Source organism: Pyrus communis, chromosome 4 (assembly GCF_963583255.1).
Source record: "Pyrus communis chromosome 4, drPyrComm1.1, whole genome shotgun sequence".
NCBI classification, from domain to species: domain Eukaryota; kingdom Viridiplantae; phylum Streptophyta; class Magnoliopsida; order Rosales; family Rosaceae; genus Pyrus; species Pyrus communis.
In genome coordinates, this window is record NC_084806.1 from 1,267,463 (window position 1) to 1,385,430 (window position 117,968).

The 117,968-nt window shown below is 38.2% G+C and overlaps 14 protein-coding genes across 17 annotated transcripts; 6 read left to right on the plus strand and 8 right to left on the minus strand.

The window, feature by feature from the left end:
* The first annotated feature begins 1,026 nt into the window (after nt 1-1,026).
* On the plus strand, nt 1,027-1,992 carry LOC137731533 (21 kDa protein-like). Its single transcript, XM_068470657.1, has one exon. The coding sequence runs from the start codon at nt 1,082-1,084 to the stop codon at nt 1,715-1,717; it is 636 nt and encodes a 211-aa protein (XP_068326758.1). The 5' UTR covers nt 1,027-1,081; the 3' UTR covers nt 1,718-1,992.
* Nucleotides 1,993-14,485: 12,493 nt separating this feature from the next.
* On the plus strand, nt 14,486-18,237 carry LOC137731531 (pectinesterase-like). The gene is made up of 2 exons (XM_068470655.1): nt 14,486-15,407; nt 17,315-18,237. The coding sequence occupies exons 1-2, from the start codon at nt 14,486-14,488 to the stop codon at nt 18,004-18,006; spliced, it is 1,614 nt and encodes a 537-aa protein (XP_068326756.1). The 3' UTR covers nt 18,007-18,237.
* Nucleotides 18,238-26,954: 8,717 nt separating this feature from the next.
* Nucleotides 26,955-30,205, plus strand: LOC137732199 (pectinesterase-like). The gene is made up of 2 exons (XM_068471499.1): nt 26,955-27,876; nt 29,218-30,205. Exons 1-2 carry the CDS (start codon nt 26,955-26,957, stop codon nt 29,907-29,909), a joined length of 1,614 nt encoding a protein of 537 aa, XP_068327600.1. The 3' UTR covers nt 29,910-30,205.
* Nucleotides 30,206-30,707: 502 nt separating this feature from the next.
* On the minus strand, nt 30,708-36,350 carry LOC137731045 (phosphoglucomutase, cytoplasmic). Its single transcript, XM_068470101.1, has 18 exons — nt 36,166-36,350; nt 35,556-35,637; nt 34,954-35,009; nt 34,489-34,602; nt 34,326-34,388; nt 33,934-34,050; nt 33,718-33,818; nt 33,538-33,597; nt 33,331-33,430; nt 33,060-33,217; nt 32,892-32,987; nt 32,606-32,669; nt 32,442-32,523; nt 32,163-32,338; nt 32,000-32,076; nt 31,314-31,446; nt 31,085-31,201; nt 30,708-30,995 (listed from the first exon to the last, which is right to left on the minus strand). Exons 1-18 carry the CDS (start codon nt 36,244-36,246, stop codon nt 30,924-30,926), a joined length of 1,749 nt encoding a protein of 582 aa, XP_068326202.1. The 5' UTR covers nt 36,247-36,350; the 3' UTR covers nt 30,708-30,923.
* A 12,924-nt stretch (nt 36,351-49,274) lies between these two features.
* Nucleotides 49,275-50,474, minus strand: LOC137732165 (HMG-Y-related protein B-like). Its single transcript, XM_068471464.1, has 2 exons — nt 50,176-50,474; nt 49,275-50,060 (listed from the first exon to the last, which is right to left on the minus strand). Exons 1-2 carry the CDS (start codon nt 50,242-50,244, stop codon nt 49,563-49,565), a joined length of 567 nt encoding a protein of 188 aa, XP_068327565.1. The 5' UTR covers nt 50,245-50,474; the 3' UTR covers nt 49,275-49,562.
* A 1,261-nt stretch (nt 50,475-51,735) lies between these two features.
* Nucleotides 51,736-55,955, minus strand: LOC137731690 (cysteine-rich receptor-like protein kinase 43). Its single transcript, XM_068470873.1, has 6 exons — nt 55,720-55,955; nt 55,413-55,552; nt 54,426-54,636; nt 53,355-53,589; nt 53,092-53,242; nt 51,736-52,868 (listed from the first exon to the last, which is right to left on the minus strand). The coding sequence occupies exons 1-6, from the start codon at nt 55,781-55,783 to the stop codon at nt 52,476-52,478; spliced, it is 1,194 nt and encodes a 397-aa protein (XP_068326974.1). The 5' UTR covers nt 55,784-55,955; the 3' UTR covers nt 51,736-52,475.
* Nucleotides 55,956-59,180: 3,225 nt separating this feature from the next.
* On the minus strand, nt 59,181-63,399 carry LOC137731977 (myosin-binding protein 2-like). The gene is made up of 4 exons (XM_068471248.1): nt 61,917-63,399; nt 61,513-61,806; nt 60,061-61,426; nt 59,181-59,956 (listed from the first exon to the last, which is right to left on the minus strand). Exons 1-3 carry the CDS (start codon nt 63,118-63,120, stop codon nt 60,072-60,074), a joined length of 2,853 nt encoding a protein of 950 aa, XP_068327349.1. The 5' UTR covers nt 63,121-63,399; the 3' UTR covers nt 59,181-59,956; nt 60,061-60,071.
* Nucleotides 63,400-71,162: 7,763 nt separating this feature from the next.
* On the minus strand, nt 71,163-75,706 carry LOC137730898 (putative clathrin assembly protein At2g01600). Its single transcript, XM_068469898.1, has 15 exons — nt 75,352-75,706; nt 75,141-75,210; nt 74,941-75,038; nt 74,207-74,345; nt 73,889-74,016; nt 73,660-73,752; nt 73,459-73,509; nt 73,213-73,278; nt 73,073-73,138; nt 72,887-72,967; nt 72,719-72,799; nt 72,408-72,581; nt 72,197-72,278; nt 71,990-72,111; nt 71,163-71,841 (listed from the first exon to the last, which is right to left on the minus strand). The coding sequence occupies exons 1-15, from the start codon at nt 75,439-75,441 to the stop codon at nt 71,491-71,493; spliced, it is 1,692 nt and encodes a 563-aa protein (XP_068325999.1). The 5' UTR covers nt 75,442-75,706; the 3' UTR covers nt 71,163-71,490.
* A 1,735-nt stretch (nt 75,707-77,441) lies between these two features.
* Nucleotides 77,442-81,945, minus strand: LOC137731057 (uncharacterized). 2 transcript variants are annotated; one of them, XM_068470127.1, is made up of 9 exons: nt 81,574-81,945; nt 81,033-81,377; nt 80,728-80,943; nt 79,825-80,471; nt 79,574-79,670; nt 79,431-79,484; nt 79,232-79,350; nt 78,808-78,998; nt 77,442-78,697 (listed from the first exon to the last, which is right to left on the minus strand). In XM_068470127.1, the coding sequence occupies exons 1-9, from the start codon at nt 81,847-81,849 to the stop codon at nt 78,060-78,062; spliced, it is 2,583 nt and encodes an 860-aa protein (XP_068326228.1). In that variant the 5' UTR covers nt 81,850-81,945; the 3' UTR covers nt 77,442-78,059. The 2 variants fall into 2 exon arrangements, with proteins under 2 accessions (XP_068326228.1, XP_068326227.1); XM_068470126.1 differs by having other exon boundaries at nt 77,442-78,700.
* Nucleotides 81,946-82,301: 356 nt separating this feature from the next.
* LOC137731223 (NAD(P)H-quinone oxidoreductase subunit L, chloroplastic) lies at nt 82,302-83,910 on the plus strand. 2 transcript variants are annotated; one of them, XM_068470327.1, is made up of 5 exons: nt 82,302-82,553; nt 82,639-82,728; nt 83,022-83,129; nt 83,208-83,302; nt 83,601-83,910. In XM_068470327.1, exons 1-5 carry the CDS (start codon nt 82,431-82,433, stop codon nt 83,746-83,748), a joined length of 564 nt encoding a protein of 187 aa, XP_068326428.1. In that variant the 5' UTR covers nt 82,302-82,430; the 3' UTR covers nt 83,749-83,910. The 2 variants fall into 2 exon arrangements, with proteins under 2 accessions (XP_068326428.1, XP_068326427.1); XM_068470326.1 differs by having other exon boundaries at nt 82,307-82,553; nt 83,019-83,129.
* On the minus strand, nt 83,862-87,798 carry LOC137731222 (uncharacterized). The gene is made up of 10 exons (XM_068470324.1): nt 87,168-87,798; nt 86,927-87,064; nt 86,029-86,214; nt 85,742-85,879; nt 85,518-85,636; nt 85,303-85,435; nt 85,095-85,224; nt 84,911-84,990; nt 84,665-84,799; nt 83,862-84,533 (listed from the first exon to the last, which is right to left on the minus strand). Exons 1-10 carry the CDS (start codon nt 87,687-87,689, stop codon nt 84,294-84,296), a joined length of 1,821 nt encoding a protein of 606 aa, XP_068326425.1. The 5' UTR covers nt 87,690-87,798; the 3' UTR covers nt 83,862-84,293.
* A 1,687-nt stretch (nt 87,799-89,485) lies between these two features.
* Nucleotides 89,486-94,533, plus strand: LOC137731694 (protein BCCIP homolog). 2 transcript variants are annotated; one of them, XR_011068282.1, is made up of 11 exons: nt 89,486-89,709; nt 90,534-90,693; nt 90,783-90,856; nt 91,028-91,252; nt 91,448-91,657; nt 91,762-91,827; nt 91,910-91,996; nt 92,075-92,128; nt 92,488-92,599; nt 92,705-92,913; nt 93,600-94,533. XR_011068282.1 is itself a non-coding variant. In XM_068470879.1 (10 exons), the coding sequence occupies exons 2-9, from the start codon at nt 90,543-90,545 to the stop codon at nt 92,584-92,586; spliced, it is 966 nt and encodes a 321-aa protein (XP_068326980.1). In that variant the 5' UTR covers nt 89,486-89,709; nt 90,534-90,542; the 3' UTR covers nt 92,587-92,599; nt 92,705-93,078. The 2 variants fall into 2 exon arrangements, 1 of the variants encoding a protein (XP_068326980.1); XM_068470879.1 differs by lacking the exon at nt 93,600-94,533 and having other exon boundaries at nt 92,705-93,078.
* A 2,780-nt stretch (nt 94,534-97,313) lies between these two features.
* Nucleotides 97,314-99,764, plus strand: LOC137730843 (DELLA protein GAIP-B-like). Its single transcript, XM_068469831.1, has one exon. The coding sequence runs from the start codon at nt 97,516-97,518 to the stop codon at nt 99,418-99,420; it is 1,905 nt and encodes a 634-aa protein (XP_068325932.1). The 5' UTR covers nt 97,314-97,515; the 3' UTR covers nt 99,421-99,764.
* Nucleotides 99,765-111,092: 11,328 nt separating this feature from the next.
* LOC137731103 (uncharacterized protein At4g22758-like) lies at nt 111,093-112,259 on the minus strand. The gene is made up of 2 exons (XM_068470182.1): nt 111,852-112,259; nt 111,093-111,560 (listed from the first exon to the last, which is right to left on the minus strand). The coding sequence occupies exons 1-2, from the start codon at nt 112,084-112,086 to the stop codon at nt 111,379-111,381; spliced, it is 417 nt and encodes a 138-aa protein (XP_068326283.1). The 5' UTR covers nt 112,087-112,259; the 3' UTR covers nt 111,093-111,378.
* Between the last annotated feature and the right edge of the window lie 5,709 nt (nt 112,260-117,968).

The following is a 117,968-nucleotide window of genomic DNA, read 5'->3' on the forward strand; positions in this document are numbered from 1 at the left end:
ATTTGCTTGATTTTTATGTGCTTGGCTCCTCATATGGGTTTATAGTTGACACATCACTCTTAAAATTTGAATGAGATGTCATGTGGATATAAACTCGAACAGAGAATCCAAATCTAAAACTTTGATATCTTTTAATCGAGGCCGAGTACCACTAAACCTAATGATCACATGCAACAAAACCTGGCTATGTGATGTGATCCCTCGATCATGATCATGCATGTTTCTCTTTTGAAAAAGTTCTACTTGGAACCAAGAAAACCTGCCCCGGCCCCGCAGAAACACAAATTCATTTCAAGCTTTTTCATGTCTCCCTCATCATTAAGATTCGTTTGTATTGAGTCAATTGCGGCGATGAGCTCGTGAATCAATCATATATACCTTCTCCCAAAAGCTTCAAGATTAAGTTGAGATTAGGATCACATTAGCTTAATTGAAAGAGTCGAAGGAAATACACATCTGTTTGAGAATGTTTTGCTTTCACTAGTGGTGAAACAAAGAGTCGAAGGAAATACACATCTATTTAAGAATGTTTTTATACAAAATACTTTTGCTTATAAGCGTTTTGTTGACGCTATCATAAAAAAGATTTAACGTTTGTATAGTATTTTTGCATGCTTCTGGCTATACGTAGCTCGAAAATACTTTTTCTGCAAGTGCTTAGTGTTTAAAACCATTCTTAGCAATACCTTATTTCCAAAAACTCAAATGTTTTTATTCATACGATGTGTGGTGGAACACTGGAGCTAATAATCGAGTATTTGGAATTTGGACCCTACACAATAATGCTACAAAGTTGGCACGCTTAGCAATAGTAGCATTAGTGGGGTACCTTCCCCAGACCTAGAGACCCAAGCCTAACTAACGCACCCAACCGCCCTACCCGCCCACAGGATTAAAATGGCACCCCACCAGCCGTCCAATTATCCAGATCATCATCCCTTCTGGACGTTTCCATTGCATCCTAGCCGTTAATGGTGCAACTACTCTGCTACGTACATAAACCCCCCAGCCCACACATCATGCAGCTCAAGAAGCGGAGTCTTCGGTTTTCATTCAATAATACTCTCTATTCCCACACACCATGAACACCAACCGCATGTACACCCACTCCCTCCTCCCCCAACTCTCCTTCACCTTCCTCTTCTTCCTCATCTCACACCCCATTCCCACCGTCGGACTCCCATCCAAAGACTCGGAATTCATCCGTACAAGCTGCGGCACCACTCTGTATCCTGACCTCTGCTACACCTCCCTGTCCCGCTTCGCCAGTGCCGTCCAGGACAACCCGACTCGGCTCGCCAAGGTCGCCATCGGCGTCAGCCTCGCCAGGGCCCGCCGCATTGCTGCCTACGTCTCCAACATATCCCGTCAAGCCGACTACGGCGCCGACCCTCGCGCCTCCTCAGCCCTCCACGACTGCTTCTCCAACTTCGGCGACGCAGTCGACGAGATTCAAGGCTCCCTCAAACAGATGCGCCAGCTCAGTTCCACTGCAAACTCAAGAGGCGGATCCTCGTCGTTCCGGTTCCAGATGAGCAACGTCCAGACGTGGATGAGCGCCGCGCTTACCGACGAGGAGACCTGTACGGACGGGTTTGATGACGTGGAGGATGGGCCCCTCAAGACCGACGTGTCGAACCGGGTTGAGAATGTGAAGAAGGTTACCAGCAATGCCCTTGCGCTCGTTAATAGCGTTGCTGAGAAGGGCGCGCCCTGATAAAAGTCGAGCCTCCATCTCTGGTTTTGGTAGTCTTTGGCTGTTGGAGTAGTTGATTAGTAAGTTAATCAATGAAGATTAGTAGAGATTTGTATCAAACTTTACCGTCTGTTTTCATTGTGTGTTAATGTTGTTGTAATATATTTTGGTCTAATTGGTGATTGTTTTCCAGTTGCTATGGTTGTAGTTTATTAGGGTCCATAAAAAAATTAGAAGAAGTTAATCGGGGAGGAACTTTATGAGGGTAAATTACCTATTAGAGACTTTACTATTAATTGTTCGGGTTTTTTGTTCTTCTAAAAATGTCCTTTTTCAGGACAAATTTTTTTGATTATCCAGAATATGGCCCGCCACACTAACTATCAAAATATATGTTGTTGGATATTTTTAAAAACAAAATTTCAACTAATAATATTACGACGCTTATTGTATTAGGCCGTATTATCGGTCCATTGAATAATTTCTCTCTTTTTAATATAAAATGATTTTGTTCTTGTTATATTAATATTTTTTGAAAATTTATTGGAGAAAATCATTTATCTAATTTCTGTGTTGAAGATGATATGCTATGTGATTTTGATTTGAGGCTCATTAAGATGGATCTTTTTTCCCATATAATGAATGACGTTTCTTTCTCGCACCACATAAACCCTCCCACTTAAAATGATTTTTTTCTTGTTAAATTAATATTATTTGAAAATTTATTGGAGAAAATCATTTATCTAATTTCTTTTTGGAAGATGATATGTTATGTGATTTGAGGCTCATTAAAATGGATCTTTTTCCCGTATAATGGACGTTTCATTCTCGTACTACGTAAACCCTCCCATTCCCACCGCAGTACATGTACAACCACACATGCATGCAGTCATGAAGAACACTGAACGCAGGACGACCCAGTTTCTCCTCTCTCTCGTCTAGGATGGGCAACGTGACGGGTGATGTGATTATTTACCATAATCGTTTATGTTTATACTTGTATAACCGTTTATCCGTTAGGTAATTGCATAAACAGTTATACACATACCCATAACCGTTTATAAACGGTTAACCATACCCATAACCGTGTACTTATTAAACCATAACCGTTTACCCATTTAATCATAACCATTTACCCGTTTTTGAACTTGTTTATCATTTTTTTTTATCCATTTACCAATTTTTCACCCGTCTACATGTTTTTTTTTACAACTTGAAAATTACAAAAAAAAAATTTGTCATAATTTTTATTTTCTGACAATTAAACACCGTTATAAGTACATTTTAGGATGCATTTCCCTATTTTAATCATTTAAGTCCTCATACAATTCCAATAATTGAAATAATAGTTTACGAACACTATTTTTCTACTACACCCAAGCAAGTCTTTTATTATAATTCATATGATTACAAAGTAAAGCTTCTAAAAACAAAAAGTGGTCATTATCTTGAATACTAGATGATTCAAAGCTCCAAAATATTCCGAAACTAAACACTTTCGAACACTAAAGCTTTAGCATGTTCAATCACCAAGTCTCATCAACTAGTTGTCACTAATGTTTTACTCGTTATAACCGCGGGTAATACCCATAACCGTCCATTTAAATTTCACGGATAAACGGTTATGGGTATAACCGTTTGTTCGTTTAAACGGTTACCTATAACTGTGATACTGAACTTTAAATGAACGGGTAACCGCGATTTACCCAAACCCATGGGTATTTTGCCCATCCCTACTCTTGTCTTCCTCTTTTCATTCGGATCCCCATCCAATGAAACGGATCAGCTCGCCAAGGAAGCTCTTGACGTCGGCCTAACCAGCGCTCAGCGTATGGTTAACTACTTATCCAGCATCGCCCTTAACGACTGCATCGAGGCCTTTGGCACCGCCGCCGGCCTCATTCGCAACTCTCTTGAGCAGATGCTCCTGCTCAGATCCCCCAGCTCCCCGTCCTTCAGGCTCCCTTGAAGACCGACATATCCAATAGGGCGGAGGATTATAAAAAGGTTATTGAAAATGCGCTTGCACTGGTTCGTAAAGTTGCCGAGAAGCAGGCGCCGTGATCAACCCTCATCTGGTTTCTAGTAGTTTTTTTTGTCTGTTGGAACTATCAATTAGTGACTTGATTAAAGAAAATAAGTTAATGTTTAAATCACATTTAACAATCAAGTTCACGAGAACCCCTTTGTAATTGAGATTCATCGTCAACATCAATGGGTCCCGCCGGCAAACTATTGTTAATATCGCAGCCAATCTGTTGCTGTATATAGAAGAGAAACTTCTCTACCTGTCCGGACTCCCGACACTCTATTTCTCTCACCACACAATCGTTGGATTCCCACCTCCAATATTACACATTCATTTTCGTATACTTGACCTCAAACCTTATTACTTGCAATAAAGAAGAACCAAAATTTTCTATATCATTTAGAGTCATCAGTTATAATTAGTAAGGGTAAAATAACATTAATGTTGGGGTCACATGCACCAATTTTCCCCGCTTTGGCTTCACTAGTGTACCTGCACCAACAAATTCAATTTGGAGATAGAGTTATGAAATTAACAAGAATGTGTGGAAAGCTGATGAAATTTTTTAAAGAATAAGTACGTACGTACTAAGATTATACGGTAGCTGTTATTAGTGTTGTTTAGAGGCAATCAAAGCTACCCTAGTAGTGACATGATTTCGGCAGCTGATAAATTGGCTAATTTGAGTTTATGAAATTAACAAGAATGTGTGGAAAGCTGGATGAAATTTTTTAAAGAATAAGTACGTACGTACTAAGATTATACGGTAGCTGTTATTAGTGTTGTTTAGAGGCAATCAAAGCTACCCTAGTAGTGACATGATTTCGGCAGCTGATAAATTGGCTAATTTGAGTTTATTGTGTTTTTTAAGTTGCTGACGATGTTAGGGGTTCTAGACCTCCTGACGTCTTTTTGTAATTTCATTTTGTTGACCGTTTAACCCCATTGTTAATAAAAATTTACCCATGTAACAATTTATGCAAAATCCCTATTGAATATGTCACATTTATAGACTGTGGAGTATGTTGACAAATTCTCAATCACTTTTTTATCCATCAATTAAGTATGCATGTGACTTATTGTAGCTAAATCAATGAAGAATATCTCAATTCTATGTTAATTAATCAATCAGTTCACACATAAATTATAAAATATATTATGCCATAAATGAGAACCGTATCGAAATTAGACGTAAAATCTTCACGTCTCTTGTTGTGAATAGGTACTGATTGGCAAGACATCTTCAACCTCGTTTGAAAGTGCTTTTAAAATAATTGAAAACATTTTTGGAAAAAATGGTTTTTTCAGTATCCACTTGTATTTAAACTAAGGATTTGTTGCATAAACATTTTTGCCAAAAACCCTTTCATCCATTTTAAATGGACTTCCAAACAAGCCCTTCAACTGCCAATTATTTCCAATCTCCTTCTCTCCAATCAGATACACTGCCACAAAAAAAAAAAAAATTCATACCAAAAAAGATGGAAAGAATCATGTAATTTCCACACTATATTCTGCCAAACCCCATGCCCTAAAGCATGCCACCATTATATACAAACACCAACCCCTTGTTAATCCCAGACATAGATGATCGTCCATAAAGTAGTATCCATTTTTACTCTTAAAAAAGAAGAAAATAAAACTGGGTACAGTTTTGGTAGATACTATTAGGAGTAATCCAGTTGTTTTTACGTTGTAATATTTCCAATCTCCTTCTCTCCAATCAGATACACCGCCAAAAAAAAAAAGGGATTTTTTAACTTTAATCCTTCAAGAAAATTGAAATTTAAAATTAACATGGCATTAGATTACATATTGATTATAATCATTGATGTGTCCTTAATTCAAAATAATTAATGTGTCTTTTATTTAATGTCTCCCATTAAATATTTAAATTTATTAACATACAAAATTTTAATTTATTTTTTGACCAAAAAATAGTTTTTTAATTTATTAATTTTATTTAACATTCTTCAAACTTGAAAGACTCAATTAATGTACCTAAATATTAGTACCGAAATGTGTTTACCAAAATGTAAGTACTGAAATATATGCACCAAAATGTGTTATATTAAATTAATCTACCTAAATGTACTGAAATGTATGTACTGAAATATATGTACCAACATATTATTCGGTACGTATATTTCGGTACATACATTTCGGTACATATATTTCGGTACATACATTTCGGTACGTACATTTCGGTACATACATTTCAGTATGTACATTTTGGTACATACATTTCAGTATTGATATTTAGGTACATTAATTCAATATGATACATTTCGGTACATATATTTTGGTACATACATTTCGGTACGTACATTTTGGTACATACATTTCGGTATTGATATTATTTTGGTACGTACATTTCGGTACGTACATTTCAGTACATACATTTCGGTACGTACATTTTGGTACATACATTTCGGTATTGATATTTAGGTACATTAATTCAATATAATACATTTCGGTACATAGATTTAGGTTCATTATAATATATTTTGGTACAATCATGTAGGTACAAAAAAGTCAATTATATATATTTCAGCATAGTACAATCATGTATTTATATATTTTGTATCACAAATTTCTTTTAATATTTTCTCATTTATGTTCATTTATAATTCAAGAACTAAATATGTGCATATTAATAAAATTAAAATTTAATGTGGAGAGATTAAATAAAAATCCACATTAAATAACAAAAATTGAATATAAATTTTGATAAAGTACACTTCAAGGGATTAAATTGAATATGTAATCTAGCACCAGTTTTTTTTATTTTAAATCTTAATCTTTTGCAATAACTAATGTTCAAAAACCCCTTATGTGAAATATTGTGATTCCACATCACCTTTTTGTTTCTGCATCCCTTTCTTCATTCCAAAAGAACAATAAAAAGCAAGACTTTCTTTACAAACCTCCGGTTCATTACTTCATCTATGCAATAATCACAAAAATACCTACTCATGCTAAAAATTATAAAACAATTGTAAGAGCTCAAACTACCTAAACGCACGCCACCACTAACGTAAGCCCTACAAAAGACAAGTTGTGGTTAGCCCTCTGAAGATCATAGCTCAAAGTTCAAACCATGGAGTTCAGATATTTTCTTTTCTTTTCTGTCCTATTCATGCTGCAACATAGTTCTTGTGGTTGTAGAACCATTGAACCATGCAGCAACCAAACACCATACCCTCAACCTCTCGTGTGCCACCAAGATCACCAACATCATAAAAGTAGGTTTTCATTTCCTGACCGAAAGCTTCTGAAATTGAAAAAAAAATTTGATGTAGAAGCAGCCCAAGACGGGTCCGGAAATTACAAATCTATTTCCGAGGCTCTGATTGCCGTGACAAATATGTGTCGCAATACGACGAATTATCATATACGTCAAAGTTGGCGTGTATAGAGAGTACGTCGAGATTGAGACAACCATGTGGGACATAACATTCATTGGGGATGGTATTGACAGAACATGCGGAGGATGGTTCGGGCACTTTTGAATCGGCAACCTTTGGTAAGTTTTGAACTCAGTAACAATGCAGTTGCCATAATTTGTTTGTTTTATTTTTTATTTTTTATTTTGGTACATATAACTTTGTTTGAGTTATTTTTATTTATGTGAAATCCCCCAATTTCTCAGAATTTAACGTCGGTTTGTATTTTCATCCTTAATTGTATCGTCTTATAAAAAGATTATATAGTAGTAAGAAAGACAATTTAATCCTATATATAGGTTAATCCTATATACAGGTTGTAGTTTAAATCCTAGTTTATCGTCGTTTTGTTTTTTCTTGCTTGATCGTGTTATCTTACGTCAAAAAAATAATCATATGTATATTCTTATAATGAAAAATAAGATTACCTGTAATTAATACATTAAAATGAAACTAAAGCATACGTATATTCTTAGAATGAAAAATAAGCATATGTATATCCTTCGATTTCAGAACAGTTTCATAAACTATTTTTCCTCTCAGTCTGATTACGAATTAGTAAATGAGTCATTATAGTGGCTTGAAGTAGGGGAGTTAAACTCTCAATTAAATACTAATTGGATTTGACATGTATTAGTGAGGTATTATTATTGAATTGGGCCAACAGATGCACAAGGCCTCTGTTAAGAAACACGGCACGTTAGATATTGTCTTGCTTCCCAACCCAGATGATCCGTCCCAACATAATGGGCTTCTAAGAGGTTAACAAAGAATCCAAAGAATAAATGAGCCCTACTAAAGTTACGAAGAATTTGCCCCCTCCAGAATGGCTTTCTAAGAGGTCCACATGACTTTAACTAATAAATGGGCTTTCTAAGAGGTCCACAACACTCCAAAGAACAAATGGGCCTTTTTAAAATAGTGAAGAACCTTGCTCCACCAGAATGGGCTTTCTAAGAGGTTTTACAAGACTCCAAAGAACAAATGACACAATGGGCTTTCTAAGAGGTCCACAAGAATTCAAAGATAAATGGGCCCTATTAGAATAATGCGCAATTATAAATTTATGATATGCAAAAAAATTTCCTATATTTTTTTTTATGTAAAATATAGGTGAACTAATCTTGGATCAAATAACATGTCTCATAATTTGCACAAATTAATTACCCTTTTTCTTTTTTATGATTAGCACGTTATTTTTGTAGGTAGATTATTTTGCATATATTATAATTTTATCTGCAAATAATTGATCTAAATTAATTTTGAATCAAATAACATTTCTTATTTTGTAGGTAAATTATTTTGTATGAATTTACATATATTAGGCATTTTTTTGTTATTATATATATAAATATATATATATATATATATATATATGTGTGTGTGTGTGTAAAACAATTAACCTACATTTATTTGAAAAATATATTTAGGCATCCCAAAAATGAGGAAAATGAGGTTAACTCACATTTACAAAGATACATGGACCAATATTGAGTAAATCATGCGTGAAATCAATCAATTAATTAATTAATACTACACGAACGTAAACAAAATTTTTTTTGTACTAAACTATAATTAAATAAACGGAAATGCACCATGTGCTCATTCTAAATTAACTATATATGGAAACAACTTTAATTGGCCAGTCCAGATTTGGTGTACAGAAAACCCTAATGCTTGTCCAAAAAACCTAATGAAGTTATTTCTTACTATATAAACCCCCTCCCCACACCTCTACCAGCTCAATACATGTACAAGTAGAACCACACATCGATCCTTGACAATCCCCACGAATGACGACCCAGTTTCTCCTTTCCCTCTTCTTCCTCTTATTCCTCTCCCGCCCAATCCCTACTATCGGCTCCCCTTTCACTGAAAAGGTACAGCGCACCAAGGACGCTATCAACGTCCGCCTAACCCATACCCAGGGGGATCTTGACTTTTTGATTCATGCGTCGAACTGTTCGAGGATGTTGTTGACTCTTTACGCAATGCTCTTGCGTTTATGGACCAGCTCGGCACCCCGACACCCCGTCCTTCCATGAACAGATTTGGAAGACGAATGTCCAGTTGAGCGCCGCAGATACCTATGCGCAAACTTGTCAAGAAAAGCTTTGATATTGTGAAGGACGAGCCTCTCAAGACCGAAGTGTCCAATCGGGCGGAAGATTTGAGTAAGCTTAGGGGCAATGCACTTTCGCTCCTTGTTAAAGTTGGATACAGGGTTGCGCTCTAATCACAATGTGCTTTCACTCCTGATTACATAAAATTATTGGAATAATTTTGAACTCTTATGTATCCCCGCAATAACAATATTTATAAAAAAAAAAAAAAAAGAAAAAAAAAAGAAGAAGACATTTTACAGTTTGTTAGGGATTACAATTTTACCAATACGGAGAAGATTTGAATATGAAAATTTATGGATACGAATACAGGGAAACCGAAAATTCCAACTAGATTTTGGATACCCTTAAGGGACATGGTTTCTAATGTCGGACAAGGCCTTCTATAGTTAAGGCATCCGAAAAAAAATGAGGAAAAGGAGGTTAACGCACAGTTGCCGCCCTTCACGACTGCGTCATATTGTTCAACGATGCCATTGACTCCTTCCGCGATGCGCTTGTGTTTATGGACCAGCTCGGCACCCCATCCTTTCATGAAAAGATTAAGGATACGAATCTCCAGTTGAACGTCGCGGATACGATGCGCTGACTTGTGAAGAATACTTGGAGCCCGTGGCGGAAGGGCCTCTCAAGACGGAAGTGTCCAATCGAGTGGAGGGTGTAACCAAGGTTACGGGCAATTTGTGGTGAGACCGCTACCTTTACACTCTTGGGTTTGGCCACTAAGGAGGCCTGAAAATGAGCAATTATTATGGGTTGAGCATGCCTATATAAAGAAGAGAGGCAACCCAATAGACTAGAGGGGTTGAATTTTGGATCATTTCCTTTTCTCCTTAAATTGGTTAGGAGCCCTTGAGCACTCATGGTTAATGTATTGTACCCCAACATATATATATATATATATATATATATTACAGATTTTCAATCGATGCAGTCCTTTCTGGGTAAACCACTTCAAATTTATTGCGTTAAAATGTTATGCATATTATTGTCCACCGTAATTGACTATTCAAATCTTTTGGTTAGCGTCATCAACTTTTAGCGTTAACATGACCAATACCAAAATTCACGTTTTCATAAACTCATAAGAGATTCCTTTTCACGTGTGAACTTTATTTTTGTATATAAATTTGGGTACTTTTCAAATGCAACATCTATCAATGTTGTTATACGAGAGGTAAAATGCCTCTGTTAGTTGACCTTACTAAAACCCTAATTAGTCGCTGGTGGCCTCATTTCAGTGATTAAACCCATACTGGATAATATTTTGATGGACGCAACCACGGGTGTTCAAATTCCAATTAACTTTGATTGAAGAAAATAAATTAATACAACTGCAGGCCAGTTAATGGTCAATAAAATAGTGTTACACTTATCATTTATTTATATCATCTCTCAGATAGAGGTAGAGTCCACAAACACATATGGGTCTCATATTTCTAAATTCATTAGAAATATGGTACAAGTAGATAGCAAGAGTAATATTTTTGTGGTCAATCCTGTTGAGACGTATCAAATTTTATAAATTTCAAGGAAAAGAAGAGGGACCTCAACACCATGCACAACTTGGCATTTTACATTCCGTCGTAGAAATAATTTAGAGTAATCTCACAACCACCCATCCATCTTTCATCATTTGATTATTCGTTCAATGTCTTGTCCCCAAGAAAAAGAAAGAGCCTCGGTCGAGAACAAGTTCCTTGCTCACTCGCACATTGTTTGATTAAAATCAAATACAAGAGCACAACAAATAGCTTTCACCATATTTCTATGTCCGCTAATGTAGGCCACATGATGGCACTCCCGTGCTCTTAACCAAAGAAAAATCAAGAGTCCTCAATGCCCAACGGCTTCTTGAGATGAAAAAAAGGGAAACACTTGTCACATCATGAATCATTACATATCATAATATGGTGAAAAACATGATTAATATCCGGGGTGTGATATCCACACATTTTTTTACTTCTCCCACACTTTTTTAGTTTTCAGCCGTCATATCAGATAAATTGAAGAAAATCAACGGACATAAATTAAAAAGGATGTGTGAAAAGTGAAAAGATGTGTGTGGATAGCACACCCTTAATATCCCGTTGTTGAGAGTATATTAATAAAACCAAATATATTATAATTTAAATAGGATAATAAATCACAAGCACACCAAAAAATCTTTTATTGTGTATATACCAAGCCTTTTGAGTCGAGGGGCCAATGACAAGCCGCGTGTACCAAAATGTTTGCTAAGGGTTTTATAAAGTAGAAATTACGTGGTATATCACAAGGTGGTCTAGAGTCTACTTCCTGAGAAATTTTTCAGTGCCGGAAACACGGCTATATACACCAAGTGTCACAATACAAGTGGTTGAAATTTTTTTTTTGTCAAATATTCAACCACATATAGTATGACACTTGATGTACCTGACCGTATTTTCGGCACACTTAAATATCTCTCTTACTTCACATATGGTGTACACCTAATAAACTCTAAAAGATGAGAACCCAACCAATCGAAATCAAAGGCCAAAGCTTCAGAGAGTCTCTTGGTGCATTTGTGTGTGGTCCTCCTTGAAAATTTGACTAGGGTTTTGACAAAGTCTTCCTAACTAAATATCCGACACAACTTTTACATCTCCATTATTTGGCCCTCCTTGGTGCGTGTTCAACTTTCGAATAATGACACAAATTACTAAAGTTGCTTTGGATCGATTAGTTATTAACGGCACAAGAGTACTACAAAGTACAAAGCACGTACGAGTGAGGAAATGTCGAAAAGATGAATCATTTACATATTACAATATGGTGAAAAACATGATTAATATCCCGTTGTTGAGGGTATATTAATAAAATTAAATACATATATTATAATTTGAATAAAATAGTAAATCACTAAGTTACAAGTACACCAAAAAATCTTTCATTGTGTATACCAAGCCTTTTGAGTCGAGGGGCCAATAAAAAGCCATGTGTACCAAAATTTTTGCTAAGGGTTTTATAAAGTAGAAATTACATGGTAAATTAAAAGGTGGTCTAGAGTCTACTTCCGGAGAAATTTTTCAGTGCCAGAAACAAGGCTCAATACACTAAATGTCATAATACAAGTGGTTGAATTTTTTTTATTTTCAAGTATCCAACCACATATATTGAGCAATACTAGTTAGACTAAATTTTTTAAACAAAATTTACTAACTAAATGATATGGTTGTAGATTATTAGATTATTAATTAAATGTCGATTAACATGTTTGTTTCTTATTGGTGACACATTATTTAATTTGCACTTTGGTTTAAAAAATTTAATCTCTCTAACGCTACTCCACATATATTATGGCACCGCGTGGTACTAGGACCAGGACCTTTGCTTCCTCTTTTTCCTCTTTTTCTTTCTCTTCCACCCAATCCCAGCCGTTGGATCCCCAACCCAACGCAATTGACTTCATCCGTACAAGTTGCGGAACCACGCAGCACGAGGACCTTTGCTATGCCTCCCTTTCCTGCTGATTCTAAATCTTCTATGAAAACTCCTTTAATTGGCTAGTCCAGATTCGGCGTACCCTTAATACTTCACAATAAAAACCTATTGAAGTTCTTTGCTACTATGTAATTATAAACCCCCTCTCCCAAGGAAAAGAAAAAAACCGTGATCTCCTTGATATGGTGAAAAACATGATTAATATGCCAGTTGTTGAGAGTATATTAATAAAATCAAATACATATATATATATATATATATATATATAATTTGAATAGAATAGTAAATCACTTAGTTACAAGCACACCAAAAAATCTTTATAGTGTACACCAAGTCTTTTGAGTTGAGGCCAATGACAAGCTGCGTGTACCAAACTTTTAGCCAAGGGTTTTACAAAGTAGAAACTACGTGGTATATCAAAAGGTGGTCTAGAGTCTACTTCACAAGAATTTTTTCAGTGTTGAAAACACGGCTTGATACACAAGTGGTTGAAATTTTTTCTTTTCAAGTATCCAACCACTTATATTATGATATTTGTTATACCAAACCGTATTCTTGGCACACTGGAAAATCTCCCTTACTTCACCAATGGTGTACACCTAATAAACTTCAAAAAGATGATAATCCATCCAATCGAAATCAAGGGCCAAAGCTTGACAGAGTCTCTTGGTGCATTTGCGAGTGGTCCTCTTTGAAAATTGGATATGGGTATTGACAAACTCTTCCTAACTAAATATCCGACGCAACGTTGACATCTCCATTAATTATTAGAAAAACTAATGAAAATGATTTGAAAATTTTGAGTTTTAATAATAAGGACAAAATAAAGAGTAAAGTGAATAGTACCATGATTGATTTTTTAGTGTAAAAATATAATTTTTCGTTAAAGTGAATAATATCGTGAACTTTTCGTTAAAACTCCTATTATTATTTGGCCCTCCTTTGTACGTGTTCAACTTTCGAATGTACTGACACAAATTACTAAAGTTGCGTTGGATTGATTAGTTGTTTAACGGACACGAGTACTGCAAAGTACGTACGAGTGAGGGAATGTCCAAAAGATCAATCTGATACTTTCTTGAAAGAAAACGAGGAAATTAAACTGCTTTAAGTCAGACTTTTAAGGAATGGTAATGATTGGTCTTAATTTATAACAAAATCCCAACAGTAATTTGCCGAATTTTTTTTATTTAAACGATATTATTGCTTTAAGCTCACTAAAATTTTATGAGAGAGTTTGAACACGAAACACTGTTAGTTGTAAATCAGCCTTATCCACCAAATCAATTCAATATTACAATTTCTATGGCCAAAGTGGTAAAACATTCGTCTTCCATCCCTGTCTTTATATACAGCTGACCATACAAGGACAAACTACAAAGAATCATGACTCCGAGTCAATTGTCCGCATTTATGTTTTAGTCTTCCACCGTCTTATGTTGTGGCTTAAAAAGGTCGCTCCCAACTGGCATAAAGAGACTGATGGAAATTTTGAGTAGAAATTTTATTGTCCCACATTGATCATTATCAAAAGATTCCCTCAATTTATAAGGCTTTGTTCCTTATAAAAAGTGATTAGAGTGATAAAGTCTACATAACCCATTTATCTCCGAAAGAAAAACCGTAACCGCACGTACACCACTCACGTAAGCCCAACAAAGGCAAGTTGTGGTCTATAAAAAAGTCCCCATTGGCCCTCTGAAGATCACAGATCAAAGTTCAAACCATGAAGTACAATGCATATTTTCTTGTGTTCTTTTCTCTTCTACTCATGCTGCAGTATAGTTCTTGTAGAATCACTGCACCATGCAGTCAAACCCCATACCCACAAGTATGTCGCCATTATATTAACACTAACCTCTTATCAACCCTAGATCGTCACCAAAGGTTTGCATTTCGTGACTTGGTACTTAAAGTGTCCATGGACCAAGCCATTGAGGCTCATCAACTTGTCTTGTCCTTGAACTCGAACTCATTGGACGGTGACCATACTCGAGCCAAGGGGGCCTGGAATGACTGCTTGGAGCTCTACGAGGACACCGTTGACAAGCTCAACCGTTCAATCGGCTCCACCAATGCCCTTGATGTCAATACATGGTTGAGTGCATCGCTTACTAATCAACAAACATGCCAAAATGGTTTCACAAACCTCAACATTCCTAGTTCTTATTTGCAATCTTTCCCAAACTACGTCACGCTCTCAACCAACTTGTCCAAGCTCCTTAGCAACTCACTATCAATACACAAGGTCTCAACTTCTTCATCAGCTCTACAGTTTAGCAAACAAGTTGGTGGAAGACGACGGCTTTTGCTTTCGGATGATGGGTTCCCAGGATGGGTTTCAGCCGCTGATCGAAAGCTGCTCCAATCGATAAGTAGCGGACCAAACGCTGATATGGTAGTAGCACAAGACGGGTCCGGGAATTACAAGTCAATTTCTGAAGCTGTGGATGCTGCGTACAAGCTGCAGGGTGGGGCGACTAAAAGGTTCGTCATACACGTGAAGGCAGGAGTTTACAGAGAAAATATCGAGATTAAGAAGACAATGAAGAACATCATGTTCATTGGAGATGGTATCGATGCAACGATTGTCACAGGGAATAAAAATGTCCAAGATGGTTCAACTACATATCGCTCTGCCACATTTGGTACGTTTGAGTTGAAACAATAATAAACTTTGAATAAGTTTAAGGGGTATTTGGACTCAACAAACCCCATCATCTTAAGTTAATTTTGAAACTTTAGGTGGCGTCACACTTAGATACTAATTGATTGAAGACCAATTTAATTAAGGGTCATTTTGGTTCTGGTCACTAGTCAACCTAGTTGTTAGAATGAAATCTTTTTGTTTAAATAGTTTGATCAAGGTCTCTAGCATCATTTAAGGGATTTAACTCACATGCATTTATGCACTTAATACCCCACAAATTATGAAATTTAAAAAAAAATCCAAATAATATTGTTACAAATATAACAATTACTTAAAAATCAATAATAGAGTAATTTGTTCTTTACATGGTTCTAGCAAAAACAAAAAAACAAAATGTACCCACATAATTATTAATATAGTGCAAGCAATAACTATTTGATATATTTTAAAACATAAAAGAAACACATAATATAATTAGCATGTGTACGTTCATAAGAAAAAAAAAAAACTATTGGTACAATTAAATTAAAAGTATGGGTACATATTAAAATTCAAAACTATGGGTGCAAATTTAATTGAAAATATAGGTACATATTAAAATTCAAAATTATGGATATAAATTAAAACTAAAAAGAATATTGGTATAATTTTTTTTTTAAATAGGATACAAATTATAAATAGAAATATATGAAAAAAAATAAGAAAAAAATTATATTTGAAAATGACTAATACTTTTTTTAAATTGACATATAAGGACTTGTAAATAATTTAATATTCAATTAATGGCATGAAGAAAAGTCAAAGGACCTTGATAAAAAAAAAAAAAGGTTTAAATTAATAAGAAGGAGAAATAAGGGATGAGAACCTAATTTATCCTTTAATTAATTAAGTCATGATCGATTTGAAAGTGCTAGAGAGACCAACTATTTAGACTAAAATTTGTAAAATATATGATGCGGTTGTTGATGATGAAATTATTACTTAAGTGTTAATTCACACATAATATAATTAGCATGGGTACGTTCATAAAACCCAAAAAAAAAAAAAAAAAAAAAAGGGTACAATTAAATTAAAAGTATGGGTACATATTAAAATTCAAAACTATGGGTGCAAATTTAATTGAAAATATAGGTACATATTAAAATTTAAAATTATGGATACAAATTAAAACTAAAAAGAATATTGGTATAATTTTTTTTAAAATAGGATACAAATTATAAATAGAAATATATAAAAAAATAAGAAAAAAATTATATTTGAAAATGATTAATAATTTTTTTAAATTGACGTATAAGGACTTGTAAATAATTTAATATTCGATTAATGGCATGAAGAAAAGTCAAGGGACCTTGAACCAAAAAAAAAAAAAAAGGTTTAAATTAATAAGAAGGAGAAATGAGGGATGAGAACCTAATTTATCCTTTAATTAATTAAGTCATGATCGATTTGAAAGTGCTAGAGAGACCAACTATTTAGGCTAAAATTTGTAAACTATATGATGCGGTTGTTGATGGTGAAATTATTACTTAAACGTTAATTAACGTGTTTATTTATTACTAGTGACACATCACATGGTTTGCAAATTAGTCTGTCATATTATTCTTCACTTAAACCATGTTTTGTAAACCATATAACATGATTATTGATAATTAAATTATTAAGTGTTGATTAACGTGCTTAATTTCTATCATTACTCTTACTCAAATTATAAAGCTATTTACCAGATCCTGCTTTTCCTTTTCCTTTCTTTGTTTTTTTTTTTTTTTTTTTTTTTTTGCCTTTTCTCGACAAGATTTTTATACTGATAACTTAGCTAATTACATGCCACGTGAATAGTTACAAGTTTTTCTCCTAGTATACATCTAATAGTTCACAAAATTAATAAACTGTTCACTTAAAATTCAGGGGCTACCGGCGATGGCTTTATTGCTCAAGACATGACATTCGAAAACACAGCCGGACCACAGAAACACCAAGCCGTGGCACTCCGCTCCGGCTCCGATCATTCAGTCTTCTACCGTTGCAGCTTCAAGGGTTACCAAGACACCTTATACGTGTATTCCCAACGCCAATTCTACCGCGACTGCGACATATACGGCACGGTCGACTTCATCTGCGGCGACGCCACGGTTGTGCTCCAAAATTGCAACATCTACGCGAGGAAGCCAATGAGCAACCAAGTAAACACCGTGACAGCGCAGTCTAGGACCGACCCGAATGAAAACACAGGCATTGTTATTCATAATTCGCGAATCACGGCTGCACAAGATTTGAGACCTGTACAAGGTTCCTTTAAGACGTACTTGGGTAGGCCGTGGAAACAGTACTCTAGGACGGTAATTATGAAGAGTAATCTTGATGGGTTGATCACTCCTGCTGGTTGGTATCCGTGGAGTGGAAGCTTTGCCCTCTCCACACTTTATTACGGGGAGTACATGAACTCCGGCGCTGGAGCTGGTACTGGAGGGAGGGTCAACTGGCCCGGTTATCGTGTTATAACGAGTGCGGTGGAGGCCGGGAAGTTTACGGTTGGGAACTTTTTGGCCGGAGATTCGTGGATTCCGGGGACCGGAGTTCCATTTACAGCTGGTCTATGATAATGCATGCATGTTGTTGTGGAGAGAAGTTGTTTGACTTGTTAGGGAGGGACTCGTCACACTTGTGCATTGTTGTGTGCGGATAGTGACCTAAAGTAAAAATCGTCACATAGCTTGTTTTTAGTTTCGTTTTGGTAATTATATCCCATCTATCCCTCCTGTAATGCAGTAAATATTTTCAAACTCTTACCTCATGTTATTACGTGGTGTGATTAATTAAGAACTCGTTTGAAAGTGTTTATAAAATAAGTAAAAGTGTTTCTGGTGAAAATATTTTTTGAACTAATCTTTTATTAGTATATAAGTAAATCCTGAAAGGCAATTCAAGTGTTTTTGAAACTCAAAAATATTTTTTTCTAAAAACATTTTTAGTTATTTAAAAAGCAGTTACAAACACGTTATGAAACGTTGTCGCATAATGTTATTAGCAATATGGGGTCAGCGATGCCAAGCCATAAATAAACGTATTAAAGTGAATATTTGGCGCACATTATTTGATATCATAAAAAGTGATCACGTACATCTTAGGCGGATCAGTTATCACATGGACCAATTGGATGACATTGGTTACAAATGTCGCTGCTCAGTGCTCACGAGTTACATTAGCCGTTGATTGTAGCTACTACTGTGCCACGTGTCGCAAAAAGGAAGCCAATTTCTCACCCATGTCAGCATCTCGAACAGAAAATTTAACGGAGTTTGACCGAGGGATAAAGTAAGAAACGAAGAGATTTAGATGAAAAGTCATGTCAAATTGAAAATGATACATTGGTTAAAAGCGATATTCACAAACGCTTTCAGGGACCAGATACGCACTAGAAAAAAGCAAATTATACATTGGTGAAAAGCACACCAGATTTGGACAAGAGATTGCAAAACATTGTTCGCATTATTTTGGACGAACAAAAATTGTTGACATCAGAGACCCACAGACCCATCAACGTTACAAAAAAAGGTTCTCTTATTACCAATACCTTTGATGATAACAAGCCGGTCCTTGTTCATGGGATTTTAGAGATGTGGATCTACATGATGACCGTCGGGGCAGATCGTCCGGTGAACTCTTGCATCTTCGAAAGCTTAAGAGCAACCTCCACCTATATACACGGTCAGCGAATCAGAGCCAGCCCGAAAAACTTGGCCACAAAGTTTTAATAATAAGACTGAGATTAATGATTAAACTCACAAGAGGACTATAAGTGCTTCTGAGGATTCTCTGCCAACTTTCGATGGATCCTTCTCATACTGCTCAATGTAGAGTCGGATTGTGGCACCTTCTGAGCCGGTTCCTGAGAGGCGGAAAACCTGCAATCGTGTTCAAGGATGGGGAAGATTGATCAGCTCAAGTTGGCTCCATGGTATCCTTCAGAAATATATTTATGGACCAGCTCGGCACCCCGTCCTTTCATGGAAAGATTAGGGATACGAATCTCCAGTTGAACGTCGCGGATACGACGCGCTGACTTGTGAAGAAGACTTGGAGCCCGTGGCGGAAGGGCCTCTCAGGAATAAGTGTCCAATCGGGTGGAGGGTGTGACCAAGGTTACGGGCAATTTGTGGTGAGACCTCTACCTTTACACACTTGGGTTTGGCCACTAAGGAGGCCTGAAAATGAGCAATTATTATGGGTTCATGAGCATGCCTATATAAAGAAGAGAGGCAACCCAATAGACAAGAGGGGTTGAATTTTGGACCATTTCCTCTTCTCCTTAAATTGGTTAGGAGCCCTTGAGCACTCATGGTTGAATGTATTGTACCCCAACACGTATATATATATTACAAATTTTCAATTGATGCAGTCCATTTCTGGGTAAACCACTCAAAATTTATTACGTTAACATTGGTTAGGAGCCCTTGAGCACTCATGGTTGAATGTATTGTACCCCAACACATATATATATTACAAATTTTCAATTGATGCAATCCATTTCTGGGTAAACCACTCAAAATTTATTACGTTAAAATGTTACGTATATTCTTGTCCACCATAATTGACTGCTCAGATTTTTTGTTAGTCTCACCAATTTTCATCGTTAACATAACCCATACCAAAATTCACGTTTTCATAACTCATAAGAGATCCTTTTCACGTGTGAACTTTATTTTTGTATATTAATTAGGAAGTGTTATTGACACTCCAAAAATCTCATTCTACACTCCTCACAAGTGTATTTTTCTTTCCTAATATAGAAAGTTTGGAGTGTAAAATGAGATTTTTGGAGTGCTAATAACAATTCCCTATAAATTTGGGTACTTTTCAAATGCAACATCTATCAATGTTGTTATACGAGAGGTAAAATGCCTCTGTTAGTTGGTCTTACTAAAACCCTAATTAGTGGCTGGTGGCCTCATTTCAGTGAATAAAGCCATACTGGGTTGGAAATATTTTGATGGACGCAACCACGGGTGTTCAAATTCCAATTAACTTTGATTGAAGAAAATAAATTAATACAACTGCAGGCTAGTTAATGGTCAATAAAATAGTGCTACACTTACCATTTATTTGTACCATCTCTCAAATAGAGGTAGAGTCCACCAACACATATGGGTTTCATAGTTGAATGTATTGTACGAGTGAGGAAATGTCCAAAAGATAAATCTGATACTTTTTCGAAAGAAATCGAGAAAATTTATAACAAAATGATGCTGATTGGTCTTAATTTACAACAAAATTCCAACAGTAATTTGCCGAAAGATTTTGATTTAAGCAATATTATTGCTTTAAGCTCACTAAAAACTCATGAGAGAGTTTGAACACGAAACACTGTTAGTTGTAGAAAATAGACTTTATCTACCAAATCAATTAAGTATTACAATTTCTATGGCCAAAGTGGTAAAACATTCGTCTTCCATCCCTGTCTTTATATACAGCTGATCATATGGGTCTCGTATTCATTAGAAAGACGGTATAAGTAGATAGTAAGAGTAATATTTTTATGGTCAATACTGTTGAGACGTATCAAGTTTTATAAATTTCAAAGAAAAGAAGAGGGACCTCAACACCATGCACAACTTGGCATTTTACATTCCATCCTAGAAATAATTTAGTGTAATCTCACATTCCACCCATCCATCTTTCATCATTTAGTTATTCGTTCAAAGTCTTGTCCCCAAGAAAAAGAAAGAGCCTAGGTTGAGAACAGGTTCCTTGCTCCCTCGCACATCGTTTGATTAAAATCAAATACAAGAGCACAACACAATAGCTTTCACGATATTTCTATGTCGGTTAATGTAGGCCACATGATGGCACTCCTGCGCTCTTAACCAAAGAAGAATCAAACCTCAACGGCTTCTTGAGATGAAAAAAGGGAGCCCACAGAAAACACTTATTCACATCATGAATCATTTACATATTACAATATGGTGAAAAACATGATTAATATCCCGTTGTTGAGGGTATATTAATAAAATTAAATACATATATTATAATATAAATAGAATAGTAAATCACTAAGTTACAAGTATACTAAAAAATCTCTCATTGTGTATGCCAAGCCTTTTGAGTTGATGGGCCAATGAGAAGCCGCGTCTACCAAAATTTTTGTTAAGAGTTTTATAAAGTAGAAATTACGTGGTATACCAAAAGGTGGTCTAGAGTCTACTTCCTAAGAAATTTTTCAATGTCGGAAACACGATTCGATACATCAAATGTCATAATACAAGTGGTTGAAATTTTTTTCTTTTCAAGTATCCAACCACATATATTGAGTAATACTAGGTAGACTAAATTTTTTAAACCAAATTTACAAACTAAATGATGTAGTTGTAGATGATCAGATTATTAATTAATTGTCGATTAACATGTTTGTTTTTTATTGGTGACAGGTCATTTGATTTGCACTTTGGTTTAAAAAATTTGATCTCCCAAACACACTGTTCCACATATATTATGGCACCACGCAGTACCAGGACCAGGACCTTTGCTTCCTCATTTTCCTCTTTTCCTTTCTCTTCCACCCAATCCCAACCGTTGGATCCCCAACCCAACGCGCAATTGACTTCATCCGTACAAGTTGTGGAACCACGCAGTACGAGGACCTTTGCTATGCCTCCCTCTCCTGCTGATTCTAAATCAACTATGAAAACTCCTTTAATTGGTTAGTCCAGATTCGGCGTACAGAAAAAAAACCTTAATACTTCACAATAAAGACCTAATGAAGTTCTTTTCTACTATATAAACACCCTCTCCCAAGGAAAAGAAAAAAACCTTGATCTCCTTGATATGGTGAAAAACATGATTAACATGCCCGTTGTCGAGAGTGTATTAATAAAATCGAATACATATATATATATATATATATATAATTTGAATAGAATGGTAAATCACTAAGTTACAAGCACACCAAAAAATCTTGCTAGTGTACACCAAGCCTTTTGAGTTGAGGTCAATGACGAGCTGTGTGTACCAAAATTTTAGCTAAGGGTTTTACAAAGTAGAAACTACATGGTATATCAAAAGGTAGCCTAGAATCTACTTCACGAGAATTTTTTCAGTGAATACGATTCGATACACTAACTGTCATAATATAAGTGGTTGAAATTTTTTCTTTTCAAGTATTCAACTACTTATGTTATGATACTTGTTGTACCGGACCATATTCTCAACACACTAGAAAATCTCTCTTACTTCACCTATGGTGTACACCTAATAAACTTCTAAAAGATGAGAATCCATCCAATCGTAATCAAAGGCCAAGGCTTCACAGAGTCTCTTGGTGCATTTGCGAGTGGTCCTCTTTGAAAATTGGACAAGGGTTTTGACAAACTCTTCCTAACTAAATATCCGACACAACGTTTACATCTCCATTAATTATTTGGCCCTCCTTAATTTGTACGTGTTCAACTTTCGAATATACTAACACAAATTACTAAAGTTGCTTTGGATTGATTAGTTACTTAACGGCACAAGAGTACTATAAAGTACGTACGAGTGAGGGAATGTCCAAAAGATCAATCTGATATTTTTCTGAAAGAAATCGAGGAAATTAAACTGCTTTAAGTCAGACTTTTAAGGAATGATAATGATTGGTCTTAATTTATAACATAATCCCAACATTAATTTGCCGAAAGATTTTGATTTAAGCGATATTATTGCTTTAATGTCATGCCTCAATCCCAACATACGTTCAGGATCAACACGTGACATCACCAAATACATACCCCGCCTCCGGGATATGGGCAAAGCACAACTCGAGATCCAACTGCGTAAAAAAAATTTCGTATACTTTATGGTTGCATCTAACCTCCTCGTTAGACTGTCTACATACCCTTAATAGGGATCAAGCCATTTGCAGTTCGTCATTTCACTACACTCAAACATCCATCACATAAATCGCTATGTCTCAACAATATATCACAATGCATACCATGCAATATGTCAGAGAACCAATAACGAAGCACAATATTCTTCTCAAGCCACATTGATCAACTAAAATAATCATAATAATAACATCCATATCCAAAGTCATTCCACAATCCCGTCAATTAATCAATTCATGAATAAAAAATGCATGATCTTAGCATTTATTTACGTTAATCAATCACTGCGATAACTTATCATTTCACGAATTTAACTAAGGAACTCTATATAATTCCCTACTTGGATTATGAGTAATAAACATGGTGATTCTAATTTATATTCACCACGTCTATTAGGGGTAATTCTCATTCACTTGAATCTAGGGCTTTAGACTAACCTTATGGAAATGAGCAAGAGCAAGGATTCCGGACCACTCAACGGAATCCAAAATATCAAGCGGTTTTTCGTAATCTGCCCAGACCTATCACATGTATAATCAGTGCCTACATCATGAAAATGGTGCACATGCCAACCAGAACTCAAATAAACTGCGAAGCTCGGGTGAGTGACAATAATACAAGTATGTGATATTCAATAAAAAGAAAAACCATCGATCACAGTTTATAAACCTCAAATATACATTCATAATTATGAAAGCATAGTCAAGTCTCTAAAACTCTGAAGGTGTCGCCCAGACATCCAACGGCTTTTCTAATTCAAACCACAAAGATTCTCAAAAACTATCGTTCATAAATACATTAAAATCTAGCACTAGAGGGACGCAGTTCGGCTGAAGCCTACATAAGTAACCAAATAAGAAGTGGCCCCCCATAGCGGATTAACCAAGCAGAGCCACCCCTGAGTAACCATGTAGGTAGTGACCCCTCATCGCGGATTAACCAAGCAGAGTCACTCCCACAGATCTATTAAGCAGTGATCACCCATCGCGGATTAACCAAGCATGATCACACCTAAGTATGTATGGCTATAAGGATCACCCATTGCGGATTAACCAAGCACGATTCATAAATAATATGGTCTCCCATCGCGGATTAACCAAACAGGACCACTAGTGATCCCTTATCGCGGATTAACCAAGCAGGGTCAAGATAACCAAGTAGGTAGTGACCCCCCCCATAGCAGATTAACTGATCAGAGTCACACCTACAGAACTGTTAGGTAGTGATCACCCATTGCGGATTAACCAAACATAATCACTCCTAAGTATACATGGTCATAAGGATCGCCTATCGCGGATTAACCAAGCGCGATCCATAAATAATTTGGTCCTCTATCACGGATTAACCAAGCAGGACCATCTGTACCACTGCTACATGGTGCATACTCGGTGCCACTTAACCCCGTGACACTAGGGTAACGGTCCCCTACTAGCCCTCGCATTTCTCAACATTTCAAATATATATTTATAACACAATTCATAAACATTTCACTATGCACTTCAAATCACCCTTTCACAAATATTTCCAATCCATGAGTCAAATCATATTTAATAAAAATAGATCGATGGCCAATTATAAAAGAATCACATTTTAACAGAAAAACACAAACCAAGTCATATCCACAAAGGATACTAATATAAGAAAACAGGGTAATAACCATATCACATATATTAAAGTCACTCATCGAGACAAGACTGCAAAGCCTCACTGAGTCTCGAGTAATACTAATTTTAGTAATTCAAATGGTTCAAGACCTTTTGACCAAAAGTTAACGGTGGGGTCCACACCCTAGCAATTTAATTTGGAAGATCCGCACGTCATAATCTAGATCCGTAACTTCCTAAGGTCCACATTATGCTCAAAGAACAACATACTAAAATCTCATCGTGATCCGAAAGTCGAATCTCTGCCAATTTCTAGAATTAGGTGGCGGTTAACAATTAATTTTACTAGCTTAGAAATCTAATTCGGAAAGATCCGTACGTTGGATTCCTGATCCTTCAGTCTCAGTTATCCTCACATATTATGTATTATAATGTATTAAAGTTTGATGACGATCAAACGGTCAAATCGTTGATTCATACAATGGTCAAATGATGTATCGTAATGAAACTAAGTTCAAACAATCAAACCACATCATACGGATTCCAATTATGAAATCAGAGCATCCAATTGAACTTAGAAAGATATTGTTGGCCCAGTGGCCACGCGTCGCCCAGACTTGCCTGAAAATTCAACTAATTCCAAAAATTATCAAATTTTGCAGAAATGTAAGACTCAAAGAGATGAACATTTTTCATACCTAGGCCGAAGCCTAGTTTGGCCGAGAAGTGGCCGGAAATAGCCTCAATCCGCCGGAAACCCTAGAAATGGTGGCCTTCAATCTGGCACCTCCAGGGCTCCGCCGCCCATACAATTTCTTAGGCTTTGGTTCAGCATCATAAGGAGCTGAAAAATGGTAATGATCGACAGAGAAGCTTGCAAAAACAGCAGATTTCGCCTCCGTGACTTCGGGACACCCACGACGCAATTCAACGTGAAACGAAACCAAATCCACTCGAATTAAGGTGGAAAATTGGAGAGAGAGTAACGTAATGATGATTGGTGGGGGTGGAACCTCTCAATTCGTCTGAAAATTGATGGATTTCCCCCGGAAAATCAACCGGGTCAGGTTTGGCCGGTTCCTCCTTCCTCTCATTTCTCTCCTTTCCCCTTCTTTCTTTTTTTTTTTTTAGGAAAATTAACAAAAAGTCCAAAAAAAACTTCCTTTTTAATGAAAAGCCCTTTTTAAAGGTATAGTGAATAGTACCAGGGAAAGGTATAAATATGGTTTTTCGTTAAAAGTGAACAGTACCGGGAGTGTTCTGTTAAACCACCCTTTTTTTTCCTCATTGGTTGCTCCTTCCTTTCTTGTTTCTCATTGGTCCTCTCTCCAACCTTTACTTCTGATTGGCCACAAAAGCACATACCTCATTGGGCTTTTTCCCTCAAAGTGGGAGTTCAAATAATTTCTAAAATTTATAGTTTAATAACACAACTTCAAATGTCCGTATCTATACTGTTATAATCCAGACTCGCAAATGACTTTCGCCTACGCGTTTGTGGTTTCGAGATCTATTCAAACCTTGTAACTAGTTTAATTAAAATCTAAATTCAAACAAATTAAAATAAATTCTCCAGAAATAATATAAAATCTTAATAATACAAATACGTAGATTATAACAGTGAAATTCAAGAACGGTATTTCACATTTAAGCTCACTAAAAACTCATGAGAGATTTTAAACACGAAGCACTGTTAGTTGTAGAAAACAGCTTTATCCACCAAATCAATTCAGTATTACAATTTCCATGGCCAAAGTGGTAAAGCATTCGTCTTCCATGTTCCATCCCTGTCTTTATATACAGCTAATCATACAAGGACAAACTACAAAGAATCATGACTCCGAGTCAAATGTCTGCATTTATGTTTTAGTCTTCCACCATCTTATGTTGTGGCCTAAAAAGGTCGCTCCCAGCTGGCATATAGAGACAACCACCATGCATAAAGTCTACAGAACCCCCCTGTATCCCCGAAAGAAAAACCCTTAACAGCACGTACACCACTCACGTCAGCCCTACAAAGGCAAGTTGTGGTCTATAAAAAAGTCCCCATTGGCCCTCTGAAGATCACAGATCAAAGTTCAAACCATGGAGTTCAATGCATATTTTCTTGTGTTCTTTTCTCTTCTATTCATGCTGCAGTATAGTTCTTGTAGAATCACTGCACCATGCAGTCAAACCCCTTACCCTCAAGTATGTCGCCATTACATTAACACTAACCTCTTATCAACCCTAGATCGTCACCAAAGGTTTGCATTTCGTGACTTGGTACTTAAAGTTTCCATGGACCAAGCCATTGAAGCTCATCAACTTGTCTTGTCCTTGAACTTGAACTCATTGGACGGTGACCATACTCGAGCCAAGGGGGCCTGGAATGACTGCTTGGAGCTCTACGAGGACACCGTTGACAAGCTCAACCGTTCGATCGGCTCCACCAATACCCTTGATGTCAATACATGGTTGAGTGCATCGCTTACTAATCAACAGACATGCCAAAATGGTTTCACAAACCTCAACATTCCTAGTTCTCATTTGCAATCTTTCCCAAACTACGTCACGCTCTCAACCAACTTGTCCAAGCTGCTTAGCAACTCACTATCAATACACAAGGTCTCAACTTCTTCATCAGCTCTACATTTTAGCAAACAAATTCGTGGAAGACGACGGCATTTGCTTTCGGATGATGGGTTCCCAGGATGGGTTTCAGCCGCTGATCGAAAGCTGCTCCAATCGAAAAGTAGCGGACCAAACGCTGATATGGTAGTAGCACAAGACGGGTCCGGGAATTACAAATCAATTTCTGAAGCTGTGGATGCTGCGTACAAGCTACAGGGTGGGGCGACTAAAAGGTTTGTCATACACGTGAAGGCAGGAGTTTACAGAGAAAATATCGAGATTAAGAAGACAATGAAGAACATCATGTTCATTGGAGATGGTATCGATGCAACGATTGTCACAGGGAATAAAAATGTCCCAGATGGTTCAACTGCATATCGCTCTGCCACATTTGGTATGTTTGAGTTGAAACAATAATAAACTTTGAATAAGTTTAAGGGGTATTTGGACTCAACAAACCCCATCATCTTAAGTTAATTTTGAAACTTTAGATGGCGTCACACTTAGATACTAATTGATTGAAAACCAATTTAATTAAGGGTCATTTTGGTTCTGGTCACTAATCAACCTAGTTGTTAGAATGAAACCTTATTTGTTTAAATAGTTTGATCAAGGTTCCTAGCATCATTTAAGGGATTTAGCTCATGCATTTATGCACTCAATATCCCACAAATTATGAAATTTAAAAAAATCCAAACAATATTGTTACAAATATAACAATTACTTAAAAATCAATAATAGAGTAATTTGTTCTTTACATAATTCTAGCAAAAAAAAAAAAAAAAGTACCCACGTAATTATTAATATAGTGCAAGAAATAACTATTTGATATATTTTAAAACATAAAAGAAACACATAATATAATTAGCATGGGTACGTTCATAAAAAAAAAAAAAACTATTGGTACAATTAAATTAAAAGTATGGGTACATATTAAAATTCAAAACTATGGGTGCAAATTTAATTGAAAATATAGGTACACATTAAAATTCAAAATTATGAATACAAATTCCAACTAAAAAGAATATTGGTATAATTTTTTTTTTAACTAGGATACAAATTATAAATAGAAATATATGAAAAAAATACTAAAAAGATTATTTTTGAAAATGATTAATACTTTTTTTTATATTAACATATAAGGACTTGTAAATAATTTAATATTCAATTAATGGCATGAAGAAAAGTCAAGGGACCTTGATCAAAAACGAAAAAAGAATAAGGTTTCAATTAATAAGAATGAGAAATGAATGATGAGAACCTAATTTATCCTTTAATTAATTAAGTCATGATCGATTTGAAAGTGCTAGAGAGACCAACTATTTAGACTAAAATTTGTAAACTATATGACGCAGTTGTTGATGATGAAATTATTACTTAAATGTTAATTAACGTGTTTATTTCTTACTAGTGACACATCACATGGTTTGTAAATTAGTCTATCATATTATTCTTCACTTAAACCATGTTTTGTAAATCATATAACATAATTATTGATAATTCAATTATTAAATGTTGATTAACGTGCTTAATTTCTATCATTACTCTTACTCAAATTATAAACCTATTTACTAGATCCTGCTTTTCCTTTTCCTTTCTTTTTTTTTTCCTTTTCTCGACAAGATTTGAATACTGATAACCTAGCTAATGACATGCCACGTGAATAGTTACAAGTTTTTGTCCTAGTATACATCTAATAGTTCACAAAATTAAAAAATGTTCACTTAAAATTCAGGGGCTACCGGCGATGGCTTTATTGCTCAAGACATGACATTCGAAAACACAGCCGGACCACAGAAATACCAAGCCGTGGCAGTCCGCTCCGGCTCCGATCATTCAGTCTTCTACCGTTGCAGCTTCAAGGGTTACCAAGACACCTTATACGTGCATTCCCAACGCCAATTCTACCGCGACTGCGACATATACGGCACGATCGACTTCATCTGCGGCGACGCCACGGTTGTGCTCCAAAATTGCAACATCTACGCGAGGAAGCCAATGAGCAACCAAGTAAACACCGTGACAGCGCAGTCTAGGACCGACCCGAATGAAAACACAGGCATTGTTATTCATAATTCGCGAATCACGGCTGCACAAGATTTGAGACCTGTACAAGGTTCCTTTAAGACGTACTTGGGTAGGCCGTGGAAACAGTACTCTAGGACGGTAATTATGAAGAGTAATCTTGATGGGTTGATCACTCCTGCTGGTTGGTATCCGTGGAGTGGAAGCTTTGCCCTCTCCACACTTTATTACGGGGAGTACATGAACTCCGGCGCTGGAGCTGGTACTGGAGGGAGGGTCAACTGGCCCGGCTATCGTGTTATAACGAGTGCGGTGGAGGCCGGGAAGTTTACGGTTGGGAACTTTTTGGCCGGAGATTCGTGGATTCGGGGGACCGGAGTTCCATTTACAGCTGGTCTATGATAATGCATGCATGTGGTTGTGGAGAGAAGTTGTTTGACTTGTTAGGGAGGGACTCGTCACACTTGTGTATTGTTGTGTGCGGATAGTGACCTAAAGTAAAAATCGTCACATAGCTTGTTTTTAGTTTCCTTTTGGTAATTATATCCCATCTATCCCTCCTGTAATGCAGTAAATATTTTCAAACTCTTGCCTCATGTTATTACGTGGTGTGATTAATTAAGAACTCGTTTGAAAGTGTTTATAAAATAAGTAAAAGTGTTTCTGGTGAAAATATTTTTTGAACTAATCATTGATTAATAAGTAAGTAAATCCTGAAAGGCAATTCAAGTACTTTTGAAACTCAAAAATATTTTTAAAAAAAACGTTTTTAATCATTTAAAAAGCAATTACAAACACGCCATGATACGTTGTATTAGCAATATGGGGTCAACGATGCCAAGCCATAAATAAACGTATTAAAATGAATCTTTGGCACACATTATTTGATATCATAAAAAGTGATCACGTACATCTTAGGCGGATAAGTTATCACATGGACCAATTGGATGACATTGGTTACAAATGTAGCTGCTCAGTGCTCACGAGTTACATTAGCCGTTGATTGTAGCTACTACTGTGCCACGTGTCGCAAAAAGGAAGCCAATTTCTCACCCATGTCAGCATCTCGAACAGAAAATTTAACGGATTTTGACCGAGGGATAAAGTAAGACACAAGAGATTTAGATGAAAAGTCATGTCAAATTGAAAATTATACATTGGTTAAAAGCGACATTCACAAACGCTTTCGGGGACCAGATACGCACTTGAAAAAAAGCAAATTATACATTGGTGAAACGCACACCAGATTTGGACAAGAGAATGCAAAACATCTTTCGCATTATTTTGGACGAACAAAAATTGTTGACATCAGAGACCCACAGACCCATCAAAGTTACAAAAAAAAGGTTCTCTTATTACCAATACTTTTGTTGATAACAAGCCGGTCCTTGTTCATGGGATTTTAGAGATGTGGATCTATGTGATGACGGTCGGGGCAGATCGTCCGGTGAACTCTTGCATCTTCGAAAGCTTAAGAGCAACCTCCACCTATATACACAGTCAGCGAATCAGAGCCAGCCCGAAAAACTTGGCCACAAAGTTTTAATAATAAGACTGAGATTAATGATTAAACTCACAAGAGGACTAAGTGCTTCTGAGGATTCTCTGCCAATTTTCGATGGATCCTTCTCATACTGCTCAATGTAGAGTCGGATTGTGGCACCTTCTGAGCCGGTTCCTGAGAGGCGGAAAACCTGCAATCGTGTTCAAGGATGGGGAAGATTGATCGGCTCAAGTTAGCTCCATGAAGAGTATCCTTCAGAAATACATTTCAAAATAGATAAAACAAAAAGCGTGTCAACTAACCAATCGTGATCCGTCCTCAAACAAGTACCGGATCCCCTGGTGTTTTGAGATGGAACCGTCAACAGGATCCTTGTACTCAAATTCATCGGCGTTGACAACATTGGAAACATCAGAGCGTATGCCCTTCACAATCCTGTATAAATGAGCAGCACTGGTATGTCAATAAAAATAAAACATCTCTTAAGAGTTAAATTAAGATGGCTTTCAGCCTTCACATTGTTTAAAGGAAGACAAGCTCAACTAAACTAAGGCATGTCAACTTTCAAACCATAATTGGACCTATCGGGGTGCTGTTTCTTCGAAACCTAAAACAGAAAATACCAAGAAGGTTCTCTCCAGACAGAGAACATGTACATAACAACCCCAATTAGGCAAATATCCAACAACTATACAAGGTGTTGCACAACAATGCAATTGAGAAAATTATCAAGAGAGACCGCCCTCACATAGACCAATTCTAATCTCAAATGAAGTATCCACATAGACAAGTATTGAATTCACAAAATTAACTAAACCGGGAACCCATGGACAAGAATTTCAACTCAGAACAAGTCTATGACTGTTGAATTTCCTTTTCACCCATTTTATATTCTTCAAGAAAGGGGGCAAAAGCAAGAATTTCTGTTATGTATAAGTTTCCAACAAGTTTCAGTTAATAGTCTGAGAAACGACAAGAGTAAACATACGTGTTGACTTCAGAAAGGTCAGATTGCAATTTCACCAAAGAAGCCATCAGTTCCTTTGCTTTACCTGCATCCACATTCTTCAAGAAAAATAATACAACAATTAATAGCAATACAAGATTATCAAGTTGAACATTGGGAAGAACACCTCAAATTGTTACCAAACCTCATAGTCGTATCGTGTATAATAATGGCGACCAAACGTAGCCCAATGCTTACGAACTATGTCCTCAACACTGACAAGCTTCTCCCCGCCAAGATTTTCCTTATTTTTATAAGCAAGTATGGATAACCAAGCTAAAACTGCCCAGATACCATCTTTCTCACGGATATGGTCGGAACCTGTCCAAGGACACAACAAATGACAATGCACCGAGATTGTATACGTTTCTAACAATTCCAATGTTGATTTAACTACTTTAGAGGGTACTTCCTGAAAACTGACCTGTTCCAAAACTTTCTTCCCCACAAACTGAGCATAAACTAGCATCCATTAAATTACCAAAAAATTTCCAGCCAGTAGGTACCTGGGGTTTATAGTAAATACAACTAAAGTTAAAATTTTATTATGCCAGCAGCATAGGGACTGGAGAGAGGGAGGGAGAGTACCTCAAAAAACTTCAAATTCAAATGTTTGGCTACAACATCAAGGGCAGCAGAGGTAGGCATGCTCCTAGAAGTGGGAAAGGTCAAAAGATGATAATCAAGAACACTAGGCATGAAACGAGATATCCAAAAGACAGACATTTTATAAAAAGATTATTCAAACCCCACGATAATAGATTGCCAAATTCTGAAGTCAACAAATACTCTAGGACATGAATGAAAAACTTTTAACAAATTTACGTTGCTCTATAATGAAATAGACTGCAAGCTAAGCAGCACAATAAAGTACCTGGCAACTCCTTTCAGACCAGTTTTGAAGTAAGGTATGGCGTCAACTGCATTTGCAGCAATGATGGCTACAGAATCCGATGGGGTAACAAAAAACCTAATAAAACAAGACAAGTTATGAATGCAACTTAAAGACAAGATTAGAACTAATTCACAAGTCTGATGCTACCTTTTACCAAGGACCATGTTACGATCAGCATCACCATCAGCAGCAGCACCAAACTCTGGGGGCTCATCTGCAGTATTTGATTTACCCAGTCCCATACGTGCAACCAACTCCTTTGCATAGGTCAGATTAGGATCTGGATGCCCTCCTCCAAAGTCTTCCTGTTTGCATGAAGTCAATCACAGGAAAAAGAGTGAATCAAATGGATACAATGAATTTAGACTCTATATTATTAGTGTCCATAAACTAAACTTTTTTCAGAACATAGAAACACCTTGGGTACACAGTTCAGTAATGAGCTTTCTTTTGCACCAAGCTCTTCCACAAAAATACGTTTTGCATAAGCTCCAGCAACTCCATGAAGCGCGTCATAACTTTGACATGATGACAGAGATAAGTCACACCACCTTTGATACTATGTGTGTACCCAAAAAGGAACAATTGGACTAAAGAAAATGAAAAACAGGAGCTATGTACATACCAGAATGAGAATTTTGGAGATGATAGCAGCTTCCGGATAGACTCGAAATCAAAGATTGACCTGGAAAATGAGAAGTAATTAAGTCAAATGAACACTGTCCTGATATTAAGCTAAGAAAATCATACACAAAAATGAAACCAAATTCATAGAGACGAGAGTTCCTCTAAGAGATGTGCTTACTTCATCAATTTCACATAATCACTTGCCGAATCAAAAACATCAACATCAAAAGTTCCACCGTCCACCGAAAAGGTGGTGACACCTACCTTAGTGATATCCACCTGTCACATACAGTGGAAGTTCTGTCATTACAATAAATGGAACTCAATCCTGCAGCAGTCTTGTAATCAAATTTAAAGTAAATAAAATATATGGAGCTTAGATTTGATGGATTACATCAGGTAGGTCGACTGTAAAATACTCCTTTATTTTTGTTGTGTTCTCATATATCTTGTCAGTGATTGACTCTGGAGCAGGTCCACCATTTCCCATGTTGTACTTAATCCCAAAATCCTGCAATATTACCAATCAGTACCAAGTAACAAATTGTTGGCTCTGCCAACTGTTTGAACAGACTATTATATTTACTTTCTTCTCCTAATTCCAAACAAACTTATTGTTTCATATTGTTCCTCTTCCAATATATATGTTACCATCCATCTCTTTGGAACTGCATCTTATTTGATCCTTAGATACCAGATGATTGGCAGGAATCATCCGATAATTATATAACGTTCCTAATTCTTTATAATTTATAACACAAGCATACTTAGGCAGGTATCACTAACCTCATTTGGGCCACCTGGATTGTGACTGGCGGTCAGTATAAATGCTCCTGATGCCTTTGATCCCTGGATACAAATCACAGACATATGAAGCAGTTCACAACCAATAATATTAATGGTGATGATGATTACAATAAGGGCTAGATCCTAACTCAATATAACTTACATCTGCACCAACTCTTTCACGTACGACAGCTGATACAGCAGGAGTTGAAAGCAACCCATTCTGACCGACCCAAACACTTCTTACTCCATTGCCTGCTGCCATCTTAATGATGATCTGTCAACATTGTAGAAATAGAAGACAGTACATTTCTCATTACAAGTTATATTAGAAGAATCAATAAACCCTTGACTCCCCCACCAAAAAAAAAGAAAAAGAGGAGGAGGAGGAAGGAGGGGGAGGGGGAGGGGGGGGGGGGGGGGGGTGGGGGGGAGGGGTGGTTTGGAAATGAGCTCTATCTGGCTCAAGGGGCAGGTCTTCCCAAGCCCAACCCTTGTCAATTGCAGCAAAAAGGTATGCAGATCCAAACAACATTTTCAGTTTCATTGCTTACCAACTACAAATTATATACACCATCACAAGAAAATATCAAGTTGCATTCAGAAATTTTATGGAATGCAAAATTACCTGAATGGCATCCTTTGAGAAATAGCGACCATCACCAGATACAACAAGTCTAGCACCTAGAAGAAACAAAAAACAATAAGCTTCGGAGACATTCTCAAACAAAAAAAAAAAAAAAAAAAAAACTTGAAACTAAATCAACAAAATATTCAATCACGGGGAGTACAGCATGAGGGGTAATGTATCGTTTTTGGTGAAGTGAGGAACGATATCTTAAGTATTGAGAGGAAATTTTTTTTACTATTTGATCATTCTTGTATTTCCTTCTATTTACAAAAGCGGCAATCGACATTGTTGCTACCTGGCCAACATCACCTCTAGTATTGGGCGTCCATTTAATCTAAATGAATTCCTCCGTTCAATCTTGGACATACATAATGCCTCAGTTTAATTCTTACCACATGACAAAATTACGAGTCTAAATGGCATCTACAAATAGACGACAAAGTGCAACTCAGTAGAATCGTAGACAACAAAATGAGTATTATTTAACATCAACTGACTTGCAAGTTCAAATGCAAGAATGCAAATGACTACAAATCACTCCATTGTGTTCAGCAAGGGAATAAAGAGCAATGAAAATAGTATGATTCAGTGATCCCTACCTTTAACTTGATCCGATGGAAGGGCATTGAATGTTGACTGAACAAAATTTTGCAAGTAATGAGGTTGCGTAAAAACTTTCACCTGAAAAGTTAAAGCCACCATTATAATAAGATAATCACAGCAATCTGAGAAGTATATTTTAGCGTAGAGAACAGGCATGCATTTTCTAACAGCCAATCTCTACTCTACCGAAAATCATATCGAATTTCGACTGAATCAATCATCAACACAAATTTTATATTAGAATTAAACCAGTTTAACTAAGATGTGATTAGTTCATAAACTTCTGGAATCATATTCTGCACTATAAATAAGATCTAATTAGCTTAGAAAGATCTAAAGATCGGGTGCACGTATCAACCGGATCGATTTGATCTAACAGAGATCAGACTCGAACAATTTCGATTTCATACACTGATAAGTAATCTGGAAACAGCAAAACATCGGAAAACAATGCAAGAATTCACCAAATCAAACGACGAAAAATTGATCGCAGCAAACAGAGTGCAGGATTTGCCCGAACGCAACAGATCCAGCATTCATGCAAAGGAAATTCGATTACGAATTGAAAACCCAAAAAAGGTGAGAGAGAGAGAGAGAGAGATGAACCTTCTTGCGGAGGCCAGAGGTTCCGGGCTTCTGGCCATCGAACGGCGTCGTCTCCACCTTCCTAACCTGCCCCGACGACATTATGCTCGCTGAGAACGAAACGCGATTCAAATCACAGAGAGAGGTAGAGAGAGGAAGAGAGATTGGAGATTGGAGTTTAGAGAGAGAAAGAAAAGAGAGATTTATAACGGAACTGGAAGGTGGCGAAGCGTGTACGATTTACGCCAAATTTAATTTAGGTGAGCGAGTGACAGACGTAAAAGATGGACGTGGAAGACTGGAGAGTGAAGAGGAACATGGGATCCGATGACCTTTGTGCGAATACTGTAAAAATATTCTCCACGTGGCACGTTTGGTAACTATTCCTGTTACTTTTGGCCGTCGATCTTTGTTTTACTTTTATAGTCTGCCGTTGATCTTTACCGGCGGGTTTTCTGAGACGAAGAGAGAGCGATTCCCACGGATTGTCTTTTTACTTCACTACCCCGCCGATTGCGTGCCAAGTCCCCCTACTACCGGTATTGTCGTTCAATTCTACGCCTTTTTTTTTTTTTTTAGTTTGGTGGAACAAACAATATTATCTATATTAACATAATGAAATAGTGACTAATCTTATTATTAGATTCGTTAACATGACATTTAAGCAACAAGAAAATAAGCGATTTTGGGTCAACATGACTAATCTTACAATTAGACTCGTTAACATGACACTTAAGCAACAAGAAATAGTGACTAATCTTACAATTAGACTCGTTATTAACGGGTTCTTAACCGGTTTACACAAGGGTAATACGGAAATAACCCGTTTCAACATGTTAAGAAAAAAGTTTTTTTTGATAATTTTAATTTTTTAAACTACTAAAAAACATATTATAAAATACAATAGTCACAGTGTATATGTATATATGTATGTGAAATATGTATTATTGTATTATTATTTTATATAAATTTAAATTTTAAGTTTTATTTGTTATTTATTTTTACAGTATACTATATGACACACCCCGACCGAGATCGGAGCGTGCTAGCCGTCACACGAAGGTGACGTAGCCATGTGCACGTGCGGAAGCTAACAAGGTAGTAGTAAGAAAGTACGAATAAATAAAAACTAGCATACAAGGTACTAATATAAGTGTTAGTAAGTGAGATACAAATTCAGAGCAGGTCTAAAGCAGTCCAAAACAAAAACGACAACAGTAGTACGCCCGAAGGCGACCCTACAATAGGGAGTGTCTGTCAGAACGCCGGAGAGCCCTCAAAGGAAACCACCGCAACGGCTAAGCAACTAGAACCTGGAGGGGCGCAAAACAAAAGTGTGAGTGGGCAAAAACAAAGCTCTTTGAAAACCATTTAGCAAAATACATTCTAACCCCTCGCCGTAAAACCTGTATACTTCCCAGAAGATAACATATGTACGTATGTATAGATATGCCCAATATGCTCAAGGGTATGCCAAACATGCTCAAGATATGCCATGCCAAAGCCATAATATGAATGCAAGTGCCCAGGTATAAATCATATCAACGTCATAACATCTGGCAGCCGGAGTCACCTAACGTGACCTGTACGGCTGCATCTAGAGCTCAAATCTCAACTCTATAACTGAACCTGCCCACGAGTCGGAACCACTCAAGGTGGTCTGTACGACAGGCCTGGGTGTAACATATATATACGCTCTAGTGCTACGATCACGTGAAGGCTGTGCGAATAATCGCGGGTCACCTTCAAGTCGGAACCACCTAATGTGGTCTGTACGACAGGCCTATGCACCTAACTTGGATCCAAGCTGAGCGTGTGGTGCGGGAGGTGAACATCACGTGAAAGACTGTGCCCTACTCTGGGCGGGAGCACTAACACCGGGGGTGCAGGTTATGAGCTCTCTAAGTCTCTCAAACTACTGCTGAAAGTAAATATGAATACCACTTACCTGGCACTTACCTGTGCGTCCAGAGCACCCAATATGCATATATATATGTATGCCACTACTAATGCGTGCAATGATGCATAAACGATAATAATAACATGCATGGCATAAGGCGAATAACCCTTTTAAATCAATTACTGGGAATATAAATGTATATAGGTATATACGGAAAACAAAAGCCCACTCACTGGTATGTAGAAGGGTCGTAGCCCCCCTGTCTCGCGTGTGCACGCTCGTCCTCGGGGTACGTGTCACCTAAATGCGAAACAACTATAAAAACGTTAACTTTAAAGCACATAACTAACTTCTTGTAATAACTTCTCATACATTGCTCAAAATGGACAAATGAATATACCAACGGGCTCTACACAACCTCAGGATCACAACCATATTTTTAAAATAATTTTCCTCCGCCGCACGCGCCCCCACGCGCCGGCCAAGGCACGGACCTACGCGCCCCCCACGCGCGGCCACGTGCCAAGCACACTGACGGTGTCAACAGACGCCGTCAGGAATATTCCGTTAAACTGACGGAATATTCCGTTAAAACTAACAGGTTCCGTTAACGGCGTCAGGAATATTCCGTCAGAATTGACGGAATATTTCGTCGCCTTCTTCATTAAATCGCCGGCGACGTCGCCGGCGCCGGAAACTGGGAAAACCTGCAACTAGGGTTTTCTCGCTCGTTCCTCAACCGTTTTTCGTGATTCTTGGACCAAATGAAAGCCCTAGACTAGTAGAACATGTCCCAACAAGTTTTAAGGGCTAAAACTTACGCGATCTTACCTGTGCAAACAACCAAAACCGGCCAACTTCGAGCAGGACGATCCCGACGTCCAAATTCGTCCAACGAAGTACTCCGAGGCTCCTGGGAACCTCACAAACACAACTACGAGCTCAGAAAACCCAAAAACTTAATGTACAAACTTTGCATGAACAGTACCCAAAACGGCCATTGATGAATCGACGTGAAAACGTTAGAGTTCCTACCTGAAAATGGTATGGTTGTGCTCGTCTCGACCACACGAGTTCAATGGTATCCTTGGTTTCTTCGATCTGTGAGGATTTGGTGGGTTGTGGGTTTGTCCGTACGTATTAAGGTGAACGGGAAGGGTGAGAGAGAGATGAGAGACAGAGACAGAGAGAGGGTGGAGAGAGACAGTGTATGTGCAGGTGTGTGTGTGGCCCAACACATGCCACCACACACAAAACAACCCCACAACGTGACGAAAAACACACTAGGGGCAAAATTGTAATTTCATACGTACGTTTCGATATTTTCGGGACGGGATGTCACAACCTTCCCACCTTAAAAGAATTTCGTCCCGAAATTCAAAACAACCAAGTAAGAGCCCCTAGTGGTTAAAGAACAAACGAGGATACAAATCCCTCATTCGATCTTCTGTCTCCCACGTTGCCTCTTCGACTGAATGGTTCCTCCACAAAACTTTCACCAAATTCACCGTCTTGTTCCTCAGAACCTTCTCTTTCCAATCAATGATCATCACCGGTTCCTCGTCATACGTCAAATCTGGATTAATCTCTAACGGTTGAGGAGGTATCACGTGAGATGGATCAGCAACATAGTGTCGGAGCATAGACACGTGAAAAACATTATGCACTCTAGCCAACTCCGGAGGCAACTCCAACTTGTAAGCTACCTCACCAACTCGTTATGTGACTATGTATGGTCCGATGTACCTGGGACTCAACTTCCCCTTCTTTCCGAACCGCACAACACCTCTCCACGGTGAAAGCTTCAGAAATACCCAATCTCCGACCTCATATGTTCTGTCCGTAGCATGCCGATCCGCTAGACTCTTCTGCCTGTCCTGAGCTGCTTTCAGGTTAGACTTGATCACCTGAACATTCTGAGTAGTCTCCTCGACAATCTCTGGACCTACTAAGACTCTCTCGCCAACCTCTGACCAACACAACGGTGTGCGACAAGCTATGCCATACAAGGCCTCAAATAGCGCCATGCCAATGCTCGAATGAAAACTGTTGTTATAAGCAAATTCCATCAAATCTAACCGCTGGTGCCAAGCATCACCAAACTGCAACACCGAAGCTCGCAGCATATCCTCCAAGGTTTGAATAGTTCTCTCTGACTGTCCGTCTGTCTGTGGATGATACGCCGTACTGTAAAGTAATCTCGTGCCCAAAGCTTCCTGAAAAGCCACCCAAAACTTAGATGTGAAACGTGGATCACGATCCGAGACAATACTCACGGGGACACCATGATACTTCACAACCTTCGAGATAAACAACTCCGCTAAACGGCTCAAGGAATACTTCTCTCTCACTGGAATAAAATGAGCCGACTTAGTGAGCCGATCAACGATCACCCAAATGCCGTCGAAGCCATTTTGTGTACGCGGCAACTTGTACACAAAATCCATGGTGATATTTTCCCATTTCCACTCTGGAACGGGAAGCGGCTGCAACAACCCAAACGGCTTCTTCCTCTCTGCTTTAACCTGCTGACACACCGCACACCTGCTCACATACTCGGCTATCTCCCTCTTCATACCCGGCCAATAATAAAATGGTCGAATGGTATGATACATTTTAGTAGCTCCTGGATGCATGGCATAAGCCGAGATATGTGCTTCATCGAGAATTTCTTTCTTCAACTCCACATTATTAGGCACGAACATTCTACCCTCTAGCATCAACATGCCATCTGAATCCCGAACTCTGAGGTCTCGCCTCCTTCCTTGATCTCGGGCTTGAATAAGTTCTTGAGTTTCCTGATCAACTACTTGGGCTTCAAGCACCCGATCAACAAGTATCGGCCTAACTTGGAAATTAGCAAGTAATGCCACTTCTCGATCTTCGGCTTCTAGCCTTACTCCCGTAGCACGCAAGTCCACCAAAAGAGGAACACGACTAGCGTACAACGCATTAATGCGGCCCTGTGACTTCCTGCTAAGTGCATCAGCCACTACGTTCGCACGACCAGGATGATAATCAATCGTGCAATCGTAGTCGCTGAGCAACTCCAACCACCTCCGCTGACGAAGATTAAGTTCCTTCTGAGTAAAGAGATACTGGAGACTCTTGTGATCTGTAAAGATCCTGCACTTCTCTCCGTAAAGATAGTGCCTCCACAACTTCAACGCAAAAATGATAGCAGCCAACTCCAAATCATGTGTAGGGTAATTCATCTCATGAGGTTTCAACTGTCGCGAAGCATAAGCAATCACCCTACCATGCTGCATCAATACACATCCCAGACCATTCAAGGAAGCATCGCTATAAACCTCGAAATCACCACTATCGTCTGGGAGTGTCAAAACAGGTGCATGAGTGAGACAATGTTTCAACTGCTGGAAACTCTGCTCACACCTATCATCCCACTCAAATTTAACATCCTTCCTCGTTAACCTCGTCAACGGCAAGGCAATCACCGAAAAATCCTTAACGAACCTCCGATAATACCCTGCCAAACCAAGGAAACTTCTCACCTCGGTGACGGTTCGTGGTTGCTCCCAACTCTCCACAGCTGCCACCTTCTGAGGGTCAACCAGAATACCCTGAGCAGAAATGACGTGCCCCAAGAACGCAACTTGGTCTAACCAGAACTGGCACTTGCTAAACTTAGCATATAACTGGTGTTCCCTCAACCTCTTCAACACCAAAGTAAGATGTCGAACATGCTCCGCTTTCGACTTAGAATACACCAGAATATCGTCAATGAAGACAATGACAAATCTATCCAAGTAAGGCTGGAATACTCGGTTCATCAAATCCATAAAGGCGGCTGGTGCATTCGTCAACCCAAATGGCATAACCAGAAACTCGTAATGACCGTAACGAGTCCTGAATGCCGTCTTAGGGACATCATCCCTACTGATCTTCAGCTGATAGTAACCAGACCTCAAGTCTATCTTAGAAAACACACAAGCACCTCTCAGCTGATCGAACAAATCATCGATACGAGGCAATGGATAACGGTTTTTAATCGTCACCCGATTGAGTTGCCTGTAATCGATGCACAGCCTCAAAGTTCCATCTTTTTTCCTCACAAACAACACTGGAGCGCCCCAAGGCGAAGTACTAGGCTGGATAAATCCCTTATCCACTAACTCTTGCAGCTGAACCTTCAATTCCCTCAACTCCGCGGGAGCCATACGATAAGGAGTTAAAGAAATAGGATTTGTACCTGGAATCAACTCAATGGTGAACTCTACGTCTCGATTTGGGGGTAACCCAGGTAAATCCTCGGGAAATACATCAGGGAAGTGTCTGACCACCCTCACATCCTCAACTCTGTTAGAAACAGCTTCATCTAGCACTACGTGAGCCAGATACCCCTGACAACCTTTAGATAACAACTTTTTCGCTCGCAGCGCCGAAATAACGCCATGTCTCACCCCACTCTGCTCACCCACAAAAGTAATCACAGGTAGTCCAGGTCGGTGAAACGTAACTACTTTCCCGTAACAGTCAATGTTGGCACGATAGAAGTGCAACCAATCCGTGCCCAGAATCACATCAAAGTCCACAATATCTAACGGAATAAGATCGGCTGCCAGAGCAACACCCTCTACGATCACTGGACATCCTGGGTACACACAATCTACAACGCAGCTCTCTCCTCTAGGCATAACAAACTCTAAATCATACCTTAGAGGTGTGGGGCGAGGTTGCGTCGCTTGAGCAAACGTATGAGAAATTACGGAATGTGTAGCTCCACAATCAATTAAGACTCTAGCAAAACAACCAAGAATGTTCAACGTACCCATAATCAAGTCTGGGTTGTTCTGAGCGTCCTGCAGAGAAATATTGTGAAGACGCCCCTGTCCCTGCTGACGCCCGCCGCGGCCTCTGCTCGCCTGAACGCCGCGTCCCTGCGTACCACGTCCCTGACTGGGCTGGCCCGACTGTCTCGAAGACCCTGCACTGCTAGTGGCAATCTCCCCCTGCTGATACTGTCCTCCCTGATACCACTGTGAACCACCCGCTGGGGCTGGAGGATACGGCATATAGCCGCCTGAATACTGGGGATAGCCACCCTGGGAATAGGGATCCTGAGGGTACTGATACTGCCCCAGAGCATAAGGGACAGCATCACCCTGATAGTGGTAAGCACCACCTCGACCCGTCTGGCCGTAGCTACTAGGACCCTGGATCTGCTGGAGTGGTGCAGGCGGTGGCATAAAGGTCTGCTGTGGTTTCTGCTGCTGCTGACCCTGGGGACAATTCGCCGCTCTATGTCCCACCTGTCCACACGTGAAGCAACCACTGCTACCACGTCTACACTCGCCGAAATGCCGGTTGTTACACCTACGGCAAACTGGGGCTCTGCCTCGCCCACCATCGCCCTGCCTCTGGCCTCTAGCGCCACCAGAAAATCTGCCTCCACGACCCTGTCCAGTGGCACTGAAGCCACCACTCGAAGAACTAGAACTAGCTCCACCTCTCTTGAAGTTCTGAGTCTGACGGGGCCCGAGCGATGCCTGACCTTTGCCTTTGTCATCTTTCTTCTGGTTGCTGTCCTTCTCTTCATCAGTGTCGCTCGACATATTCTCAGAGTCCTCAATCCTCAACAGTATCTCATAGAAGTCCCGGTAAGTTTCGCTGTGGACTGTAGACGCCATAGAACGCCACTTCTTCTTGGTGCCCAAACGGAAAAGACGAAGCATCTCCGCCGGATTACCAGCGACATCAGGATGGTAACGAGACAAGTCCGTAAACTTACGGTAGTACTCATTCGCTGACATCTTCCGCTGTTTCAGTTCGGAAAACTCCTGCTTCTTACGGTCAATGTACTCAGGGGGCACATATCTTCTCCTAAACAACTCCGTAAAAACATTCCAATCAGTCCTCTGATTCGGAGTCAACCTACGAAGCTCCTGCTCCCACCAAGCTGCCGACTCCGTATCCAGAAACCATGCGGTCGTCTCGACCCACCTCTCCATAGGTAAGTTCCCCTGATTATGCAGCACCCGGAAAGTCTTCTCTATGTGTTCCAGCCAGCGCTCTGCGCCCTCATGCCCCTCACTGCCCTTAAACTTATCCAACTTCAGATTGTACATAGTCTCCAGAGGAGTCCTCTGGGGAGGGCGCATCACTGCCTGAAGGGCTGTAGCAAAAGCTTCCCCCAACTGAGTAATATCGGGGAAACTAGGCTCAGAAGAGCGACGGGGTTCCCGACGAGGCGGCATAGTTCTGACAGAAGACACCAAAGTTATTAGAATACTCACAAGGACACAGGACTGCCAAACCTAGGCTCTGATACCAAACTGACACACCCCGACCGAGATCGGAGCGTGCTGGCCGTCACACGAAGGTGACGTAGCCATGTGCACGTGCGGAAGCTAACAAGGTAGTAGTAAGAAAGTACGAATAAATAAAAACTAGCATACAAGGTACTAATATAAGTGTTAGTAAGTGAGATACAAATTCAGAGCAGGTCTCAAGCAGTCCAAAACAAAAACGACAACAGTAGTACGCCCGAATGCGACCCTACAATAGGGAGTGTCTGTCAGAACGCCGGAGAGCCCTCAAAGGAAACCACCGCAACGGCTAAGCAACTAGAACCTGGAGGGGCGCAAAACAAAAGTGTGAGTGGGCAAAAACAAAGCTCTTTGAAAACCATTTAGCAAAATACATTCTAACCCCTCGCCGTAAAACCTGTATACTTCCCAGAAGATAACATATGTACGTATGTATAGATATGCCCAATATGCTCAAGGGTATGCCAAACATGCTCAAGATATGCCATGCCAAAGCCATAATATGAATGCAAGTGCCCAGGTATAAATCATATCAACGTCATAACATCTGGCAGCCGGAGGCACCTAACGTGACCTGTACGGCTGCATCTAGAGCTCAAATCTCAACTCTATAACTGAACCTGCCCACGAGTCGGAACCACTCAAGGTGGTCTGTACGACAGGCCTGGGTGTAACATATATATACGCTCTAGTGCTATGATCACGTGAAGGCTGTGCGAATAATCGCGGGTCACCTTCAAGTCGGAACCACCTAATGTGGTCTGTACGACAGGCCTATGCACCTAACTTGGATCCAAGCTGAGCGTGTGGTGCGGGAGGTGAACATCACGTGAAAGACTGTGCCCTACTCTGGGCGGGAGCACTAACACCGGGGGTGCAGGTTATGAGCTCTCTAAGTCTCTCAAACTACTGCTGAAAGTAAATATGAATACCACTTACCTGGCACTTACCTGTGCGTCCAGAGCACCCAATATGCATATATATATGTATGCCACTACTAATGCGTGCAATGATGCATAAACGATAATAATAACATGCATGGCATAAGGCGAATAACCCTTTTAAATCAATTACTGGGAATATAAATGTATATAGGTATATACGGAAAACAAAAGCCCACTCACTGGTATGTAGAAGGGTCGTAGCCCCCCTGTCTCGCGTGTGCACGCTCGTCCTCGGGGTACGTGTCACCTAAATGCGAAACAACTATAAAAACGTTAACTTTAAAGCACATAACTAACTTCTTGTAATAACTTCTCATACATTGCTCAAAATGGACAAATGAATATACCAACGGGCTCTACACAACCTCAGGATCACAACCATATTTTTAAAATAATTTTCCTCCGCCGCACGCGCCCCCACGCGCCGGCCAAGGCACGGACCTACGCGCCCCCCACGCGCGGCCACGTGCCAAGCACACTGACGGTGTCAACAGACGCCGTCAGGAATATTCCGTTAAACTGACGGAATATTCCGTTAAAACTAACAGGTTCCGTTAACGGCGTCAGGAATATTCCGTCAGAATTGACGGAATATTTCGTCGCCTTCTTCATTAAATCGCCGGCGACGTCGCCGGCGCCGGAAACTGGGAAAACCTGCAACTAGGGTTTTCTCGCTCGTTCCTCAACCGTTTTTCGTGATTCTTGGACCAAATGAAAGCCCTAGACTAGTAGAACATGTCCCAACAAGTTTTAAGGGCTAAAACTTACGCGATCTTACCTGTGCAAACAACCAAAACCGGCCAACTTCGAGCAGGACGATCCCGACGTCCAAATTCGTCCAACGAAGTACTCCGAGGCTCCTGGGAACCTCACAAACACAACTACGAGCTCAGAAAACCCAAAAACTTAATGTACAAACTTTGCATGAACAGTACCCAAAACGGCCATTGATGAATCGACGTGAAAACGTTAGAGTTCCTACCTGAAAATGGTATGGTTGTGCTCGTCTCGACCACACGAGTTCAATGGTATCCTTGGTTTCTTCGATCTGTGAGGATTTGGTGGGTTGTGGGTTTGTCCGTACGTATTAAGGTGAACGGGAAGGGTGAGAGAGAGATGAGAGACAGAGACAGAGAGAGGGTGGAGAGAGACAGTGTATGTGCAGGTGTGTGTGTGGCCCAACACATGCCACCACACACAAAACAACCCCACAACGTGACGAAAAACACACTAGGGGCAAAATTGTAATTTCATACGTACGTTTCGATATTTCCGGGACGGGATGTCACACTATAAGCAAAGAGGTAGATTAAAAAAAATTATAAAACACAGTAAAAATAAATATATCAAGTAATTAAAAATAACAAACACATTAAAAATAAAAAATATCAAGTAATTTAAACATATCAAACACATTTAAATGGTTTACAATGTTTGGTTTTTTATGCTTAGTTTATGTATACGTCGTTATTAATGAAATATCGTCAAGATAATTGTTGAAGACAATATATCTAGCCAATGTTTCAATATCATTTCCTTTGGTGATTGATGAAAATTGAAGGGTTTTATTGTAATTGTACTTTGAACATTTGGTAGTTTATAGTAATGTACTACTATTTTTTTTCATTAGACTCTTATTTTGAGAGATATAATACTTGAAAGACAAATATTTTTTTATTTTTTTATTTTTTGTTTTGAAGTAATATTTATGTGACAACATGGTATGCTATACTAATTTAATATTATGTTTTCCTTTTTTCTTTGAGGTCAAATCATGTTTGTCATTTTCATTATTTATTGATTTAAAATATTTTTTTAACAGATGGGTCGGGTCATATTACTTGATAATATTAACAGGTTGCTTTCGGATCGGGTCATATTACCCGTTCATTTTAACAGGTGTTACACAACACAACTCGTTAAGATATCAGGTATGTGACGAAAATGACACGAACACGAAAAACACGACACAAATACCATGTCTACTCTTAATTGGTTATTAATAATGTAGTTCAAATTCGTCATTAGCGATAATTAAACTGAAGGCCTCTCACTTACAAATTTTATGTTCTATTCCACGTAATAATTATTTTGTTATTCTTCCTCCTTAAATTGGACAAATATTTTAGGACGAGTTGATAACAAATTTTGTTTATGGTCCGTTTGATAACTAACCATATCTATAATCATTTGATAACAATTTATTTATTTTTAGTTGTTTAATTTTTATGTTTTGTTATCAAAGACTGAAGAAAAGTATGTGGGATGAGAGTGGAGGCACAAAATGAAATTTATTCTAAATTGTTCTTTATATATATATGATTAACACAAAATATCAATGTTCCAACTAATACTATACAAGACGAGTTAGTGGTTATTGTTAGTTGTTATGAGGGAGTTAGTGGGTTAATTGTTAGTTGTTAGGAGGGGGGAATTGATGAGAATCAAACTTGCACCAAGGTGCAAAGGCATTGTTGTTGTACGTCATTGCGTGAAGTATCACCTGCCTCATTTTTTAATTGAATAGTATGAGTTATTGACACTTAATATTATGATTATTCCTCTCTCAGACTATCTCTAACTTTTGGATTAAAACCTAAAATTTCTAAACTTAAAAAATTTAAGTTTAACTCAGAAACAGTTTTTTTGCTCTAATTGTGACATCTCACATCGCCCAGGGGAGTGATCCTTATATGTATATTCTCATCCCTACCTAGCACGAGGCCTTTTGAGAGCTCACTAGCTTTGGGTTCCGTTGGAACTCCGAAGTTAAGCGAGTAGCGCGCGAGAGCATTCCCAGAATGGGTGACCCATTGGGAAGTTTTCGTGTGAGTTCCCAAAAACAAAACCGTGGGGGCGTGGTCAGGGCCCAAAGCGGACAATATCGTGCTACGGTGGTGGAGTGGGCTCGGGAAGTGATCCGCCCCGGGGCAGGATGTGACAATTTGGTATCAGAGCCTAACCCTGGCTGTGGTGTGCTGATGAAGACGTCGGGCCCCTAAGGGGGGTGGATTGTGACATCCCGCATCGCCCAGGGGAGTGATCTTTATATGTATATTCTCATCCCTACTTAGCACGAGACCTTTTGGAAGCTCACTGGCTTCGGGTTCCGTTGGAACTCTGAAGTTAAGCGAGTAGCGCGCAAGAGCATTCCCAGGATGGGTGACTCATCAGGAAGTTCTCGTGTGAGTTCTCAGAAACAAAACCGTGGGGGCGTGATCGGGGCCCAAAGCGGACAATATCATGCTACGGTGGTAGAACGGGCCCGGGAAGTGATTCGTCCCAGACTCCCAAACCAAGATATGACACTAATAATTATGGGTTAAAATTTTAATCCAAAATTAATAAAGAATAAATTTAGCTCAATTATTTTTTTTCAGTAACTTTTTCCAAAATCAATTTTATGTAAATTATCATATCAAATCACAATTTTAAAACCAACATGTCCTAATATTAATAACGATGACTTTTCACTAATCTAACTATATACGTGTCCAATCTTTAGTGATCTAGTCCGCTCAAAGTCAAGAATTTGGGATGAAAAAATGGACTGAAATCTCAGGCGTGCAATCCAAAAGGCAAAGATGCTGGTATTTTACTCCACAACATTACCTGTAAAGATTCCATACTTTTTTAAAACTGGAAAAAGCATCGTCTGTTTACACAAACAGGTGATAACCGATCATTTATTTTTTATTTTTCTTTTAAAAAAAAAGAAGAAATCAACTAAAGATTTCGTTAAAGCAGTCCATCATTTTAAAAGCCAAAAAAACTTACAAAGGTATTTCAATCATTTTTATTACTATCGTATGATTTATCAATGTAAAAAATCGAATTCATGATGCACTTTACCATGTAAAATACGAGCTAACTCATGCATTTCATTTATTTTTTCACCATTAATGTTTTTACCCAATCAAGCAAACAATCCAACCACATGGCAGCACGTTGAAAAAATGTAAACATAAAAAGTGAAAAAGTAAATCAGAATCAGTCTGGTTTTAATTTTAACCCCTTTTCTTTTAGCTAGAGAGAGGCAAAAGGCCAAAAAGCCTAAGAAGACGCTGAACAATTTACATGGCGAATTACACGTTACAACATCACAACACCGACACATCACCCACATACGCCCACTTGAAAACAGAAATTAATTAAAAATGGTATTTAAACCATCAATTAGCCGAAAGCTAGATTCTAACCACACTAATTAAAAATTAATTAAAATTAAAAAAAAAACAAAAAAAAACTAGCACTCTCTCTCTCCCTGGCTGTCTGAGCTAAAGCTCAACAACCGACTGGCGCCACGGCGGTCTGCTTGACCTTAGGCGGCCTGCCTCTGCCTCTCGGCGCACCGGTAGCCGGAGCGGGTGCCGAAGCTGGAGCAGAAGACGGTGTCGTTTTGGCCTTCTTGGGAGGGCGGCCACGTGGCCTTCCAGTTCCGGAATGGCTCTTGGGCTGCGGTGGGGGAGCGAAAGGGTCCCTGGGCTTCGGGGGCCTGCCGCGTGGCCTGGGTGGCGAGGAGACAGTGCCGGGAGGGAGAGGGGTCTTGGCCTTGGGCGGACGGCCTCGGCCCCTCTTGGGCGGCGCGTTGGGGTCGGGCTTCATGTAGTTGTTCTTGACCAGAACGAGCTCGCCGGTGTCCTTCATCATGTTGAGGTGGTGCGCGAGGAGCGCAGCGTGAGTTTCCGGCAGATCGCCGTAGGTTGACTCGATGTGCTTCGCGATTGCCGACTTGCTCGACCCGTTGCTGTCGTTCAGGGCCTCGATGGCCGCCATGATCAGCTGAAGGACAGAAAAATCAGTAAAATTAGCAAAACCCAGCTGAAATTAAGCGAAGATTAAAATGGAAAACCTGTTTGGGTGCCAAGAAAAGAAAATGAAGGAAAATTGTGGGTACCTCTGGGTACTGGGGGAGGGAGGGAGCTGGCGGCGGTACTAGTGGGTTGTTGGAGCTCTCCATCGCCATGACAACTTCCTCTAAAGAATCTGACTGAGAGATGGGGACCGTAGCTGTTTTCTAGAGAGAAACTGAAACCGTTTTCTAGAGAGAGAAAGAGACTGTTGGTGTTGGTTTGGTGGGAAGTTCAGTCAGGCGGAGAGGATGAGGAAAGAAGTGAGGATTTAAAAGGTTGGTTTTCCTTTGAGGGTCGGACCGAGGGAAAAAGGGAAGGAGGAAGAAGAAGAGAGATCCGACGGTTAGGGCTTGCGAGTTTGTGTTACGATCGAACGGTACAAGACCCTATAGCACTGGTCACATGGCTCGATGACGTGGACGAAGGACTCAACTGGGCGAAATGACGTAAGAGTCCCTCAATTTAAAATCGTGCCTTGTCCCAAGCGCTTCGAATAATTTGAGTTAGGATTTGGTAAGGCTCTGATGTCCTTTACCTTCGCTAGGCTCAGAGGCTGATTGGCCAAAACGGTGAAGGAGGGCAATATGGTAAAAAGAGTTGACCTAAACGGAGCGGCAACCTTTGATTCTTCCGGGATTCAAAAATGGGTCTTCTCTCAGATCCAGCATCCAAGTGCGGAGTGGCCCGCTTTAGGACTCCTGGGTGTGGTCCCTACACTGGATATACTTATCACCATAACAAATAACATATAAAATTGTTTGGATTTTTTTTTTTTAAATATCCAACCAATTGTTTATTACACTTAATATATGGGGTTGTGATTCTGACACAATGAAAAATCTCTTCTTAGCGTTGACTGATGGGACCAAATGGTAGCGCTAGCATATAATTATCATCGTAATATACTAATATTAATCACAACATTTTTATTTTAATATAACGATATATTTACATTAAAAGCAAGCAAATAAGTTGGTTACAAACAGCTATTTATGAAATTTGAAATTAAAACTTTATACTCACAAAGAAAAAAAAAATTATTAAATCGTAGTACTAAAGACAACAAACATGTTAATATGATTAAAATTTTATACACATATATGACCCAATGTTATTGAAAAGCTATCATTTTATTGCATACAACATTGTATGTTGAGGAGTGCTAGAATAATATGCCTCGTTTAAGACTTATTGGCAAAATGATCCATAAGATCGACATAACTACTTACTTCAATCCTTCAGATTTGAAATCAATAGAAGTAGTCCATGAGTTTGTTCACTATTAATCATTTTGGTCATTGCGTGAATAATCTCGGTTAAGTAACCAAAATAATTTGACAAAAATAGGATTATTTTTGTCATTTAATTATTCTCTAACGAATATTTTTCACATAATGACCAAATTGACTGAAGATTGATAAACTGAAGAACATATCTATTGATTTTAAATTTCAAATACTAAAATGATAAATTAAGCTAATCTCAAAAATTATTTTAGCTAAAAAGCGCTCGTTTAATGACCGTGATTAGACTAATGTGCCTGCTAGAGTCGGTGCATGCTAGAGAAAAAATGAATGATAATTTTTAAATTTATTTCTTACGTATGCAATCCCTCTTACACCAATTTACAAAAATTGTGAATTAACGTCTTTTTTTTTTTTTTTACTTCAACACACGTAAAATTACGCCCTTTGACTTGTTGGGTCCCACCATCCTCTATTGCCGTGCTTGAGTAAAATTACGAATGGATATATTCTTCATTTCTCTGTTCAAAAATGCATATGCCTTATATACTGGAAAATGATCACCGTCCTTTTCTTAGGGATTTCATGATTTTACCCATTCATTGTATATCGCACGATCAGTTTTCGTTAGATACAATTTATATTTAATTTTAAATTTTGAAATAATTTCTGACGGCACGATAGTGAGATCACGGAATCCCTAAGATCTCAAGAAAAAGGATCCGGCGAGTTTGGTGTGGACACATGTCAAATGTCAAAGTGCCTCTCCGGTACACAGCTGACACGTCACCATTTCACTCGTTATTGCCAACTAGCATTGTTATAGGAGACGAAAATTTGAGCCCAGAAGCATAAGAGGAAACACATCCGTTCTAGCTAATGCGGTTAAAAGATGAATTGGATGGTAAGCCGGGCCCTTCTTTTGAATAGTTGTTCGTTTGAAAGAATTGGAGTTCAATCAAAATTGCGACGGTTTGTAGCATCACTTACCTAATTCATTTCCCTCTTTCAACTTTTTACGTGTTATTCGAAAAAATTTTACATTTCTATCATACAAAAAAGAGAGCAATCAAAACCTCTTATAAAGAATATATATACACCTACCTTTCCGCCGGACGTTTCCCACGGGTATCTCGTTCTGGGGCTGCTGAGGTTCCGGCTGCTGAACTGGTTCCGGTTGCAGAAAAGCTCGAATCTGAATAACGGGAATTTGATTCACCAGAAGTTCCGGCAGTGGATGAAATCCCTGCTGGCCGGTGAGATCTTCTATATCTTGATCCAGGTACTCCCGGTCTCATTGGCTCTTCCAATTGACTTGGTCTCTTGGATAGGATCACAACCACACGATGCATTGTGGGGCGGATTGTGGGATCACCTTGTATGCAGAGCAACCCCATCTGAATGCACATCGTTACTTGCTCGGGGACTGCTGATGATGCTAATGTCGGGTCCATAAACTCCATGCTTCTCTCCTTCTTGTAAAGCTTGTACGCCTGCAGCAACAGTGGACAACGTTTAGGTTTAGCAGTCCCAAAAATCAATCAATTTATCAACCATTCCTTTGGTGACATAAAATTTGACACAAAGGGTGGGCCTAAATCGTTGTGATTTATACGGAAGTATCTTCCTGATGTTTGCTACTCAAGAAATGTTCATAGCTCGCCACAGAATTTTCACACTTGGCTCATCAAATGATAGTTTAATCTACAATCTTACCCAATCAAGCAGATTCTGCGCATCGACATTTCCGTTGAACGATGAATTTCTTTGGCCACTAATCAGCTCCAAAACCACAACTCCGAAGCTAAACACGTCCGCCTTTGCTGATAAATGCCCATGCATAACATACTCAGGAGCCATATAACCACTGTTTCAAGCAAATTATAAAGGTCTATGTTAAAATCAAGTAAACAAGGGAGGTCCTGAGTAATTCGACCCCACACACTTAGAAATAAAATTCAGGGCACAAGACACCATACTTGGTACCAGCAACGCGGGTATTGACGTGCGTTTCGTCTTCAGGAAAGAGGCGGGCCATGCCAAAATCAGCAATCTTGGGGATCCATTTATCATCAAGTAGAATATTGCTGGCCTTGATGTCGCGATGTATAATACAATTATGCGAATCTTCATGAAGGTAAAGCAAGCCCCTTGCAATGCCACATATTATATCAAACCTCCGCTTCCAGTCAAGCTCCTTCCTTCCATTCGATTCTGTACAGAGACCGTAAAAATCACTGTCAGTGCGTTATTTAAAAGTCTGTTGACAATCATTTAACCAGATGAAATTAAAACGAGGACGATACGCATCACATAATATATCTATTTTTGCCAATTAGGTGTTAAAGTCATGGGGGTTAACCAAATGGTGTAGATTGTTCTCCATCTTGAGCTGGCAAGGTTGTGTCAACAACTCAGAAACTTCTGTTCGTTGCTTGGCTGAAAGAATGTCGATAAGGTCAAGGTCTTAAGATCCATCTCCTTCACAAGGTTCAAATCAAAACTTGAAAACTAGGCTTATGATGTCATAATTAACAGATGTCAAAGTACCTATCAAAATGTTACTGTAATTGCCTTCAGCTAATACAGAAAGAAATTGTGGTCAATAAGTATTTTTAAGAATCAACGAATATATTAGGATTCAAAGAGCGTTCAAACTAGGCCTTCTGATTTTCCTCGATATATCTCAAGTTTGACTAAATTTCGGATACAATTCTGACAAACATATCAGGAAATGTGATGGAGTTGGGGGTTCTAGTATGTATGATCTTCAGAACTAAAGTGAATTGATCCAAAATCAAGAAATCTGTACAACTTAAGTTTCTGCTAATTCACCTAACCGGCGTTTAAGATCAAAATATGGAGTAAGGAAAATGAGGAAAATCTTAGTAGATATGATACCGCAAAAGACTCGTATAGAATCAAATATCAAATTATTTGTGCTGATCTATAAACAAAACACTGAACATGGTTGCATTATCTATTGTGCTTGATGCAGTTGCCAAATAATAATCTGATTGTAAAGTGTAGAAGGATTAACGAGTGCTTACTGAAGAGAAGCTTGTCGAGGCTCTCATTTGAGACATACTCATAAACGAGTAGTTTCTCTACCCCGTGTGCACAATAGCCCAACAAATTCACAACATTACGGTGCTGCACACGAGCTAGCAACTTGGCCTCATTCAAGAACTCTCTCTTTCCTTGATTTGAACTATGTGACAACTTCTTCACTGCAATTTCTCTCCCATCCTCCAACCTCCCCTGAGAAAGAAGCACCACACAAGTTTTAAGACACATTAACTGCCCCATTTACTTTGTCTCTTGGGAATTTAAGGATCTATTCAACAAGGCAAAAACTCGGTGGTATGTCTGGTCGCAAGATACATATGTAATCAGGGAGAAAAATGTGCTTAAAGTTTATAGTTTAGCAAGATACCTAGTTTAGAACATTACATAACACTACATTGGCAATGAAGTCATTTGCGACTTCACCTTTGGTGTAACTTCCTAATGAAACGACACGTTCAATATACGTGAGAATCAGGATAACATTCTTCCGTTATATTGTCAATGTAATCCTTCAATTTCAGTAGAAATGCACTAAATCCTTAACACCCAAGAAAGCGGCGGATTAGAAGAAAGTAGCAGGTGGTGGTGGTGCATACAAGGGCATGATTAAGTCGATAACTAATCTAAGTTTGTGTTTCTTATTAACTAATAACCATCATCATTATCTAATTAAGCTAAGGAACAATCTTCTACACACTGCTTGCAACAATTCTGACATTTTACAAAACAATTTGTTTCACTAAATGCCAACAAAAATATAAACAAAACAAAAAGATAATAATTTACTTCACTAAATAATTAGTATCATTAACTATGAAATTATAAAATAATATAATATAACTAGATAGACGAATTTGAGAAACAAGTTCAGCAGAAAGAAAAAAAATGTGAGCTTGAAAAAACTTTCTTTCCCAAAATTTTCTCAGCAACCAAACAGATTAGTCAAACGAAAACATTAGCAGATCTACCTTATAAACGGGTCCGAAACCGCCTTGTCCGAGCTTATGAGTGGGGTGGAAATTCCTTGTGGCAGCAACCAAAGTTTCGAAAGGAAAAACCTTCTGTTCCTGCTGAGCAATCTTCTCCAAGTCCTCTTCGTTCCGTCCGTCTGATCAAATAAAAACAGAGCAAAAAACACACAAAAACATAAATCATCTGATACAAGCACAAAACGAATGAATTTCACGAAATTGCAAACTGGGTTTTTGAAATGAACGAAATTGAAAACTGGGTTTCTGAAATTCACGAAATTGCGAACTGGGTATCGATTTTCACCTCTGCTGGAGCCGAACCCACAAGTTTTCACAAGATTGTTGAAGAAATTCTTGGACTTGGTCATGGTTTTCTGAGACTTTTAGAACAGCCCAAGCCCCATAAATGAACACAGAAGAAGAAGAAGAGCAGGTGGGGCTTGTGGAATTTCACTTTCTGCGAATTAGAAATCACGAACCGTGGGATTTGGAGGTGTTGGAGAAAATGATTAATTGCGTGGATTTTTATGAATCCCGTGGGAATGAAACAGAGAGAGTTTGAGGAGAACGGAACGTGTTGACTTAGATGACCCCATGTGTTGACTTGTTGTAGATTAGATAATATTATTTTGTTATTTTGTTATTTTTTATTTTTTATTTTTTATTTTTTAAGGAAAGAGAAGAAGTCAAGAACGCATGTTTACAAGAATTAAACGAGGGAACGATTCCTTCATCCATGTGACGGAAGCAGTGAACTGGGAAGTGACCAATTTTTGCCTCAAGGGTAAGGGCAATAAAATATTAAATTTAGAAAATAAAAGATCAAAAATTTTATTGTTAATTTCACAATAGTTGATCTAACAATATAAAAAAATAAAAAAATAAAAAATAAAAAAAATTTGGGAGTCCCATCATGTGTTAGGACTCCACGAACTCAAAATGAACATGGCCCTCGCCCCATTTGAGAGTCCCGACGTAGTCCTCAATCGTGAGGCAATTTTTGGGGTCTATGGGCGGTCCCTCTACTATAGGGATTGAAATTACAGCCCATTCAAAACCACCGAGTCCTTAGACTTAAGGATGTGAGGTGGTGAGAACAGGTACATGTACAAATATAGAAGATGCTTTAAATAACTACATAATTGACAATTAAAAAGTAACTGTATAATTTCGACCTTTGAAATGTCCGATTACATTTTTTATAGGGCACTTTTTCATAAAATCACATATATTTTGATGTTAACTCTTAACCTAACAACCTAGCTGAAATTTTCATTGGTCTGAAAACAAAGTAGGTCGGTCCCAAATGGCATTTTCCTCTCCTTGAAAATTCCTTATTTTGTTATAAGTTTCTCTACATATTTGGTTATTGCCGCCTTCCCTTTTACTTCTTTCAATTTCAGTTGCGTTTTATTTCGAGTTTGTTGTTGTTCACCTCTAACTCAAAGTAATCGTTATCTTGAATTAGAAATGAGAAAATTGAATTAACCTTGCTTTTGCCTGTGTCAAATTAGTATTTTAAACATTTCAAAGTTCCATGTTTGGTATGTGTTAGTGGTGCTTAAGAGATAATGGAGTTGATCGTACTTGAGAGTAAATTTGAAGTTAGGTTTATATGATTGTGAGTTTTGACTATAAATCCTTAATATAATAAATCTTTGTGAGTTTTGACTAGAAATCCTTAATAAATCAAATCAACTTTCCTAGAAACATCCATGTACACGTACTTAAAATTGCACACGGTTCAACTATGATATCATGTATAAAATACTTTGAATCATACTAGGAATCCCTCGATTGCAAAAAATGGCTTAACAGAATGCGCTTGGTTTCATGATTCACCATAATTTCTCACGAATTTATCGATAGAATATATTTAGTTCCGCAAGCATGTATTATTTTTTCTCTGTTCAGATTGAAAATTTCAATAAGGTTTTAATAAGGCCACATTGCATACTTATCTTCTTGTACGATTTCAGCCAACTTAAGAAAAATGGTACTGCTATCCACACAAACATTTTTACCCCTCTCAATTTTCGATTGTCGAATTGATCAATCGAAGAATATCAATGACAAAAATTAATAAGGACGTGTATGAGGTAAATATTAGTGTATAAATAACACGACTCAAGAAAAATGAGTTGCTCTTACACACGTATCAAATTTTTATTTACAAATTGTAAGTAAGCAAGGAAAATGAATTCTTACACATATTAATGCCTTTTTTTGGTTTTTGGGTTTATGTTCATGGTCCCGAGACCAAGACCAAGTAATGGGCTGGAGTGTGGACAGGATCGTGTGTGAATTTGACATTGTAATTCATAAAGTCCGTGGATTATGACGTCTCATGTGGTGATATTTTTTTTTTTTTTTTTTTTTGGGTGATCAATCGGTAAATTTATTAGATTAAATGTTAGATTAGGAAGTTGATATGATTTGAACTTATGCCGTAGTGAAATGACAATACTCTTCTCCATCGCTATGATAAAAGGTCACTTGCCAAGTGGTGGTAATGCTTACAATCATATTTATTACCGTTGTATGAGTTTAAATTTTGAGATTTGTATTTATTCACTAAACATATTACGATATTTAAACTTATCTAATGCTGATAAATAAGATGGTGAGTATCACCATCATTTGAACGTGGTGAATACAGATATTCCCATATTAATTACTTTCACAGTACAAGATTAAACTCGTTTAATACTAAATTAATCGTTGAGTATCGGTAGCTATGGATGTGATGATATGCCATTGTTGGGTGGCTGAGATATCCCCTTTCTCCTGAAACAGATGGATGATGCTTTTCGGTCATTGGATGTGAAATCATGATTACAACATGCCCTGACCTAATAAGCACCGCCGAAAGTCAAGACTGAAAACCACATGTCCGTACAATTACTGCAAACTCAAACAAGCATCTTCCACACCAGAAAAAGTGAGCACAATTTTATAATGAAAAGAAAGGCTATGCAAATATCCAAATTTTATAAGAATTGTCACTGTCCTGTAGTGATATTCTAAGGTAATCCCTCGTTATCATACGTTTTAACTTTTTTATATGTTATTACATGATTGATTGAGATATTATCACAATGACACATTGGTGGCATGAAAGGTTGTTTTTATTTTTTATTTTTGGTAAACTGAGGGGAGTAGCTGAACACCGTAAAAGCATTAAACCATCTGAAAAGTACAAACTAGACGGTTCTTATCAACCTTAAAATATCATCCAACAAAAGATCACCAATCAAACAAGAGGTTCTTCAAGAAAACGAAATCCCAGATCAAAAGTTGTAACTCCGATGAAACTGACATGGAAGTCAGTTTTTTGTAATGCAGAACATGTTCATTTGGATCTATATGCTCTCTTCTTCTAGCCAGCCCTAACAGATTTGACAAAAACTCGGCAGTAGAGCAGCAGACTACACACAATGTTATTCCTCACTGAGTCTGAATGCAGCTTAATTGGGAAACAAATCACATATATTTAGTTTATGATTAAGTTAATCACCCCTTAATATTGCCTCTGTCCAAAAACAGTATTAGCTGTGATTAGACGTCCGACTTTTGTCTTTAGCAATTATCTTGTTGCATTGGTTTCTACATGCCAACCAACCAGTTTTATACTCAAAGAAACATCCATGTGATATTGAAAACGATGTTTCTTCACCTTTTCAAATTACAAACGATATTTTATCCTAAACTAATTTAAACAGCAGGGAAGGAACGAATTAAGTGCCAATAAAAAAGCACATCCGGTCTAGCTAGTATAAACAAACACTCACTTTTATATACTTACAGATGGATACATGTAGTATACAAGTAGCAACTCAACTTTGACCCTCAAATAACAATAAACAAATCCCATATGATCAAATGATGCAAACTAAAGATGGTGACAGAAAGAAAAAGGGGGATTAGAAATCGCCCCCCTACATTTTCCTTCACTTTCTTTTCCTTTCCTCCAAACAAAACTTAAGAAAAAGAGTGTCCTAGTTCTGACTGTCTAATAAACTAATGACGCTATGTACCTGGCACTGGAATATCTTTGTTGGATCTCGATCGCCAGCTTTGCAAGCCAGGCCTTTTCTCCTCACAACATACATTTTGACAGGGTGGCTTCCCCACCTCACTATCCTACTCTACACACTCCAGAAAAACTTGGTAGGGACGCCTGATGATGTCATTTGTAGGGCACTTCTCACGTAAGAACAAGACTCCTGTATGTCTCGCCCCATGTGAGGGCTGCTCTAATAAGCATTCCTAACCGTAGTTTCTCTCCTACATGCATACGCTTCTCATCCCCCTTTTTCCTTCAAAGGTGTTTGATATAAACGCAGCCCACAAAAATTTGGACTTTCACCAAAAAACAGAAGAAAAAAAGTGGTAAACTAGAATTTGTAGTCCACCATGATGACCAGGAAGAGCCTCCCTCTCCATCCAGGGAATCCCCCCACTTGACATTGTTCAAACTGCATAATTGTGTTTAATGTTCCGCTTATATTCGCAGCTGTTTTACCTGAATGCAGCAAAATCTGCAGTAACAAAAGCCCGCAAAATTAACCAAAAAAAAAAAAAAGCGCTATTCCAATGCAGTTGAAAGTATCACAGTTTGGAGTTGAAAGGCTTATGATTTTACCTATGAACTCTTTATAGATCGCTGTCCCCTGTGGTCCTCAGACGGAGTTCTACACTTCGCAGGTCGCGAAGATGTTCCAAAATTTCTTGGAGGAGAAGTAATCCCTTATCTCCTTTCCTCAAGGAGGAAATGCAGTGCTTTAGGAACTCCCTATCTGCTTCAAGTGCTTGTAGTCTCTCGTACACATGATCAACCTCCTCTTCAATAGCAAGTTTCTTGCTCTCAGAGTCTTGCGACGTAAAAGAATCATACCCTTCTGTGTTTCCATTCAATTCCCCGTCTTCTGTTTTTGTTTCGATGGCATCAAATAACGGAAGAAGCCTCTTTGCCTTGAAGCCCTTGACAATTTTTCTATCTTGATGCTGGTGATTTCCATTCATTTCTTTGGAATGGTCATTTGCAATGCCATTGCCATTTATTTCACTACTAACATCCGAACTTTCATGGTAACCATTTCCATTCTCCAAAAATAAATGCTCACTTGGTTTTATATCCCCGTCATATACTTCTTCCTCTTCGTCGTTCAAGGTCAAAAGCTTCTCTTCCAATTCATTGAGCTGGTCTAGAATGGACAACTTCTCTTCCTCAAAGCTAGCCAAAGATTCCTCTAGATATAGCACTGCATCCACCGGGGTGTTTTGGTTGCTACTTTCCTCATGGCCATATAAGCAATCTTCTCCCTTCGATTCGTTATTCAAAACATTAGAGAGTCCATCGCTATCCTCACCATTGCTACAAGCACCGGATGAAGTCCTACTTTTCGTGCTTCCATCTTTCATTCTCCTCAAAATCATCATTTTCTCTTTGACCTCATAATCCTGCAGTTTCTTTCGACATATTTCCAGCTCCTTTTCGAGCTCTTGCTTTTCCTTTTCCCGCTTCACCATAAGCTCATTCAAGAGCTGCATCGCTTCCTGGTCGTACTCAGACTGCTCTTCCATCATTCTCTGGTACTGCAAAGCTTCCATCTGCATTGCTGCTTTTTCTTCTTGTAGCCTATTTATCATCGCCATTGTCTGGCTGGCTGCCACCGCAGAAGCGCTCCTCTCTTCCTCAAGTTCTGCATATAATTCGTTCAAAGCCTTCCGTTCAACTCTCAGCGCTGTCTTCAATTTCTCAACTGTCACGACTCCATCACCGCCTTCAGTGTCACTCATGACACTTCCATCCAATGAGTCTTCTGTTACCAGTTCTCGTCTCTCGAATAGTAGCATTCCCTTATGAAACTGATGGAGACTGTCTATTGAAGTAGGTGTGTCAAGAACATGATCTACCTCAAGTGAGAAATGATCATCTTTTTCTTTCTCACTCGTTTCAACCGACAAGGTTTTGAATTCAAGTAATTCTTCCTCTGCTTGCTCAGAACCTAACAATGTAACAAATTAAAGTACTTTCAGACATAGTTAAGATTGCGAAACTGCGAACGTGGTTAGGACAGAAATTGAGGCTCACCATGATGATCACAATCATGTAGATTGGCAGAACTTGTAGAAGGGTCTTCCTGCTCACACGCATACGAATACAAAAGTTCTTGAGCTGATTGAACTTCATCATTCTCTTCCTGATCAGGAATCTCTGTTCCTATTGAGACCTCTGCATCAATCTCATCGTTGTGCGAAAGATCCGAATGCAGAAGTCCTTGAGCTGATTGAACTTCGTCAGTCAGTTCCTGATCAGGAATCTCTGTCCCAATTGAGACCTCTGCATCAATCTCGTCGTCGCCCGAAAGGACATCGTCCTCAAATTCTGCACACATTGAATGACAACACAGAGAATTTGAATTTCTCATCCAAAGAAAAGAAAACAAAACAAACACTGTCTATAAGTTATAAGTGAGTCAAATTAAACATGTGTACCCTGATGAACATCTGAAACAATTTCACCATTTGCTATAGCTCCAACTTGTTCATTTTCCTCCTTTGCGCCCTCAGTTTCGTCCGAACCCTTCGAATCAAGACCCGAAACCCAACTTTCCTCCTCCTTACTCTCATCGAACGAAAGCAATGCCTCAGACTTTTCTGGACCGCGCCAACTCTCCACAACCGGTTTCGCTTCTTGTCTCTCGAAGCCAATGTCGAAATCCAGTATAACATCTTCCCAACCACTACTATTTCCTTGGTCTTCTTCCACCTTATTATACTTCTGGTTACTCTGGTTTCCAATGGTGGTTGGAGAATCAATCAAATCAACCAGAACCAACCCACTATCGTCCTGATCAATGTAGAACTCCAAATCCTGAGGTCGAATTTTTGGAGATACAATATCTTTCGTGGGCCCTTGTTCTTCTTCTATGACTCTCTCCACTTCTTCATCTCCATTGGCTGCAATCTCCTCCTTGCAGCCATAGTCACATACAGAACAAGCAGCAGAATGATCCTCTGCTTCAAAACCCCTATTTTCTCCCTTCTTTTCTTCAACTCCCTCTTTGTTTCCGATCTCGAAATCCGATCCGCTTCGATCCGACCGATCACCTTCTTCCGTATGATGATCATCCCCTGTTTCCAAACTCAAATTCTGTTTCTGGGCATAATCCAAAACCTCCCAAGAGGGTTTAATCACAATACAAGAAGGGTAAAACTTGTTCAAGCTCAATCCGCAGCAAGAACAGTTCAACTTCTCGTCTCCATTTTCATTGACTTTTTCGTCGCCGTCTCGAATCATCCCAATTTGCTTCATCCATGGAAAAAAAGCAAACTTCTTTGACCATTCTTCGCAATCCGGCTTCGACGAGCAGTCCTCGCACATATCTTGCAATTCTGCTAGTTTCTGGTGATTTGAGCAATAACCCAGTTGGGATATTTCGTTGGCATGAGATTCGCAGACAAGATCTCTGTAAGAATTGTTGGTGTTTCTGGGGTGGAAGATATGATCGAGCCTGGAACACCAGAGGCAGGGTCTTTTGAGGCCAAAGTAATCGGAAAACTTTAGGATCAGATAAGAAAATAGGGAATTCAGAAGGAGGAGGATGATCAGAATCCATTCGAGGAGTGCATAGATTAGAACGAGAGTGATCTTGTTGGTGTTTCTGTGCAGCATGGTTGCGAATTTGTTGGCAGCCATTGATGGTGCTTTGTTTTTGGTATATACAGAGAGAAAGAGAGATAGAGAGTTGCAGAATATCAGAGAGAAATGAGGAGGGAGAGGGAAAGATTCAGAGAGAAATAGAAGTAAGGAATGGCGGTTTGAAATGGAATTTGGACACAGGAGAAGACTCGGAGCTGAGAAAGAAGGAAATATGTGATTGAGTTAAAGAAAATTACAGAATGTTTTTCAATATCGTCTGTGATATTTTTTTATTTTTTGGAAAGAATTAAAGTAACCATTGATGGACAAAAAAGAATGATCGATGTCACTAGGTTTCTACTTAGTATAAAATATACTAAGTATTCTTTACCTATCATTTTCTTTGCAGACACAAGTTAGGTTAGTTAGTTACGATAAAACAGGCTAGCCACTCAACATTAAGTTCAAATTATCATTTAGCGAGAATCGAACTTATCTTTCACTTATAAGTAAATAGAAATATCATCAGGTCATAGTGAAATTAGATGTGGCAAATCAACTCATTAAGTTGTTAATGAGTATCATTTAAGATTCATTTAATTTGATAACACCTTATACTATCCTCACCACTATCAATTTTATTTTTATATTATAATGATATCAAATTAAACGTATCCTTAAAAAATATCAATTAATAACTCAAATAAGTAACTTATAATCTCATGAAACTATAGTAGGGAATACGGGATAAAATTGCGTATGAATACAACGTTGCAGTCTGGGCGGCCTTGACAGCTCCCACACCATTTTTCACAATTTGGGCAACAAAATGGGGGTGGCCCATCAAGCACACCATTGAGTAGGTGGACCACTCTCAAAGTAAAGTGTGGGTCACATTATATGGATCCAGATGCTCCAATTCATAATGCAACTCTCATCCCTCACGAAAGCTTTTCCTTGTAAAACTCTTATTCATTTTTGACTATTTAGTACTACATATTAATAGTATTCTTCTTTAATTGTAAATGAAATGTTTTAGGTTCAATTTTCGTTAAAGGTGAATTCGAACCACATTATTGCTAGTCTATTGTGAGTCTAGGCCCAACCTCCTCTCTTTTAATGTAAATAATATCGTTTGTTCAACAAAAAAAACCTCTTCTTCATTTTTATGTATGCATTTTTTAATTATTTCTTTTACTGACCTCGCCTTTGATTTATTTGATTCAAGTACTAAAATTATATTAAAAAAGGAGCATAGAGAGAAAAAATGAGTGTAAAATCACTTTCATGTAATATTTTTAATTAACTACTTGCCTTAGAAGCTGTCACTGCTTTTCAATTTTGCCCCCACCCTTTTCATTTTTTCCTAAGCTAGCTGATATTCTTATTTGAGGTTGTTATTTTCAATACTCTGCTCTAGATGTTTCTTTTGAAGATTTGTTTAGGGTTTTAGAGGTAGGTTCAACATTCGATTTTTGGGGGTCCTAGTATTAAAGCACAGGTTTTTTTTAGATAGAAACAGAGCATGAAGCACGCAATAGTTTTAGTTTATTCACCGAAGCATTTCATCGAACACTTGGTGAGCTTGTTGTCGTCAGTCAAACCATGTTGTGCACATGTCAATAAATATTGACAAATGTCGAATCAATCTAATGAATGATATCAAGAGAATTTGTCAAGTGCTATCATACAACCTGTCGAGGTATACCTAACAAACATTACATCAAAACCTTGGTATAGGCACAAAAAATATCCGAACCAAACATTTGAAGGGTCTTCGTTAGAACACCTTGGTCCCAATATACATCTGCCTCTGTGTATAAAAGGAACCAGGCTTGTGACTGTAAACCCTTTCATATTGCTTTTGCTTGTCAAGTTTATATCATGACTTGTTATTTCTTAATGTACGGTTAGCACTAGTAGGATTTAGCCCACTCTTTCTATGAAACCCAGCTTTCAAGCTAGATTAGGGTTTCTTATTCTTTCTTTCTGAGTAGCCTTTATACATTTCCAATGACTATGTAAGAGTAGAATAGAGTATATGCAACTGAGATGGTAGAATCTGATTCTTTGGGTTTCATATATTAGGGTTTGTGACATGTTGGAAGCCTACCATTTTTTTTTTCCAGCTGAGTTTGCAGCTGAGTGATGGGGGTTGTTTTTGGGATTGCAACTTGTTTGGAGACTACGGGTAGATAATTTACTGGTAGAATCTGATTTTTTTTCTCTCACAGTGTCGTCGGTGTTATAAGCTGTTGTTGCCCTTTGGGTTCTATTATTTTTGCTTGTCGAGAGTTTGCTTTCTAGATCTTTAGTAATACGAGTTATCGCATGTCTATAGAGAAAAGAATTTTTGTGGTTGGTTGGTTTAGCTAACTACAATCTTGCTCTAGACCTAGGAAATCATTATTTTGATAATCCTCCTCCTTATTCTAACAATTTTGTTCATGACGATTGGCTTGCGATGTCCAGGCCTAGACTTATTTTTGCTTAGTTTGTTTAGGCTATAACTATAAGCCCCATTTAACTATAAAAAAAAAAAAGGAAAAAAAAAAAAAGAAAAAAGAATTAAAATTAAGGTAAAGCTAATTTTGGTTTCTTGGTAGAAATACTGTCACAATAGTCAAGCTTTGTTTCAAAAGTTGATTACAAGTGTCACTTTTCCTTTATTACAATCTTTAAACTTTAAATTTTTTGACCAAAAAGACAATTGAATCTAATTAATCCCGCAACTAGTAAACTACAACGTATACATTGTTAGCAGAAAAAAAAATATAGAAAATTTGATGTACACCAAAAAAAACATTGTCGTACTTAAAGACAAAACCCAACTCTCAAACATTAGTTGAAATTCGTACGCAGGTAACTTAAATTGCTTGTTTTCCATGATCATTAGCTATTAATTAAGAATCTAAGATGTCTATGAGTAAGGTAATACAATTGACTACGTCTGCAATCATGCATGTGTTCTTCATTTTCTTTTTGTTTCAATAGGTAAAACTCCATTGATCTCTGCATGGGAATATTACATATTTTATTTTTTTGTTTTTATGAGTAAATTCCATTGATTTTTTTAATAAATGCATATTTAAACTGACACATATAGGGGATTTAAATTTGAATTTTTTTTTGAACAAGATTTAAATTTGAAATTAAGAGAGATGCATAGAAATCGAGCATTTAATTAATTTGTATCCCTCCTTTGCCTAAGGGGCAAATCCCACCTAATCATAAAGTCAATGGACGTTGATTAACAACAAAATTGAATGAGGTTTATTTCAAGGATAATAGTAGGAAGATTAAATTTTTAAACCACAATTAGATAATATGTCACTAATAAGAAATAAACATATTAATTAATATTTAAGTAATAATTTAATTATCAATTGATTTATAAAATTTAGTTTAAAAAATAAGCTCGGTCAGAATTTACTAGGGTATATATGAAATCATCAACAAACACATATAAAAGGAAAATGCGCCTTTAAGTACAATACATAAATAAGCTCAAGATTTACTTCATTCTTAATTTCTCAAACAAAAAAAAAGATGTTAAATTCAAATTCCAAAACTACATTCAGCTAGAACATTGTTTTGAAAGTAAACGAAATACTAGTATGTAACACACACACACACACACACACACACACACACATATATATATATATATATATATATATATTTATTTATTACATATGTGTGTATGTGTGCACGCCTAATAGCTAAATTTGAAATCGAACATTTCCAATTTGACAACTTAGCATCGATCCACATCGCTGTATATATATTGAAATATGGATTATGAGGGGACCCGTGGGCATCATGTACATAATTTGCGTGACTATAAAGATGGAAGGGGATCCGGTCCAGATCTCTCCCATCAAAAGCCCATGATCAAATGATCCGAACCGTTGAAATTTGATCAAACATCTATAAACAAGGGTCCTTCTAAAAGTTATAATAATTGTATTAATTGGACCAAATTTCAACGGTCCGGATCACTTGATATGGAGCCTTTGATGGGAGAGATCCGGACCGGATCCCCTTCCTATAAAGATATCATTAATTATACATAAATTAAATAAAGTATTTAGCTTAATTTTTTTTAATTAATCATATATAGAAGGGACCCTAAATATCCATATGCCAATGGTAGACTCCACAAAATTTGTATATAAAAACTGCTGCTTTGTTTCTGCGTTTTTATTGTGGAATGATCAACAACTAAAATCTGTAAGTGGTGATGATGGAGATGGACCCTTAGCTGCTAGATCTAAACTCGAAAGTGATCAACTTTGCATTTAGTGAAAGAAAAAAATTATCATCAAATATGGACTGTAGACAAAGATGTATATCATCATATTGCCTCAAACTACGAGAGATTTTTAGAGTATTTGGAACATGACTAGTACGCCATATGTTATTATATAATTAGAAGGACATTTACCGTTCAATGTTACAAACTCCATATATACCTCATCATATTCTGAACACACAAAAAAATCTCTAAAAAAACTATATTGTCCTACAGTACGAAGGGGTATGTGTGGAGCCAAAAATAATCAAGAGGCGACACGTGGATTTTTAGGTGAAGAGGACAAAATTACCATCGAGACACACCGGGTTTCTTGCACGCAAGCAGTGGAGAATCATCCATCAACCGAGTCAAGAGTGCCCAAAATAGGTAACAAGTTCAAATTTATCTCATCCATCTTTACTCCATATCCTCTACAAGGAAATCATTCCATAACCTTCAAAACCTTCCTTATAAATTAAATTAATTAGGCTTAATTCCTAATTAATCCATTAATCACCCAATTAATCACCCATTAATTGCTAAATAACTCATACATTAAACCACAAAATGCACACAAAAAGCATCCCAAAGGCCGGCCACCTTTTCTCCAAAGGGGACCGGCCATACCCTATAAATACTACCCATTTTTTCTCTAAAAACAGAGGTCTTCACTCTTGCTAAAATTCTCCAAAACTCTCAAACACTTTTCTCTCTAAATTCTAACTTTGGCATCGGATGTTCTTCGGCCAAAGCCCCTTCACCCCCCCCCCCCCCCCCAATTTATCGTGGGCGCGTGAAGCTCTTGGCCTTGACCTAAGGTGTTATTTGTTTTGCAAGTGCAATTTTGTTCAAGATTAAGGAGGAAGAAATTTGCATCCACAGTATGCATGCATATACTTTTATTTACAACACGGGTGGTAAAATATCATGCATGTCTAATTAGTAATTATATGTTTACAATTTCTTCTAGCAAATTAAAAAGGAAAATAAAGATTTTCCAAATCATAGTTAAGTTCCCTTGTAATTACTGTACGTGCATGTTTGTCAGTCCTAGGGTTTCAGATCATAGTTAGGTATCGATCCCTAACTTCAGGGATCGAAACATTATTGCCAAAATTCCAGACATCTTTGATATTCTTTTGGTTCTTTCGACAACCAATTTAAGGTTAATTCGTAAGATAAAAGGGAGCAGTTTTAGGATTTTTGCTTATAAAGCTAAGGATCCTATGATTAACACAACTTAAAGATAGTAAATCATTTACGTAAAACAACTGTACAAAAAGAGTAATGTTTGGTAGACTAATTGTTTACACCAAATTTGAGAATCATGTAATGTGTCACTAATAATAAATAAGCGCGTTGATAAATACTTAAATAATAATTCAATCATCAGCGATCACGCCATATAATTTACGAAATTTGATCTAAATAATTAATCCCCTTGCATGACCCATACACAAATTACGGGATACCACTTCCTAGTCCTAATACTAAAAGGAATTCAAGAGAGAAAGGGAAAGAGAATCGCCACGAATTTGTAGTATTTTTGTGTGTGTTAGGGTTTGCGATGGTAATGATGGTGATTTGAGAGTGTTTGAAAATGTGGGACAGACTCAGCATGTATATGTAAATGCTGCATGGCCCCTTCTTCTTCTTTTGCTTTTGTTGCCTGCCTGCCTGCTATGCCGATCTGTGCTCTTTCACCCTCTCCCTTCCCTTCCCTTCCCTCCTCCTTTAACTTTCTGCTCCTTCCATTTATTTGGCTTTTAATAAAATTCCTCACAAGCTCCCACGCTCAACCCACGACCAAATAATAATAATAACAACAATAACAATAATATTAATCTGAAAACCCTTTTAGTTATAGGCTCCTATCTGCCACTACTTAATTTACAACAACAATATTTAGTAAAACACATATATGTACTTCTACGATACGCATATTATACGTTTAAAGTATTTGACTAGTGAGTAAAGTAATATGATGCTATGATGCTATCTGTTATCTCCTTCAAAATGTGATGAAAAAGATTATCGTTACCAAATTTATCGAATCGAAAGTCGTTTGGGAGTTTAAACGTTATCGTGAACTATGAGAAATGTGAATGCACTGCGTCATGTTTCAAATTTCATCCGCAGTGCAGCACTACTTATTCGTGGACGGTGAGAGCCTGCCCGCCCAAAAAATTAGATATCTTTGACTATGTGAACCCAAAAGCAAAGATGAAGCCGTTTTGGTAATATATTTACATTTCTTTCACGCATGCATATTACATGATATATAACGCTAGACAAATAAAAAAAGAGTAACATTATTAATTTTCAGAATCATCGACTGGCCAAAAAAGGAAGATCAAAATACCGGGGCGCCTAACAAAATTAAGTAGAAATCAATTTGAGTACGAGATTTAAACTCATCTAATAATGATAATTGAAAGGTGAGCATCACCATTACTTGAAGGTGGTGAGCAAAAATATTCAATAATTCTACAATTTAACAAGCTTACCAGCAGCATGTGCTCTACTCTTATATCCTTTTTTCTTTATCTCTTATAAATAAGTAAATTGTAGCAATGATCCCTTAACTTTAACTCAATTGGGGCAATGGTTTCTTAACTAAAATTTCATTACCATTGGTCCATCAACTCATCAAAACATGCAGTTATGGTCATTCAACTAAAAATTCATTATCATTGGTCCCTCAACTAAAAATTCATTATCATTAGTCCCTCAACTTTAATCCAACTAAAGAAAATGGTCCCTCAACTTTAACCAAATTGGAGCAATGGTTCCTCAACTTTAACCTAATTGTAGCAATGGTCCTTCCAACATAACTCATTTTGACAAAATTCTGATGAAGTTGACGAAAATGACAATAGCTACACGTTTTGATGAGTTGAGGGACCCCAATTGTAGTAATGGTCCTTCCAACATAACTTATTTTGACAAAATTCTGATGAAGTTGACGAAATGGATAATAGCTACACATTTTGATGAGTTGAGGGACCAATAGTATTGGATTTTTAGTTGATGGACCATTGCTCCAATTTGATTAAAGTCGAGGGATCATTGATACAATTTACTCTTTATAAATCTAATGGTAGTCACTACATGATTTACAAATTCCGAGCAGGAGACAGACAATATTCAGTAAGGCAATCTGACTAGAGAATACTTAGTAGCAGCTTGACCAACGACTCTTGTAAAAAGAAGAAATTTTATTCAAACCAATATATTGTCCCAATGACTCTCTACCGAAAACGTGATGACGGTGTCACTGGCTACAAGAGAAGGTTCCTCATAATAAAGGACGAGAGTTCATGCATTGTGAGTCGTATCTACTTACAACCGTAAGACTACCCTGCTCCAGTGTCCTTCCAAGCAGGCACCATCCATATCCCATGGGCCGTGGCTGCTCTTTCTCGTTTCCACGTTTTTAAAGCTCTGTTCTTATTTTCGCCCCTTTACCCAACATTTTTCTCGTTTCGTGCTAAAGAAAAGAGAAACCCCACAAAGGATAACTTTAGTAAAACTCAATTGACATAAACTCAACATTTACCATGAAAAGAACTTTGTTGTTGTCATGCAATTTAGGTTTAGGTCCAGTCTTTTATGAGCAAGTTCTTTATTATCGATTGCTAATTACAGATATATCTCGTGTGCCTCGTGATATTCTTTTTTCTTTCCTTTTCTTTCGGGCTAATGCCTTGTTGTCAACCAAAAGAGAAATAAAGGCCTTTTTTCCCATAAAGCATGAATTTCTAGAAATTAAGAAATCAAACAACACAGCATACTCGAGTACTAAGATTAAAAGAATTAAACCGAATAACGATATCGTTTGTCAAAAAGATCAAAAGAATCACCACATGAGAGAACACCAAAAATACATAACTTCTTTCTTTTGATTAAACAAAATTACAAGAATTTCTAAAATGTATCAACTAATTATTACATACTTCACTATTCACTCGCCTGACTTTTACCCCACTTCTTATGTTCATGCTGTCAAACACCATCCATCTCACAAACCAAATCCAAACCCCGTATGTGCTACACTCGCCAAATACACCAAAACCAACGTCGCTGCGCTGCGTGGATTACACTATTTCAGATGATCAAAGCATGTGTCCTCACAGAAGGCCAGTGCTTCCAAATGGATTGCTAGTTTGCGAGTGAGGAGCAGGGTTTGCAGGAAATGTCCCAAACCCAGTAGTATCACCGAAGGGATTTGTTGCGCCCATCATCACATTCGGCTGTGGCTGCTGGTAGGTTGGTTGGAAATGACCAAAGGGGTTGGACTGCTGTTGAGACATTGCCGCCATTTGAACTCCGGGAGGGGGAGCAACATGGTTTGAAAAAGCAAATGGGTCTTGGACCTCAAACGGATTTGGAGCTGGAGATCCATAAACAGGTTGCTGAGATGCCCTATATGCTCCTTCATCGTACAAGCTGTTCAGAGTGAGTGAGTCTAACCCACCAGCCTGACATGAACCAGAAACATGTATCAATCAAATTGCAAGCCACTATCAGAATGGCAAAAATTCTACAAGGTGAGGTATAACCAAAGCCCGGTGAGGAATAGTAAATGATAAAAAACTATAAATTTTAAAAAGCATAGTATGGGCCTACCAATTGTCTCTCATTCGGTGCTGAAATGTCGGTACTTGGAGTGGTGACCAAGGCAAGTTCCCATCCAGTAGGATCAAAACCATTTGTTTGGGCTGCACTAGAATTGAATGTTGGAGCTGCATCTGCAAATAAAAGCGGGAGAGATTAAGAGTCATGGAAGTCATAAAATGCCAACTTATATAAATAAATAAATAAAAAAACACATACCAGCTTCAGATGTAATTATAGCTAGAGCTAAAGCATTTCTGTCCTCAATCGCAGATACATCAGCTGCACTATAATCCAATCCCTGAACCCACAAAAGAAGATTGGTTGGGGTGAAAAAAATAAATGGAAATGATCGACACAATGAGAATTTGTAGAATAAAAAAAATAAAAACAGAGTGTAACTTTAACGAAGTCAGAACTGATAATCTACCAGTAAATCTCCAGTGGTCATGCTACTTTGAGGAGGTGGAGGTGGAGGTGGTGGCGACAGAGGAGCTTCTGTCTCAACATTAGACACAGGCACAATGTCTAAAGCTGGTGGCTCGGATTCATCACCAGACAATTTTGTATCTTCCGAAGGTTCTTCTGGTCTATATGTCAAAAGCTGTTCATAATGAGCAAATATAAATTATCTACACATGTATTTCCAAAATAAAATTCCATTGGCAAAGAACTGAACTGATAAAACTCAAAACACTAAAAAATTTCCATAACAAAAAAAGAAAAAGAATAAATACCAACCAATGTCTCATTTGGAACAGTCACAGCCCGTGGTGCCTCTCTTATATACTCTTCCATTGTTACGAGGAAGGATTGCGGAGGCTGAAAAGGTTAAAATACAGTACTTAGCTTTAGCTGAGAAAACTGCAAGAAAGGAACTTAAACAAATACATTGGAAACTTATAAGACCTCTCTCAAGAACGGATACTGGAAGTTCCTAGCAAGTTCCAATCCTTTGCAAACGTCATAAAAATCAGAGAGACCTGCAGCCTGCAGTAAATACGAAGATATCTTTAACAGAGCAGCAAACATTAACTATTTGACCTTAGATCATCCGTAACTGATGCTGCAGTAACCAATGTTGCAGATGTTTACCTGCTGACCAGCTCGTTTATAAACATCAAGGGCTGTGACAGCTTCATGTCTTGGCATCTCAAAAAACTGCAACAAACTCAAATTTGAGAAACAAATAGCCATTGGTAACATAGTATTTGCTTATTATATATTATATTCACCTTATCAACAAGATTTATGATCCCATCATTGATGGAACAATAAATTTTAAAGCTCTCTTTCAATACCTGAAAATACAAACTCAAAAAAGTCAGATTTGAAATCAAAGATAGCCTTTGTCCATTGTTAAACTGGCTTTAATAGTTTTAAGGATTAAAGCTTGCTTTCAGCACTTGAGACTCCGTTTATAATTTAAATACATTGTCATGTCTGAGAGAACAAAACAAAAATGGAGATGCAGGACATACCAGGGCCAGAGCATACTGTATAACATAATTGCTGGAAGCTGCTCCTTCTGGCTGCAAAGTCAGAAAGCAAAATCAATCATTTAGCACAAATGTATAAAAATGGTTGTGCAATAAATTTACAGAGATATATAATGTATCACGAAATGAATATTCAAACACGTTTGAGGGAAACAGATGAACCACAAGTTCCAAATATGTTACCCGGCAACCAATAAGACGATACAGAAGCTGCTGTAAGGCAGGCAACTGCTCCAACAGCTCTTCACTATCCAGTTCTCGGGTTCTACTATATCCCTGTTAGTAGTTAAACACAGGAAAGAAAAGATTGTGAACCCTCATAGAATAATAACTTATTTTGTATGTAAAAAGAAAGCATCTTATCACCAAATCCTAACTAGTAAATTAGTAATGAACCATTAGGATTTGATACCTTCTCCTGCCCCTGGGCAGGCCTTGGAAGACGTTCAGCTTCAATGTCATACCTCAGAACCTTAAAGCATTCAAGTCGTTCCTCCAAAAACAATGCATAAGTACGCACCCATGCAGAGCAATCCCAAGCTGCAGAAGAGGAAAAGGAAAACAAAAGGAAACATTAGTTATCCTCAAGTTACAGATGTGTTTGTGTTTCTTCAATTTTGACTTCAAAATCAACGTCATAATTTCAATTACTTCAATTAATAGCTAATAATGAAAATTGACAAGCCAAAGACGAGAAAGAATTCAAGAGATTAAGGCATTTGCAATTCACCAATGGGGCTGGAATCGTCTTTGAAATTAGAAAGCTGGAGAATTCGTCCTCTCTGAGAGAAACTTAGAAGTTCTTCTCTGAAAGTAGGATCACCCTCCCTCAAGGTCCTATGGATAACTATCAATGTCTTCAAAGCTACCTGCCAATAAAAAACACAAATATATTACAAACCAAGTTCAACAGGAATCAAAACATATGTATACATATACATAAGCATATTAATCCATAAGACAATGATGACACATATACAGCCAAAAAGAAAACTATCATATAAGTGTTACATCGTCCCTTGTAAATTGGGACAACATTGAACCAGACCAGTAGAAGACCAATTATTTCACTTCAAAGTAGTTAAAAATACATAAACTTTGTTTGAGCATAAAAATAATCCTTTGCACAAAAAGATCAAAAAGCGGCATCTAGTGGAACAAATGGGAAAATGAAGAACCGGTAAAAGTGTAGGAGCCTAATGTCGCTATTTAACTGTACTGTCATTGAGTAACACAACAATACTATGTAATGATTAACATAGGCACATCTACGCGGTTTATTAAAGCAACCAAGTATATTTCCAAGCAAACTCGAATGATATAGTATGGCATGGTAAACAACAATATTAAGCAAACCCCGCTTTAAATTCAAAGGGAAATAAATACATTTTAAGTCCAATACAAAATCGAAATTGAAATGCATGGCATCGCAAATTTGCAATTGAAAGGGGAAGCACGGCATACCGTCCAATTATGGGTCTTGCTTAATCTTCTCGAAAGAGCATGAATGCAATAAGCAACATCCGCCCGTGGCCGAATTGACGATGTGGCAATCAGAATCTCTGCATCCAACAAAACACCCCCAAATGTAAAAATCACATCTTTGGATCAAAATCCAACCACCCATTTGATAAAACAACGGATCTGAAAATTTAGAAACTGACTTCTGAGGTGTCTCTCTTTGGGCGGGCACTCGACGTGGTTGGTGGCTTTCACTATCGCAACATCCAAATCCTATTTTTAGAGAACAAACCCAAATCAAAAAATCAAAATCCAATCCCTTCGGATAACAAAAATCTTATCTTTTTTTTTTTTTTTTTGGGTTCTAATTAATTAAATCAACGGAGATAAAAGAAAAGGGAAAGGAATTGGTACCGCGTAATCGCTGTTGACGTGGGCAAGGCCCACTTTGGTGGAGTCTTTGAGAGCGCCGTAGGCTTTCCTCCACGTCTGAAGCGTCCCCATTTCTCTCCGCTTCTTCTTCTACTGTACCACCCCAATTCCTCCACCGCTCAGATCGCTCTCTCTCTCTCTCACCACCACTTTCTCTCTCTAGAATAAGACACAGTGACCTGGCTTGCAGACCTTGTTTCTCTCTCTTCTCTCTCTCTCTGGCTCCGATGGGTTGGAGGAAGAGAGAGGAAAGCGAAGGACTTTGTAGAAATTATGCGAAGAGAAAAGGAAAAGAAGAATACAAGAGCGACAGGCTGCAAAGCAGAAACACTGGAACGGTGTCGTAGTGGATTCGATTTTCCATTTTTATTCTTTCCTTTTTCATTTTTTTTTTTTTTTTTTTTGTTCTGAGGAGACTAGTGGCTTTTAATTTAATTATTATTTTTTGCTCGAAATTTAATTATTATTTTTTGGTTGAAATTTATTTATGAAAGGGGATGGAGGAGGCGACGGGAGGGAGAAACTTTTTAGCTTTTTAATGTGTAAAAAACCCAATTTAGTATGTTATTTTATAATATTTTATGTATCAAATTGTGTTTCTAACGCATTGAAAAATCGATCGAGAAGAGGGCAGTTGGGTTTTGGAAGCCCCTGCTTTTGGAGTGCGTCATATCACACATAAAATATAGGATAATATGATATTAGTGTCCCACATTCACCACCATTACAAGCAAGGGACGTATACTTCTTTGAATGATTTAATATAAGGAACTTTAACGAAAAGTTTATGTACTGTTTATTTTAACGAAAAATCATCTTTTTACACTAAAAAGTCAATATTGGTATTATTCATTTTACCCTTTATTTTGTATTTATTGTTAAAACTCAAAGTTTTCAAGCCATTTTCATTAGTTTTCCTTTTAATATATTGTATTTATACTCTTTATTGACAAAAAAAAAAAAAAAAAACTTCAACGAAAAACTTCCGGTACTGTTCATTTTAACGAAAAATCATATTTTTACACTAAAAAATCAATTCTGGTACTATTCATTTTACTATTTATTTTGTCGTTATCGTTAAAACTCAAAGTTTTCAAACCATTTTAATTAGTTTTCCTAAAAAAAATTGTTCTACCATTTTTTATTTTTATATAGTATGCTTTTGTATCTTCGATTTGTGATGATAGTTATGAACTAGGCTGATAGTTCAATTTGTTGTTCTTGTTGTCTTTGGTTACTTCGGCTGAATACAGATTATGTTAGATTTGATACCGTAAGTTTTTCAATCGTTTTTACTTTAACAGTAAAGTTTTAATAAAAAATATAATAGCAAAAATTTAACGATTAAAACTCTCAACTATAAAAGATTAAAATCCTTTTGATTATGCATAATTTAACAAGAAGGATGAGTTGTGGACTGATTTTGCATGTGAGCCAACTCACTAATTAAGAAATTTGTTGAAAATGTATATATTCATATACTGCACGTGCATCTTGTTTCCCTGTCACGTGCCAGATTGGTTTGACAGATTTTTGGCTTGGGCTTTTTTTTTCCAAAGATTCTGCATCCAGAAGTTTAGAACCGTTGAACAGAAAATTGTCCAGTGAACAAAAAATTTGACCAAGAAAGTCCGCCCACCAACAAATTGATTTTTATATCAATCAACCAATCCTTGGAGGATCCAAGGTCAGAGATGAAGAATTGTTAATAAATGTATTAGGTATACGTGTGTCGTCCGCTCTTACACTAAGTCCGAATCTTTCCTTTACATTGAAACTATTTAGAATATTGCATTGATGCATAACCGAGCTTGAGTCTTGAAAATAGTCTCTTTGCAAAACAAGAGTAAGACTATGTATAATAGATGTTTCCCTCAACCCTCGCAAAACGGAAAACCTTGTTGACTTGGGACCGATGTTTTTAAGTACGGAGCAGACCTCCTACCAATCTACAAAGAGCAATTGTAATGGAAGTAGAATTTTACGTGACAAGTTTACATCATGAGGTCATCAAGAAGTGGAGAGTTTAGCTTGATGGCCCCAGAGGCCACTAACTTGATAACACTTTTGCCTGCAGCAGCAAACACACAAAGACCAAGCACATGTAAATTCATCAATGATTTACATGCAGGAAGCAGCAAATCGTGCACAAATCAACAAGCGATCCACATTGTATCAAACAGGACCTGAAATTTATCAATGGCGGGCGGGATTCATGAATTCAGGACGACCGATAGCGAAAGATGAAGAGGCGGTTTGAGGTGGTTATGAAGAGATAATGTGGTACCGAAGCTCTACTGGTTCTAAACTTGTAAGCGGAAACACCTTTCAGTTTTATCGGTCGCCGACTCTCACGGAGCATTTTCTACACCGGCCCTTCAAACTTGCTAGGGAAGTTCATCATAGACATGTCGGGACAGAAATAAACAGGGGGTAGTACAGAAGGAGAAAAATGATGTGCCGAAATGATTCCCTTTAACACCAAATATTTTGCATTCTGCTTGTATAGTAGCAGGGCAAGGAGCTTGATTACAATCAGATCATATACTACGGCATCAGCTGCCCCGGTACACATTTAAGTTCTCGACGGGAATTAAGCTCGCCCTTCAATTCAAGGGCAGACTTCATAGTATAAAGTTTGGTAAAAATGGAAAAATTATATCGTGACTATAAGTTTTGGCACTGTCTCCTTATGTAGGTAGAGTCCTCAGCAAATGAAGTGCCCGATTCCACTGTGGTCTTTGTGATAGGACAATTCTCCTCAAAACGGGAACTGCTCCAGCAGCTATAATTGCCGGATGGTTCTCACTGTCCATGCTCAGATTATAAAGTATCGCCAAGCATGCTTCAACGGCACTCTCACTCCCTTGTTCAATCAGTTCGACCAACGGAAATATACCTCCTTGGGAAGCAATGGCTCGAGTGGAATCAACCACCCCTTCAGAGATTATTCTGTTGAGTTCCACAACTGCAGCTTCCTTTTCTTCTAGAAAGAATGAGGTTTTTAACTGCTCCATGAGTCTCGGAATGGTCTCGTGGAGAGTTACTTCCATGTTGATTGGGTCCTCAAAATCTAGTCTGGGACCAGAAAGAGAACCAAGTTTCACCAAACAAGCAGCAACCCAATCTTTGTTGTGAAGGGGGATATTAGACTTCAGGATATCACCGAGCAATTTGGTGAAATGCACGGAATCTATTTTTTGGCAGAACTTCTTAGAGTCGAGCAGTTTTGTAAATAACCGGGATGCTGCTGATATAGCATGACCAGCTTCTTCAACTTCAAGGGCATATTTTTCTGGCTGTTGATTATATACTTCTGATTCCGTGTCTGCTAAATACCACATACCAAAAGTTAAATAAGTATCAAATCTGTGAACAAACACTATTATTACTTACCTTCCAAGGAGTTTTACCATAAAGGAAAAGAATTTCCGGTACCTTCAAGAATCTTTTGCTGGAAAACAACATCTAAACCAGATTCAATACCCGCTGAAATGATGGTGTCCATGCTTGGGTCAATAACTGCGTAGAACTCGAGGATAGAAGCAGCTTTTGTTTGCAAACTTGGGGTTGGGGTCTTTAATGTCTCAACAAGGCGAGCAATAACCCCAGAGTCAAGCACATTTTCGCTATACAGACAGAAGTCAAAACTTTACTTGGTCTTTTTTTAAGAAGAACCAGATAATCATGCACTTAAAAAACAGTGAAGCTTAAACATTTGCATTTTGCGTGAAGCTATAGTAATACAAATTTTGCCTTTAACATATGATAAAATGGAAAGAAAAAAAAACAATTTAAAGAATATAAAGGCAGTTAAGCATCATAATCAAGCACAGAAAAATAAGAAGGGGGGACTTCAAACCTGGTATTAGTTTTTGACATGGACATATTAGCTATATCTCCAGTCATTCCCGTGGAACCATAAGGACCCCTAGCTGCATCCGATCCCTTTTTTGATCCATTTCGTGGTCCATCATAAAACTGGAATGAAACAACATGCTTGGTGAGTCAATTGATAACTATAAGGTTTCAAATAGGTTATCAATAAACAATTGACCAACCTTTGACTTCATTTCTTTATTAGGATCTGAGATCCGGGCAAGAATATCCAACGCCTGCATTACATCAATTATTCGCGTGATTAACTTAAACTAGAATCACTTCAAAGATATAGCGATTGACTAAAAATAATATGACGAATGACCTTTTCCATCAAGATGTCAGAGATCTGTGGCTGCTTTAAAAGATTAACCAAAGGATCTCTAACACCCTCAGCTTCAATTAACTGGCAAACAACATTGCTGCATCATTCAAAACAATAACTTTATCAGCTTGCAGAGGCCAAGTTAGTTGTCGCCTCATACAATTCCCCTGTTAATTTAGTTCTCAAAAGGATTTGCATTTCATTCAAAACATAAAGAACAAGAGACTTAAAAATAGTGAATGCTTAATTACCTGACAGACAACCTCTCTAGTGCTCGAACTGCCGCCAGTACGACGGCATTATTCTTACTGTCTAGAAGATGTACTAAAAGCTTAACTGCCCCAGCTTCTCTGAATGCTATCCGTATATGTTCATTGATAGATGCATCAGCAATTGCCTCTGCAGCTCTTGCTATTGCAGACTCGTCTTCAAGTCCAAGAATCAAAACCAATCTAGCCACACCATCTGTCCATGGCAAAAGTGTGAGTTGTTTACCGGTGGTTAATTCAGACTGTTTTTTATCATCTTCCAGTTCAATGGCCCCAATACGAGCAAGAAACTGTTGCTGTGTCCGTCCAACAATCGCATTCATCTTGGCTTCCTCTATATTTGCCTTTTTTTCATCAACATGTAACCCAAGGAGTAATTCAGAAGCACCAAACCTGGACGGAGTTTTATAAGTCTGTTCAATCTCCACACCATCTGGTAAACTAGGCCATGAATACAAACCCGGCCTGAAGGACTTATAAGCAGCTGAACCAATGATGGGGACGGGAACCAGACCTTCCTCCACAACAAGAATTCTGTAGTACTCATCCTTACATAGTTCTAACAAAGCATTTCTTGCCTCCTTTCTAATTACTTTAGATCCTTCAACGTCAGTTCTTAAGAGCTTTGCCTGCATCATTAAAAAAGCAAATTAATCCATAAGTATCATATAATCAAAAACATTAGAAAAGGGGGATTCGTAACTATGATATAGGGATTGAACTGCTTAATACTTTGTTTCACATGTGATGGATACAAGATAATCCCAAATCAACTACTACGTATCAAAAACCATTGAAAATGAAAACCGGTACACTTAACTAAAGCCATTTGATCCAACTTGAAACTAGATCTACTACAACAAAAAATGGAAGGGGAAGTCTCACCAATTTTGGTATAACACCTGCTTCAACCATAATGCTGTGACTAAAGTGACTTAATGACAAATTTGCCAACAACCCTCCGGCTGCTTCCTTCACCTTTACGTCCTCATCATCCACGGACTTAACAAGTAACGGCAAGACATCACTGTTTGCAATTTTCACTCTGAACTTCTCATCCACAGACAAGTTCCACAAAGTACATATAGCTTGTTCCTTCACCTGCAGAAATGTTACAACAATCTACGTCACTTTTCTACATCAAGAAAAATGTGGAAAGCAATTCCATGAGCGAGATACCCATCCTATACCTCAGGATTCAAAGACGGTCGATTTAGCAACCCGGTTATCTCTTCAATTGCTCCACTCTGTGCTACCACATCTCTATACAAATTAACAAGGGATATCGACCTTAAAAGGCCAGCAGCAGCTTCACACGCAGAACTGGACTCCGATCTCAGCAAGTTTACAATGAGGTTTATGCAGCCAGGAAACTGCATAATGGCTTCGACATACTTCTTTCCTCCAAGTGAGTATTTCCAGAGTGCCACTATTGCCTCCTCTCTATCAAGGGAATCATTATCCAGCCCGAGCATCCGAATAAACAAGCCGACATACCCATCACCCAGAGAAGTACTCTTTATCTCTTTAGTGTCCTACAAATCAAGAGTGGCGAGAATCAGAATATCAAATTTCACATTTCATCCTCATGAAATATAAATTTTTGGGTTCTCATCCTCGTGAAATATTAATCTTCTGGGTTGAATTGAATCCTCATGAAACATATTAACCACTAAAAAGATTAATTCTTGATAACAATGGAAGTATGGGGATGAAATTATGAAAACTTACGGTGGATGGTTTAAACTGTTGTGGGGTGGCATCCGCCGCACCGCCGCCGTCGCTATCACTGACCCTTGTGAGGAATTGGCGGGAAAAGCGTGATTTGAGGTTGAGGCATTGGAAACGGGTTGAATGGAAGAAGAATGTTGGCCTTCCGTTTCTGGGTCTGGTGGGTTTAGCTGCAATGACTTCCATGTGGATATGGGTGTTTGAGATGGAGAGTGAGGATTGGAGGAGACAAGGCTGCTTCACCGTTAACGACGGTTGGGCTGCCGAGGCCAACATCTTGGTCCGATTGAGGCAGAAATTGGAAAGTTGCAGACTTGCAGAAAATTTCTCCTATTCAAGACTCAATCTTTTAGATTGGTTTGAGTTCTTGGGTTTTATGCCTTCTTTTTTTTTTTTTTTTTTGGGTATCCATTTATATTGGTAAATATCAGATGCCGCTATCTACCCACTTTTTTTTATCCCTACATAATTCTTGTTAAATTTTATCGTTTAATTATTTTTAATTCATTTAATCTGATAGTTAAAAATTAAACTTTGACAGATAAAAATGAACGTGCGGAAGCATCATCCTTTTAGTAACAATAAAATTAATTTCTTTGCATAAATGGTATTTAAATTGTAGTTAACAAAATTGAACGATTTTAATTATGTTATGTAAGATAAAAATTCGTTAATCACGTGTCCGAACAAAATAAATACACTAGGCACACATTTAGTTTCACCCAATTATACTAGGCACGTGGCGATATTTGTTCATTATTTTAACTTTATTCGTCAAGAAACTCCATGCATTTTCTGCCATGAAACTCAAACCATAGGGATAAGGAAACAGAGAGACAGAGAAACAGAGCTCTAAAATGAGCTGCTCATTCAGCTTCCAAATCCCCCAGGCGCTGCCTTCTCTCGGCCGTTCCCGGCGTTCTTCTTCTCTCCCAATCGCCTCTCAACACAGACAGCCCAACAATGTCGATCCTCAAAAGGTACGAGCTTTCTTCCTTGGTTTCTAGTTTCCATTCAAAAATTTTATCAGATCATTAATGAAGATCCAAACTTTTGCTTTTTCAGACAGTCGGAAGCATCCGTCAAAACCCAATTGACTGTTTCCACCTGAAGAAATCGAACTTGGCAATTCAAGTTGGAGCAGTTTTGGCCACCGTAAGCCACTCATCATCTCTACTTCTAATCCTGCTTACCCTTTAAACTTAAAAGGTTTTGAATCATAGAAGCGCTTCTTGGAGAAGCATTTTATAAGTAGATGCGTCTTCAAGAAGCATTCTCAGACTCCTCCGGGAAGCATTTGAATTTTTAATACAGATTTCAATATACTTCTAGTAAAAACACTTTTAGCATAAGCGCGTATGAGCAGAAGTTTTTTCTACATAAGCATTCCCAAACAAGTCTAATTAGTGATATTTTGGTGTTGAACTCGTTCGGAACTATCTCAGCAGATTGAGCAGCCTGCATTTGCCGTCACCGGAATCAACTACGAGGAAGATTTGACATGGGTTTTAATACAGTCCGGAGTTGTTGCCTTCTGGTACTTCCTTATCATGCCAGTAAGTAATTCTTCTTCTCTTTGTACTTTTATTTTGTAACATGGAGCTTTTGAGAGAAGCACTTTTGTGTGATTGCAGCCAATCATCATGAACTGGCTTCGGATTAGGTGGTACAAGAGAAATCTTCTAGAGATGTACTTTCAGTTCATGTTTGTCTTCTTGTTCTTTCCTGGGTAAGTGACTTTTCCGTCATTTGGGTTTCTTCTTGATTCTCCTGAACTGCCACTCTAATTTGAGTATCTGATTTCCGCACACCCCTGTTTATCTCTGACATTTCGATTAAATAAATCAGCCACTCTAATTTGAGTATCTGATTTCCGCACACCCCTGTTTATCTCTGACATTTCGATTAAATAAATCAAATGTGAATGAAGAGATATAAACATGAGCATCCGACTTTAAATCCTCTCTCCAACATCGAGATTTCAAGTACAAAATGTTGTGATTCAGTTATTTTCTCCCATTGTGCAGAGTAATACTTTGGGCACCATTTCTGAACTTCAGGAAGTTCCCACGAGATCCATCCATGAAGTACCCTTGGTCGAAGCCAGACGATCCTGACCAAATAAAAGCTGGGTTTCTAAAGTACCCATTTGCAGAACCTGAAGATTACTCGTAGAAAATACAGACGTATTTCCGTACGCTGCGACAGATGCAGCGGAACATGTACAATGTTATATCTCAATGACACATATTCGATACATATGAACTTAAATCCACAACTTTAATGAGTGTAACGAAGAATCAAACCTTGAATTCAAATTCCTTTTCGAACAAAACACTGATCCGAGAATACAGATTTGTATCCGTCTCAAAGTTCTCATGAACATATCGCTGGTATTTGTAGATGTTAGCGGTGAATAACTTAAAAAGGATCTAAATAAACATGAAAAGTTGCACCGAAAACAAAAAACTCAAATCAAATTAAACCTTGGAGCAAGTATTGACCTTCAACTACGTCTAGTTCTGTATCCCGTCGGGATACAAGCATAAATAGAGCTTCCTGTTTGTCGCCACCTTATTCTGGAGTAAATCAGCAGAACTTTTCTTCATCATACTCAGTTTTGTAAGAGAAAATTTTAAGTCGGTACTTTGCACCGTCAACTTCTAAACCTGCTTCGCTCATGCTGCTACGGTAGGATTTTCAGAACTGGAAATCACAGTTCATTCAAAGAAAGAGCTGATGGTCGCAGTTAGTTTCTTCAACTCCAATTCCCAAGATTCCATGTTCGGGGACATGACAGCAGCACCAACAGCCAAGGCTACAACAGCAACGGCCAGAGTCTTCTTGAACCCGCTACCCTGTGATAGCTTTGCCAATAATGTCTTACAATACTTGTCTGCTTCCTTGCTAAGCTTTTCTCGGTGTACATCCTCCGCCTCACCAGCCAATGCCTTCTTATTCTACAAGTAATAGTAGTATTCAAATAGTATAAAACAAGTTAATTAATACTTCGCGTATGACTAAATCATATAAGAAATTGTATACAAATATATACAATTAAAATTTAAGAAAATAAAAAGTAAAAAGTTACCTTGCGCATAAAACTTTTGAGAGCTTCCCTCATAGGATCAAGAGGAGAGAGGTTTGCAGAATGTTCCTTCCATTGGTTAGAAAGTTTCTTCAGAACAGCGACACTCACTTCTAAGTTTTCCTCGTAGACCTTGTCCTGTTACCATTTGATGCACAACACAGAAATCAGATTGTTAAATTCACTAATGGTGCTGTTTCAAACCCAAACATGAATGCAATGATGCTGAGGAGAAGCAGAATATCTCACCCACTGCTTGAAGCAATCAGCATGTTGGGTCAAACACCAAATGAAAATTCCAGTTGCTTCATTGGATAGCTCAGGTATACCTGCGTGAAACAGAATTATCTCAATCCCATTTTAAGAACCTACGATTTTTCCCTACTTAGGAAACAAAAACTACAATACAAAGGAAGACAAGAAATTTACGTACTTTCTCCTGCAGCTTTGACAGCAAAACTCATTATCTGCTGTGAAACTTGTTTCATTGCTTTGCTTCCAGGGGCGCCAGCTAGAGCGACCGCTTTTAGGGTTGGATATATAGCCTCGAACCTTTCGGTGGCCTGTAAAAAATATCATGCGTAAGTACAGTACAATGAAAATAATTTATATTAAGTGAATTTGCCCTTAATAGTAATTACCTTTACTCTAGCTGAATGTGCAGGAAAGGTAACTCCCATAAGTATCTCTAATGCAGAAGGTGGCACCAAACGCTCCCCCTTCCTAACAGCACTATTTACTAAAATAGTACGAGCCTTGGGCATAGACAGAATTCTGCAACCAAAGTAACAAATTTTAGAGTTGAAGAATGTAAAGGCAAGCAAAAATGTTTGAAGCAATAACCATCTTTTAATACCTCTCCACTAACTGCAAAACAAGATCACGGGACTGTGGATTACTACTTTTTCCACAGACTAGAGGCAACACATTGCGGGCCCATGCATGCAACCCAACGGCGAGGTCCCCTTGACTAGCCTACACAAGACATTTTTGACATCGATTAACATTACTATAAGAGCTAATGTTTTTTTTCCATGAAGAAAGATCACTAAAACCGGTATTATATTGTTAACCACTTACCTGAACTATCATCCATATAATTACTGGAAGCTTATCTTGTCCTTGATACTTTGAATTTTCTCTCAGTGTTGGCAATATACTAATCAAGACATCGGGTTTTCTTCGCAATACCATTGCTACAACCACAAATATCGCAACCTGCGATTTCAACAAAATTCAAGTTTGCATCAGCAGTCGAAGAGTACATATTTGTGAAGGTTCAATTGCAAATTATACCTTAACATTAACAATGAATATCAAACATTTCCTGGACAAGTAAAACACAAAAACAAGGAGAGGGGAATTACCTGAGATTTTGAAGACACATTCTGCACAGCCTTCTTGCCCTTTGTGCCAGAAACTTGGCTCGCTAGGTCTGCAAGAATGCTGTCTAAGGACCATAATATAAAAGACCCAAGGGCCTCAACGGAACGCTGGTTGATCCAGTCAATTGATGTCTTATAAACATCCTCAGAAATATGAGAAAGGGGGATCTGTTAAAAAAACACCACCAAGTGATTAGGTTGTCCAGGAGCATGCACACTCAAATTTGCTTCCACCAATAAGTTATTAAGCCCCATAAAATGGAGGTCACAAGCAAGAGAATCCGTAGAACAAGATATGTTACTTGCCCTAATTATCCATCTCGCAAATATCATCCTTATCATCACAGTATGTATATTAGATTAGTGCATTCTTTCAACAAATTATAAATTATCCACCAACCTATTCGCCTTTGAGACCATAAATACCACCTCTACCATTACCCGAAATAATACGCACAATTGTTTTCGGGAAGGAGCGGAGTTATATTCAGAAGGAAGTGTGCTGAAAATCGTTGCAACCATATGGAGAAGCCCCAAAAACAAGAGACAAACAGCTAATCTCAACCAAACATCCAACAAGATCAACGAGGATCAAATTTGTTCAAATATATAACTAAGGAGAGAGAAGCTTTCCACGGATTTGTTCGAATATATATCTAAAGAAAAAAGCTTTCCGCAGATTTATTCGAATATATATCCAAAGAGGAAAGCTTTCGACGAAATTTTTGATATCATTAATATAAATGCCATTTGAAATATTGAACAGAAAAGAGCATAATGCACAATGGTAATGGTTCACATGCAATTCAACCCCGAAAACAGATATTCGACCTATTAATCAATGCATCAGGTATTTAAATGAATAAATTTCAAAACTTACATCGGCAAGCTTGGCCACCGATGACTCCTTGAACATCTTCACCCATGGAAACTGAGAGGCAGACACCGCAGAGAATGCACGGCCGAAATAGTCCGCGAAACGCATCAGCTGTATGTCCTCCTTCGACTCGTACGACGCCTATTGCAATTCAAAATCCCCAAATCAATTAAAACATTTGGAATTTTAAATCGAATTCAATTGAAAACGAATAGATCGAGCTAGATCAGAGCATAAAACTCACCGAAATGTCAATGAGGAATGCTGCGAGATCGTTCGCCTCGTCGATCTTAGCCGCCGCCTCGGCCAGTGTGACCTTAGGCTTCTTCGGCTTCTTAGGCTTGGATTTCTTCGCCTCCTCGGCCTTCACGTTCTGCGCCGCAGCTTCATCATCGCTATTATCCCCATCCTCGTCGTCGGACCTGAGCTTCGATCTCGCCGGAGCAACATCGTCGAGGTCGACATTGGCCCTCTGAGCTTCGAGAATCCGCCGGCGCCGGTCCTCCGATTGTTTCTCCAGTGACCGGAAAACGCCGTTTCCGTTGGCGCTCGCGATGCCGGGGACGAGCTTGTTCTGATTGTTGATTACTTCGGCGTTCGATTCCTTCTTCTTCCTCGGGCGCTTCGCGGTGACCTTCTGCCAGCCGTGGTCGTTGTTGGCGTGGGTGTGATGGGTATTGTTGTAGTCGTTTGCGGCGGTGGATGCGGCGTCGAGGTGGTCCCCGTTGGCAATTGATTCGAAAGCTGCAGCGTGATTTCCTTCCATGATTTGGTTGTTGGTGTTGAATTTTCTCGGGAAGATTGAAAGAGAGAGACAGAAAGGAACCGGAACTGGGAAAATTGAGAGAGAGAGAGAGAGAGAGAGAAACGGTGGGAGTGAATTTAATGGCGTTGACTGGATGAATCTGACCCTTGATTTATAATAAAATTACATCAAATACCAACCGTTTGGATTTGTAATCCGAATCTGAAAATAATTAGTAATTGATAAATCAATTAGTCCTAATCTTTTTTGTTGTCGGATAATTAGTCCTAATGCTTGTGGTGTAATTAATTAGATACGACTGTCACGTGGCTAATTTGGAAACACACAATTATCCAATTAACTGGAAATATGGGTTGGTATGTCATATTTGGTATTCCAAAATTGAACAATTTCTAAAATTTATTTAACTCATTTGTTAATATCACAACACACCTCAAACACTCCATAATTCCTAAAAATTGACAAAGATTATCAATTTGTTACATACTCCTTAAATGAGTGAAATACAAAACAATTAGTCCTTGGAGAGTTTGGAATCGAAACTGAAAATGAACTTAAAATTTGAGTGGTTTACCTTTCAAAAATAGGAGTTCATTGTGTTGCTCGGGTTATATTGATATCAAATGTTACAAATAACGCTCAGCTAAAGATTACTAATTCTTTCTCATCAGCTGTGTGACCCCCTTACAAAAGGTTCACACCTCTTTATATAGGTCATTCATGAGTACATAAAGCCTTGGGCTCACCTAATCTTCCTTTTCTAACATTTAATGTGCCACCTAACTGGACTAGTATACTGACTTTTTTAACTGCTAGTCGACATTTAGCGATGAAGTGACATTTACTTAGTCGGGATGACATGTCCTTCTAAATAGATATGTGTTAAGCGACTTGTTCAGCCCTGATTAGTCAACGATATCACTCCGAGCAGCGACCTGACCACTTTTATGTCATGTCCTAGACTTTTGCTTTTGATCGGTGATTGACTTGTTGCCTAATTGGTGTATGAGTAGGCCTGCTCCTAAAGCCTTTTGCCATAAAGTTGTCAATCTTTCCGCATGTCTTTGCTTGTCGGAAAGTACTTTCTATTGCTCAATTGGACCAGGCTGGTGATGGTTGGCTCTAGCGCTTGGATGTGCCTTCTTTATAATTCCCCTAGGCCTTGGGCTTCTTATTATTTCTTGGGCTTTGACTTTTATTAACTCTTTTGAGGTCTCTTTCCCGGCCTGCTTAAGAGCCAAAATAGGTGGACCAGTTTATGGTTAGTCATAACCTTGCAAAGCAACTCTTGATTACATTCAAGTAATCTTCCCCCCTTTTTGTTTGTTCTTGATTTACTAATTTTTGGACAAAATTTGTAAAATTGAAAGAAAAAGAAAGATTAGCAATTTTGATAGAGTAAAATGCATCAAGAACAAACACACAAACAAAAGAGTAGAGATCCTAACTCGAGTTCAAACTCTCATGAATTCATTATTTACAATCGTTGATTCTGTTTTATCGTACTGTTTGATTAGGGAGAAGAAAATACATTACCGATTGTCGCCTGATGTAACACCACAACAACATGGCAAGAAGGATTAGTGAACTGTGCCGGAGACTGAGACAATTGTAAGCTTCACTTGGAGACTTTGAGTTGCTATGCGACTTTGTTGTGTGCTATGTCGAAATTGGGGGTTTTATGTCGTTTTGTCCTCCTTTGTTGTCGTTTGTTTTATAGGCTGTTTGGATTGGGCCTCGTACCTGTGTGATGCTATATATTGCTGCCGGCCCGAAAACAAAAGTAAAGAAAAATGAACTTCCATATTTACCCATTCGGCTTATCGACAATTGCAATCGTGTCATAACCTAGTGCGGCTGCAAGTCGCCGATCAGTCTTTCTGCAAACTCTCGCCGCCCCAACAGCTTTGCTCTGCCACCGACTCCCCTCCGTCCTCTACCTGTCAGACTCCCGCCGCAGAAGCCCGCCGCTGAATTTGGGTCCTCCTCCTTAATCGTGTTAGCTCCTTTCCTGTACGGGGTAAGTTTCTCACTCGCATTATAATCCTTCTATTCCCTAGCCTCGTCGATCTCGCGTTTCCTCCTCTACTCAGCCAATCCCATCTGCAACGGAATCCAGCAGAGAGGCTGTAAAAAGACAGCCGTCGGATTGCTGTGCTTCGCGCCACTCCTTCTCTGCGGGTTTGGTTGCTGTGCTTCGTGGGGTGGAGCTCGTCGTGGCTTTCCACATGTTAGAGAGGTCGACAAACGAGCAAGCCTCCGAAACCCAGCCTCCGAAACCCCATCATCATTTTGAATCCCTTCACCACCAAATCCCATTTTAACCAAACAAGAACCTCCAAAACCCCATCATCTCCCTTCACTCCCTAATCCCGTCATTGGCTAATCCCTTGGTGCCACCAAATTCCTCATCCAAACGAATCCTTAGGGATTAGGGTTTAGGGTTTAGGGAAAAGCTTAGCTGAACTAAGCCAAATTGTTGCATTAGTTATTCCATCTGAGCTAGAATTTGTTTGTTTTTTCGCCCCAGCGGTGTGAATACGAAACTATAGCTGCGTATTAGTAAGTGATAGAATTGTATCAAGAGAGTTCCAAATGTGAATTTTATGAATTTAATTACTGTCTGTTGACTGTTGCGTTTTTATGCGTCCCAAAGTGAATTCGGTTCCTGATTGATGTTGTACTTCTTTATAAACGTATAGATTTTGTGTGCGTTTATTTTTTATAGGTGATGGTATGTAGGGGATATGTTTTACTTTCTCAGCTGTTTGGAGGTGGGAATTTTGTTTTTTATTGTATGCTGAGCTGACCTTCAATCTCAATGACCTGAAACTTACACAACAGGTTATCGAGATGCCTCGGAAGCCAGCAAGGCATTGCAGGTATCAGCCTCTGACATTTTCCCCATTTGCTCGTCACATTGCTCATGTTGCCTCCAGCTTCATGGACAACCACCGAAGGCACGGCGCAGACCTCCCTGAAAATACACCACCTAATTCCACAGGTATTACTAGGTATCACTTTATAATTAACCCTCCTATGTGTTAAATGCTTCGGAATGTACATACCTATCTCTCCTGTCATGCGTTTCAGGTAATGGTTGGATAAAGAAACCTTCGGAAATCAAGAAAGAACGGTCCACATCTTCTGATGAAGAAGAGTTTGATGTGAGCAAATTCTTCTTGTACTAATTTTCCATGTTAATGGATGGGGAATTCTCATAGCGCCCATTATTCATACTGTATTTGAATACCAGAATAACTGAGATACAAAAATGATTACCCATTCATATCGTATCTATTAGTATTTTTATGAGAATTTGGTTCTTATCTTTGAAGGGAACTGTCCAAGCAGATTTTGCTTTCTTTGATCCAAAACCTGACGACTTTCATGGAGTGAAGACGTTGCTTCAGACATACCTTGATGATAAAGAATGGGATTTGAGTGGTTGTGCAGACTTAATATTGGAACAGACCACTGTAGGAACTGTTGTTAAAATAGAGGATGATGAAGATAATGGAATTTTCGCTCTTGCTACTGCCCTTAACTTGGAAAGATACAAGGCAAGTGATCTATACTCTTATTTAAGTAATTCAAATGGCTACATCATTCTGCCATTTATCCCTAGATCGGCATGTTCTTAGCTTTACATAACTTTTTTCCTACTATTTTTATCTTTTACAAGTGACAGTTTATATTTTTGCTCTTCTTTTTCCTACTATTTGGATCCTTGAGTGTGTTTATTTGATTCTTATTAGGGCTGTAAATGTATTACGGATGTTAAGGAGTTTCTCCTTAAAGTATGTCAAGAGAAGGATGTGAAAGATGACCTGAGATCACTTTTGGGGAAGGAAGCAAAGAGTGTGGGTCTTTTGGTCTCTCAACGGGTGACAAATTTACCTCCGCAGCTCTTGCCACCTCTTTATGATGCGCTCTTTGATGAAGTCTCTTGGGCTACAGAAGATGAGGTTAGGTTCGATGATATGGGACTGATGAGCTTATATCTGTTTTCATAGATGCTCGGAACAAATTCTTCTACTTAACTAACATTTTTTTGTTTCACCTTTTGTAGCCAACAGAGGAGCTCCAGAATTTCTTTCGTTTTAATGTTTACATAATAGTCAGTAAAGTCTACAAGGTATGCCATTTAAGCTGAGCTCTCTCTCTCTCTCTCTCCCTCCCCCCATCTTTTCATTTCATTTCTGGATGCAAAAATACAGCTAAGAACTGCACACCAGAAAAAGGGCGTGATTGTCAGTGAAGAGGCAATAATATATATAAAGCCAGAAGATGAAATTTTTCACGAGGTACTGATCATTTGCCATAAGCAATGTTCCATGTTCCTTGCGTTTCATTCACTAATTGTTTTCTTAAATGCATTTCAGCTGAGCACCTGGTCCTTCGAGTTTCCTTTGCACACTGAGCAGCCAACTCTTGAGGCAAGTAGTAGTATTGGCAGCCTGATTTTTTAATATATCCTGAAGTTACTATATGATATGTCAACAAGGATTGAAAAAAAAATAAATTAAAAAAAAAAAAAAAAAAAGCTTGGAGTATTACCTGGACCATTGCTATTAAGTCCACATCCCACACTTCTCTCAAATAGGTCCTAGCATTTTCACGACACCTAAACCAAAGTACCTTGCTGAAGACATTCAAACTATCACAGATATGTCTAACTTTTGGTGATGCAATTAAGGTTGATTGTGTGGTTGCATGCACGGCTTAATCGTTGTGATATTGTCGTCTTAATGACAAGCTAACCGTTTCTGTATACTTTTCCTTTTTAACCATGCAGCTAAGAAACTATCAGCAAATGGGACTAGTCATGGCTGTTAAAGCAGACCAGATCCCAACGTTCCGACAACAGATAAAATCTCTAGTAGATGAATCATGATTCTAATTGAAAGGTTTAGCAAATTCTTTAATTAAGTGCCTTATTTATCATCTCTAAACTCGTCTTTAATGGATACCATCGTTCCTGAGATCATCCTAACTGCATTATCTCATTGCAGGTGTTGCAGGTGCCAAATTTTGATGTCTTTCTGCCGGTGCCTGAGACGGTCCCTCACTAGGTTCATCTCAAAAAGGGCGAAACAATGAAAAGCAGATATGCATTGAGGAACTTGTCATCTCATGTTATTATCTTCGAGTTCTATCTGAATCGAAGGGAAAATGGCAAAACAACGAAACCATCTGCATTTTCTTAGAAGTAGAACTTAAGGTAAGACACCAAAGAAAAGCACCATTTTTGTAGAAGTATTTTGTGAGTTGAAGAATTTTTTTGGGCAATAAGAACAATATACATGGATTGTTTTGTTTGAAGTTCTATGCACACAGATAGCGCATAATTACATACACAATGTAGTCGATGCCTTCCGTCCAAACCCCCCTTGCTCAATTATTATTTTTTTTTTCAAATTTTAATTTAATTTTTTAAGTATTACCCTTTTTTTAGTATATTTTAAATATTTTTATTAAAATTGATATTACTATTCTAAGTTAGAATAAGGAGATGGGGAGGGTTTGAACTCGGAATATAGTACTTCATATGGATGATCAATAGATTTAGTGTTATGATTTGTTTTCTTTTGTCCTGTTTCTAGACCTCTAAATTTAACGTACACAAAATGCAAAAGAACTCGAATTTAATGCACACTATTTTAAGAAACTTGACTACGTCTAAATCTTCACTTGTCGCAAGCTTTAAGTTTCCGTATTTCTTAATTATAATTTTAAGAACCGAAATCAACCACATATGATAAACATGTCACATTGACACAAAAACTTGCACGTTGGATTGGATAGGTTCGCTAAAATTTTACCTAAATTTATTTACCAAGCATCCGATTGACGAAGTATAAATGTGGATGTCTACATACTCGCCACTAACCATAAACAATTTGTTAGGTTTTTGTTTCGTAACTTTGCCTATAAAACAATGAGCAAACAGAAGGAACAAGTTCATAAGGAGAGAACATACGGAAAGTAGTACTGCTGCCTCGAGGACATTGGCACACTTACCGAATCTTGTCAATATTGTGTTTTATTTACTTTACATTTGACGGCACACATCACGCACACGTCAGTATCCGCCGCCACTGCATACAGACCCGTCCATGGCTTCCACCACAGCCGATGGCAACTGCGGCAACGTCAAGATGTGGGAAGACGAATCCCAGCGAGTCGATGGCGGGATGGACGAGCTTCTGGCGATGTTGGGGTACAAGGTTCGGTCTTCGGACGTGGCGGATAATTCTCAGAAGCTTGAGCATCTTGAAGAATTCACTGGTTGTGTTCAGGAAGATGGACTCTCTCTGCTCGCTTCCGACACCGTTCACTATAACCCGTCGAATCTGTCGACGTGGGTCGAGAGCATGATGTCGGAGATAAACGTCCCGCCTTCTAATTTCGATCCTTTAACGGGCGGCGTTGTCGCCGGTATACAGCCTAATCAGCAGCAAGTCCAGCTCGTCGACGACGCGTTTTTAGCTTCGGAGAAGTCGTCCATCTCCACCGTCGATTTCCAGGGTCAGCAGAAGAGCAACCCATTAGCGCATCACCTCTCCAAACCGTAATCGAAGACTGCAACTCTTCTTCCAGCTACTACGACTTCAAAGAATGTTTTTTGCCTTCTTTCTTTCGTCTTGTTTTTGGTCGTAAACCTAAAAAATGTGCTTAAAATAATTGTTTTTGGTTGTAAACCTAGAAGATGTGCTTAAAGAATCGATTTTTATTTTTCACGTTTACTTGCAAAGTTAACTCAAATAGTCGCTGGCTCAGTGTGTGTGGCAATCTATGTCAATGAGTAAGTCGAGTTGAGACTTCAATTTTAAATAGTGACAACTATCACTCTATTAAATCGTCAGATGCTTGATATAATTACATAAGCATAACTTACTTAAATTTATGAATTTAGTATAAATTATCATATAATCTAAATAAATTTATAATTACGTAAATTCATAATTGTGTTTTATTTACTCAAGAAAAGAGAACATGCGTTTTTCAAGTGGACGTGCATTATTTGGGAACATGAAATTCAATCCAAGTGGTTCTTACCCAAACAATTGACTACCGGATGTCAAAGAGTCCATAGTTTGGCAAAATTTTCCTTTCTGGGCCTCTAAATTTAATTTAAAGAAAATGAAAAAGGACTCTAATTTAATGCACATTGTTCTAATAAACATGACTGCGTCTAAATGTTCGCATGTTGCAAGGTTTAAGTTTCCGTCTTTCTTAATCATTAAGAACCGAAATCAACCATATATGATCAAACATGTCACTTGACACAAAAACTTGCATGTTGGATTAGTTTCCACATTAGTGAAACTTTGTCATCGCTAAAAAGCAAAGCAAAGAGAAAGATTGTATAAGTCCGGGGTGGTTCTGAGAATTTGGGAGCATTTGGCGAGTTGAGTTATCCGACTCTCGGCTTTTTGTACATTGATATGTATAAAAAAGAATTCTTTCTATATCAAATATTATCAATAAAATTAATATCAAAAGAATAAAGATATACAAATATTACTTAAATATTACACGTTTTGTGTTTTTAGACAAATGTCTAATTAAGTTTACATAATTTAATTTTTCAACCAATTTTTTTTCAATTGACAAAATAGCTAACCCATTCAATATTTATTGTGACATAGTTGATCGAAGATAAGATTTGATCAACTTTAATTTTGAAAAACTCATTTCTGCATAAGTTACTGTAACTGGTATGGTTAACAAAAATCTATAAGGAAATATTCAAAAACTCAAAGTCTGTAAACTTCTTGTTTGGACAGACACAAAGTTTGTAATATATATATAAAGGGGAACCCCCGCCTACTTTGGCTATCCTCAGGGCTGACCCTGGATAATTCACATTAAATTTACCTAAATTTATGTTCCACGTAAATGATTAGAGAAATATTTTTCAATCTACCAGAGGGTTTGTTCCAGTAAACTAAGGGCAGGTTTGGTATTGATGTGCTTTGAAAAAAAACTGATTCTGCTGTGCTGTGAGAATAAGCGGCTGTGAAATAAAGCAACAGAGTGTTTGGTAAACTTTTTTGTAAAAGTGCTTTTGAAAAAAAAAAACAGTATTATAGTGTTTGGTAAACTTTTATGTAAAATAGATGTGAAAAAAAGCCGATTTTTCAAAGCTGGATTTTGTAGCTTCTTGTTTTTGGCTTTTTTTCACCCAAAACTGTGAAAAAAAGCTGAAGCTGAATGTTTACCAAACACAAAAACAGCTCCCAGCTTTTTTTTATACCAGTTTTTTTCAGAATCACCTCAGTACCAAACCAGGTCTAAGTGTCATACAATTGGTTAAATACTTGCAAAAAAATTTCAACTACTTGTATTATGACTTTTGGTGTACCGGATCATGTTTTTAGCACATTGAAAAAATTTCTCAATTATATCCGATTGGGGCCGATTAATGATGAATTAAAATGGTTAATTAATAGCAAACCACGACCATAATGAAGAGATGCGTTAACTTTCCGACGCGGCAATCACTTATGGTAATCCTTATATGCCCCTGAATCTCATCATGTCAACATCTTCATTCACGTAATTAAGTGCACATCAAGCCACCTAATCAATAATCAACATTGTTAATAATAATACTTAATGGACGTGTCCTTGTTAAAGGAACAGTGATCTCTTCCTTCTCTTCCCTTGACCTTTAACTAAGTAAAAGTAAAAGTAAAAGTAAACCCAGTAATCAACTAAACTTTTCACTCAAATGAAATCACGTGATTTCTCTTTTAGATGTAACATTATTGTATTGATAAATGCAGTTGCTACTCCTAGAGGTAATATCCTAACGATATAAGGGATTAGACGAACTGAGCTGCATATGATAATTTAATCGTTAAAATGGTGAAGTAATTTATCGTGTTTCTATACAAAGTGACTAGAAAAACCAACCCAACAAAAAACTAAAACAACTTATAAATTTAAAGAAGATAAATGCTAAGGAAATTCTTTCAAAATGAAACTTTTCATGAACAGTATAACATTTGACAGTTTATCATCAAATTCCACGCCAACATATAAAATATAGTACGAAAAACATAAAGTAGCCGATAGTTCATGAAAAGTCTCACGTTTGAGATAATCTCTTTAGCATTTCTCTTTAAAGAATGGAGAGCGATTTCTCTGTCATTTCTCCCTTATGCATTGCTTTCATGTTTTTCAACTATTACACTTAATGTACCAAATTGTGCTCATCCAGTCTAAAAAATACCTCGAATCTAACATCTGAGAAGAACATCGAACCAAGAAAAATTTGAAACTGTCCCAAATTACAATCAAATCACGGGCCCGTAGAGAAGTAAAAAAGAATCAAAGGGAGCAGGGGATCACTAGAATATATGAGGCTGCAGAGCCTGTGATTTATTTTTTTATTCTCCCCCAATAAATAAATAAAAGAGGTAAAAATAATTGTGTTCATGCTTATCTGTTTGTGCTGGAGCCTTGAGGAGTGGTAGTAGTTCATTGGAGGTCGCGCCCCCATCACAGTGAGCAACTTTTTTCATATTTATTTTTGTAATTTTTATATTTATTTCAATATTCCAAAAATAAAGAAAAAGGCGAAAACAAAAAAATACTATAACTGGCAAAGAGGCATCATTATTATTCTGATCTCCCTCTGAGAGCTAGCTGGTAGTGGTGGAAGTGAAAAACCAAGCAAACCTTCTTCCCCAATCCCCAATGCTCAGATTCTTCACCCATTGATAGCTCTCTTTGATTTCCGAGCCCTACCCACTTCTCGTCTCTCAATTTTTCGCAAACCCAATTCAACAAAACTGGAAATTGATTCAGAAAAATGAAAGGGGAGCACCAGACTCATCAGCTGAATCAGTACCCGCCGCCGCAGCATCCAGACCCGTCCATGGCTTCCACCTCCACCGGCGGCGGCTTCGGCAAGGCCAAGATGTGGGAAGACGAATCCCACCGAATCGACGGCGGGATGGACGAGCTTCTGGCGGTGTTGGGGTACAAGGTTCGGTCTTCGGACATGGCGGAGGTTGCTCAGAAGCTTGAGCAGCTTGAAGAATTCATGGGTTGTGCTCAGGAAGATGGACTCTCTCAGCTCGCTTCTGACACCGTTCACTATAACCCGGCGGATCTGTCGACGTGGCTTGAGAGCATGATCTCCGAGATAAACCTCCCGCCTCCTAATTTCGATCCTTTAATGGGCGGTGCCGTCGCTGGGATGCAGCCTAATCAGCAGCAAGTGCAGCTCGTTGACGACCCGTTTTTAGCTAGGGGGGAGTCGTCCATCACCACCGTCGATTTCCCAGATCAGCGGAAGAGCAAATCCATTAGCACATCACCTCCCCAAACTGTGTTCGAAGACTGCAACTCTTCTTCTAGCTACTACGACTTCAAATCTATCCCCGGAAACGCCGTGTTCACCCAAACCCGCCTCGACTCTCCGTCGCGGGAGCCCAAGCGTCTCAAATCCTCATCCGGGTCTTCTCCCTCCGAACTCCTCTTCAACCGCCCCGCCGCCTCTTCCCTTCCACAACCACAACAACCCATCTCCCTCCCCGCCACCGCCGAGTCATCACCAACCCGCCCAGCCCTCATTGTCGATTCGCAGGAAAACGGAGTCCGACTCGTTCACGGCCTCATGGCCTGCGCGGAAGCCGTCCAGCAGAACAACTTCAACCTCGCCAAAGCTCTAGTGACCCAGATCGGCTACCTGGCAGGTTCACAAGCAGGTGCCATGCGTAAAGTCGCCACCTTCTTCGCCGAAGCTCTGGCCCAACGAATCTTCCAAGTCTACCCTCAGTCGCCGATCGACCACTCCTTCTCAGACATGCTGCAGATGCACTTCTACGAGACCTGCCCCAACCTGAAATTCGCCCACTTCACCGCCAATCAAGCCATCCTCGAATCCCTCCAGGGAAAAACCAGAGTCCACGTTATCGACTTCTCGATGAACCAGGGGATGCAGTGGCCCGCTCTGATGCAGGCGTTGGCGCTCAGACCCGGCGGCCCGCCCGCTTTTCGGCTCACGGGTATCGGGCCGCCAGCTTCGGATAACTCCGACCATCTGCAGGAGGTGGGTTGGAAGCTCGCCCAATTGGCTGAAACCATCCACGTCGAGTTTGAATACAGAGGATTTGTGGCAAACAGCTTGGCCGATCTTGACGCGTCGATGCTTGAACTCAGACCGAGTGAGGTTGAGTCGGTGGCGGTCAACTCGGTCTTCGAGTTGCACAAGCTGCTGGCCCGACCGGGTGCGATTGAGAAGGTGTTATCGGTGGTGAAGCAAATGAAGCCGGAGATTGTGACGGTGGTGGAGCAGGAGGCGAACCACAACGGTCCGGTGTTCATGGACCGGTTCAACGAGTCGCTCCACTATTACTCGACCCTGTTTGACTCGCTGGAGGGATCGGCGAACAGTCGGGATAAGGTGATGTCGGAAGTGTACTTGGGGAAGCAGATCTGCAACGTGGTGGCGTGCGAAGGGGTGGACCGGGTCGAGAGGCACGAGACGTTGACCCAGTGGCGAGCCCGGTTCGGCTCGGCAGATTTCGTCCCGGTTCATCTCGGTTCGAACGCGTTCAAGCAAGCGAGTATGCTGCTGGCGTTGTTCGCCGGCGGAGATGGGTACCGGGTGGAGGAGAACGACGGGTGTATGATGTTGGCCTGGCACACTCGCCCGCTTATCGCCACCTCGGCTTGGAAACCCGCTTATAACTCGGTCATGGCTCACTGAGTCGAGTAGCGAGTTTAGTCAACTTTTAAAAAACTCGGTTCCATTTTTTTGAGTGCAGCCAAACACACCCTCGGTGGTGGTGGGGTTATCGAATGTGTCGTATGTCTGTGATATTCTGAGCTGGGTGCGATAATGAGATTGAGATTGGGACACCCAAAGAGGCCCACCATTTAGGTCCATTAGCAAATTGTGTGTCTGAGAACACCTTCCGTCTCTTTCTTTTTACCTTTTTTTTTTTTACTTCATTTTGTTGGGGGTTATTTTTGTGAAGCAAGAGCTGGATGTACGAATGTTTATATTTAATATATGGGTTGGTGGGAATAATAAAATAAATAACCCTTTTTCGACAACTATTGCCCATTGTTGTGTGTGAGTTTTTTTTTTTTTTTGTTGGGTTGACAAATAGTTGCTGTCCATCGTGGGTACATCAAGTGGTTAAGAGTGTTTAATCTACATTTGAAGCTATTGTGTATGAACCATGTTCTGTTAACATTACATGTACTGACTTGGCGATTTCAAGAGACTTTTAATTCAAGAAGTTAAAGAGTGTTTAGTTTGCATCCCTTTAGAGTTATGTGTTTGAATCAAACTCAAATAAGTGATAGCAAATGACTTGTAACTCAAACGACTAAGAGTGCTTTCGAAATCTTGTTTTGACTAGGGTAAGTTGCTTGTGGCTTGATGATGGAACCGAATTGGAAAAAGGTTGAAGAGCAGAACACTAGTTGAACCCTGAGATTATGATCTATCTAGGTTGGATTCCACTATCCACTGCCTATTGTTGTAGGTTGGGATAAGATTGTACCAAAAATAGTACTAGGCTACTGCCTAAACATGGTAAATGTCTGGTGACAAATTTAAAAAAAAAAAATATTTATTAATACAAGGATAATATGTGTGTGTGTGAGTCTTGGCACAATAGAGATGTTCTTCTTTTGAGAACTAAAGATCATGGGTTTGAATCGTAGAAAAAACTTCTTTGCAAAACAAAAGTAATAATAAAACTGTATACTCACGCTCACTCTAACAAAGCAAAAAGTATTGTTGGCTCGAGACCACCCACCATGTGTGCCGTGTGTGAATTTAATGAAGTGTTGCAATAGCTTTGTACATTTGTGGAAAATTAGTGTTGCAGAATCCTCTTTTTTTAGGTCATGCAAAAAGAGGAAAGAAAGCACAATCATAATTCATGAGAAAGTGAAAAAGCAGGCCAACTTCAACGTCAAACATTTCTTCTCCCTATGTTCTTTGCCGCGATCCATCTCACTTCTCTTCAACTTTACCTGAATTAATATTCTCTCTTTTGGTTTTCCGGAAGTAACAAATGCAATAATTCTCTTTTCTTTTGTTAGGTTACTGCCACTAGGGGAATATATATTATGTGCATATAGATTTTATTTTAAAAAAAGGCATAGTTGCTGACATTTCACCTTTCTGAAGCTTGAGAAAACTTATGAAGCTATTTCAATTTTTTTCTTGATAAATTTTTCAGCGTGTCAAAACTACGGCCCGATATGGTTTACCTATAATTTATAACTAGGTTAGTAGATGGGATGAATCATGATGTTATAGAACTCAACTTTTTTATTCCCAAACTCTCTTATTATTACATGGGGTGAAAATAATACCATGTTCATGTGCTCACTCGAATATATATCAAAGAGATCATAGATGAATTTATTTTTTAAAAAGAGAACGAGTTAAGCTGTAAAGTGTAGAGAATATCTTTGGTAAGGGGAGACCGAGTGAGTTTCGGTGAAATTAAAATTTAAAGACGTCAAATATTTTTGTAAGAAGTATCATATGAATGACATGGTTCGAACATCCTTACATAAGTTTCTCTCGTGTATTACTTATAGCGAGAAGGTACAAGGGCTTTTCAGCCGATTGATGAAGTTTGGGGAGTATTTAACTTTATTATCTCCTTCTCTTTCAAATGATTAATGTACTACTTAGCAAGTTACATGAGTTAGTAAACCCTAGGAAAGGCAATAAATATACATACATACATACATACATACACACATATATATATATATATATATATATATATATTTGTTTTATACTTTGATAATTACTATGTCACATCTCCACCCGGGACGGATCACTTCCCGGGCCCGCTCCACCACTGTAGCACGATATTGTCCACTTTGGGCTTACCATTCCCTCATGGTTTTGTTTTTGGGAACTCACGAGCAACTTCCCAGTGGGTCACCCATCATGGGATTGCTCTAGCCCCCTTTTCGCTTAACTTCGGAGTTCCGATGAACTCTGAAGCCAGTGAGCTCCCAAAATGTCTCGTGCTAGGTAGGGATGAGAATATACATTTAAGGATCACTTCCCTGGGCGATGTGGGATGTCACAATCCACCCCCCTTAGGGGCTCGACGTCCTTGTCGGCACACACGCGACCATGGTTAGGCTCTGATACCAATTTGTCACATCCGCAGGGTTAAGCTCTGATACCAATTTGTCACATTCTGGCCTGGGGCGAATCAATTCCCAGGCCCGCTCCACCACCGTAGCACGATATTGTCCGCTTTGGGCTTACTATTCCCTCACGGTTTTGTTTTTGGGAACTCACGAGCAACTTCCCAGTGGGTCACCCATCATGGGATTGCTCTAGCCCCCTTCTCGCTTAACTTCGGAGTTCCGATGAACTCTGAAGCCAGTGAGCTCCCAAAAGGCCTCGTGCTAGGTAGGGATGAGAATATACATTTAAGGATCACTCCCCTGGTCGATGTGGGATGTTACATACTAGCTACAAAACATATAGACTGCACAATAATTTACAATTTAATTAGTTTGTTTTAATAATTCACAGTCTAGCAAGTTGAAGACTTGAAGTTGGAGGAGTTTACGACTACCTTTCCAACTTGAGATTCTAAAATTTGTAAGCCTACAGTTAATAATTTATTATTATTACAATTTAATTAGTTTGTTTTAATAATTCACAGTCTAGCAAGTTGAAGACATATATATATATATTTGTTTTATACTTTGATAATTACTAGCTACAAAACATATAGACTGCACAATAATTTACAATTTAATTAGTTTGTTTTAATAATTCACAGTCTGGCAAGTTGAAGACTTGAAATTGGAGGAATTTACGACTACCTTTTCAACTTGAGATTCTAAATTGTTGTCTGTAATGGCCAGGCCAACCAATATTATATGAGTCATTGATTATGAGTAAGCTAGATTACCTTGGAATATCAGATGAAATGACATAATTCAAATTTAATTTGCATCTCTTTCTCAATTAATGGTATGATACAAATAATCAGTGGCGGATTTAAGAAGTATTATGAGAGGTCAATAAGAATGGTTATGGCGGGCACAGTGCAAAAACTTTTGGAATATCAGATGAAATGACATAATTCAAATTTAATTTGCATCTCTTTCTCAATTAATGGTATGATACAAATAATCAGTGGTGGATTTAAGAAGTATTATGAGAGGTCAATAAGAATGGTTATGGCGGGCACAGTGCAAAAATTTTTTCGACAAAATAGCATGCAAGACATTTCACCGAATCTTGATAGGCCTGAGGTCGTTTGTCAAGCTATATTGCATGCATGTCGACAGACCAGCAACTTGTGAGTGGGTATGTTAACTGATGCCAATAGCTTTTGAACGAGCATGCTGACTGATACCAATATATGACAAGAGCCCATTGAAAATGCCCATAGCAACGCATACAAATGCGCGAGTCTAGCAGCTACCTTGCCCAATCCCCATAGAGGCAATTCGTGGAGCAACTGGAGGACAACTTTTAAGGGCATCTTAGAATTTCAAGGGGCAACACCCAACTCTTCCATCGAGCAATTGGAAGACAACTTGGGGGGATCAAGTGAGCCACCTTGCCCCAAAGTGGATCCACTCTTGTAGATAATGCATACAAGATTTCATGTAGTATATTGGTAATATTTTGTGTGCCAAAAGGAACCCACCACTAATTACGGGCTCTCTTTAATTTGAATAACTTCGATAATGTCATCTGTAGGATACCAATCATATCAACACGATACCATTTGCGTTTTAATTTGATCTGACATGCGAGAGTTGCCCTAATCATGCTATTTGCCAAAACTTCTCTCCAAAGTAGTGTTAGCTGGACTAAGCTTGCACACATCGAAATTTTAAAAGAAATATATCAGAAATTATGCACGGGGAATTGGCATAGCATCTAAATTCCCTTTCATTTGTGCATACATATCGTATTATATTTTAGCCACCTAGATAGGACTTAAAAATTTTGTAATTATACATGCATGTCACGTAATGCTGCATGATAAATATCATTTTAGGTTCAATCACAACATATAAAAATCCAGATTCCCGTGCGGTCCTGCCCCATCTTTTGGGAAGATATAATTTTAAAAAGATTTATTATTTGTTAATTAACATATAAATCATAGTTTAATTAAGGGAAAGGGTCAAGAACTTTTGGTTTTAGGGTGTAAAAAGGAGTAGATTAGTGAGAGAATGAGAAGGAAGCACTGATGGCCGCCCGAGCCATCTTAGTCTTAGGGCATTGGACAAGATAATAATTACGTACATTATGTGACAAACCCACGTACATATTTAATAACCTAAGATGTTTAAATTAAATGCAATAATACTATAAGGGTATGCTTATAATTTTATTAATATCAACTTGTTAACTTGTTCGAATATAACTAACGATTTTTTTTTAAATTATCATTTTATTATTTTACAACTTTTTATTCGGGGCGATGCTATCCACGTACAATATTTTAACCTCCACACACACTATTTTTAATTTCTTGACTGTCGAATAAAATGACAAAAATTAAAAATAAGTGTGTGGATAGCATTGCTCTTTATTTGAAGATCACATCATCCATTTGAAACATTTTATGCCCTATTCTCCATCCGATTACCTTTGTCCCCATTCCCCCACACCACCTCCCCTTAACACCAATCCACAAAGAATCGCCAATATTATTGGGGGGACCTAAAAAATACAGACGTGTTCTTCTTCTACCTTTTTTTCTTTTTTTTTTTTTTTACTTAAGAAAAAGTATTATGTGCTGGAAGTTGGTATTGTTGTTCAAGAATGTAAAGTTTCATATTGCATTTTTAATAAATATAATATAATATATAATGAATGGTTCGTACGTCCTACTGAAATTGCAGTGAGATATATATATATTTTTTTAATAATTATTGGCCCCTTACAAGTGTATTTTTTTTAAATATATAAAATTTGGAGTACCAATAATGATTCTTAAAAAAATATTTATACACATTAATTCTTTTTTTATCTCGTGCACACTTGTTGGATTAAACAAATCAAATAAAAATCAACAACTAAAAAAAATTAAGGAACGAGTGCAGAAGGTGAAATAGGTTACTTTCTTTTGCGATAGAACTCTTTACATGTGTTGTTAAGTAATAATATGCAAGTTAAAGATAATATCGACGCTCGTAAGTTAGTAGTGAGCCGTTGATCCGGTTAACCTAAAATTTTGATGAGTAATAGTTAATTATTTTACTTAAGGAAGCCAAGTCAGACTAAAATAGCTAGCAATTTTGTGTTAAGAAGCCAGGTGAGAGTAATGAAGGAAGCTTGGAGGAGACTGACTGGTCAGCTTCAAATTCTTCAGGGTTAGCCGCATTTTTCAACAGTCAGCAGCAAACTTGCTTCACAAACATTCTAATTAATTCCATGGATAATGAATTAATCAATTGGATTTATATGTGGGAGTCGGAATCTCTCGTACGTTTTTGGAACAGTTCTTTGCATGTCGGGAGATCCTGAATGCGACGTGAGGTCTTAATTCTCTCCTTTTTAAGGATGGCTTTGAGAGATCTTTGACCATTTTGCACCACTCTCCTTCCTTCTCCCTTCCGACTTGCCAATTTCTTCACGTTTTTCCTTCTTCCAGTTGTCACAAAAAATCTCTCCTTCTTGGAAATGCACCACTTGGATGTTTTAAATTGATTGAGAACAAGTGAAATTAATAATCTGAGTGTAATTTCACTCCATATTCTTTCTTAAAAATTGACCCAAAGAAAAAAGAAGAAGAATCTTTCTCAAAAGGACTTGGCTTTGGCCTAAAGACTAAACTCTAATGGAAATTGAAGTGCCTAAAGTTTGAAAATTAGGGGACTCCTTTAACTTCTATCCATGTTTGAGATTTTTGTATTATAGCGATAACTTACGCTACATTAATCTTTAACTGAAAAAAGATGTTCAAACTTGAGAGGACTCTTAACAACTTGACTAAGCTCAAATCTGTTTTATCCACGTTCGAGATTTCAAGAAACATACAATATAGGAGTGCGGTTTATGAAGTTTTATAAAAATTAGAATTGTGTTTCAAAGAATCCATCATTTGGACACTTTACCTCAAATCTTCAGGAAAACTGCTTTATTAGGACAACTCTCCATTATCGACAATCCTACAAAATTTTCACAAGGAAAAACTTTGGGCTACAACTACAAGTATTTTGGACTCCTGTTTTGTATTGATGTGTGCTCTTTTTGGGTCACTACCTACCTTGTGAGCCGAATTCTATATGCTTGTAAGCTGTGGCCCAAAATCGAATTTAAGCTCTTAACACTTAATTGTACAGTAAGAAATTGGTGCTCATGATTGCAGCGCGTGATGAAAGTGAAACAGAGAAAGGAGCACAGCCAAAACCTGCAATCTTAAAATTAACTTACATTAAACGAATTTACTTTCATATGAATTTCAAATCTAATAATATTATATCAAAATGTTAAAAATACAATAAATTCGTTACGTGTAAATCATTTAGTAAAGAGACGCGTCCACTTTCATGTTGATTAAGACTTCATGATCAAAGAGAAAAAAAGTATATATGTCCATAAATTGCAAATCATCTCAGTCTGGAAGAGTTAAGGCAAACAGAAAATTCTGGACCCAGATGCCAAAAGGGAGAGAGGTTCGTGGCTTTTCCCTTGAGAGGAGGAGAGTTAGGAAAATGATGGAATAAAAGAAAAGAAAAACTAATGTAAAGTGATAGAAAATTTTGAGTTTTAAAGATAAAATGAAAAAATAAAGATAAAATAAATAGTATCATGATTGACTTTTTAGTGTAAAAATATGGTTTTTTTCTTTTTGTTAAAATGAACAATATCGGAAACTTTTCGCTAAAGTTCCTTAAAAGAAGAGAGTTTTAACGAAACACTTTTGATATTGTTCACTTTTAACGAAAATGATATTTTTACTCTAAAAATTCACTCATGGTAATATTTACTTGCAACATTTTTTTGTTATTTTCATTAAAACTAAAAGATTTCAAATCATTTTTATTAATTTCGCTTAAAAAAAAAAAAAATTGTACGATAAACATGTACTGTTGTACCGTCATGGTCCTCATAGAGACAAGACGCACTGTGCCTGTGAGTGGTATTCAGTTTGACAGATGTACCACCGATTTAGGATAGGGACTGAGATGATCGTTGCTGTCGAGCTTCTTTATTTTGTGGCCATTGAAATACAACGGGACAGATATAGCTGAGGCTTCTGGTATGGTGGGGGAATTCTTTTCTGCAACTGATCACGTGGTGGTGAGACCTTACATGATAATAAGTTGATATCGTATCCAGATCTAGCTGTTCGGACAATGATGAAGAATTTGGACGTTCAAGAGAAAGGTAGATACAAATTTTTATGTTGTGTGAGGTGAGGTAGTAAAATGAATTAACGAATACTGTATTTTTTAATTTGAATGATTCAGATTTATTGGTTCTTGAACGCTGAACAGTAAGATCCAAAGTGGATCTCAACTCAAAATGATAGGGGACTTGTATGAATTTTGTGTTTCGTTCTAATAATGTATTATGCATTGTGGATCGGGTTGTCATGTTAACAATGAACCAACTCCAAGTAAGTAATCCTCATAAAAAAAGAGATGAATAGCTGGTTGCACTCAACATTTTGTCGTGCGTTTTTGATAGTTACAAAAGAAATAATGAGACACAAATCTACAACGAAAATATTACTATGCGTTTAGTATAAGCTAATCAAATACTCACATTTATTTGAATTTTTTCGAGTCCGAGCATATGTCAGTTACTCACATTATAACATTTTCTCAACAAGGAGGGATAGTGAAAGGGGAAATTCAATAGACACCGGACTCCAATTCGCAAAACAGCAAATATGATTATGGTGAAAGTGAGAGTGAAACTCTATTCAGTAATTAATCAGTTGTGGTGCTTGGTGAGAAAGGAAAGCATAAATGTTGGTTACATCATTATTTCCCCCCACCCCACCCAATGTAACCATATAATAGATGGGAAGGAGACGGGTGTCCCACTGGATAATTGTCCGATTAGGTTCGGATGATCAAGATGAGTTTTGGATGAAAGGTGGCAGAAAACAAGAGAGGATCCTTGTCGGATTTTATTTGTGAAGATTTCGGAGATTCTCTAATTTTATCCGCTCATTGTACATTATACGGTCAGTTTTTCTCAAGTACTGTTTATATTCAATTTTAAATTAAAAAAATCTACAATAATTTCTGTCCACATGATACACGATGAACGAATGTGATTTGAAGACTCCAGAAATCCTCACAAAGAGGATCGGCGAGGATCCTTACTCGTAGAAAACATCAGTATGACAGCATGATAGCGTGACTAGTCGGACACAACGTAATGTAGGGCAGGTTTAATTGGTTAAGCTAATTATTTGAAGGCATAATTCGCATATGCCTGGAATCTGAAGTAGATAATGAGAAGGCTGCTTAACTTCAAACTTGGCGGAAGAGCAGTTTCAATCGTGAAACGCTCCGCTGTCACTAAATCGTCCCACATGCCCCGAAACTCAGCAGCTTCCACATGCAGCAATTATTGTATGATGACAGCTTATTTCCCCAAAGGAAAAAATAAGGCAACCTTATTTGTTTTAAAATGCTAAGAAAATTGTAACCGAAAAAAAAAAAATGCTTAGAAATCTATGATCTGTGTACCATACCCTTGTATTTGGGGCGTGATATCCATACATCCCATTTTACTTCTCACACACCTTTTTAATTTTCGGCTATCGGATCGGATGAATTGAAGAAGATCAACGGACATAATTTATCAAGAGGTGTCTAAGAAGTAAAATGAGATATGTGAATAGCACACCTCCTTATATTTTTATCTCAACCAGCCTCACACGCTCCTAGTTGATGTGTGTGAGCGTCACCTTAATCAGGCTGTATAATATGAGTGTAACTCTAAGGAGGCTGTATAGTGTGGGAGTCACTCTAATGAGGCAACTCTACCCGGCCACACACTCCTAGTCTATGTGTGTGTGTGTCGTCCTAATCAGGCCATATAGTACTTGCACGTTGCTATTCGAGTTTCACCCTAATCAGGCTACTTTACTTTGCTGCATGCTCCTAGATTGTATGTGTGTGTCACCCCGATCGGACCATATAATATGAGTGTCATCCTAATCAGGCTATCTTGCCCTGCCGCACGCTCTTAGTCAATGTGTGTCACCTTAATCAGGCAACCCTAACCGGTCGCACATGAACACTATGTGAGAGCCGTTCTAGTCTGTCACCCCTACCGATTATTATCACATGAAGGTGATAAGTTTGTGAACTTATCTTCTTGGAAGATTGTTTAATGAACTTGTAAGAAGAACATCGAAGAACATCGAAGTTCCCCACAACACACAATGAAGAAACGACAGTCCACAGTTTACCCGCGACATTAAGCCTACCTGCTTAGGTTTCGTTTGGCAGTTCAGACTGTACTGATTATCGGATATAGTCACCGGATATGACTGACTAAATTAGTCAGATGTTTGGTGCAGTATTGGGCTAAAGACCAACTATTTAATACTGTGTGTGGTACTATACCATATAAATTGTATTGTTATTATTTTTTATGAAAAACAATTTCCATATTAGTTTTAAGAAAAAAATTGTTAATAAAATGAAGGGTTATTACACAAAATGGTCCTTGAGATTTGCATGATCAATAGAAATGGTTTATGAGATTGAAAATCAATAGAAATAGTCTCTGAGATTGTTCACCATCTATGATTTTGGTCCTTTCGTTAAAAACTCTTTGGGCAATTTTCAAAGCTTCGTAATTCAATCGATTCTTAACCAAATTCAACCCATAATATATAAAAATGAAGATAAGAAAGTGTAAAACAAGATTATACCTATTTGGAAGCCCAATGATTGCCGGAGATGGCCGGAAAATAGCTGAAAGGTGACTGGTTCGCGGGAAAACTGGAAAACTGGCCGGAAACTGGGTAAACTTTAAACGTTCATAACTTCTTCAATACTCAACGAAATTGAGTGATTCAAAAATGAAAATCATATTTCTCGACAAGACAAAGAGAATGGTATCTTTATTTACTGCTAAATAGCCGTGGTTTGGCCGGGAAACTGCTTGAAAGTGGCTAACTCGAAAATGGTTAGCCACTTTCGAGCCGTTGTCCGACCAAACCACGGCGAGTTAGCCTTCGAAAAAGGTACAAATCTCTTTATCTCATCAAGAAGTATTATTTTCGTTTTTTAATCACTCGATTTGGTTGAGTATTGAAGAAGTTATGAAGGTTTAAAATTTACCCAGTTTCTGACTAGTTTTCCAGTTTTCCCGCGGACCAGCCACCTTTCAGGCTATTTTCCGGCCATCTCTGGCAACCATTGGTCTTCCAAATAGGTATAATCTTATTCTACACTTTCCTATCTCCATTTTGATATATATTATGGGTCGAATTTGGTTAAGAAACAATTGAGTTATAAAGCTTTGAAAATTGCCCAAAATCGTTTTTAATTGAATGACCAAAATCATGGATGGTGGACAATCTCAGGAACCATTTCTATTGATTTTCAATCTCATGGACCATTTTGTATAATAACCCTAAAATGAATAAAAAGGAAAAGAAATTGATAGAATAATCCACAAATGAGGTCGTTTTGATCTTTGTTTGTGCACATTTCTCCATCTCGCTTGCCTTGAAGAGCTTGTACAAAGCCCTGATCTTGATCAGCTTCCCTCTTGCCGAGTTCTTCAACTGTAGCGCTGAAGTCTTCCTCCAGATGCAAAAATTGAATTAGAAATCTCGATTCGAGCACCATAATTGAAAACCCAGAAGCAAAAAATAGAGAAAATGAAAAAATCGATATGAAATCACGAATTAAAATGCCTGAAAGTAGAAAACCTAGAAGAAAAAAATGGAGAAAATGAAGAAACCGGGATCTGAAATCGCGAATTAAAGCAACTGAAAGTACGGAGGATGAGCGACGGCTTTAGCATTGGGTTTTAGCTGTACGGGCTTCCTCTCTTAAGGAGTTCTAGGTTTCATCTACCTAGTTGGTTCTCCTTCCTTCTTGGGCTCCTCCGTCACCGGAGCCTCTGCTAGCAGTTAGGATGGAGGGAGGGAGAAAGAGCGACAACACCTTGATCACGATGCGCAGGAGTGTGGAGGGTTAGATAAAAGTGAACGCCCGACTAAATTATACCAGCGTATAAGAGAAGATAACTATGCGGGTGTAAGGGGTATTAAAATTGTGGAACCAGATTGTTTCATCCGATGGCTATTTTACACATTATGCACCAAACAACTGGGTTCGTATTATTAGTTTTATCCGGTCCTTTATACGAACTGCCAAACAATGCCTTAATTGCCGCCTTGAACACATTACGTCAGAGCATGAAAACAAAGAACAAATCCATTGATTAATGCAACTGAACCGAGTCAAAGTAACAGCGCAAGTTCCTCCAATGCACACTCAAGGAAGTGGAAGAAATTAAACATTACAACCAATCTGTAATTTATTCGAAAAACAAAAACTTGAAGGGACAAAAAAGAGTGCAGCCGGAAAGGATATGAGCCACCAACTCTGCAACTAATGAAGAAAGACACCAACAAAAACTCAAATAAAAACTAGATAAAGCAAAAACTGATCTCCATTTATTCCCATTAATTGAGAAATTAAACTAATGGGAAGACACCTTGAGATTGAGGGACTTGTTGATCCATGCCTTCCAGCTCCCACTACCCTTGCGAGTAATTGCAGCTGCTGGTATCTCATCCTTCTCCATCTTCACTGGCTGAGGCTTCTTGCACAGCATAAAGTTACGAGCTCCTTGCGCTCCGATTGTGTCCCACGGGCTCAGAGCTGCAAACGAATTTGCAAACACCATTAGAAACCAATCTCAGAGAGCCACATTGAAAAATAATGCGTAAAAGCAGAACCAATTTTGACTAAGAACACCCAAATACTATTCAACTTATGTCAAAACTAAGACGTGGGTTTTGAAATTGGACAGATAAGAAATAAAGGGTAAGATTGAAGTCTTAAAATTGGATTGACATGAATCGAGAACAGGGTTAATAAAATCTTGAACAGTTCATGAGTGATTAGATCGATAAATTCAATTGTGATAAAGGATTGGTTAGGGTTAGTTACCTTCAGGTCCTACGGCGGGGCAGTAGAGCAGGAAGTCATTGAGATCGGAGCCAAGAACCGGGAGGCGCCCCTCACGCGCATAGGATTTCAAGGCGGTGTCCATGACGGCGGCGACCAGCTCCTGCTCGTTGACAACGAAGCGGATCGGGCCGGCACTGCCGAGCACAGTGATGCTGATCAAGAGCCTGTTGCCCTTGGCGGTGCTCTGGTTCTTCTTCTGCTTGTACAGCAACATCTTCGTCGTTTTGTAATCGAAATCAAATAAATCAATCGAACAGCAAAAAGCCAGACAACACAAAATCTAAATTTCTCTTTTTTTCGTCCGAGTTCCCTCTTTCCCAACAAGTTATTGATTCAATTCAACAAAATAATCAAAAAAATCGACGGACGGCGGCGGCGATCAGTGAAAATCCGGGTGCGAGAATCAAAAACGGACGATGAGAAAGAGGAAGATGGAGGGAGAGAGCTCTGGTTACAGATTTACGGGTCGACACCGAGGCAGCGGTAGTACCAGCCTTCTTTGCAGGAGCCGAAAGCGAATGCGGACGCGGCGGAGATCGGGAGGATAGCGCTCGCCCTTGATTGTTTCAGGGAGCGCATGAAATTACTGCCGCTTAAGATTTCCACCATTCACAACTTGCTTGCTTCGAATCGTGATGTAATTTTGAGAAAGGGTAGAATACCGTGAGTTTCTGGAGAGGACCAATTGGAACGGAAACAGGAAATCCGATCGAAAGAGGAAGAAAATTGGGAATTTAGGGTTAGGGTTTCGTTGAGCTCTGTTTTGCTTTGAGTTTTTTGTTGAGATGAAATTTTGGGAGAGCAGCCGCTGCTTTTATATTTACATTTCGGTTTATTCCTGACTTCGTTCCGTGGAATGATTGGGTTTGTTGCGTGTAAATTTACTGCCACCGACTTCCCCAAATTTACCGCTTCCTCCTTCTGTTCTTGCTGGCGCGTCTACCTACCGTCATGCCTTTTCCGTTTTTTTTTAGCCGTTGAATTTTTTTTTTTTGTTCAAAAGATAGATTTTATTTATAATCTAATCGAAATGTTTACATTTATAACAAGAATTTTAAATACAAATTTTATAGCAAGAATTTTAAATACAAATTTAAGGTCTATCTTGTCCCAAACAAATGGCCCATCATGTTTGGCATCGGCTGATTTTTTCCGATTTGTAATGAGCTGCCAATTTTCCGTTAATATTCCAGTCATAACTTTTCACATTTTGACTATGAGACTCTTTGAAGATGTAACTCTCTATAGACTCTTTCCCACCTTATTGTTTAAGGTTAATTTTTGTTTGAATGTTACAAAATCTTGTGCTAAAAACATAAAGGTGTCAGAGTGTTCACGAAAAGTATCACTTAACCTAATTACACTTTTTCGCTTGGTGAGGAAGTCCATAAGAAAACACCTTTGAACCGACCAACATATATTGTTTTGAGATATTGGCTAATTTTTTCCGATTTGTAAGGAGCTGCCAATTTCTCTATAAACTTTAATTTTAGCTAATTACCTCTTTGAACTTTATAGTTGGCTAATTTCCCTCATGAATTTTAATTTTAATCAATTACCTCGTGAACTTTTATTATTGACCAATTTTCTCTCTAAGCTTTAATTCCCCCTAAACCCTAAAACTCAAACAAAAAAAGGGACGAAGTGAACTAGCGGAACAAAAGAAGAAGAAAAAAAAAATTGTTATTTGCATTAGGGGTAAAATTACTTTTTTGCAATTATAAAATAAAAGTTTAGAAAAAAGTTAGCTAATAGTAAAAGTTTAAGGTTAATCGACTAAAACTAAAGTTCAAAAAGAAAATTTGTCAATTACAAAAGTTCGTGTGATAACTGGGTAATATAAAAGTTCATGATAAAATTGGCAGCTATTTACAAACTTAGGAGGAGGATGAAAAACTCGACAAATGTTTTTTCACTCTACTTTATTTGGAGAAAAAAATAAGAAAAAAAATGCGTTTGGTTGGTGGAATCAGAGAGAAATTCTTGGAGCTGATATTTATCACCCTTGGGATGAAAAATTAAGAATAAAAAATGGAAGTAAGAGTATTCGTAAACCGTTGAGATGAATCATGTATATGAAAAGGTATGAGCAAGACAGTTTATGCAAATACTCAATTGAAAATGACATTATTATTATTATACTCTATATAAAAATAAATAATATTGAACACCATACAAATATTTTCCTCGTTTTCTAATATATAAAAAGGACATTTCTCCTATGCGATGTACGCACCAACCGTGCCTTGTTGGGCAAATGAGAGAGAGAGAGAGAGAGAGAGAGAGAGAGAGAGAGAGAGAGAGATGCTGAATTATTTTGTTTAATACCAATTTGTCTGGGATAATTGGGTGGCATGGACTGTAGACCTTTGACATAAAAGAGCATATAATCTCTTTGACCCCGACTGATTAGAGTTAAGAACATGATCAAGTGGCATTTGTTTTTTTTTTTTTTTTTTTAGAGTGAAATTTAGGTATACAAAAGTCTTGGTTTCTTGGTCACTGTGTGATCAACGACTTCTATATAGTCATTCATGGTTAAATTTGATATAAAAAATGAAGATCAAAACATTAAAGACACGTTCATTCATTATTCAATCTTCAATATGCAATCCAAGGTGAGTGATTATGTATTTTCTAATTACTAGGTGACTATAAGTTGGTGTTGTATCGTTTTTTGATAAATGATATATATTTCTTGTTGTATGTTTCTCTCATGACGGTAAACACACACAAAAAAATATATACAGAAGATTGGACTGCCAGTAAAGTTCATGTCACGAAATTGCATATATATATATATATATGTGTATATATATATATATATATATATATATATATATATATATATATATATGAGGTAGGATAGATTTGATCAGATTTCATGGTGTTCTTAATCTGATGGAGATATGAGGTAGGATAGATTTGAACAGATATTTCTCAACGATGCTAAAACAGCGACATCACAACACAAGATCATTTAAAGGCGCCGTGGATGTGCATACAACATAGTAAATTAGTGATAGTATAAGCCGTATACGTGGTCCCTCTGAAGAAGAGAATGCATGCATGGGTTAACATCTCAGCTCTTCCCCACATGTCTTGAACAATTTCCATGTGACTATTGACAGTATATTGAAAGCCAACTTTTTCCGCTCTAGTTTCATATCTTCTATACGTAAATTAAGTTAATTAGCCAGAGCAATGATGTACCCATTTAAAATATAGTTCAAATCCTCTTTATTGTAGATTAGAGTCTTAATAGAAAATGTTTGTTTAGGTAGCACTTCTGCTTATCGACCTTTTTTTTTTTAATAAGTGTTTCTTCTTTTGAGAATGTGTTGAAATTTTAACTAATTAAAAATCTTTATAGAAACTTAAAAGTTATTCCTAAAAGACGAACTTAGCAGGTTTCTTTTGGACAAGTTGTTCAACTGGAGATTACTGGGTCAACATAATGTTGAGGGAGAAATGTTAAGGGGCTCTCTTGAAAGTCGGATTCTCTATGGATTATTTGTCATTTTATGTTTTTGACATAATATTTTGGCTTGTTATAGTAACATCTCACACATTATTGAATACACCCCACAAACTTAATATACTCCATATTTGCTTTTTTAATTAAAATTTATCTTAATACATCCCACATGTATTTCCATAATACCTTCACACCCTGCACTCTCAACATACACCTTAAATTTTCTAAATACACCCAGCATTTTCTACATACATCTCATACTCTTCACAATAGTTTCTTTCTTCGGTTTTTGTCTCTGCTACATACCATTTGATACAAAATCATTCACGTCATACAAGGATCGATTTGCTCAACTTTTTCCCTTACATTATTGTTTAGTAACAAGGATTTGCTCAATGTTTTTCTAACCAGTGAACATTGATCACGAGGGGGTGTACCTCAAAAATGACAATACATTTTAACCTTCATCCATATATGACGGTACATTTTGAACAAGGTTTGGGCCACAAGTTCAGGCAGCCCCACAGAACTGGAATTAACTTCTCAATGTTTGAGGATACAATGTTATTGAAAGTAGCTGACTTAGATATGTTTGTACCATACTTGACCAATCCCGAAACTACTAAGCACCGGTCAACAGCATACCGTCAAGGACCCACAAGACTTTTCCTCCAACCAGGAGGCCAATCACAACACGACACATGTCGGTATCAGAAGCCAATCACAGTGTGACACGTGTCGATATCAGAGGCCAATCACAACACGACACGTGTCAATGTCAGAACAAAGCTAGAAACTCTCTTCTATAAAAGGGGATCATTCTCCCACAATAATCCCTAATGTCATTTGTACTAAACTATTCACTAGAACTCACTAAAAGAGAGCTTGAACCTATGTATTTGTGTAAACCCTTCACAACTAATGAGAACTCCTCTACTCCGTGGACGTAGCCAATCTGGGTGAACCACGTACATCTTGTGTTATTTGCTTCCCTGTCTCTATTCATTTACATACTTATCCACACTAATGACCAGAGCAACCTAGCGAAGGTCACAAACCTCACACTTTCTGTTGTACCAAAGTCCTCGCCGATTTTGTGCATCAACAAGATATATATCCTATAGTTGTGCCCTTCTAGCTAAGATAGATTAGAGGGAAGCCCCATGTCTATAACAACAAACTCCTAGATAACTCAAACTGTTTTAGACAGAGAAAGGTGAATTCCAAGTTAGGCTTAGGGTTTTCAAGCAGATTCTTTGGGTGAATGGGATGAGGTATGAATTATATGAGATATATAGCATTGGTAATTTAGTTGAAGGTGATGTGCACAAATAATATGTAATTTGCCTGTCTGAACCATAAAAATTGACGTAAACTGTGACGTATCAGGGAGTCCTTGAAAAATTCCACGTTAAGAGAATCTCCTTATCATTATCATGCTAAGGTTATGAATCGGAGTGATCAAATTGTAGATATATAGTACAATAACATGAATCTGTTTGCTCTCTTATTTAGGTGTCTTGTTTTGTTTAATGTATATACATGTTCCAAGCAAGAATGCCATGCGTGTCTTGTGCTTGGGATGACTACTTTTTTGTATTTTCTTCCATGTGAAATTATATGAATCATGCAACGCTACTTAAATACTCAGTTTTTTTTGTTTCGTCTGAAATGTTCGCTTATGGAGTTTCTGCAAGATCTTTGGGCACGTTTAGTGGACCGAACAAGATAGGATTCCGTACTTCAGACTGCTTAGGCTAAGATTAGATTCGATAGGTTGTGCTTTTTGTCTATTCCTTGGTCTAGACTAACTCAACTGAATTTGGATTAGATCGAAAACCCACCTGCATTTTGATCGACCCACGCTGCAAACTGAAAAAATAAATGAAAAATTATTGGCGGGGACCAAATTCTAGCATCTAGTATCACAATTTTCCAATGGCTAGAACGTCTCTGAAACGTTTAGCTTATGGTCAAACTACCACAACATAAAAAGGTTTTATGATGAGAGATTAAGCGGTCTCTTTTGGTTCAATTTGTTTTAATTCGGTTTGGATCATATTTAATTAGTTAAGAACCGTGAACTGAGCCATGTGTAGCCAGTCTAGTTCGGATTTTGAAGGTTTTAACTATTTTCGTCAACAATCAATTGGTTTAGACCGGTCACTTCCAATTCACCAGTTTCCCCCAAATCCTATGTTTTATACGTGCACGGGTGCTATGGTCAGTGGCAGATGCATATTGGGACCTTGGTGTTCCTAAGACCACTCGGACCACTCGGAGTTTGAGAAATATACATACGAAGATCTTTTGAGGACCCTCCAAATGTTTGGCACTAGTCATTTTTGTGCTCGGTGTTTGACGAAATGCCTCTCTCATGTTGCGTCAACAACACTCTTCAAGCTCTCTCAATAGCACTCATTAGATTGCTTGTCATATGTCAACATCTGTTGACATGTACGCAACTTGATTCGGCTGACGACAACAGGCTCACCAAGTGTTCGACAATGCCTCAGTGTGAATAAATTGAAATTTTTTTGCTTCGCACTTTGTTTCTATCTAAAAAACTTGAACCTTTAACGCAACTCCCAAAATTCGAATCCTAGATCGGCCACTAG

Bases quoted from the DNA above. Each gene is read 5' to 3' on its own strand.
- LOC137731533 (XM_068470657.1), top strand. From the start codon at position 1,082: ATGAACACCAACCGCATGTACACCCACTCCCTCCTCCCCCAACTCTCC.
- LOC137731531 (XM_068470655.1), top strand. From the start codon at position 14,486: ATGAAGTACAATGCATATTTTCTTGTGTTCTTTTCTCTTCTACTCATG. The intron at 15,408-17,314 runs GTACGTTTGAGT...CTTAAAATTCAG, and splicing joins ATATCGCTCTGCCACATTTG to GGGCTACCGGCGATGGCTTT.
- LOC137732199 (XM_068471499.1), top strand. From the start codon at position 26,955: ATGGAGTTCAATGCATATTTTCTTGTGTTCTTTTCTCTTCTATTCATG. The intron at 27,877-29,217 runs GTATGTTTGAGT...CTTAAAATTCAG, and splicing joins ATATCGCTCTGCCACATTTG to GGGCTACCGGCGATGGCTTT.
- LOC137731045 (XM_068470101.1), bottom strand. From the start codon at position 36,246: ATGTCGTCGGGGCAGGTTAGGAAGGTGGAGACGACGCCGTTCGATGGC. The intron at 32,670-32,891 runs GTACTTTATTGT...TCCCACTTCTAG, and splicing joins GGTCTGAAAGGAGTTGCCAG to GAGCATGCCTACCTCTGCTG. The intron at 32,077-32,162 runs GTTTGGTAACAA...TTTTTCTTGAAG, and splicing joins ATACACGATACGACTATGAG to AATGTGGATGCAGGTAAAGC.
- LOC137732165 (XM_068471464.1), bottom strand. From the start codon at position 50,244: ATGGCGATGGAGAGCTCCAACAACCCACTAGTACCGCCGCCAGCTCCC. The intron at 50,061-50,175 runs GTACCCACAATT...TCTGTCCTTCAG, and splicing joins CCCTCCCCCAGTACCCAGAG to CTGATCATGGCGGCCATCGA.
- LOC137731690 (XM_068470873.1), bottom strand. From the start codon at position 55,783: ATGACCAAGTCCAAGAATTTCTTCAACAATCTTGTGAAAACTTGTGGG. The intron at 55,553-55,719 runs GTGAAAATCGAT...TTATTTGATCAG, and splicing joins TGGGTTCGGCTCCAGCAGAG to ACGGACGGAACGAAGAGGAC. The intron at 53,243-53,354 runs GTATGGTGTCTT...TGCTTGAAACAG, and splicing joins ACCCGCGTTGCTGGTACCAA to TGGTTATATGGCTCCTGAGT.
- LOC137731977 (XM_068471248.1), bottom strand. From the start codon at position 63,120: ATGGCTGCCAACAAATTCGCAACCATGCTGCACAGAAACACCAACAAG. The intron at 61,807-61,916 runs GTACACATGTTT...CAATGTGTGCAG, and splicing joins TGTTTCAGATGTTCATCAGG to AATTTGAGGACGATGTCCTT. The intron at 61,427-61,512 runs GTGAGCCTCAAT...TTACATTGTTAG, and splicing joins ACATGATTGTGATCATCATG to GTTCTGAGCAAGCAGAGGAA.
- LOC137730898 (XM_068469898.1), bottom strand. From the start codon at position 75,441: ATGGGGACGCTTCAGACGTGGAGGAAAGCCTACGGCGCTCTCAAAGAC. The intron at 74,346-74,940 runs GTATGCCGTGCT...TTTTATTGGCAG, and splicing joins GCAAGACCCATAATTGGACG to GTAGCTTTGAAGACATTGAT. The intron at 72,582-72,718 runs GTTGGTATTTAT...CATTATGAACAG, and splicing joins CTGTTCCAAATGAGACATTG to CTTTTGACATATAGACCAGA.
- LOC137731057 (XM_068470126.1), bottom strand. From the start codon at position 81,849: ATGTTGGCCTCGGCAGCCCAACCGTCGTTAACGGTGAAGCAGCCTTGT. The intron at 80,944-81,032 runs GTATAGGATGGG...ACATTTCTGCAG, and splicing joins GACCGTCTTTGAATCCTGAG to GTGAAGGAACAAGCTATATG. The intron at 80,472-80,727 runs GTGAGACTTCCC...TTAATGATGCAG, and splicing joins CAGGTGTTATACCAAAATTG to GCAAAGCTCTTAAGAACTGA.
- LOC137731223 (XM_068470326.1), top strand. From the start codon at position 82,431: ATGAGCTGCTCATTCAGCTTCCAAATCCCCCAGGCGCTGCCTTCTCTC. The intron at 82,554-82,638 runs GTACGAGCTTTC...TTGCTTTTTCAG, and splicing joins ACAATGTCGATCCTCAAAAG to ACAGTCGGAAGCATCCGTCA. The intron at 83,130-83,207 runs GTAAGTAATTCT...GTGTGATTGCAG, and splicing joins GGTACTTCCTTATCATGCCA to CCAATCATCATGAACTGGCT.
- LOC137731222 (XM_068470324.1), bottom strand. From the start codon at position 87,689: ATGGAAGGAAATCACGCTGCAGCTTTCGAATCAATTGCCAACGGGGAC. The intron at 85,880-86,028 runs GTAATTCCCCTC...TTGAAATCGCAG, and splicing joins ATGTGTCTTCAAAATCTCAG to GTTGCGATATTTGTGGTTGT. The intron at 85,436-85,517 runs GTATTAAAAGAT...CTTTGGTTGCAG, and splicing joins GTTTTGCAGTTAGTGGAGAG to AATTCTGTCTATGCCCAAGG.
- LOC137731694 (XM_068470879.1), top strand. From the start codon at position 90,543: ATGCCTCGGAAGCCAGCAAGGCATTGCAGGTATCAGCCTCTGACATTT. The intron at 90,694-90,782 runs GTATTACTAGGT...CATGCGTTTCAG, and splicing joins TACACCACCTAATTCCACAG to GTAATGGTTGGATAAAGAAA. The intron at 91,253-91,447 runs GCAAGTGATCTA...GATTCTTATTAG, and splicing joins TTAACTTGGAAAGATACAAG to GGCTGTAAATGTATTACGGA.
- LOC137730843 (XM_068469831.1), top strand. From the start codon at position 97,516: ATGAAAGGGGAGCACCAGACTCATCAGCTGAATCAGTACCCGCCGCCG.
- LOC137731103 (XM_068470182.1), bottom strand. From the start codon at position 112,086: ATGTTGCTGTACAAGCAGAAGAAGAACCAGAGCACCGCCAAGGGCAAC. The intron at 111,561-111,851 runs GTAACTAACCCT...ATTCGTTTGCAG, and splicing joins CCCCGCCGTAGGACCTGAAG to CTCTGAGCCCGTGGGACACA.